Below are 144,179 nucleotides of genomic sequence, written 5' to 3'. Positions count from 1 at the left end.
AATGCTGGGAGTTGTAAGACTCCCCCCCCCCATCTAAACAGACATAGGATTGTGCCCTAAAAGACTATGTCATCACTCCTGTTGGAGTGGTAGAGTAGGGAAGTTTCAGCCTTTGAACCAGTTTCTAAAAATAATTTTAAATGGCTGTTTTTAAAAGTTCTTAAAGTACTATGGTCATGGTGAGAGAGCCAGTGATGTTGTGGGTGATAGGAGACAGAGGTCAACAATACTAACACCAGCGCTGGCCCAAGACGTTTTGCTGCCTGAAGCAAAGGACAAGACGGTGCCCCTCCCCATTCCATGTACTGAAGCTGACTGAGTGGCAGATGAATCTTACTTCAACACTGGCAAAGGGACACAGTATCCTCCACCACACCTGAGGCAGCAGGCAAGCTTAGGAGGCCTAGGACAGGTGATATGGCATACACAGCTCTATTCTCCAACAGAGGGGAATGGCTGGGGGACTCTGGAGGAACAGTCAGGATGGTGGTAGCTCCCCTGCCCCCCACATCTGCTGCCTGAGGTGATTGCCTCACTCTGCCTAACAGTAGGGCCGGCCCTGATATTGGGCTTTTCTACACAGGGCTGTTAACCCACACCTTTACCGATTCCTCTTCTTCCAGATTCTTTGAAGGATTAAGGTTGGCTCCTTTACACGTGCTTTTTCCCATTTTTTCTCTTCCTTTCTATATGTTCGATTGCACAACCACTAGGTGGTGCTGTGGTATAGCAGAATTGCACAATTACAGGTTTCTATAACACCATTCAGAAAAAATACAAGACTTTCCTTGTTAGGAGAAAAATTGTTATAATGGTCACAAAGCACAGGAGAGGCCCTGGAGGCTGATGTCATCATGTAAAGGACCCGCAAACTACCGGGAGCGAGGAATCATGAGCGCACAATAAATGCCTCGTGTAGAAAGGCTCACAATGTTCTACAACCTGCGCAGCAAAGTATGCATTGTGTGTACCTGGGGGGTGGGGGCAGGATTTTGCCAGTGGCAAAACTAACAACAATGCATGTACTGCATAATTATACAGAGTGAGAAGAATGCATTCCTGCTCATTTTGATGAATAGCAGGGTTGCACCCCTGGGGAAGCCCTGTCTCAAATGAAGCTCTGTTTATCTTGGTTGATGAGCTCCACACTCACCTCCAAAAGTCAAATAAAACAAAAATCCTGTTGGGTCAGGTTAAGGCCACTCCCAAAGTTTTTGCACAATTTTCTAGCTCAAGCTGCTCACTTCATAGCCTAGAATAGGGCTGGTGGTTACCAGGTACGGTACTGGATACATTCTAACAGCTTGGTTGGGAATTGCAGGAAACCTGCAGAGAGCTTCGGCTATTGGGCGGTATAGAAATGAAATAAATAAATAAATAAATCCGTTTGGCGAGTTGAATGTAGCCAACAAGAGATATGGCAATGTGAATTTTGCTGCCGGTTGGCAAGAAGTGGAGAGAAGATGCTAAGGGGGAATTGCTGCTGCTGCTTTACAATCTGGGGGCTTGCCAAGCTAAGCTTGTATGTTTGCTGAGCTTTTATGTCGGCTGCTGAGCATGTATAATTGTATATAAATAGACACCACCAAATATTATAAGCCTCCAGTAGTACTCTCATCACAAAAACCGATCCTGTAAAAAAAAAAAAAAAAAAAAAGTCTTCCCCTGGAATAGTTCTATGAAAGGCATTCTGCACATGGTCAGAGGCACCCTCGTTGTCCTTTCCCCATGTTCCAGGCTGGCCTGAGCCCTGGTGAAGCAGAGACTCCATCAAAGCAGCCCTGCTTAGCATGGCAGCTGGGTGGACCGCTCGCCGGCCCCCACAGGCAACATTTACTGTAAACATTTCTTTCCCTGTCATTGCAGAGAATGTCCCCTGCTGTCAGGCAAACAGCAAGTGCGAGATTTTCTCATTTTGACTTCAAAGGAGGCGTTTCAAGTGTTGAGGGGTTCCAGACATGCTGAACAGAAGATTCACAGTCCTGTTGGGAAAGTGTGTCTGCATGTGTGTGAGCGAGAGAGAGAAAGAGAGAGAATTCATCTCAGGGTGCGTTCACAGCTATCTTTCAAAACGGCCAACACTAGTTCCAGTGGTCAAACACTCCACCTCTGAACCATTTGCACTTTGGTGGATATTAAGCGGTCCTTTGATTTCTCTCTACACTGTACCAAGCTGAGGATAAAACAGCAGCAGCAGCTAGGTTACCTTTGCATCCTGCAAAGGGGTTGATGGAGGATTAGGGATACCCCCTCCTTATTGCTTCAGGCAAGACTCCTATGCCTTTAATAGCTGCATAATAGGCCAAAATTCAGCAGGTGAGATGTCTCATTCCCTGCATCTCCTTGCTTGGAATAGCTTCACCTGTGGAATACCTGCCTCTTGCACAGTTGTTAAAGCTACAGGAGGAGAAATATGCCTTAAAAAGGGTGCTCTACTCAACAAATGCTGCCTAGCAGAGCAGACATGCAGGAGTGGGTACCTTGGGGCCTGCTAGATGTTTTGGCCTACGACTACCATCAGCCCTAGCCAGCATAGCCAATGCTGAGGGATCATGAAAACTGCAGGCCCAAAAAACTGGAGGGCCACAAGTTGCCCACCCTTGAGTTACAGCTTTCTTCATCTGCCATGTCTTTTTTTAAAGGAAGCAATGGGGCTACACTTCTGCTTTTAACAGCAGCATGGAGATTCAGGACGCAATCCTATGCATGTTTAGACAGAAGAAAAGTCCTACAACTCCCAGCATTCCCTGGCCAGCCAGCTGAGTGGTCTGACTCAGTCAGCAGCAGTTCCTCACTAAAACAACCAAACAAATTTGTACTTAAAACGAAAGTTGCTTTGCAGATACTTGATATTTTAGGACAGATTTTTCCAACCATTGAATCATAGAATCATAGAATAGTAGGGTTGGAAGGGGCCTACAAGGCCATCGAGTCCAACCCCCTGCTCAATGCAGGAATCCAAGTCAGAGCATCCCTGACAGATGGCTGTCCAGCCTCATCTTGAATGCTTCCAGTTGAATGCCCACCACCACCCTAGGTAACCTGGCACCCTCCAGCTGTTTTGGACTTCAACTCCCATCAGCCCCAGCCACCATGGCTACTGTTCAGGAAAGCTGAGAGCTGTAGGCCAAAACATGGTGAGCAGGTTGGAGAAGGCTCCTCTAAGGGAAGATGCCCCACCCTAGTCAATCCAGGAACCACAGAAGTCCAACCGGGGGAATACCATCATATCCCTTACCTGAGCCCAACATGATGCTGAATTTGGCAGAGTGGAGAGTGAAGATGCAGCAGCCCCAGGAAAGGTCAGAGGTCACAACAGGAGGATGGTGACCGAAACGTCACAGGGAGGAATGCAGACAAAACTACAGCGGAGGTTGGAAGTCATGCAGTCGGAGATACACTACTGTTGGGGCTGGCCAGATGCCATGGGAAGACCCAGCCACAGGAATCGGACGTCACATGGAAGCCCACCGTGGAAGGCACTGGATGTCGCAAGGAGACAGAGTCACGTGGGAGAGCACTGATCCCACCAGGGAGCGTCCCAGTTTGCTTGCCAGAGCTGCCGCAACATGACACAATGGGGTCGCTCTGTCTCGTTCTGTCTCTCGTCAAAGGCAGAGCAAGGAGGTGCCCAACATGAAGATGACAGCAGGGACTTGAAAGGCGGCGTCAGTGTTTCATCAGCCCCTTTGCACAGGGAGGGAGAAGGAAGGGGATGCCGGCCTCAGGCAGGCAACCGCAGGCTCAGCCCCGGAGCCTGATGGAGAACGGTGGGAGACAGGGAGCCTGGGGTCTCCCAGCTCAGCTTAGCCGCCACATGCTGTCCCTCTGGTTAGGAGCAGCTGACCCTGCCAACAAAATATCACTGGGAATTCCTCTCCTTGCTGAGCCAAGAAGTTCCGGGAGCTGGTCCGTTGAGGGGGCAGAGCAGTTTGCACAGCTGGGAAGTGGTGTTGGCTTTCATCCTCCGGGAGAGGTGAAAAGGTGGAAGCCATAGAGGAGCAGCGGGTCTTATGCAGCATGGAAAGAACACAGGGAAACCATGGACTCTAAACATAAAACAAAACTGTCGTGCTCCAAAAAAGGATCATGGTCTCCTAGGGTTGACACCATCTTTTATTGGCCTTGTGCCTGTGCCTTTAGGACCTGGTTTTGCATAAGACACTATGGCTCATTGTGGATTATTTAAGCCACGATGAGCCGTGGCACCCATGGCACCATCCTGAATATTCAGCCCCTGATCCAGGGTTGCCATGTCGTGCAAACCTGGTTGGTGGGGGTTATGCGAGGGTTAAACAACCTTCGCATAACCCTTCAGCAGGTCATATTTAAACAACCCTTACATAACCCTAGAACAGGCAATGTTGAATTCTCGCATAACCCCTGCTGGCATGAAAGAGAGAGGCCCGTTTCATAGATCATAGAATCACAGGGTGGGAAGTGGCCTACAAGACCATCACATGTAATGATAACCCAGAGTATGGGTTAAGTATGGGTTGTTGTTGAATCGCAGATTGTTGTTGAATCATGGGTTGTTGTTACATGCAAATCCTGCACTATGGTGTAACTGTGGGTTGTTAACTACAAACAACCCAGAGTTCATAACCCAACAACAAACCATGGGTTAACCACGAACAGCCCACAAAACATAGTGCAGTGTCCGCATGTGACAGCCCATAATTCAACAACAACCTATACTCAAACTGTACTCTGGGTTGTCGTTACATGCAAACCAGGTCAGAGAGAACTCCCTTTGTCTGTTTCACTGCATGCATTTAGGCTGCAGTCCTATAGACGCTTCTTATGTGCTTCTTCTACATAGTCAGATATTAGACTGCACTGTCATTTTATTTAGGGCGGGGGTGTTGAACATCTTTCAATACAAGGACTGAGGTGCATTTCAGAGAAGCTCCCAGGGGCCGCATTCTAGCAGTGGGCGGGGCTGAAGTTCAAAAGGGGTGGGGCCAAATACCACCATATTTTAGTGTAAGGCTCTTCCTGCCAGTCACTAAGCCTTAGGAGAGGCATTTCAACCTTTTAGCGATGGGGTGGTGGGATGACAAAAGCCAGGAAATTACCCAAGGATTGCTGGTCGTGGGCAGTGGAGGCTGGTGGCTCTAATGTTAGTGGGTAGGTGGATCCGCTCTGGGTTTCAGTCAGACCTCTAAAGGAGCTATCCAAGGTGCTGAACCCTATCCCCAACATAGGTTTGGCACCTTGGATACCTCCTCTGGACATTTCTGACTGGAACCCAGGGGGGATTCAGGGCCCTACTAACATCAGAGCCACCAGCCTCCACTGGCTATGGGGAGGGGGCATGGCCAGGCCAGACTGAGACCCCAGGAAGACAGGATTTGGCCCCCAAGCCTGAGATGCTGCATCCCTGATTTAAGGTTTTTTTACTCTGTCTTTCTCTTGCACAGAACTAATATCTGTACAGAAAATAGTCACAACAGAAGTGGTCCTTTGGTCACTTTAAAGGCAAACCGTCTTGCCCCCTGTTCCCTCCTTCCAGGAGCCATCCTTAATTGCAGGGGAACTGTGCCCCTAATTCACTTCCAGGCGCTTCCTGAGACCACAGTGAAGACTAAGCAGCCAGAGGTGTCTTGGTTAACAGGGCAACGCTTTAAAATATCTTTCCTGGATTTCATTTTTTTACTAGTCGTATTTTTAATAAGGCACTGCCCTCTCGTGGCTTTCCTTTGCTATCGCATGACGGCTAGGCATGTGTCTGTGCTCTGGAAGCTGATCAAATCTGGCTGGAGCAAATCTTACTTTGAACCAGAGTTTGCCATGGCTAATCTTCTGCATCCCTGTTTATGCTTAAGGCCAAGAGAGTGGCCGAGAGCGGTGTTTCGAATTAAATTTCAGACGCCTATCTAATTGTTGTGGCCTATATAGTAAAGTCCGGTACATGTAGGCAGTGGCATAGTGGTAGGTAAATGTTGAAGTGCAGGCACTCCGCATGACAGTACCCATAGCCACGCCCCCCAAGGATTGTCCAGCATAGCCGCTGTTTTGATCCATAGCAACAAACCAGTTCTCCGAGTTTTCATCTGCTCTGAGCAGGTCTTTTGTAAAGGGAATGGGTCTTAATTCCCCATTTAAGAACAAGCCACCCCAAAATACTTCACATTACAACAGGGAACAAAACTGTTGCTGGGAAAATTCATCTCTCCCAGCCCCTACTATGAGAATGCAGCTAAGTTCAGCAGAAACAGGGAATCTGAGGCAGGTGGCAGATTATGTCGGATCCCTGCTAGTAAAAAAAAAGTGCTGGTACAGCTTTCCTGTGAGGCCTGGCTCCACTGCATGTAAGGTGGCCAACTGCCCATGACCAATCAGCTTGGCCTGCTGCTCCTCTGCCTTTAACAACAGCCAGATCTGCAGAAATCAGCAAATGAAGCATAATCAGTTGCTGCAGACTGAGCAGCTATTAAAGGCACAGGAGGAGGTTAACAGGCTGACAATTCTCTGTGCATGTTTTGGAGGTACCCATCAAATGTGCATAGAATCAGAGGGTTGGAAGGGGCCTACAAGACCCTGCTCAATGCAGGAAGCCTGATTCCCAGGCGGTCTCCCATCCAAGTACTAACCAGGGCTGACCCTGCTTAGCTTCCGAGACCAGACACGTTGACAAGTATTAGAGAACTTTAAGCTGCAAATATCTCAATAACCTTCAGTGCAGGGGAGGTGTAGGCAATTTTAAGGGAATGGTCATTTCAGCCACATCAAGAGGCAAAGCTAAAATGGCTGTCTGGACCAAAGGTTGCTTTTGACCAATTTGACCTGGGGAAAATGGTGCTATTTCTCATGTATTTGAGCTATTCCCCTATAGCAGAGCTCCACCCCAAGGTTATGTCGGAAAAGCTCTTTGTGTAGAGCACGGATCTCAATGCCATGATGAAACCGAAAGGAGATACAGCGATTAACAGCCTTGTGTAGAAAAGCCCATAGACAGGGAGTAGGAGCCTGTCGAGTTGAACATTAAAAACAATGCATCGTTCCACACTGCAAGGTAGGCCTGTCTATCCATACTTATTTTTTAGAAGTCCACAGAGATCCTTGTAACAAATATCTCCTGCTGTAATTCACTGGCAACTGGGAAAGAGTATACCGAAGGCTGTAATTTATGCTGCTAGAGAAGTGGGGGGTTTTTTCTTGAAAGTTCTCACAGGTGTTGCCATGGCTTAGAGAGTAACTTAACCTCTCCCATATCTGGTCTGTACTGTGCTACGAAATCTAGGGACTGTCTGAAAACTGCACATCAATTACAGAAGTGGCCAAAATCCTAGCTCTTTATTTAAACCCCACAAGTCCCTGTCAGCATGCCCAGTAGTCAGGAACACTGGGAGTTTGTGTTGCCAAACTGTATTGCCGTGTTGTTTGTATTGCTGAGAGGCAGCAGTTCTTTTTTAGGATTCAGAAACAACGAACACTCATGGGTGAAGGCTAAAGCTTTTATTAAGCAGGAACAAACTAACACATCAAGAAAGCAGAACACTACGGGGCAATAACTGCAGCAAGAAACTACAGAGCAAGATTACAAGGCTTGCGTCCCCACAGACACTGGGAACCCCCTTAGAATCAGTGACAAACAAACTCCAATAACGGCCTGGTATGCAGCACCTTCTGCCTGTGTTGAGGTGCTGAACTGGGAAAGTCCCAGGGACACATAAATTTCCTATGTTCACATTAATCTTGCCTATATTCTGGCTATATTCCAATAACCTCAATGATGTTTATGCATTCTCACAAAGGGCATCTCTACACCAGCCTAAAGCCCTGCATTTAAAATGGGGCTTTCTGCTTCCTTCTAAATGCAGGATCACAACAACTCCCTTTTTCACATGCTTCCTTCTCCCCCACGCCTTCCCCCTCCTTCTCCCCGTACCTGAGTTTTCCATTATCTTTCATTGATCTCCCTCCTCTTTTTGCTGCTTTTACTCTTTTCATGGAGGAAACTGAAGCAAAACACAACAGGGTAATTTGATAGCTCGTTATCTGCGATCTATTTAAAAACAGAACAAGGGCATTTAGTGCAGGAGACTCCTGGGATGATCACTGCATCATGTAAGGAGCCTGCAAACTTCCGTGAAGGAGCAATCTCAATCCCAGGATAAAAGCTCCGTGTGAAGGAGCCCGAAGTGAAAAGATTAGCCCTAGCAAATGGCAAGCAGCCAGTACAGATATGACCATCTCAGAGACACCCACCTGTACTAGGAGACAGACCTTAAGATCTCAAGCAAAGTTTATCTATCGGTAAATAATAGCCTCTGAGCAATAATAAGATAGAAGCATTGCTTAAGGCACAAGCCTATGGATGTTTAGACGGAGAAAAGGCCTACAACTCCCAGCATGCCCCAGCCAGCCCATGCTGGCTGGGGCATGCTGGGAGTTGTAGACTTTTCTCCGTCTAAACATCCATAGGATTGCACCCTTAACACTTAAAGCAAACAGGCCCAACGGAAAGTCTAGGCACAGAAGGAGGAATTGTCATACACCCCTAAGGGCACAATTCTATGCATGTTTAGACAGAAAAAAGCCCCACAAGAACTGGGGAATGCTGGGAGTTGTAGGAGTTCTTTTCTGTCTAAACATGCATAGGATTGCAGCTTAAACTCCTCAAGATAACAATGGTCGCCTGTATTTCCACTACAGAGTTGAAGTCTGACATATGTGGAGATCTACTTTCCGCCTAGACGAACTTTGTTCCTTCCTAGCATTCCCAGTGGCTTAGAGTATTACAGCCACCCTGCTGTGGAATGAAGCCTATATCCAGTAGAACAGCCTTCCCGAAACTGGTTCCTTCCAGATGCTTTGGATTTCAACTCCCATCAACCCCAGTCAGCATGGCCAATGGTCAGGCATCCACTGGTCAGGCATCCAAAACATCTGGAGAGCACCAGGTTGGGGAAGGAAGTTAGAGCAAGACTCGATATTTGGGAGTTAAAGGTGGATGGATTCCTTTTTTCCCTGTTTCTTTCCTTTAAAAAACAAACAAGGCACCAATGGTCTGAGCAGAAAAGCTCGGGCAGGCTGCCTAGGGAGAAAGATGGATTTCCCTTCACTTACAATCCCCCAATTAAGATTTGATAACCCTTCTAAGAGAGACACTTTAGCCAAGCACAAGAAAATGAGCTTAATGCAAAAATGATAAGTGGAGGGAATTAATTCCCTTGCCAGCTTTGGAGAGGAGCAAGTGCCTTGAAATCTGTTGCAGTCCAGAGCCCAAATCATTTTGTCACTGAACGTGTGCGTGCGTGCATGCACTGCCCCTCCCACGCTTCAGCTTGGACCCCGATTCAGCACGTCTTAAAATGGCCCCAGACAGATTCAGCGTGGTCTACTTTGCCTCAGTACTGAACCCGAGCCAAGGTTCGGGAGAAGAAGGCTTTATGCTTCCTATTACCTAGCATAGGAAATCCCAAAACAGCTATAACTTTTTTTCCCTCTTGGCCAGAATTGGATGATAGATGTAGGCATAGCACCCCCTTAGATGGAAGTGCCAATAACTTTATTTCTTGGCAGAACTGGATTAAAATGGCAGGGATCGTTGCCCGTTCTGAGGGAATCAAGCCTGCCAAATTACAGAATGATAGCCTCAGAGGTTTTGGTGCAAGAGCAGCCTTGACATTTGAGACTCTGCCAAAGAGGATGTACAGTACCTTATTCCCCTTGTGTTCCTTTTAGACCATTGCTCTGAAAGTTATAGGCAGCCTAGAGGTATCCTGAAGGAATAACCTTGCCAGGTTTCAGAAGGGTAGGTGCAGGGGTTCATGTGGAAGGGGAGCTCTCAAATTTAGGGAGGGGAAACGTGATTTGCCTTTCCATTCCTCCCACCCCCAAGTATTTGTGTACATGTCAATTTGTAGAAAAATGACACATCCTAGAGGTGGCCCCAGGCAAGGAACCTGCCAGCTTTCAGAAGGACACGTGCAGAGGATAGGGACTTATGATGCTTGAGATCTGGCTGAAGGCTTTTTCCTAGTTAAGTGTGGTGACATTGGAAGAAGGGCCATCTCACGGTCCCATCCAACCATCTGGGCTCTTGGTTTTTATTTGAAACCTTTGTTTCAATTGGCAATCTCTGCTTTTTTGGATTTTGTTGAATATCTTTGTGGATTAAAAACAAACAAACCTGTGTGGTGTTTATATTGCATGCCACCTTGAAAGGGTTCCACCCTTAAAGGTGGCCTAAAAACAATTTTATTATTCTTATTCTTTATTACATTTCTATACCGCCCCATGCCTGAAGCTCTCTGGGCAGTTTAAAGAGATTACAAAATTAAAAAACAATATACAAAGTTTAAAAGCTATTTACCTAAAACACAAAGACACTATGCACAAAGACAACATGTAACTAAAAACAACTTTGGACAGTCAGTCATAAAGACAGATCCAGGACTGATTAAAAACTCATCGTGTGCTGCCAAATGCCTGAGAGAAGAGGAAGGTCTTAACCTGGTGCAGAAAAGACAATGTTGGTGCCAAGCGGGCCTCGTCAGGGAGAGCTTTCCACAGTTTTAGAAACATTGATCGATAGGTCCTTGTCCCCATCTCATCTGTACTGACAAACTGTATTGTTCCATCTCTTGCACACAGCAACAGCAATCTTGCAAGGGGAGAATTCACAGGTTTCACTCCCTGGTTGGTTATGTACATGAGCCGGGATCCACAAAGGCAATGTACTTCAACGGCTTGCTGCCCTTGAGCCAGGAGCCACGCAAAAGGCAACGGACTTTGAAGGTTGACTACTGTTCTTGAGCCAGGCAGAGGCAATGTGGGAAAAGCAGGGGGAGCAGAAAGCAGCAGTGAGAACAATGGAATGCCCAGTAGTACTGTACATACTCCTAGAAGGTGGCCAGACCCACAGGCAGAGGCAGGCAGGCAGGCAGGCAGGTGCTGGAGTGGAGGAAGCAGGCAGTCACCAAAGTAGAGGCGGGTGAGTAGGGTCAGCTATGCAGAGCTAAGTGCCACCCTTGCCAGGTGGGCATGGCGTCAAGAATGGGATAGTAGAAGCAGGAGTCATGGGGGCTGCCTGGGTAGTCACGTACGAAGTAGCCACCTGGAGGGTGATTGGTTTTTGGCCAGTTCGCAGCCCAGCAGCTCAAGACCACACTCCGCTCCAGCTAATTGGGAAAATGATAACAGCTCTGCCTGGTAGGAAGGTTCAGCCTCCTTGGGGGGTGGAGTGGGGTGTCCTGGGACTGGGCTTTGATTGGCTGTTTCAAATCTGCCCTGAGTTACTAGGGCTGGGCAATAAAGAGCGGGCTAAAGAACGGGCGGGTGTCTGTACTTGGCCCTGACGGTGCTGGGGTGTTGATGGCTATCCTGAGAGGCCCATACTTTGGTATGTATGGGATAGACTAGCTAGCTTTATTGTTTTGCTCTTGGGAGTGTGTGCCTTGGTGGCTGGCGCTTCTGGTTTTGCTTTGAGTAATGTAATTTGCTTGTAATTTCCTGTACAACCTACCACCTCTCCCCATTCCTTCCTCTTTGTTCCTTTCCCCTAATAAACTTATATCCAACTTTCAGTTGGTGTGGCGTGTCCTGTATAACTTCAGTGTGAAATATGGTGCCTGTTGGCCTGGGAAGGGAGCTACTGGGCCAACTTTGGGGGAACCTGTGGCCAAGTTGGGCCTGGCCTACCTTGCAGGGTTGTTGGGGTGAGACCAACAATCCTTCACACATGGTCTCCCGCATGGTGAGCAGGAGGCCAATCTTGGGTGGCAAAAGTGAGCCATCCGCTCTGGCTACTGGGGTGTCTCCATCAAAAGAGCAGCTAGACGGGCAGAGGCAGGCAGGGTCAGTGGTGGCTGGCAGGCTAGATGGCTGGCTGGCAGAGTGAGGAAGTGGCAGGTGGTGGAGGAGGGAGGCAGGGAAGGAGGAAGCACCAGGGCATCAGCTCTAAGCAAACGGCTAGAGCAGCACCCTTGCCCGGTGGGCACAGTCCTCGTGAAGGTGAGTGCGGATATTTGTGCAAAGTGGCACGAGGTGAGCTAGGGTAGTGCCTGCACCAACGGAGCAGCTAGCTGGGCAGCAGCAAGGCAGAGGCAGCTGGAGGTGGGGGCTGGCCGAGGCCATGCCAGATGCAAGTACCCCCTTCTGGTCGGAGAGCCAGTCACGTGCAGGGCTCAGGCAGCAGATGGCACAGTTTGCATTGGGGCGGAGCAGGGCAAGGCAGCCTATGCTTATAAGCCTTGGTGGTGCAGTACGGAAAGATAAATGAGCCGGAAGAGCTCCCTGGCCTGTGTGGCGGAACTGGGCAGAGGAATGCTGCAGCCTATGCTCACAGTCCGAGAACTCACCTGCACACCATTTATGACCAGGAAGGTTTGGGATTCGTCCTCATAATCCGACACACATTGACTTGAATACGACATTACAGGAGCCACAAAGGCATGCATTGAATGTTTGAGCCACAAGGCCTGTGGGGACTGAGCTTGAGCCACAAGGCATACTGGGAAATTGTTTGAGCCACAACTTGTACTTGGATTGTTGTAGGGACAGGCTGATGCACCTGCAACCAGCCTAAACCAGTAGGAAAGCTGAGGATGTCACCAAAGTAGAAACGCAGTGAGCTCTGCCAGCAGAAGAAAAGACGGGGTGAAGTCACTCTGTGTGCACCCTTCATGGTGGAACTGAGCAGAGCAATGAAGCCAAAGTACTCCACCAAGGTGGTTAATGCATTGAGTGCGTCTAACAGACGTAAAGCTGGGGTGAGACTTTTCACTCTAGTACAGACTAGAGCATCCGTCTCTAGGGGTATCTTTTGTGATTCTTTGTGCAGACATGAACTACAAAGTGTCCCCCCCCCCCCCGCTACCAGTAAAGCTAAAGCAGCAGCCGGAAATATTGTCTTCCTATTTTTCTGTATATATTTTTAATTAATCTCCTTTGGGGTATGTTTTAAGAGGGGGTTATTTAATCTCTGTTGCTTCAGCAATTACTCCTGAGTAGTCCAATCCTTCTTAGTTGTGAGTAGAGATGTATATGCTGAATTGTTGTGCTGTGCTGCTACTTACTGTTACTTCTGAAGAGTTTCAGAAGGGGTGGCTATGGGGATGCTCAAGGAAAGATGAATTTTAGATGCTCAAAATTTGATGGCCATGCTTACTCCTGAGTAATCCAGTCCACCTTACCTGTGAGAAGAGATACATAACTGGATGTTTGTACTATGCCATTTCTCACTGTTACTTCTGAGGAGTTATGGAGATGGATAGCTGTGAAGATGCTTCAGTGAAAGAGATGGATTTTTGATGGCTTTCTGTGTGGCTCTGAGAATATTACCATTATAATTATCATCTCGCAGTGTCTCCTTTTGTGGCAGCTTGCTTGTTATTGTTCAGTCGTTCAGTCGTGTCCGACTCTTCGTGACCCCATGGACCATAGCACGCCAGGCCTTCCTGTCCTGCGCTCTCTCCCGGAGCGTGCTCAAGTTCATATTCATTGCATCGGTGATGCTATCTAGCCATCTCATCCTCTGCTGTCCCCTTCTCCTTTTGCCTTCAGTCTTTCCCAGCATCAGGGTCTTTTCCAGGGAGTTTTTTCTTTGCATTAGGTGGCCAAAATATTTGGGCTTCAGCTTCAGGATCTGTCCTTCCAATGAGCACTCAGGGTTGATTTCCTTTAGGATGGACTGATTTGACCTCCTTGCAGTCCAGGGGACTCGTAGGAGTCTTCTCCAGCACCACAGTTTGAAAGCATCAATTCTTCGGCGCTCAGCCTTCCTTATAGTCACAGCCATACATTACTACTGGGAAAACCATAGCTTTGATTAGACGGACCTTTGTCGGCAAGGTGATGTCTCTGCTTCTGACTATGCTGTCTACGTTTGCCATAGCTTTCCTCCCAAGGAGCAAGCGTCTTTTAATTTCATGGCTACAGTCACCGTCTGCGGTGATCTTGGAGCCCAAGAAAGTAAAATCTGTCACTGCTTCCATTTCTTCCCCTTCTATATGCCAGGAAGTGATAGGGCCAGATGCCATGATCTTCGTTTTTTTAATGTTGTGTTTCAAACCAGCTTTTGCACTCTCCTCCTTCACCCTCAACAAGAGGCTCTTTAGATCCTCTTCGCTTTCTGCCATTAGAGTGGTATCTGCATATTGGAGGTTGTTGATAATTCTCCCGGCAATCTTAATTCCGACCTGTGATTCATCCAAGCCGGCGTTTCACATGATGTACTCTGCATATAAGTTAAATAAGCAGGGTGACAATATGCAGCCTTGTCGTACTCCTTTCCCAATTTTGAACCACTCGGTTGTTCCATGTCTGGTTCTTACTGTTGCTTCTTGACCCTCGTACAGGTTTCTCAGGAGACAGGTAAGGTGGTCTGGTACTCCCATCTCTTTCAGAATTTGCCAGAGTTTATTGTGATCCACACAATCAAAGGCTTTAGCATAGTCAATGAAGCAGAAATAGACGTTTTTGTGGAATTCTCTTGCTTTCTCCATGATGCAGTGAATGTTGGCGATTTGATCTCTAGTTCCTCTGCCTCTTTGAAACCCAGCTTGTACTTCCGGTAGTTCTCAGTTCTCATACTGCTGAAGCCTAGCTTGTAGGATTTTGAGCATAACCTTGCTGGCATGTGAAATGAGCGCAATTGTGCGGTAGTTTGAACACTCTTTGGCATTGCCCTTCTTTGGAATTGGAATGTAAACTGACCTTTTCCAGTCTTGCGGCCATTGTTGAGTGTTCCAAATTTGTTGGCATATTGAATGCAGCACTTTAACAGCATCATCTTTTAGGATTTTAAATAGCCCAGCTGGAATACTGTCATCTCCACTAGCTTTGTTGTTACTAATGCTTCCTAAGGCCCACTTGACTTCACTCTCGAGGATGTCCAGCTCAAGTTCAGTGACCGCACTATCATGGCTATCAGGGACATTAAGATCTTTCCTGTATAGTTCTTCTGTGCATTCTTTCCACCTCTTCTTAATCTCAGCTGCTTCTGTTAGGTCCCTGCCTTCTTTGTCCTTTATCATGCCTGTCTTTGCACAAAACGTTCCCTTGAGATCTCCAATTTTCTTGAAGAGATCTCTAGTCTTTCCCATTCTGTTGTTTTCCTCGATTTCTTTGCATTGTTCATTTAAGAAGGCCTTCTTGTCTCTCCTTGCTATTCTCTGGAACTCTGCATTCAGTTGGATATATCTTCCCCTTTCTCCCTTGCTTTTCGCTTCCCTTCTTTCCTCAGCTACTTGTAAAGCCTCATCAGACAGCCACTTGGCTTTCTTGCATTTCTTTTTCTTTGGGATGGATTTCGTTGCTGCCTCCTGAACAAAGTTATGGACCTCCGTCCATAGTTCCTCAGGCACTCTGTCTATCAGGTCTAATCCCTGAAATCTATTCCTCACCTCCACTGTATATTCATCAGGGATATGATTTAGGTCATACCTGAATGGTTTAGTGTTTTTCCCTACGTTCTTCAATTTAAGCTGAAATTTTGCAACAAGAAGCTCATGATCTGAGCCACTGTCAGCTCCAGGTCTTGTTTTGACTGACTGTATAGAGCTTCTCCATCTTTGGCTGCAAAGGACATAATCAATCTGATTTCGATACTGACCATCTGGTGATGTCCATGTGTAGAGTCGCCTCTTTTGCTGTTGGAAAAGAGTGTATGCTATGATCAGCGTGTTCTCTTGGCAAAACTCTATTAGCTTTTGTCCTGCTTCATTTTGTACACCAAGGCCATGCCTGTCTGTTATCCCAGTGATTTCTTGACTTCCTACTTTAGCATTCCAATCCCCTATGATGAAGAGGACATCTTTTTTTGGTGTTAGTTCTAGAAGGTGTTCTAGGTCTTCATAGAACCGATAGACCTCAGCTTCTTCGGCATCAGTGGTTGGGGCATAGACTTGTATTACTGTGATGTTGAATGGTTTGCCTTGGATTCGTACTGAGATCATTCTATCATTTTTAAGATTGTACCCCAGTACTGCTTTTCCCGCCCTTTTGTTGATTACGAGTGCTACTCCATTTCTTCTAAGGGATTCTTGCCCACAGTAGTAGACATGATGGTCACCTGAATTAAATTCGCCCATGCCTGTCCATTTGAGTTCACTGATTCCCAAGATGTCGATGTTCAATCTTGCCATCTCATGTCTGACCACCTCCAGCTTACCTTGATTCATTGATCTGACATTCCAGGTTCCTAAACAATATTGTTCTTTACAGCATCGGATTTTCTTTTCACCACCAGACACATCCACAGCTGAGTGTCCTTTTGGCTTTGGCCCAGCCGCTTCACTCTTTCTGGCGCTACTTGGAAATACCCTCTGCTCTTCCCCAGTAGTATATTGGACACCTTCCGACCTGAGGGGCTCATCTTCCGGCGTCATATCTTTTAGCCTTGTGATACGTTCCATGGGGTTTTCTTGGCAAGAATACAGGAGTGGGTTGCCATTTCTTTCTCCAGTGGATCACATTTTGTCAGAACTCTCTGCCATTACCTGTCCGTCTTGGGTGGCCCTGCACGGCATAGCTTATGGCTTCATTGAGTTACGCAAGCCCCTTCGCCACAACAAGGCAGTGATCCATGAAGGGGGGCAGCTTGCTGCTGGATTTCAAAAACTGCTTTTCTGTGTTGTTCCTCTAAGGATGGTGAGGACTCCCACCCCCACTGCTTTGCACTCTTGATCTTAAAAGTCACTTGATTCTCTGTGCAATGGGTGTTGTGAGTGGAACAGGAGTGTGTGTGCAAAGAATGCTTTTTGTGTGGCTGTGTATGTTCTCTCCCCCACCCCCACTACGATATACATGAAAAAGGTGAAAGTGAGTCCCATGTTGCAGGCTGGGAATCAGAGCTGGGTCTCAGGTCTGGACTGGGATGGGAGAATGAGCGATGTTTGAGCTCATCAATGCTTCCACCTTGATGCTTATCTCACCTCGTTCTCCCTCCCAAATGCAAGCATCTTTTTCTTTTTTAAACAGGAAAAGTGTGCATTTTTTCACAGGATAAGCATGCACTTTTCCAAAGATGCACATTAAATTTGCACTTCTCCCCCACCCACCCCATAGGCAAAGGCATGAAAATGTTGTTTCTTGGGGGGATGCACCTTTTGGAAGTGTGCACTTGCACATGCCAACACAAGCTCGGAAAACTGAAAAAATCCCAAGCATTTTGCTCCTATTCATGTTCACCTTCAGGGTTGCAAACAGGGACAAAATTCTCATAATCACTAGTCTGGATAGGTTGAAGACCACTGGTTTAAAGGATGCATATACTGTGTTCCACAGATGTTTAAAGCACCTTACAGTACAGTGGCACAGATAAATGTTGCAGTGTTAAAGAAATTAAAAATAGAAGATATCAATATCCCAGGAAAGTTCTGTTCATGGCTGGGGGGCGGGCAAAGTTGTACCTCACCTAGGCACCAAAATACTTTGAGATGGCCCTGACTCCAAGCATGTCCCTCAGGAGTTCTCTACCTGTGAGTGTGTATCTGTTGCTTTTCCTACTCTTTGGCTGCCTCTTCTGTGATTAGAATAAGTGTTTCTAGAAGTGAGGCTGACTGAGGCAAGGCATCCATGACTTTCCTGTCTCCTTCCCTCCCTCCCTTTCTCTACTCCTGGCTTCCCAACGTCTTCTCTATCCCCAACTTGTGTATCTTTGCCAATGGCAGCAAAAAAATCAGAAAAATAAGCTATTTTAGCTACTATGGAGCACCAAAAGGATCAAATTTAGCTTTTTCTCCAGCAAGCTAAATTTGACCCATTCAGTGGTCTGTTGTAGACTGCCACCAATATAGCACCACAGGGATTTTCCCACCACCACAGGCAGCCTTCCACAGAAGCTGTGTTCTGTACCTCTGATTTGTATCTGGAATAGGGATGGCGGAGAATTCTGCCACAGATTTCAGTGAGGCCAAATGCACTGGCATTCAGCCCCCCGAAATCCATGGTGGAACGGCCTGCCCCCCCGCCCCCCTGCGGATCCCCTCCCAGGACGAGGCTTACCTGGGGTGGATGTTCCAGACGGCAGCGGGTCCGGTGGCGGGTCTGGCGGCGGCAGGTCTTTCGACTGGCTGCCACAGCCGCCATTTGCATCCTGGTCTTTGCCGTGATAGGCTACGTAAGTATTTACGTAGCCTATCACGGCAAGCCAAGCCAAAAAAAAAAGGCATACGCAAATGGCGGCGGCCAGGGCGGCAGCCATTTGCGTTCCCTATTTTTCGCTGTTTTAGTCTACGTAAATATTTACGTAGGCTATTATGGCAAAAAAAAAAGGGGGGGAACGCAAATAGTGTCCACTACGCTATTTGTGTTCCTTTTTTTCCCGCCGTTTTAGCCTACGTAAATATTTACGTAGACTAAAACGGCGAAAAATAGGGAACGCAAATGGCTGCCGCCCTGGCCGCCACCATTTGCATATGCCTTTTTTGTTGTTGCTTGGCTTGCCGTGATAGGCTACATAAATACTTACGTAGCCTATCACAGCAGCCTGGCTGGACGCAAATGGCGGCCACTACGGCGGCCGCCATTTGTATTCGCACCAGCCAGTCCGCGGCCGGAACTCTGGCTGCAGATGGCCCTGGCGGCTGCTCTGCGGAGCCGCCGCGGAGTGGGGCAGGCCGGGCAGGATTCCCGGGGGGAGGACCAGATCGCCTCCCCCCCGTCGAGGATTCTGGGGGGAGGGATGGAGCGCCTCCCCCCCCCACGAACATAATCCGTGAAAAGGTAAGTGACTTTCGTACATCCGTAGAATTGCACCCCAACCTGAAACGCCAAGAGTGGCATGGCAAATGGATTATATGGAGTTGCCCCCAGCAGAAGGGAAGAGGTACTGTTTGGTACTAGTGTGCATGTTCTCAAGGTGGGCAGAAGACTTTCCCAGTCGAAGGGCAGATGCCACCACAGTAGGGAAAATCCCATTGCCCGCAATTATCCTGAGATTTAGCCTGCCTGAACATTTGGAATCTGATCAGGGCTGTCACTTCACTGCTAACGTGGTAAAGATATTGTGTAAAGTACTGTCCATAAAGTTAAAATTTCACACTCCATATCATCCACAGTCCTTGGGTATGGTAGAACACATGAATAACACTCTGAAAAACACCTTAGCAAAAATTGGACAGTCCATAGGCCTAAAATGGCCCCAAGCATTGCCTCTGGCCTTAATGAAGGTTAGAAACACTCCAAATCAACGAACAGGTCTCACCCCTTTCGAAATTTTCTTTGGCAGGCCCATGCCAACAAGGCTACATGTGCTAAGCAGCCTCAGCACTGAGAAAACTAATGGACCTGCAGGTAAGATATATAAAAGCTCTCACTAAAACTTTGTCAAGCTTCCACCAGAAGTCATGGGGTGGGCCACCTGAACAGCCGTGCCACGAGATTCATGCTGGTGACTGGGTGTGGATAAAGAGCCACAGATGGAAGATGTGTCTCCAGCCCTGGTTGGAAGGTCCATGCCAAGTCTTGGCCACTTCACATACAACTGTTAGAGGTGCCGAGAGGCCTACATGGATACATGCTTCCCATGTAAAAAGAGATTCCTCCAGCCAGTGGAAAGCAAAGCCAATTCCAGGAGAAGACCTGAAACTGAAAATTTCTCGAAGTACACCTATTTTTCTCGAAGAATATCTAGCTGAATAATACAAGGTGTTTCAAAATGATGGACCCAATTTCAAAGCAGTATATTTCACGATGGCAACATGTTACAATTACACCAAAACTTAGAAACGGTTTAATGAGTTACCAAGTTTTACTAACCATTTTATAAATGCTCTATGTGCCCTCCACCTGCGGTACAGACAATATCAAGATGATAGTTGAATTCGTCCCAAACGCCTCTCAAAATGTCTTCTTCCACTGAAGTCACTGCTGCCGTGATTCTGTCTTTGAGGTCATCCAGATCAGTTGCTAATGGTGGCACAAGAACACGTTCTTTGATGTATCCCCACAAGAAAAAGTTGTAGGGTGTAATGTCTGGAGATCTTGGGGGCCAAGAGTGTAGCGCCAAGTCTTCGGGTCCCATGTGGCCTATCCAATGTTGAGGCAGTGTGTCATTTAGAAAATGTCAAACCTGCAGGTGCCAATGTGGCGGTGCTCTGTCTTGCTGAAAAATGAAGTCATCGGAATCTTCATCAAGTTGTGGTAAGAGCCAGTTCTGCAGCATTTCGAGATACGTTTGCCCCGTAACTGAGTTTCCCTTGAAAAACAAAGGGCCATAAACCGTTTTTTTGAGAAACGGCACAAAACACTTTCACCTTAGTTTTCCTCTGAAGTGCGTGGTTGCCCTGTGCTCTTCCCTTTAAATAAACAGGCTATTTCCTCAAATTGTCGGTACCAATGACGAATGCTCTTTGGCACTGGCGGATCAATGCCAAAACGCCATTGAAACTCACGCTGCAACGCAGTTGGACAGAGCTGTACCAACTCCATCTGATACGGCGGCTGCACCCCTACCTTCCCGACCATCTGCTCTCATTGATAGTACATGCCCTGGTCTCCTCTCGTTTAGACTACTGTAATGCGCTCTATGTGGGGTTACCCTTGAAGACATTTCGGAAGCTGCAGCTGGTACAGAACACGGCGGCTTGCCTGGTTACGGGCAGCTGCCGGCAAGATCATATCACTCCAGTGCTGAAGGAGTTGCACTGGTTACCAGTTGTTTTCCGGACCAAATTCAAGGTGTTGGTTTTGACCTTTAAAACCCTATGCGGTTCCGGCCCAGCCTATCTTCAGGAGCGCCTCCAGCAGCACCAGACAGGCCGCTTAACAAGATCAGCCTCGGATGGCCTTCTCTCTGTCCCATCAGCCAGGACAGCTAGGCTGGTGGAGATGAGGGAGAGGGCCTTTTCTGTGGTGGCCCCCACTCTGTGGAACTCCCTCCCTAGGGAACTCCGTCATGCCCCCTCTTTAATGAGCTTCCGCCGCGCATTAAAAACGTGGTTGTTCAGGCAGGCATTTGGGGTGGGTTAGGGTATTTTTTATGATGTTTTTAATGTAGAATGTTATTGTTTTAACTGTTTTGTTGTTGTACATCGCCCAGAGTGGCTAAGTGACCAGCCAGATGGGCGATTAATAAATTTAATTAATAAATAAATAAATTGCAGATTCAGTCTTGCTGAACTGCAGAACGCAAAACACCTTGTGTTGGGGGGTCGCCATCTTGTGAATGACTGAGGCTAGGGGCTGTTTGTGCGCTGAGAGAGGCATCTAGCAGTAATCATTTGAAACTCTATGCCCCACCCTTTCAAGTGGTAAGAGTTTCATTCATGGGCGGTTCATGGTTGCAGAGATATAGCGATTTCAAATCGGGTCCATCTTTTTGAAACACCCTGTAAATATTTTTGAACTTGAATGCTCAGAAACACTACCTTTTAGAAATTAAAGTGATCCCCAATAGCTAAAAGAAAAAAACGAAAAGCCAACCCCTAGATGTTGGAAAATTCAACTTCCAGATATTTTTGAGTTGTTTTATATTATTCTTCTTGTATCTGTATTTCACTTTCTGTTATATATCTTGTGTGTGTCTGAACTAACAAATACTGCAATGGTGTCTACTGTCTTTTTGATAATATTACCACCAAGCACAGCTCTTTTAATAGTGTTACAGAAATTGTGTTCTATCCCTGGTAGACTCATCCAGTTTGTTTACCAAGAACGAGAGGAGGCAGAGATCTGGTCCAACATGATTTTATTCTGCAGAATAAGGCAATCTTTGGGGCTAGTGCACCAACAAAGACGGCAGTCAAGTAGTGTAATCCAGAAGCTTATGTACACAAAGTCTTTGGGGGCTGCCTTACGCTTGCGCTCTATTAATCTCTTTGTCTAGCTGAGAAGGAGACAGGAAACAAGCAACACCTTTCACATACTCAGGCATGCGCAGAGAGGGGTAGCAGAGAGATAGTCATGTACTCTTGCATACTACGTTCTTGAGTCTCTGATAAGGCACTATATCTTTGCTAGCATGGCAGTTTCATACAAAGGAAGAACACTCAGAAAAATCTAACTATACAGAACAGCTTAAGCTAAGCTAAACATATTAAAGCTGAAATTTCTATAACAATAGCAGTAGCAAATTTTAAAGTATTATACCTTTTGCTTGGCAATTCTTTTCTTTTGCATATTAATTTTATTCTGTGTTGGAGTATTCTGACCACAGAAAATGTGGGTCTATATTCTGGTGGGGTTGAGTTGGATAAGTCCAGTTGTCAAGACCTGGCCTATACGCCCTCATCAGAAGCCCTTGGAAGTATTAGCAGAAGGAGCAGGGTTGAAAAACTGTTGGATATGTGAAAAGTTGGTGGCACAAGAAGAACCCCCCATTGATAAGTATTCCAGCTCCCCTAACAAGATGGGTGGAGGGGGGACATAAATTCACAGGGTGGGGACCTAGCCAAGTCAGTCCAGGAGAGGAGTACTTGGAAAGGGTATAGTATGATCATGCTTGTCAGGGTGGACACTGAGCCCATAGAATCCCAGAGTCATTCTGATTCTGAGGAAGAGCAGTCACTCCTGGGAGAGGAGCGCGCTCCTCTTTCCCGGGGCCAACAGCTGACGGAGATTCCTCCCACCAGCATTCCTAGCTTAGATAGCAGTCCCAGGAGTGACAAGAGCGCGGGAAGCAGACTTGATGGACGCGCAACGCCGACGCAGAGAGCGGTGCTAAATGGAGGGCGCAGAAAGGAGGCGTAGTGCCCGGTTGGCGCGCAAACAACGGCTGCGCCCAGAGGATCCAAGGGAAAAGGGGAGAGACTCTCCCTAGCCCATAAGTTCAGGGTCTGCCAGTGATTCCCTTTCAAACAGGGACCAACTGTTCCAACTTAGGGCATAGGTACTCTGCTGCTCAGATCTAGTTGCTAACGGTAGAGTTCTTAAGTTGTAAAAGAAGAATAAAGCTTTGAAAGGAATCCCTTTGTCTGTGTCTGGACTTGGCTACGGGATTAGACTGAGAGAGGCCTCCAAGGAGCCCTTGACAATGCTCTAGCCAAAGGTATTCCTTTTGCTGAAGTGGAACCTTCTACAGTTATATTTCCACTGTGCTTAGAACACCGCAATGGATCAGGAAAGGAATTAGAGTGGGTTCCAGAAAACCAGGGGCCGCGGTGGCTTAGTGGTTAAGACGCTGAACTGCAGACTGGAAGGTTGGCAGGTCAGCAGTTCGAGACCCGAGTGCTGCGTGACAGAGTGAGCTCCTGTCTTCAGTCCCAGCTTCTGCCAACCTAGCAGTTCGAAAGCAAGAAATTGCAAGTAGATAAATAGGTACCGCCTTGGCGGGAAAGGTAACAGCGTTCCATGCACCTCGGTGTTCAGTCATGCCGGCCACATGACCACGGAAGCATCTTCGGACAGCGCTGGCTCTTCGGCTTAGAAACGGGGATGAGTACCGCACCCTAGAGTTGGACACGACTGGTTGGGGACACCTTTACCTTTTACCAGAAAACCAGTGTGCCCACATTCTCTGGTTTGACTCTGAAGATGGGGAATGGATAAATTTTAATTGGATGTGGGGTGAAGAAAGCCACTGTGCTCAAGGCATGGTTCTGGGTTTCCCCAGACTTCCTCCTTATGAGCTGTCTGATGTGGTCCGAGATCTTCTAAATTTTTCGGACCCTAGTTGGAAAGAGGATGCTTCTTTCCTCTATAACTGCTCCTTATACTTCCTATATGCAAATAGTGCTGTACAAAAACCAAACTTTAATGCCTCATGGTGTCCAGACATTGAGAATTTAGTAGACCAGTCTGTTACCCAGCAAGTACACATATCTATTTTGTGCGGGTTTTTTAAAACAAACAAACAGAAAAACTGGGTTACATCTACTAAGAATTGGAAGAGTCCCCCATTTGGAGGAAGGTGTGATGGTCACTATTACATTTGAGATACTCAAGAAACCAGTAAACATCCGAATGGTGGTAAGTTTTGGGCAAAAAGAAATGCTTTGACACTTATACTGAATAAGAAAGGCCTTTATTTTCAGTGTGGGGAAAGAAGTGTACAAAGCTCTTCCTCCTTATTGGTGAACAAGGTGTACCTTTGCTTATGTAATGCCTCATTTTGCAGTACATAAACAATTGACTTCCGAAGGCATTACTAGTTTAGGAAGCTTTGCCCATAAGGTCTGAGGTAAGCAAGATACTGCCACAATAGAAAATCCTCTATTAAAATGAAAATCAAGGTTTTACACCTTTGTAAACTCTTTGTAAACTCTTTCTGGTTTAGGGAATATATGATTTAGAACAAGCCTTTCTGAATGCATCCACGGAAATGGATGCTATTAGAGAGCTGAAAGTTGAAATAAAATCATTAAGTGATGTGGTCCTACAAAATAGAATGGCTCTAGACATTATGTTGGCTCAGCAAGGAGCTATATGTGCTGTAATTAACCAATCTTGCTGTTTCTATTGGGGGAGCTGGGGGTGGCGACGGCTGACAGGAAGCTCTGGCATGGGCTGGTCCATAAAGTCACGAGGAGTCGGAAGCGACTGAATGAATAAACAACATGTCAATCATGACAGTAAAATAGAAACAGATTTAGCAAAAATAAAAGAAGCTGTACATGTTTTACACCAAGTAAATACTGATCAAGTGAAAGGATGGTTTAATTGGCTAGATGACCTTCTCCCAAATATTGGAATAGCACTGAAACATCTACTGGCCAAAATCCTAATGAGTATACTAGAAATTACTCTGTTGATTGTCTTGGCGATCCTAGTGTGGAAAGTATCCTTCTCTCTCTGCCGGAAAGCAAGAAAGATGGAGATAACCCCTCAAGGCTAATACCTCAGTATGGTAGCTATAGAAAAGGAACTTGACTATGCAGAATTACAGGTTGAATATGAAGAAATGCATGTTATTGAAGGGACGGAGGGAGATGGAAGTAATATCTTAATTAAGGAAGAAGCAAATAGGCTAGGCCAGACAAAGTGTGATGCTTCCTTTAGTATGGAAGCATCAAAAGGGCAATTGATAAGAATCATTTTTATTTTGCTAAAGATCATTTTTAGCTTGTCTGCTATAACTAAGAACAAGGGTCAGACGCACCCTAGCAAGGGGCTTAAGAAAAGGGGAACCTAAGAAAAGAAACTTGGAATGCTTCCATAATGTGCCAGACATTTCCTGGAACATATTCACTCACTTTGCCAACTGTTGCTTTGCTAACTTCACTAATTGTTGAGTCTATAAAAGCTTTGCAATAAAGCAGTCCTAATTTAGAATAATCATATGATTAACAAACTGCTGTGAATAACAGATATTAGATGACATATATGGTGATATACTGTGATTGGTCCTCCCACTGGTTTTTCCCTCAGGTATATGAATGTTGTTTTGGAAGGAGGGTTGTTGTTTCCTCTTTGTTGGCAGCCAACCCTCATGCATGAATAAAAGATTTGTGTTAACTCAACCTTGCCCTCCAGCCTCATTCTTTACTGAGCGGACAACCCAACAGCTACAACCAAGAACTATGAAACTTAGAAAAGAAATAACATGAAAAGCATATCCTGCGAGACAAGGACATGTCTATAAGGGAGCAATCCTATTTATATTTAGACAAACAAAGTCTTACAATTCCCAACATGCACCAACCAGCATGGCTGGCTGGAGTAATGCTGGGAGTTGTTTAGTTAGAAAAAAGTCCTACATGCATAGCATTGCGCCCTAGGATGGTGCAATTAGACCCAGAACTAAAAGCCTACATATTGATAAACAATCACAGATCAAGAATAGACTAATTTGTGATAGAGATCTCTATGAAAATTGATTTCATAAGAAGTAGAATCTCCAGTCAAAATAGAACCAACTGATCCTATGCATACTGAAACATTGCTAAAGAACAATTATCATGTGACTTACATATCCACAGTATAAACTGTACTTATTTTTGCACTACTATAATTGGTATGAAATCCTTGTAACAAGATGCTTTATAAATGTTTCATTAGAAATACATGTTAAACACAACAAAAACATGTAATATAAGATTCTTGAAAAAATGTACTAAATATAAATATTAATTCAAGACAAGAAAATAAAGTTTATAATAGCCATTCCCAGCAGGAGACGGTGTCCTGGATTTTAGAAAATAGCTAACTTTGCTTTATTGGATATGCTGGGAAGACCATTAAAAATGATAACCAACCTACCTCTCTTAAAACAATGTAAGATGCCTTATTATAAAGTGCAAATGCTAAACATTATGAATAATTTAGAACTTGAAAATATAAATAACTAAGAAGCATTGTACTAAATTGTATTAGAGAAGATACAAATAATGGTCAAGATGACCTAGATAGTATCCAAAAAGAAAATGATGATTTTGTGAACATAAATAGACAACTTTCATATACATGAATATATAAAATAAAGTGTACCTTTTGCAATAAAATGCTGTGTGGTTCCTGTTGTAAAAGACCTGCATACTGAAGTCTTTTATACCAACCACAAACTAATTGCCTGTACACTCAGATGATCACAGTCAGTACTTAAGGCTAATCTAATAAAACTGAAGGGGTATTAACCCTTTATAGACCTAAAGGATCCTGAATCTCAAGTAATCCTGAAGTACAAATCTGGTGAGAGTAGATTGCTGGGGTGCTTAACAAGCCATTCACAATACATAGGATTGCACCTTTAAGAAGCCCTTCCCCATGCACCTTTCACCAGTGGTTCTCTAGCTATGGAACTGCTCTCTCCGAAGAACTTCAGCTGGTGCCAGCATTACGATTTAGCAGCTAAAGCATAGCATTATGGCTTGAACAAGACTTCCCTGTCTGGCCAGCCACGATTTTTGTTAGCATCATCTGATTTTAAACATTTTGATCCTGTACTTTGATTCTTTTTTCTTTCTTTTATTGTTCACTACCCAGGAATCTTGTCAAATAGAGAGTGGTATATAAAGCCTGTAAGTAAATAAACAAACGAGGCCAGAGAGAACTCTGATATCTCTCCAGGTCACCTCAAATACATGGAAATAAGATCAGTGCAGTTCCTTTAGCTGGTGGTTGATGAGTACCCAAGTGATGAGTCAGCAATTTACAGCTTGGGACCAAGTTCCCCGGCAGATCATCTTTCCCAGTACAGACCTGTACACTCACTAAGGTTATCCTAGGAGGCCTTGGTGGTTGTACCATGACCTGCAGATTGCCATCTCGCAGCAACCAGGAAGTGGCCTTCTCCATGGTGGCACCCAATTTAGGGAATGATCTCCCCACTGGTACTGAGGAGGTGCCAACTAAAGACCCATACCTTTTCCCAGGCCTTCCCTGAGTGAATGTGCTATCCAGTTTGTTTGTAATTGTGGCGTTGTATTGGTTTTTAATATTTTTATTGATGTTTTATATAAATTTTAGCAAATATGTATTTTAGTTGTATTTAAATGTGTATCATAATATAGTTTAATGTATTTAAATTTTCATGTAAGCTGCTCAGAGATATTTTTAGATATGGTAAGCAGTATATAAATGTATTAATAACAATAATGTCTACCCAGAAGTTAACATGTAAACAGTGGATCTCAATTGGGCTCTTACTCCCAAGTAAGTATACATATGACTGCAGCCATCATGGGATTTACTGCCCAGGGAGTATGCACAAATGCAGCCAATAGCCCCCCTTAAATAAGACACTAATAACTCTTTCTTTCTATGAGTGCCTTGCGGCAAAAACAACAAAGGATGTTGTGGCAACAAACTGGCACAAGGTTTTGTGGACTACAGTCCATTTCATCACATGAATGAAGTGTTATCTTTAGTTGGCCAGCATATATACAGATGGAGGTAAAGGGGGAAACAATGAATTGTAAAATGTACAGTCGGTGACAATTAATGCTGTCAAGGTGATGCATGCCATATGCCAGCAAATTTGGAAAACACAAGAATGGCCAACAGATTGGAAAAAACCAACCTATATCCCCATACCAAAAAAAGGAAGCACCAAAGAATGTTCAAACTATCGAACAGTGGCACTTATTTCACATGCCAGTAAGGTAACGCTCAAGATCTTGCAAGGTAGACTCCAGCAATTCATGGAATGAGAATTGCCAGATGTACAAGCTGGGTTTAGAAAAGGTAGAGGAACTAGGGACCAAATTGCCAATATCTGCTGGATAATGGAGAAAGCCAGGGAGTTTCAGAAAAACATCGATTTCTGTTTTATTGTCTATTCTAAAGCCTTTGACTGTGTGGATCATCACAAATTGTGGCAAGTTCTTGGTGGGATGGGGATACCAAGTCATCTTGTCTGCCTCCTGAGGAATCTGTATAACGACCAAGTAGCAATGGTAAGAACAGGCCACGGAACAACAGACTGGTTTAAGATTGGGAAAGGAGTACGGCAGGGTTGTATTCTCTCACCCTACCTATTCAACCTGTATGCAGAACACATCATGCGACATGCTGGGCTTGATGAAGCCAAGGCTAGAGTTAAAATTGCTGGAAGAAACATTAACAATCTCGCAGATGATACCATTTTGATGGTTGAAAGTGAGGAGGAGCTGAGGAACCTCATGACGAAGGTGAAAGAAGAAAGTGCAAAAGCTGGGTGGCAGTTAAACCACAAAAAACCCCAAGATTATGGCAACTAGCTTGATTGATAACTGGCAAATAGAGGGAGAAATGTGGAGGCAGTGACAGACTTTGTCTTTCTAGGCACAAAGATTACTGCAGACACTGACTGCAGCCAGGAAATCAGAAGACGTTTACTTCTTGGGAGGACAGCAATGACAAATCTTGATAAAATAGTTAAGAGCAGAGACGTCACACTGACAACAAAGGTCTGCATAGTTAAAGCAATGGTATTCTCTGTAGTAACCTATGGCTGCGAGAGCTGGACCATAAGGAAGGCTGAGCGAAGGAAGATAGTTGTTTTTGAACTGTAGTGCTGGAGGAAAATTCTGAGAGTGCCTTGGACTGCAAGAAGATCAAACCAGTCCATACTCCAGGAAATAAAGCCAGACTGCTCACTTGAGGGAATGATATTAAAGGCAAAACTGAAGTACTTTGTCCACATAATGAGAAGACAGGATACCCTGGAGAAGATGCTGATGCTAGGGAAAGTGGAAGGCAAAAGGAAGAGGGGCCGACCAAGGGCAAGATGGATGGATGATATTCTGGAGGTGATGGGCTTCACCTTGGGGGAGCTGGGGGTGGCGACGGCCAACAGGAAGCTCTGGTGTGGGCTGGTCCATGAAGTCATGAAGAGTCGGAAGCGACTGAACGAGTAAACAATAAATGTACGCAAAATAGCCACATGCAAAACAGCTAACATACAAGTACGCCTGGGTAAATTAATACCCCCAGTGGAATTGCAACCAATGACATTTGAACGACACAATAAGCCACGATGGCTTGTCTCCATTTAGAGCCAAAAGAATATAATGAAACGTTGCCAGTATTAATTCCAACTCGGCTGTTTCACACTGGAGTCTCCATTCTCCGTCTTTAAGGTGCTATAGAGAGGGCTATTGTTTTTGCTCAGCTACAGAAAATACAGCTGACTCAACTTCCCCCAAAGCAAGTTCTCCTTCTTTACTTTTTCTATCAGCGCACATCTGGAAAAGAAAGCGCAGAAAGAGGCACTTAAAATAATCGAGGGGCTGGAGCAGCTCCGGCTTGAGGAAAGGTTTCGAGAAAAATATAAGTTTTTTTTTTAATAGTTTTTTGCAATATACGGGGGAATTGTTTCCCCCCCGGGAGAAGGGAGGGGCTCGATCCCGATAAAAATGCTTGGTGTTTCGTTGTGATTAAACCAATATTGCAGCTCAAAGTTGTCCATGGAAGAAATCCGCCCTGATCTCACGCGAATCGCAGCGCAGAAAAGAACGTTCACTGATTTCCACTGGTCGTTACAACGCTTTCCTTTTTTTACAGCATCCCAAGATGGCAACTTTATTTTCCTTCGCTCGTCCGCTGTTGTATTGTCCAGCTTGTGAATGGGCGGGCCTTGTGTGTGCGCGCAGAAATCCCGCCTTGTTTCACAATACCTGAACGAGTCCAACCGGGCAGGCTCAGAGGGCGAGGTCGGCGACTCGCTGCGCTGTTGCGACAAGCAAAGGCTTGGAGGTACCCATTGCGTTTTCACGGGGGCATTTGCCGAAGGAGGGGGTGGGGCGCCACTGGTTGTGTGAAAGGGGAAGGGGCTGCCGACATGACTCCTCGATCTAGCGAAGGAGGAGGACACGAAGTGCCGAGGGCGCGGTGGGCGTCTCCCGTGTGCTTCCAAGGTGGCCTTTAAGAGCAAGTCTAGCCGGCGAACCCGTGCAACGCGGTCGCGGGAGAGGCCCTGGGCATATTGGGTGGGTTCTTTCAGTCCCTTCGAACGGCGCACAGCGCAATTCTAGGCATGTCTGTTCAGAAGTAAGCTTCGTTGAGTTCCATGGGGCATGCTCCCAGGTAAATATGTATAGGATTGCAGCGTAAGGGCGTAATCCTATGCAAGTTTAGACAGAAAAAAGCCCTACAACTCCCAGCATGCCCCAGCCAGCTATGCTGGGCGTTGTAGGACTTTTTCTGTCTAAACGTGGATAGGATTGCACTCTTAATCGACTAAAAGGGCGATCTTATTCGTGTCTACTCAGAAGTAAGTCCGCTTGAGTTCCATGGGGCTTTCTCCCTGTTAAGTGGGTACAGGATTGCAGCCTTAGTGCTGTGGCGCTGCTCTAACTTGGACTGGCTCTTCTTAATAGGTGCTTGAAATTCTTTTGGAAGGCTGAAGGGGGATGAAGGCCTTTCTGTACTTACATTTATGAACTGTGATTTGTTGTTAGTTTTCTATCCTGTGTTTTTCGCCAAAGAGCTCAAGTAGGCATATGTGCATTTCCCTATCTTCTTGCAACAACAATTCTGTGAGGTACAGGATAGGTAGAGAGAGAGATTGGATCGCTATCATCCAGTGAACTTTGTGGCTGAGTGGAGATTTGAACGTGGGTCTCCCACATCCTAGTCAGATTCTGTAGCCGCTACACCACACTGTCTCTGTTTTAAAAGTAAACACAAATTACAAGAGAATTTCGTTACAGTATGTGGGGGAAAGCACATGAATGTGAACTTTCTGTAACTGGGCTGCCCAACACCATTCGCTGCCTGAAAGCAGCAAATGCCTCTCCAGGCTCTTCAAGGTGCATTGCATCCAAGGAAGAGCAACAGTGTTTTCTCTGCAACAGACTAACAGGGCTACCTCTTTGGAAATGATCTCAGGAACCTTATTTTGGTATCTGAGACAGTGTGTTCCACAAACTCCTCTTCCCTCTCCGTGGCAGTAAAAACAATTCAGGGTGTGCTCCTATACATGTTTAGACAGAAAAAAGTCCTACAACTCCCAGCATTCTGGGAGTTGTATGGCTCTTTTCTGTTTAAACATGCATAGGATTATGCCCTTAATTAACTACCACCTTGCTGCTCTCGCAACATACCCAAAATCAGCCGCCTGAGGTGGCTACCTCACTCTGCCTAATTTATATAGCAGGTTGCTGTTCTTTCATGATGTCCTAAATCAGCTGCCCTGCCTAATGGGTAGGGCAGACCATGTGAATCCCACCAAAGAGACTATAATGTGCTTCCCATGAGGCACCAAGTGTGTTGAGCTTAGATGCACCTGCCCCCTTTCCTGTTGGAACAGGGGTACATATGAGTGCCTTATTCTGCTGCAAGATGAGTTGGGGTTAAATCCGTAATGACTTGAACCGCGCCAAGAACAGCGATAGAAAGGCAGATTTCAAAATCAAGGTTTCCATGATGTTTCATCTGCTTCCTGCACAATTGTATCAACTGAGTGATCTGCAACTCTGCCCAAGGACGGTGCTTCCAGAGGAACAGACCTTAGTGTTCCTGATCAAAAGATACTGTGCACCTAATGCCACCTTTCCCCCCTTAGGGTTTTTTTTTTAAAGATAAGAAAAAGACAGAAGTAGCAGAGGGAGGCCTAAACAGGGAAGACAAGGATGTCTGGGGCCCTTGTAACATTCTGTGAATGAGGCAGGGCAACTGTACAATAAAAGCCCTGTCTGGAGGCACCCTACTGTCAGGAGATACCATTTAACCTATCTAGGAGCATAACTTATGATCACACAGCACAAGTGCCTTTTTGTGTTACAGAATTATCTGCTTAAAGACAGAGTGAGGCAATTCTCTGGAGAATAACCACTTTCTGTTTAGTCCTTGTGGGCCACAGCAATACTATTCAGCAATGCTTAATTTAATGGTTAAATGCTCAGAACTTTCCAAAATAAGGAGTGGTAGGTCAGCTCTCCCCAACTCCCCAGGTGTGGTGGACTACAACTCCCATCACCACTACCAGCATGACCGGGGGAGATGGGAGTTGTCCCTCAACACATCTGGAGGATGCTTAATTGGGGAAAGCCAAGACTCTGCTTCTCGGTATGACTGAGAAGGTAAATGAGCATGTTCTTTGGTTGGCAATCATACATTTTTTATAGCTTGCTACAGTGACACAAAATCAATCTAATATGTCATATTTATAACTCTTGGCTCTCAACTCAGATATTCTCCCCACTGCCCCCCCCCAGTTTTTCTTTTACATAGAAAAAAATAACCTCTACCCCAGTGTGTTTGATATAGAGGGCCATGGATTGGTTTTAAGCCATTATGTAGACTTTCAAATGTTACCCTTAAATTCTTTTTATCTTTTTGTTTCTTTTTGTTTCATAAAACAAAATCAGGTTGTTTTATGTGCCCAAAAAGACACTTCACATAACTGATTTTTTTTTTTAATCCTGTTTAAACTTAAGAAAAAAGTATCTCTTTTGTTGTTCCAACATTGTTTGGCACACAGGGGACAGGGGGAGGGCATGTGTATGTAATCCTACTCTCCCACCACACACTGGAATTCTATATGAATGGACCCTTGTGTGAAACGTACCAAGGCTCCTTTTGGGCTGGGTTCATATGCTCACATTTCTGTTTATTTGTTGTTTGACTCCTATCGTGGGAATTAAGCTATACCTAGCACACCCTCAAAAAACAACAATCCTGCAGTATGCACATTCATTGCATATCACTACATTTCAAAGTTGTGTGCTAGTTGGATCCTTTGGCAGAAGGTGGGGTAGGGGAGGAGGGGGAAAAGTCCACATTTCTTGTGGCGGTTTGGACAGTGTTCAGTGTTATTAATTTGTATTGTTATTTATATGATGTCATTGGCCTGCATGGTACTTAGGAGGACAGGCTCCTTCCATGAGGGGCTTGCAAGCTAAAATTTGACACCAGGGGAAACAACAGAGGTGCGATTGAAAGTGAGGGCTGCAAGGGCCAACAGGGAAAAAATGCCTGGCTTCAGTTAAACCAGCTTTCCCCTTCCCAATGCCTCCAGATGTTTGGACTACAACTCCCAGAATGCTGGTTTACCTTGTTTCCCATACTGTGTATCTATCCCAGCAAGGTAGACTTGCATCAGGGTCGGTTGTTGCCATTCAGTGGAGCATCTCAGGTTGGTCAAGATGCATGATGAGATGACAACTTCAGATGGGCGTTGTGCCCTGTTTACTGCTGTTTGATCAGGGTGATCTTGATTGAGATTAGCAAGCCCGCACACAATGGACACGGGGTCATGTACACAGGATGTGCCCAAGGAAAAGGGCGATCAGCACCAGAGTTTACCCTAGGAAGGTCAGACCAGTTGCAAGGAAGAGATTTAATCATTTCCTGCCAGATTGCTTTGCGTATATGAAGGGGCAGCCGGATGGGTTGTGACTGGACTGTTTGCAACAAATGGAGGCTGTTATTCCAGCTGCTCTATGGAAAGTTAAAATGTCAGCTTTGCCGGGTTCGGTCTCCTTGAAACCTCCTTTTTCTCTTCCAGACGTAGCGGCCTTTGATCATGTGGTTCTACCTAGCAGCCCTGCTGGGCCTCTTTTTTCTACTCCGATGGTACCGTGAGAAACAGGTCGTGAGCAACCTGACAGAGAAATATGTCTTCATTACTGGCTGTGACTCTGGGTTTGGAAATCTGCTGGCTAAGCAGCTGGATGCTCAGGGCCTTCGGGTACTGGCAGCCTGTCTTACAGAGCAGGGGGCGGAGAAGCTGATCGCTGCTACGTCCGAACGGCTGCACACCACCCTCTTGGATGTCACCAGTACTGAAAGTGTGGCCAAAGCTGTGGAATGGGTGAAAGGCCATGTGGGAGACAAAGGTAAGGGCAGAATTTAGAGCAGGGGTGTGAAACCTCAGGCCTGTGGGCCAAATTGAGCCCCCTCAGTTTCGCCCAAATGGCCATGCCCCTTTCTCCTGACTGATTCCCCTTTGATGGTTTCCTGGCTTTTGCATATTCCCCCCCCCCCATTCTAAAAGGCGGAGATGCCTCTGCTAAGGTGTAGTTACTTGCATTAAGAGCTTTAAGCTAAAATATGCTGGTGTTTTTGACCCCACGCACCATGGGCCCCCGAGAGCTTCTCTGAAAATGATTTCATTCCTTGTGCTGAATGAGGCTTGACTTCCCTGACTGAGAAGATATTAGCTTCTGTCTGTGTTGCGCCTCCATAAAAAAGCATAAACACCCTTTTTATCCCACCCTTCTTCCCAAGAAGCTTCGGGTGACATGCATGAGGCATATAGCCCCATCTTTATTGTCGTGACTGCTCTGTGAGGCTAGGCTAGGCTGCGAGATGGGGACACTCAGGGAGATTCATGACTAAGCAGCTCTCCCAGGTGCAAGTCCAGCATCCTTATCTGCTACACACCATCTTGGTTCTTTCTGCCCATTCAGCAGTTTTGTGCCACCCCTCCCTTTTGAGCTGAAAATACTTCTAACAAGAGCCGCTGTACTGGAGAGAGCCACTGTGTGAACAGAATGCTGGACTAGATGGACCCTTGATCTGATCCAGCATGGCTCTTCCTAGGTTCTTATGTATTCTGCCTTATGCATAGACCAAAAGCTGTTTCCAGCTCTATGAGGAGAACCTTTGTATTGTTGCGAACATGTTACTTTTATCCCTTGTCAGAAAAAGGAACTGGTCTGCGAAGGGACGTGTATGTATGCGCTGAAAGGCCCAGTAGGAGCCTAGGGGGACAGGGGAGACATTTTTTTCTCTCTACTTTTTTCCCCTCCCGCAAGGCCTTCACCTGCTAAAGTATATAGTGTTAGAGGGCTGCCAACCCCAAACCTGAGCATTTGTAGGTCTGTAGCAGAGGGATAGTTTGGAAAATGGCTAAGAGAAGGCATTTCTTTCTCTGCTTTTGTTCCTCCTGAAACATCCCAGCAAGGGAAGGGAGAGGGTTTTTTTTCCTTGTTCAGACAGCATGTGTTCCACCCCCTCCCATGTAACCTTCTCTCTTTAATAGGTCCTTTTCCTCTTTCTCCCCCTCAACTGACATCTCAACATTCTGTATATCCTAAAAGTTCACAGGCCCTTATCAGGCCATTTGGGGATGGGGAGTGTTATATTTAGGGCACAATCCTATGCATGTTTAGACAGAAACAAGTCCTAGAACTACCAGCCAGCATGCATAGGATTGTGCCCTTCGGGTATCCAACGCAGAGCAGCTGGAGTACAGAGGCGATCTTTGTCTCCATTCTCCAGCTACCCTGCATTTCTGCTAGACAGGGGATTTCCTCCATCTAGCAGTGGCACTTTGGAGTGGGCGGGAAGGAGGCTGGGGCAACCATAGGAAATGTCATATGGCCGATGTCCCAGTATCTCCCCTCCCCGCCACTGGGAATGCCCCCTTTTCTAGTCTCCACACTCCATTTCCGAGCACGGAGATGTAGCCAGAACCACAATGGCTGGGAGGGGACACTGTTTCTGACCTCAGAGCCCAGAAACTGAACAATCCTGTGTCCCCAGATACTGTCTGGCAGGACATAAGATTGCTGCCTTATTTTCTTTTAATTAGCAACTTTATAAAGAGAGTGTTGGCTGTTGGGCACTATAGAAATGTAAATGAAATAAATGAATATGCTTAAGGCAGACTTACCCAACCTGGTGCTCTCCACATGTTTGTTTATTAAATGCCTCATAAAATATATTTCTCTAAGCGTTTTTACAGTGTTTTAGACTACATCTCCCAGCATTCATGACCATTGGCCATGCTGGCTGGAGCTGATGGGAATTGAAGTTCAAAACATGTGGAGAGCAACAGGTTGGGGAAAGCTGAGTTTAGGAGTCCTCCCCTAGTGTGTAGAAACCTGTTGTTGTTTTTTAGTGGCCATGTTTCACATAGAAATTGATAGGAACTCAGCCTGAATTCACTATTAGAGGGGATGATTATATTTATATCTTGCCTCTTCTCCCAGGAGCCCAAGGCAGTGTATATGTCTCTTCTCCCCCACCCCCCTTTATCCTCACAGCAACTCCGTGAGGGAGGCTGAGAGATGGTGACAGGCCCAAGGGTCATCCAGTCAGCTTCATGACTGAGGGGAGAACTGAATCTGAGTCTCCGCAATCTAGCCTGACACTCTAACCTGGGGTTAGGCAACAGGTGCCCACAGCCACTAATGGGCCCTGGACACCTTCTTTGGTGCCCATCCAGGTACCTTAACCCATTTTTTCTTTTTTAAAGCTTACTGGCACATGGGGTTGCTTTGAAGCAAAGTGAGGGCCTCCAGCTGCTACCATCTTCATTTCCCAGGAATGCCTCTTGGACACATGATGGAGCTTCCAGACATTCTGAAGAAATTAAGATGGTGGGAAGCTGCTGGCTGGTGCTTTCCTCTGCAGCGTGCCCAGCCACCAAGAAAAAGGAGGGGGGAGAAAAAGGGATCCCCTATCGCTGCTGTCTGGACATGGGGGCTGGGAAGGGCAGCAGGAAGTCTGCAGGGGTGTCATGGAAGCCACTGGGGAGTGAGAGCAACAGGAAGTCATCGGGGACTGGGGAAGCGAGCTGGGAGCAACCTGGGGGAGGTTGGGGAGGGTTGTGTGCTTGTATGTCTGAATGGATGGGGCTGCATGTGTGTGAGAGGTGAGAGAGAAAACATTTAAGAGTGATCTAGAAAGTGGGCCTTAAGAACATAGGAAGCCGCTTTAGACTGAGTCAAACCATGAGCTGATCTAGCCCAGTATTGTCAATGCTGACTGGGAGCAATAGCTCTCCAGGATTTGAGGCAGGATTTTTTTTCCAGCCTTACCTGGACATCCCAGGGATTGAACCTGGGACCTTCTGTGTGCAAAGCAGGTGCTCTGCCACTGAGCTATGGCCCCTCCTGGAACCTACAGGTTCTTGAAAGAGAATGGAGGGTTCCTGATAGAGAATGCATGTGGTTTTTCATGTGCTTGGGGAGAGAGAGAGAGAGAGAACACACATGTATGTGGGTGGAGACTCAGGGTGAGAGAGAGAGAGATGCAGGGAATGAGTTGGCTAGTAGAGGGGTGGGAGATGAAAATGAGTTGGCTTTCTGTGAAATAGGTTTCTGCTGGTGCAGAAAACTGTGGGTTCAAGGGAGTTGCTTTGTGTGTTAGGGCTCAGACCCCACCTCTGCCTTGTATGCAGTTTTGGGCAGGTTACTTGTCCTTCATGACTAGCCAATGGTAGCCATTTTGTGGTGGTGCCCAGGGGAGTTTTTCAAATGGCTAAATGTGACCATGGACCCAAAAAGATTGGAGACCCCTGCTCTAACCCTCTACCATTGCCTCTTATTCTGAGAGAATATGCTACATTTTGTTCTTGTGTTGGTCAAAGCTGACCTCCCCTCATTAAAGTTCCAGGGAGCTGCAGGATTGAGGCAGCAAAAAAAGAGGGTACTATTACAAGACAGCAGAACAATAGCAGCTGCTTAGTCTAGTCATGTTTTTACCTCCATGTAGGATGCCATTTGGATTTTTTTTACCTCAGGCACCAAAATGTTTTGGACAGTTTCTGGTTTGTATTTCTCTGTGTTTATAGACCAAGCTGCGCTTTGTCTAATGAGGGGGTGCTCAAGAAGGTTGTGTGTAAAAGGATGGGGCATCCTTTTACACAGAAGGATGAGTTTTACACCTCTTATCATATCCCTGATTTCCCCTGTCCTTTTTCTGACAGGTCTGTGGGGATTGGTGAACAATGCTGGAATTTCGGTCCCAGCAGCCCCCAATGAGTGGCTGACCAAGGAGGATTTCAAGAAGATCATAGACATCAACCTTCTTGGGGTGATTGATGTGACCATACACATGTTGCCTTTGGTGAGAAGAGCAAAGGGAAGGATTGTTAACGTTGCCAGCATTGTGGGACGGATAACCATGTTCGGCGGTGGCTACTGTCTTTCAAAATATGGAGTGGAGTCCTTCTCTGACAGTCTCAGGTAACTGCTGTGAGTGCATGCCTTCCTCATAGTATCAACGGTAGCCCCTTTTCACCCAAGGAGAAGCTTTCTTAAAGAGAGACTTTGTGCAAATACCACAAAATACTAGAAAAGCCAGCTCCAGGGTGACCGCTGTGCTTTTAACAGTGTTTGCAGAATACAACTTGTAGCACTCATGAGGGCACCAGATTGCCTGCCCTGTTTTACTACTTCAGCCCTAGCGTTGGAAACAGTTTTAGGGGCTAGTGCATTTCTGGAAAACAAATTAATTGGATGTCCAGCATCACATGTATAGCTTAAATGCTGCAATAACATGGCCCTTTAACCTGCAGGGCACCATTGGTGTGGTGTTTTCCCAATAAATTCCTCCATGCAGGAGAAGCAGCTGTTACTGGATTGGATTCAGATTTAGTCATACTTAGAGTAGACCCATTGAATCTAGATCCAACCCAGGTTGTTGTTGTTTTGTTTTCGTGCTGAGCTGCTTTCTGCTTGGACTGATATCTTTCATCTTGGACTGCCATTAGCAGCAGTTCTGTCTCCGCCTTAGAACAGGGATGGGGGCAACTCACGGCGCTCCAGATGTTGTTGGCCTACAACTACCACCAGTACCAGAGTCAGTGAGCCTATGTACACCAGTTGCTGGGGAACATGGGTGGGAGGGTGCTGTTGCGCTTGTGCCCTGCTTGTGGGTTCCTGGTCGACAGCTGGCTGTCCACTGTGTGAACAGAATGCTGGACTGGATGGACCTTTGGTCTGATCCAGCAGGGCTCTTCTTATGTTCTTAAATCTCATCATCCCTCACCATTGGCCATGCTGGCCAGAGCTGATGGGAGTTGAGAGTCCAATCACATCAGAAGGGCCCCATGTTCCCCACTCCTGCCTTAGAATGTGCAATCCTAATTTAAGAGACGGATTGCTGGCAAGAGTACTGTTACTCTTCTGAACCAAACAGGTATACAACCTAAGCTAAAGGCACTTACAGGTCCTCCTTATGTGAGTGGGTTTCACCTTAAAGCACCCATTCATACACTTAACCAGGTTGGTTAAAGACTGGCTTGATCAGAAATGGGCCACCGCAATTATTCTCTTGGCTTCTTATCAGCCTGTTTGTACTTGTTGCCAACTCTCTGTCCTCCCCCAAGTCCTCTGGCCTGTGTGCAAAGGTGGACTTTGATGAAACCCTTCCTACTCTGGCATGTGACTAAAGGTGCAATCCTATGCATGTTTAGACAGAAAAAAAGTCCTACAACTCCCAGCATTCCCCAGCCAGCAGTTGGGAGTTATAGGACTTTTTTCTGTCAAAACATGCATAGGATTGTGCCTTAAGGCTATAATGACGTGCAGAGGCTGTAAAGCTGGGGTGGGCAACTTGTGGCCCTCTGTGTCATTTCAGGCAGCTCTGGGCAGGGCAGGAAAGGGGAGCGGGAAAGGGCATCTCAGGAAGAGAGGAGAATGCAGCCGTCGACACATTCCCTCCTCTTCTCACCCGAGGGAATATGGCACTTGACAACAACAACAAAAGGTTCCCCATCCAATTTTAAGTAGCGTTGCTCTTGTTTGTAACAGATTTGCTCAAATTCAAAGGGTGTGGAGAAGATCAAGTAAGCTGAGCTCTGTCAGAGAATGTTTGGTTATCTTAGCTAAGGCAAATAACTGGAGTGAACAAAGGTCCAACATTACAAATAAGGCTTTATTTATTATCTTTTTCATCCACCCAGTGACAGACTTTCTCTAGGTGGATTAGAAAAACTAAAAGGCTTGGGCAATGGAGGGCAGAATGTGATCCTCTTTCTTGCTCTGACACCTTTGCAGTTACTGAGTGGGGACGGGGAAATACCTGCAGTCCTAATATCTTAAAACTACTCACCTGAACTGTGAGGAAATAAACACCAAGAAATAAAGAAAGAGAAATAAAGGGGGAAATAAATGAGGAAAATTAGTAGAAATAAAAGTGGGAAAGAGTAAAAGAATCAAACAGGATGGATCATAGAATCATAGAATAGTAGGGCTGGAAGAGGCCTACAAGGCCATTGAGTCCAACCCCCTGCTCAGCGCAGGAATCCAAGTCAGAGCATCCCCGACAGATGGCTGCCCAGCCTCGTCTTGAACGCCTCCAGTGTGGGAGAGCCCACCACCTCCCTAGGTAATTGGTTCCATTGGTTCCATATTTTTGTGTTCTGAGGTTCCTGCGTCAGACTAGCATTTTAAATGATAAATCTTCTTTGTCTGCATTTTTAATTAAAACCTAAAGATTGAATGTAAGTGTAGCACTTAAGCCTTAGGGCCTGGTTGAAATGAACTTCTGAAGATATGTCACACTGACCGTGTAAGTTTTCTTGTCCAGCCAGTATCACATGTTACTTTGCCTTGAGAACTAGCAGGGGGGAATCCTGCTCTTTCTTGCCTTCTCCAAACTAGTGTGGACGAGCGCACTGAAGAGGGGATAGGTATGCTGCTCGCCAGAGGGCCAAGAGCACTCACCCTTGGGGAGCTGGAGAGTATGTTTATGGACAGCTGGATATGGAGCGTAATGGCATTGTTTGGGAATTCTAAATAGTTACTGTGGTCACAGTTACCTTGGTGTAAGTAATGTGGAGTAACAGAACAAATTTATTATTTTCCTGAGTCCCATGGAGGGCATTCTCCACCTTGGGAAGGCGCTGCCTCCTGAAGCTTGTAGGCAGGGTCCACTTCTAAACTTTATCTCTCCGGTGGAAGAAGCCATCCTATCTCCCAGACTGGCCCTGCCTAACAAACAGAGCGGTTGGGTCCTGCTGGAGCTGTACAGAGCTTCAGCCTGCATCTTGGTTTCAGTTTTGTTTCCCACGTAGGAAAATTCCTTTCTCTCCCTTTATTCTTTTCTGTTCTCATCTCTCTCTCCCCCTCCCCCTCCCGCTCGCTGTTCTCCCTCCTTACCCCTTCTGCCATCCAGCAGTAGTTAGAGCTGGGGGAAACAAGGTAGCAGGGGTGGGATCTAATTTCCTCAGCTTTTCTGCTGAGTCCTAGAGACAGCCTGCAACAGACACTCCGCTAAGGCATGGGCACTTTGTTGGCAGGAAAAAAGAGCGAGTGGCAGCAGCGTTTGGAAGGCTCCAGGGCTGGGCATGGCCTCCGTTCAGCTTTAGGTGTGACTTGGCCGGAAGACTGAGAAGACACAAGGGTGCTTGTGTCTTCCTGCTTCACAGGGCCACAGAAGGCCCAGGCTGCTGCTGCCACCACCACTGCACCCAGGTCCAACTCCCTTCCCTTACAGACAGGGTTGAGAGGGGAACAGAAGGGGAAGAAACCGTGGTCTTGGCCTGACCCATTCAAAAGAACATGAAGAGAGCCGAGGCCCAGCCACAAGAGGGAGACAGCTTCTCTGCGCCAAGCAACATGGAGTGCCTGAGTGAGGTGGGGGGGTGTATTCCAACATCGCAAGTCCCCACCACGGAGCTGCCCCAAGAGGAGGTGGAGTTTTGCCAGTGGGTGAGACACATTATATCCCAAGAATTACTGGGTCAAGGAAAGGGCCCACCAGGAATAAATCCCTGTCCCCTTGTAAGAAGTGTAAAGGGAAAAAGAAAGAGGAGCAGACATGAGTCTATAAGCACCACTAAACACAAGAAAAAAGGGGGTTAGGGAGTCTTCCTCATATTCCAGATCTTCCAGCCCATCTTCATCACCTTCCACCTCCTCCCCACTTTCTTCCCCCAGATGCCATAATGGTAGCCCCCCGCCCCAAAGCCCTAAAGGCCTCAGATGGGGACAAAAGGAAGGGTTGCCAGGCACGGGAACCGTCCAAACAGAGTAAAAAAATGACACAGAGCCCCATCTCCCTCCTCAGACGAGGGTCAGGAGTCCTCTGGTTGAAATAGTAAGGCGGAAGTAGAATTGTCAGAGGAAGAACTGGATTCCCCTGCTGCTCAGAGACACTTGTTTTCAGTAGAATATTTTCCAGCCCTGTTAGCTAAAGCAAGTAGAATTCTCTACATTAAGGAGGATGCACCTAAACCAGAGGATTCTACGTGCCCCTCTACCTTTCCAGGGGCGAAGACGGTCTTTGCATCTGGACCACCCAAACACTTGACAGTCCCCTTCCCTGATGCCTTCATAGGAGTCTGGAAGGCAGAGTGGGCCTCACTGGGGAAAAGCAAGCAATCACACAAATTTGCTGATAAACTGTACTCTTTGCCAGCTAAGATTATGGATCAGCTGAAAGTCCCAGTGGTCGATGCCCCTACTGCTGCTCTGACTTCCTCAGCAGCCCTGCCTTTAGGCCTAAAGATCCCTGTGATAAGTGAGTAGAAGCAGCTCACGTGTACGGGGGGCGGTTTGAGGCAACCACTGCTGCCTTCAGGGCATTGGCAACTAATTCCTTTTTCGCTAGGGCAACTTACTCGTCAACAGAGGAATTGGCAGGCTCAGATTTTATTCCCAAACTGATTAAGGATGGGCTGAAGAAAATCTCTTATTCAGCAGCCCTGCTTGCTAACTCTTCCTTGGATGTGCTCCAGTTTGGAGCCAAAGCCGTGGTGGGTAATAGTAACGAAACACAACACATGACTTAGGAACTGGGGTGTGGGGCCCGGGCTCCCAGGTTAAGCCGGCCACTTCACCCTTTGCAGGTGCCCAACTTTTGGGGGAACCTCTCGACAAGGTTTTAGTTGAAAACAAGGGGTGGAAATGTGCTTCCTTCGAAGAAAGAATAATAGAAACCCAGACCACAGCAGCCCTTTTGTCCTAACAGACACAGACACAGACCAAACCACCAGGGTAGTTACAAGCTGAAATGGCAAAGAGCCTGCAGACCTTCTGACAAACTTAAGATGCAGTCAGCATCCTCCAACTATGCCTCAAAGTACAGCAAAGGACAAACGAAGACCTCATCCAGCTGACGCCAGTCCAACAGTGGGCACCTTGGGCGGGCCCCCGCTGAAGTTTGCTCCCACTTGGCTCCAGACTTCTTCAGACAAGTGGGTGAGAGACACAGTAACCAAGGGTTATGCCCTGGAATTTGCCCTTCTTCCCAGAGAGAAGCGTATAGCTTCTCATTCACACAAGCGTTCCAAGCGTCGGAACTTTCTCAAGGCTGTCAATCACCTATTGGAGATAAAGGCTATAGAACCAGTCCCAGCAAGAAAGATCAGAACTGATATGTACTTTTTCCTTGTTCCCAAAAGGAATGGGCATATAAGAGCCATTTTGGTCCTCAAATGGTTAAACAACCACGTCATCAACAGACATTTCAAAATGGAGACTCTGAAATTGATTGCAGCAACTCTGAACAGTGTTTCCCAGCATCCATAGACCTGTCAGAGGCTTACCTGCATGTTCTGATCAGGAGAAGGCACTGGAAGTATCTGCAGTTTTGCTACAACAACCAACATTTTCAATACAGGGATCCGCCAGTCGGACTCACCTTGACCCCTCGAATGTTTACCAAACTCTTGGTAGCTGTTATAGCACATCTGAGGATCAGCAAGCTATACCTCTACCCGTACTTAGACAACATTTTAATCAAAGTGTTGTCAGAGCAGCAGTGTACAGATAGCACCAAACTCACGCTAAAAGGCCTCAAGGACCATGGATTTCTGGTGAATATGAAGAAGCGTGCCTTATGCCCCTTCCAACAACTAGAACACCTGTGGGTAATACTGGACACTGCTTAGTTCAAGATGTTTCTCACACGAGAACGGATTGAGAAACTATCTCAACTGGCAGTGTCCATTCGCTCTCAGAAAACAGCAGACCTGATGGCCCTGGCTCAACTATTGGGGATGATGCTGTCACGTCACGGCTTGGTCTGTTGGTCAAGATTTCACTCATGCCAACTTCAGAGCTTGTTGCTTCTGTTCCAGAACTATAATGCTTCCCTCATGCACGGACAAATCAACGTTCTGGAGCGAGTACATCAGGAACTGGATTGGTGGATGGACTAGATGAGGTTCCAAGAAGGAATGAACCTAGAAGATCCAGACAGAGCCACCATAACAACAGATGCCAGGCTCCTGAGTTTGGGGGCAGGGGGATCTGAGACCCCTGAGTGGCTCAGGGGGTCTGGAGCCAAAAGGAACAACAGTGCAGCATCAGCTGGTTTGAACTAAGAGCCATCCAACTAGCCCTAAAGAACTTCAGTCAGGAGTTAAGAGGGACACACGTCCCCATTAGAATGGACAATGTGTTGGCCAAAACCTATGTGAACCAGCAAGGAGGAACTAGTTCAAAATTTCTCAACAAGGAGGCCCACAAGCTACTGACTTGGGTAGAGAAACATCTTCAATCCATCAAAGCAGAGCACTTAGTGGGGAGTTCCAACAAAGTGGCAGATTGGTTCAGCAGGACGTCCATCAGGGAATCAGAATGGACACTCAGTCCACATATTTTCAGGTCAATCACATTCTGATTTGGAGTTTTGATCATGGATCTGTTTGCTAGCAGACAGAATGCCCAAGTACCCAAGTACATGACAAGGCTTCCTGACCCTGGTTCTGAGGAGATGGACACCTTCACATCTCAGTGGCCGGAGGGTCTACTCTATGTACACACACACACACACACACACACACACACACACTGATCCTTCCGCAGGTGCTCAAGACAATTAAACAGACAATGGCAACAGTCATTCCAGTTGCCCTTCACTGGCCTCACTGGCCGTGGTTCTCGGACCTCCTGGAATTGGCGGGTTCAAATTATTGGAGATTTCCTGTCAGGAGGGACTTAGCTCAGGGACCAATATGTCATCCACAACCAGGACTCTTCTGTCTGACAGCCTAGGAGTTGAACACTTGTGGCTGAGGCAGATGGGATATATGGATGAGGTACTGAAGACTCTGCTGTCATCACGAAAACCCTCTACCAATAAGCTTTACAGCATATCCTGGAAGACTTTCTTAGCATGGTGCACAAATATGGGGAAGACCCCATTGCTGGGAAAGATAAAGTGATCCTGGAATTTTTCCAAGAAGGATTAAACAAGGGACTGAGCACTAATATCATCAGGAAGCTGTCCTCAACAGCATCCTGGGTTTCAGGGGAAGGGAGTCACTATCTTCACCCTTACTATAAGCGCTTCCTAAGAGGAGTGGTGGTGTTAAATCCACCTACAGTACACAGATTCCCCAGTTGGAACTTGAACTGGGTATTAACAGTGTTGATGGGGGCTCCATTTGAGTCAGTGGCCATGTGTTCCTTGAAACATCTGACATTAAAAGGGATTTTTCTGGTGGCTGTTACTTCTGCCAGACAGGTTGGGGGCTCTTTCACCAGATCCACAACCATATGTCTTTCATTCAGAGAAGGTGGTTCTTAGGTCAGACCCCTCCTTTACTCTTAAAGTCAATTCCCTGTTCCATAGAGCCCAAGACATTTCCTTACCTTCCTTCTGTCCAAATCCTGTTCATCCTCAGAAGAAAAGTTGGCACAGATTAGATGTGTGCCAGGCACTTTGATTTTACTTGGACTGGACTTCAGAAAATCGGAAGCCCTATTCGTGTCCTTTCAGGGAAACTCCATGGGGAATAAGGTCTCCAAATCCACCATTTCCCTATGGTTGAAGGAATGTATCGTGGAGGTGTATAAGGCTTTGGGGAGGCCCTTCCAGGGGGAATCATGGCCCATTCTCTTAGGGGAGCGGCTAATTCAGCATTCCTTTTAGGAAGTTCTTCTTTTGAAAAGATTTGTTGGGCAGCCACTTGGGCTTCTGTACCTCCCTTTGCAAAATGTTATAAAGTTGATGGACATACTTCTACATCAGTAGCTTTTGGGAGGTGTGCGCTCCAGAAGGTGAATAGCATGCCATTCTCGGAAGTCCACCTATAGTTTACACTGCTCTGAAATATCCCAAGGTGGAGAATGCTCTCTGTGTTACTCAGGAAAAAGAGGAAATTCTTACCGTGAATTTCAGTTTTCTGAGTCCTACTGAGAGCGTTTCAGCCCTCCTCTACTTCCTGTCAGGCATGCAAGGAACAGAATGTGGGTAGTTAAATGTAAAATATTTAAATTATTGATAGTTTAGAGGGTTTTGCCATGCCGTACATAAGGGGTGGTAGGCAGCTTCTGGGAGTTCTGTCTTAACCTCTGTTTCTTTGACTACCTTGAGTATCTGCTTGTAGTCTGACATGTGTCATTGGCATAGTTCGTTTGTCATTTTTCTGCTGGGTTAATGAGGGGTGAGGAGTGTTTGCTTTTTCCAGTCCAGTCTGGGAGATAGGACAGCTCCTCCCCCTGGAGAGATAAAGTTTAGATGTAGACCCTGCCTATGGTTCCAGGAGGAGGCACCTTCCCAAGGTGGAGAATGCCATCCGTGGGACTCAGAAAACTGAAATTGTCAGCAAGAATTTCCTCTTTATTACAATTATTATTACTATTATTACTATTATTACTATTACTATTATTATTATTACAGTTATTAAAGTACTTTTTATTTCTTAAAAAATCTGCTGTAGGCATCATTTCAGTGCAACCCTATGCATGTCTCTACAGGAGTAAGTCACATTGACTTCATTTAGACCTGCTAACAGGTAGAGATGTACAGATTTTGTTAAATCTGTTCTGTCTGGGTTACATGGATTGTCAGGTGTCTTTCATTCCGTCATCTGCTCACTGACGGAACTGGATTTTTTTTTTTACAGAATTTTCAGTCTACTTGCGCTAATTTGCATTAGCAAAACTAGTGCTTAAGGGAATGTGCTGCTTCTGCCCACTTCAGTGTAACTGGATGAAAGATCACATGCTTTTAAGGTGTTACTTTTGGGAGCATGGAGGATATGGCCTGTCAAGGGCTATTGGCTCAATATCGCCTCCAAATTGAGAGAGGGAACCTCTGGGTACTAATTGGATGCTAGACAAAACAGACCCTAGATTGCCTCTTGGTCTGATCTAAAAGGGCTGTTCTGACCTTGTGTTTCAAGGCATTGATAGCATCTCTGTATCCCAAGGGCTGTGATACATGATCCTGCTCTTCCTTGCCCTTTCAGGATTGAAACCTGCCACTTTGGAGTGAAGGTCTGTCTAATAGAACCAGGCTACTTCCAAACTAATGTCACAAATGACAGAATCTTGCACAACAATTTCCGTTGCCTCTGGGAACGGCTCCCAGAGGAAATCAAGCAAGTCTACGGGGACTCTTACTTGCAGAAATGTGAGTACCATCCACCTGTTGTTTTAGATATAGATGCCACTTGATGGTGGGTTAAAACGTGTCTAGGTGCTCTGCTGAATTGTAGAGCATCTGCAAACAGGGCATTGCAACATGATCACCTGGCTTCTATGGTTAAAAGTGGCCTGATCCTGTGTGTTTACTTGAAAGTACATTCTACCGTGTCAAATAGGACTTGAATCCAAGCAAGCCTGCTTAACCCTTAAATAGTGTCTATACTTTGATCTAGAGAAAACAAACATAATTCTGCATCAACAAAACAAAATAGAGATTGCGCATTGCCCCCTGCTGGCCCTCACTGCCCCCCATATTTGGGGGAGGTATGAAAAAATGGTATCCGTAGCTCTATGGCTCACCACAAGGGTCCTATCTCGCTCGTTTCTAAGCTAATTTTGACTCTTTTAACACCCTACAGCCGCGATGGAGCACCAAACGTAGTGCTACGGATGTCTTTTTTTTATGCCCACAGAATGGGTGTGACCCACAAGAGGGCCCGGGGACTGAAAATGGCCCCCGGACCTCCAGTAGTTGCCTGCCCCTGATATGAAGTGTTAAAGAGCCATGTAGGAGAGTTGAAACTTTCCCCTCACCTCCCCACAGCCATTACCAGCTCTGCACATGCACACACACCTGCTGTGAAACATGGACAGGCATTGCCCACAGACTTCCAGGTCTGTCTTTGCAACCATAAGAGCTAGCAACTTAAAATGAATGCTGTGCCGCTCAGAATGCTAAATGCAGATTTCATGCATGCACTGCAGCGGTTGCCTCCGGATTTAAGCTGGATCACGCCGCTAGTGGAAGTGGGCTTCCCAAACCCCTCCAACCCTCTGAAAATACTACACAGAGAGTTGGGGGACCCTGCTTAATGGGGTAAGCTGTGGTGTGCGGGCAGGAAGGGGGAACCCCAAAGCTCAGGCAAAGGGACCTTCCACAAGCAGAGCTCTTCCTCTAGCAGAAGGCAGATCTTGGATCCAGCCTCAGGATCCCAGAATAAGCACATAGCCCTGAATGTGTATAATATAATAAAAAACACATACTTTATAGAAGAGGAGGAGGAGGAGGAGGAAGAAGAAGAGGAGGAGGAGGAAGAAGAATCACCACATTAACTAAATATGGGGTTTGCAAAGTTTTCTCAAGATTTGGGAAATGGGGCTCCATTTATCAAATGCTGCAAAATAATAAGCAGAGGGCAACCCGTGAATCCTTTCTCTTCAGTGTGAAAAGTTCTCTTCCCATCCCCACATAGTTAAGAAATCCTCTCTTTTTTCCTCCTCCCTTTTGGTGTCTCTCATGAGGTTCGCAGAATCTGAATTTCCCTGTTGTAAATGTCTGGATCTGTCTGCCTTCTGTACTTCCCTCCTGTCACTTGTGCAGAATTTGAACCACCCTGGGTGCAGAATGTTTGATTTTGATTTTCTGATAATAATAGAGGTCTATATACAGGGCTGGGTCTGTGCTATGATGGTGTAGGAACAAGCAGAAAGAGCAAGGAATGTTGGTACAGCTTGAGGACATTGACCAAGGTGCTTGGACAGGTTGGTGCTTCCATATTGGATATTTGCCCCTCTTGGCTTATAAAAACTGGCAAGGAAGGAACAGCTGGCTGGGCCATGGAGGTGATTAATGCCTCCTTGCAAGAGGGAGTTGTCCCACTCCACCTCAAAGAGGTGGTGGTGAGACCACTCCTGAAGAAACCCTTCCTGGACCCAGAAAATCTTAATAATTTTAGGCCAGAGGCAAATGTTCCTTTCCTGGGCGAGGTTCTTGAGTAGGTGGTTGCCAGCCAGCTCCAGACACTCTTGGATGAGACTGATTATCTAGATCCATTTCAGTCGGGGTTCAGGCTGGATTTTGGCACAGAAACAGCCTTTGTCACCCTGCATGATGACCTGTGTCAGGAGAGAGACAAGGGGAGTGTGATCTTGTAGATTCTCCTTGATCTCTCAGCAGCTTTTGATACCACCAACCATGGTATCCTCATTGCAGTGATTTTGCTCCTACCTGGATGACCGGCTCCAGGAGGTGGTTCTTGGGGAATATTGCTCAGCCCCGTGGATTCTCCAGTATGGGGTTCCACAGGAGTCGGTTTTGTCCCCCATGCTATTCACCATCTACATGAAACCATTGAGTGTTTCGGAGTGCATTGTCATCAGCATGCTGATGACACACAGCTCTATTTCTCCTTTTTATCTTCTTCGGGTGAGGCTATGGCTGTGACAATGGACTGGATGAAAGCTAATAAACTGACACTCAGTCCAGACAAGACTAAGATGCTGTTAGTGGCTGGTTCTCCTGACTGGCTGAAGGGTGCTCAACCTGTTCTGGATGGGGTTGCACTCCCCCTGAAGGAGCAGGGTTGTAGCTTGGGGGTCTTCCTGGAGCCATCTTTGTGACTTGAGGCTCAAGTTGCCCCAGTGGCATGGAGTGTCTTCTACCAACTTCACTTGGTGGCCCACCTACGCCCCTATCTGGACAAGGATAGCCTAGCTTCAGTTGTCTATGCTCCAGCAACCTCCAAGTAAGATTACTGCAATGTGCTCTAGATGGGGCTGCCTTTGAAGACCGTTCAGAAGCTGCAGCTTGTGCAAAATGCGACAGCCAGACTGATAACAGAAACCAGAAGGTTCGAATGTATAAGACCGATTCTGGCCTGCTTGCACTGGCTGCTTAGATGCTTCTGAGCCCCTGGCCAACAGCAACCAATGCTGTGGAGAAGAGGCTGGGGAATGCCCAGCACAACGATACCAAGACGGGAAGTAAACTCTACCACACATGGTTACTGTTTTCATCAGCAGCCGAATGATTTTCTCATTTTGTTCTTTTTAATATCTAGATCCACACTGTGAATCTCTGCTTTTATTATTAAAATTTTAATTAAACAAGGTTCTATCCCTTACGGCAGCAAAGACAGGTACATGGGCAATGCCTTCTGAATTCCTTGTAGCTGGAGGGGTGGCTGAAATAAAAATTCTGGTAGAGGAGGGTTTGGTGTCCTGGTTGGCTCCTTGCCTCTCTCTTGCTGAACACAAACAGAATACATTTACACAAAGTAGTAATAAAAATGCCATAGAATCATAGAATAGTGGGGTTGGAAGAGGCCTATAAGACCATCAAGTCCAAACCCCTGCTCAATGCAGGAATCCAAGTCAAAGCATCCCTGACAAGTGGCTGTCTAACTTCATCTTGAATGCCTCCAGTGTGGGAGAGCCCACCACCTCCCTAGGTAATAGGTTCCATTGTCGTATTGCTCTAATGGGAAGTTTTTCCTGATGTTCACCCAGAATCTGGCTTCCTGTAACTTGAGCCCATTATTCCGTGTCCTGCATTCTGGGATGATCAAGAAGAGATCCTGGCCTTCCTGTTTGTGACAGCCTTTTGAGTACTTGAAGAGCGCTATCCTATCTCCCCTCAGTCTTCTCTTCTCAAGGCTAAACATGCCCAGTTCTTTCAGTCTCCCCTCATAGGGCTTTGTTTCCGGACCCCTGATCATCTCTGTTACCCTCCATTGAACCCTCTCCAGTTTGTCTGCATCCTTCTTACTTTGAAGTTGTGCATAATAAGGGAGTTTGTGCAAGCATGCTGAACTTTTCCCAGTTCATACAGGTTGCAGCATTTCTCTTTCTGGGTGCAGAATTTGGAGTGCCTGTGTACAAAAGCGTAACTTCTTTGGGAACACGTGTACACAGTCCAGCTGTATATTCCTGGTATATATGTGGCCTTCATGGGCGAGCAGGGTGAGGGAGTGTGCAGCTGCCAGCTAGGTGGAGATGGAGAAGTACCACCAAATCTTCTCTGCTTAGGGCAAAATTCTAGGCATGAATGTCTCGTGCTCCTGGTGCACAAGCACTGGACAAATAAGGGAGTAGGGGTACCATTCATTGTCCTGTTGCAACATGCAACTCCTGCTGTGTGGGTTGCACAGCTCTTGCCAGGCCTGTACCTGCTGTTGTGTGCACAGACGCCGGTGACTAGACAGACCATTGGTGTGATCCAGCAGGGCGATTTCTATTCTAGACATTTTTATTCCTACAAAATGTACCCAAGGCAGCAAATCACATTAACAACAGCATAACAAAAATACTGCAATCCATGATAAGAATATAAAATCAATGTGACCTTAATGACTAATGGGGAATCAGTGCAGGATGGAGTTGCCAGTGTGCATGGACTGCAGACAACAGATGTGCCCGGGATGCGCAGTCTTCCCTCGTGAAATCCACTCTTGGGATAAGCCTTCAGAAAGTTGTCTGGAAGGAACAAGGCAAGGTGCTCCAGGAGGTTGGAGTTGTTGTGGCTGCCTTTACTAGGCCAGCCTTCCCCAACCTGGTGCTGTCTAGATGTGTTGGGACTGCAACTCCCATCATCCCCATGCCAGCTGAGGAAGATGGGTGTTGTCGTGCAAAGTTATCTGGAGGGCATCTGTTTGGGGGCAGCTGCACCAGGCCCAGCAAATGGGATTTATTTATTTATTTATTATTTCATTTCATTTCTATACTGCCCAATAGCCAAAGCTCTCTGGCTGAGAATAACCCTGTAGCAGGGTTGAAGCTCAGCACGTGTGCACCTAATCCTAGCCTGGTGTTGGGGTTCCCTTGGCGCCCCCCTCCTCCAGCACTCAAAGCACACAAAAAGAGAGGCTTTCGTCTCACGCCTTTAGTTCATTATTCTCAAGTTCATTACAGACGCAAATACTCGAAGACTCTCTGGCTGCAAAGGGATGTCTCCAGGGATTCAAATGGGAAGAAAGGAGAGTTGCCCGCAATTTGAAAGGGCAGCTGTCTGACTAGGCTAATTTAGAGAGGGAGGTTCTGCCCCTCGCCTGCTGCTTCCCTGCATAGCCTGTCAGCATTGCTACCCGGTTCGAAGGTCTAAGCTCCGCCCCTGACGTTTCCCTCCTAGCTTTGCGTCTCCGCCTGGCGTCCCTTGGGTCACAGACCTCAAGCTCCTCCTCCTCCTGCTCGCTGTTTCTCACAGAGGGGGTTGAGGATGAGGTTTCGTGCCTGGCCATCTGGGAGCTGGTGACCTGAGAAGCACGCCTACCTCTATCTGATCTGGCCTGTGAAAAAGCCTCTCCCTGTTCTGGCTGCTCGTCTTCTGAATCTGAGCTGCTAACTCTCTCCCTGTGCTCGGAATCAATCCTGGCACCTGGATGGGAGACGGCTGGAAGCTGCCATGTCAGCTGTGCTGGGCAAGAGATGCTCTCTAAGCCGGAGCAACTTCTGCAGCAAGTGACACACTCATCAGTGAGCTACTGCCTGCACAAATTGCCCTGTTGCTTTGTTCATTGCATAATATTTTTAGATGGAGGCCAAGGTCTCCACTTGCCTCTTATAGCTGCCTGCAGACGGCCTGGGCAGTACATGCACCTGAAGAACAGGCTTAGGCCAAATGAGTTCACACTCTGTGCGACGGCGCTTGCATTCAAGGCTCATCTGTCGTATCTTCCCCTGTCCTTGTCTTCCCATGTAGTACTTGAAGAAACCACCCAGATGCAAGATCGCTGCAGTCGGGATCTCTCTCTGGTTACCAGCTGCATGCAGCATGCTTTGACTGCTGTGCATCCTCGCTTCCGCTACTCAGCTGGCTGGGATGCCAAGCTCTTTTTCATTCCTCTGAGCTATGCACCGACATGGCTGACGGATCGAATATTTACCAGGTCTGGCCTCAAGCCAGCACAGTGCTGTTAGGATTGTGGGATCATAAGGTGTGAAGAGCAGGGGGTTGTTTTTTGTTTTGCTTTTTACACTGAAGGCCTGGGTTGCAGATCTTGCCTGCAAATGGAACCCCTTTTTAAATAAATTCTTTTCAGACCTTTAAAATTCTTATATGGGTTTTGGCGAGATGACTCCTTCTCTTCCTACATGATGGCTTGTTTCCAAACTATATCCCAAGCTGCCTCATACCCAACTTGCTGCCTGTGTTGGCAGGAGGGGGTGCTGGACCGACATTTTGCTCTCCCTCCCAGAGTTTCCTTGTCATTTGGCCGTAACTGTTTTCCCTTTCCATCAGGTGCAGAGGAAGGGAACGCCTTCCCCAGCCCTGTTGCTCTAGCATCCTCAGGGCAAGGACATCCGAAGCTGCCTTATGCCAAGTCAGAGCACTGATCTCTCTAGCTCAGTACTGTTGACTTGGCTGTCCAAGGTCCCAGGCAGAGGTCTCTTCCCAAGCCCTTGCAGCTGGAGATGGGGGGTGGGGGACAGATCCTGCCATCTTCTGCACTGAGCTATGGCCTCCTTCCATTTGGAAGGAGCTCCTGTACTGTGCAATTACTGAGCAATAGGCCGCTTGCTCAAGGCTGGCTTAAGACACGGTTGGTGCTCCAGCAGAACCATCTAGACGGCAGATGCCTCCAGCCTACTACCTCAGGCCCTGATCCACCAGCAAATCCTCCTGTACAAGCATCATTGAAACGAACAGGATCTGTGCATTACTATGGTTTGGCACTGTTCTTGTTGGCTTCCGTGGGGCTTGTGTAGCACGGGAGCTTGACAAGGGCACATCTGTCTCCCATTCTGTCTCTAATCCTTGTGGTGGCAGCCTCTACATGTGGTGTCGGTTGGTTTCTTGGCTGGTTCTCTTGGGGCAAAGAACAACGCCCCATTTAAATTGTGGTCACCGGGGGCCCATCTAAAGTAACATATGTCAGGGATGGGGAAACTTGGGTCTTCTTTTTTTGGTCCAAGAGCAAAATTGGCTCCAGGGGACTACAGCCTAAAGTGGGAGGGGCCACAGTGTAATTGGCGGCATTCAGCCCTGGCTTCTTCCCCAGATACACGCAAACACCTACTCTATTCATTCCCATTTCTGCACACGCTCATTGTCAGGAGCGCCCTAGCGGCCTCTTTCAGTAGACTCCAATTGCCAACTCAAGACACAGACGAAAGGATTCTTTTCAAGGCTTTAATCCTTTTACAACTTAATGACTCTTTCAGATGCTAATCACCAGCGACTAAGCAATGAACAGCAGAGTGGCCTATGCTCCGAGTAGGCAGTTGATCCCCATTTGAAGGAGAGTCACTTGCAGACCCTAAACCTATGGGCTAGGGAGAGATCCTCCCTCTTTCCCTTGGGTCCACGGGAGGCGGCTGTTGCTTGCACGCCAAACGGGCGCTATGCCTCCTTCCGCGCCCTCCATCGCTCGTCGCCCCCTGCGTCTGCGTCGAGCAAGCCCCATTCCCGCACTTTCTCACTGCTAGGATCACTATCTCAAGAATGCCGGCAGGAGGAATCTCTGCCAGCTGCTGTGCCTGTGAGGGATGAGCTGGCTCCTCTCCCACGGATTGCTGATCCTCCTCAGAATCAGAACTGCTCTGGGGTTCTATCAGCTCAGTTTCCACCCTGACACTCATCTCCTTTCATCTTATACACACACACAATTAAGATGGAAAGGGAGCCATAACAGGAGATAATAACAGCCTGTTCGTGCTGCAGGGTGACAAAGAAGCTCCCTTTGCTCTGCCCTGCCTTTCTGTGCTGTGTGGTGAAAGCCAGTGGTGGTGTAGTGGCTAGAATGTCGGACTAGGACTCAGGAGACCTGGGTTCGAGTCCCCACTCAGCCATGAAGCTCACTGGGTGACTTTGAGCTAGTCACAGACTCTCAGCATACCCTGCCTTGCAGGTTTGTTGTGGCCATAAAAATGGAGAGGAGGAGGACCATGTAAGTTGCCTTGGGTTCCTTGCAAAGAAGGAAAAAAGAGAGGTGTTAACATAACAATATAAATAAATACATTTTCACGGTGCTCAACACTGAAAAGCTGTTATTTCCGATCAGCAGAAAGGCAGAGGGAAAATGGTCCTGGGGAAGAGGCTCCCCATACCTGGCATATATGTTCCTCTTTCACCTTTGTTCTGTTTTTTAAATGACAAAAACCATTGCAAGCCTGCACCATGGATTGGAAGACAGGAGGCACATTGACATCACTAGTGCTAGGTAATGGGTGTTCTTCATAGTTGGCTTTTCTCTAATTCAGACTGAATCACTCTGAACACTTGCAGAGCGGTTTGTTCTTTTACAGCTCATCCTAAGATCCCCCAGAGTTACGTTTTGTATTGACCACACTGAGGGCACTTTCAGAATTAGAGGTAACCACAGCTTTTAAAACGTTACATCTGACTTCACCCTTCTCTACATATAGTCCATCAGCCTGTTCCGAAATGCTTGTGTCATAAGGTACGAATGGTTTGTCTGTCTAGACCTCTTACAAAAACTGTGGGATCTCGAAAACTGTCTGTCTGATGAGCAACTTCTGGGGTATTTAGGGGGTGGCTGACTCCCCCAAGCCCCTTTCTAGGGCCAGTAATTACATCAAAGGTACATGAAGCAGTATATGTTGGGGAATAATGCACATAATTCCACATTGTTCAACCTGATTGCCTTTGATTGCGTACCCCCTTTCTGACCCCTCTGAAAAAGGGTAATGGGGACCATGTTTACATAATAAGGTACAGGGCTGAAACTACTGCCACATGATAGAAATCACCTTCTTGCATCTTAAAACATCTAAGCTGACTGCTTTACGTGGGGCCAGTCCCAATTCAGACTATTTAACATGGTCAGAGTCATAATAATTTCCACTGCTCTGAATTGGAATGATGTACTTTGTTGTGAAATTATGAGCGATCTTAGCAATAAAGTCAAAATAAAGGATTATTGTTTGCTACAAGAATACTTTTGTATTTATTTCAGTTATGAAAACAATTAACATGCAACCTCCAGAAAACCTGAATGTGAACTCCCATGTTCCACCCTGATACTTCAGTCCCAGCCCCTCAAGGAATTAAAAGCAGCTTGTGCATTGCCGTTTCTTTCCAAAATCTTGAAAGGCTGAATCTTTGGGATGGCGGAGAATTTCTCCACGAATCTTTGGGAGGCCGAGTGCCGACGCATTCGGCCCCCCGAAAGTGTTGGGGAAATTCTCTGCCGGCCCCCCGCCCCCCCCCCCAGGATGGGACTTACCTTCAGCGAATGTCCCTCTCGGCGGCGGGTCCCGGCGGCGGTTCAGCGGCGTTTCGGCGGGGGGGCGGCCGGTCTCCAGACCGGCTGCCGCCGCCGCCATTACAAAATAAAAAAGTAAAACAAAACCAAAAAACACACACCTGTGATAGGCTACGTGACGATTTACGTAGCCTATCACAGCTAGATTTCCAAAGTCAGCCGTGATAGGCTACGTAAATCGTCATGTAGCCTATCACGGGTGACTTTGGGGGGGGAAAAAAGCGCGTACACAAATGGCGGACCATGGGCGCCGCCATTTGCGTTCCTTATTTTGGCACGTCTAGTCTACGTAAAGATTTACGTAGACTATAGCGAAAATAAGGGAACACCATTTGTGTATGCGCTTTTTTTCCCCCCAAAGTCACCCGTGATAGGCTACGTGACAACTTACGTAGCCTATCACGGCTGACTTTGGAAATCTAGTCATGATAGGCTACGCAAATCGTTACGTAGCTTATCACGGGTGTGTGTGTGGGGTTTTTTTTTACTTTTTTTTTCGCGGCCAGGGAGACGGGGCGCTCCTGCCCGGCCTGAATTTCGCGGGCGAGGGATGGGGCGCCTCCCCCCTCGCCTGAACTTTGGGGGGAGAACCGAAGCGCCTCCCCCCCACCGCGAAGCAAGCTGCGGGACAAGGTAAGTCCCTTTCGTCCATCCCTACGAATCTTCCCCTTTCTTGAGAAAGCTGCTGTGTTGTTACTTCCAGGGAAGCAATGAAATTCAGGTAGGGATTTGCACACTGGAGATCCCAATGAGCCTGCTAGCACTCTCGCATCTATGTACCTCAAATGGTTCCCCCCCCCATTGTTTCCATTCAAATATGCGAGCAAAGGGCTGTATGTGCCTGATCTCGGAAGCTAAGCAGGGTCAGCCCTGGTTCGTACTTGGATGGGAGACCGCCTGGGAATCAGGCTTCCTGCATTGAGCAGGGGGTTGGACTCGATGGTCTTGTAGGCCCCTTCCAACCCTATGTTTCTATGATTTACTTCATTATTTTAAGTGTGGGGTGTTTCCAAGAAGAATGGCCGTCCCATCTGTGTCACTGGTGTACAAAATGTTACTTGGTGAGGTACATGACATTGCAAGGGAATCTGCCTCTTCATGGGTGCATTCATTCCAAACCTCTCTTCACTGCATTGCACACTTCCATTCACTGTACAGAAAACATACCACTTTTCCTTTTGGGATTCTGTGCAATACCTGGGGACTAAGAATGATGTAAACATACCTCTGTGCTTTCGCTAGAAATGGAGTCAGAACCTCTCTGAGGTTAACTCATTTCTACTCCAGAAATTTTATACTTGCATACTTCAGAAATTGCCACAGCAGCTAATGTTGGTCTCTTCTGTCTCATTCAGGGTCTTTGATTGATGGAGTAGCTGTCCTATCAAAGACAATGGGGCCATTCACATTGTCAACACACGAACTCAAACTCAGTGGTTGAGCGTGGGTTGTTGAACTGTGGGATATCATGTTGTCTGAAGGCAGCCAGGGTGGCTTGTTAACCGTGCAGTGTGGCTTGTTAACCACCTTGAACAACCCAGCAACAAACCATGGGTTCTCAAGGCAGTTTGTTTGAGATAATGAGCCACACTGCACGGTTAACAAGCCACCCTGCAGATGTTCAGACAATACGCTAACCCATGGTTCAACAAACAAGCCACGGTTCAACAACAACCCACACTCAACACTGAGTGTACATCACTGCCTCTGAGACAGTTTTACGTGTCTCGAGATGCTCCCAAAAGTTGGAGGAAGCTCACCTAGGGCATGAGGATAGGACATTCCATCAACCAAAGTGCCATCTATAGAAGATGGTTGCTGACCGTCAATTCTACTTTCAAGTGTCCTCACGAGAAACTTACATATTGATTGAAAGCATGGTTGTATCTATGTGGCACAAAACCAGAGGCAGATGGCCAGGTCAAATGACAGCACGCCACGCATATCTGCCATTGTGCTATGAACAGGAGTAATCTCATAAAATCTCTTTCCATGTTGTCTTCGACTAGCTTTCTACTACCTTTTTTCTTCTGAATGTTGCTCCTTCACAAGCATTTATTTGACACCTTGTAATTGGTTGGTTGTCTCAAGCTTCATTCCCTTGTGGATATGCTCGGTAGGAAATCAGCTGTAGTGCCTGATGCAACTCTCCCAGAGCTACCGCTGAGCAACTATGAAGGTTTGAGGTTTGGATCAAATGGATTTAGATTTTCTTCCATTTTTACAATGATGTTTTACAACTCTGTGTGATCTTATGTCAGTAAGTCACAGTTCAGCAGTAATAACTTCCTGTTTGTAGAGCACTAGTTCTTCGTACACATTGCTCAAAACGTTTGTTCTCATGAAACAGCTTTGTGCCCATTTTTGTCCAGCAGATACTGAATTGGTGACTACTGAAGATAGTAGAAAGCTTGTTGAAGCCAAAATGGAAAGGGATGCAATGGGGTGGCTGTTAGGTGACTTGTAGCATTAGCATTGACTGTTCCAATATCATGTCAGCTGCAGATCTTGAGATATTGTTCCTTGTTCAATGTACAGACAGAGCCCCTTGTTTGAAATAAATTGTTATATCAAGGTGAGTCTCCTCGAGGTTCAGCATGTAGTTTTGCAGTCGGACAAGCCATTTCACATAATTGAGTTGATTGAATACAAAGTACAATCTGAACATCTATCTGTCCAAGGCAATCTACAAACAAGTGGTAATATTTGCTCTGGGAAACTTGCGAAACAGATGAATGACTCCCATGCAAGTAAACTAGTATGATGCAATTTTCCCGTGCTCGCCTGACTCCATTTTCCTTAATGGGAATTAAATATGCATTGATGACATTCATAAAGGGCTGGATGTGCCCGATCTTATCTGATCTTAGAAGCTAAGCAGGGTCCACCTTGGTTAATCCTTGGATGGGAGAGTGCCTGGGAATCAGGCTTCCTGCATTGAGCAGGGGGTTGGACTAGATGGTTTCATAGGCCCCTTCCAACCCTACTATTCTATGATTCTATGAACTTCCTCAGTCAAATCTTCCTTTCTGAATGTTGAAGCCATCCCACATAAACCAGGGATGCAGAAACAGGCCCGGAGTCCCAGTCTGCCTGTCTGGAGTTTTCCAGATGGACCTGCCCCCTTTCCCCTGGCCCCACCCCCTGTTCTATAACCACCAATAATTTGTTAATTTTTTGGCATTTGTGCAGGTTTCCCCCTCCATTCTAAACACTGGAAATGCCCCTCCTAAGCCTTAGTTAGTGGCAGTAAGAGCTTTAACGTTATGCTGGTATTCTTGTCCCTGCCCCTTTTGTCTTTAGCTCCACCCCTTTTGCTTTTGGCCCAACCCACTGCTGGAATGCAGCCCCTGAGCACTTCTCTGAAATGGAACTTGGCCCTTGGGCTGAAAGAGATTCAGCACCCCTGACAGAAACAATAAAGTTCCTCACCTATTTTAGAAGGGATGTGCCATGTGGCCACTGAAATCATCCTCAGAGGAAGAGCCAGAACCTTCAGATCCAGATGGCACCGGGGAACAGGTCGCTTCAGAAGTCCCTGGCACTACCCAAGACGGCCTGGGCCCTTCATGGGTGATGCATTTGGATAGATCCCGAAAATGTCAGCTGCTTTGAGATTCATGATAGGACGGTGCCCAGGTGACAGTGACGGTGCCCAGCTTACCCAAGAGAACTACTTATAACAGCCAGTGTGGTGTAGTGGTTATAGTGTTAGACTGGGACTTGAGAGATCTGGGTTCTAGTCCCCACTTGGCCATGAAGTGTACTGGGTGACTTTGGGCCAGTCACTGACTCAGCCTAACCTACCCCACAGGGTTGTGAGGATAAAATGGAGGAGGATTATGCATGCCACCTTGGGTTCCTTGCAAGAGGAAAAAAGAGGGCTGTAAATGTAATAATGAAGTAAAATTAGGGCTGTCCTCATGAGGAGGCATCTGATACATGCCTCTAATGTGATGCAGCTGAGCCCTGGGTGGGGTTCTGGTAGCTCTAGCTATATCAGCTCTCAGTTGTAACTTGAGGGGTGCTGGAAACCGCACCTTATCTTCAGCTCCAGTCTCAGGTATCCTGTTATCCTGACCTTGGCTTTGTGCTACTGACCCCTGGACTCCTGCCGACTCTGCTTGTGGACCATGATTGATATTTCTACTTGATTGATATCCCGGCTTTTGACTTTGGTTGTGCTTCAGGCAGTGGCAAACCCTTAGTTGCTTGGTAAAACTGTGCTTGACCATTGGCCTGCTAAATTGTATTCATCCCTCTGTTTGCCTAGCAAAGATCCAGACCCAGTTGGAGCAGAACTGGATGTCGCAACTGGAACAGAATGGACCAAAGTGTAAGATTGTCATAACTGCAGCTGGGAGAGGGTGTACCTTTTTATTTATTTATTTATTTGGTTATTTATTTATTACATTTAGATCCCACTTTTTTCTTCCTTAAGGAATCCAAGGTGACGTACATAATCTTCCTCCTCTCCATTTTATCCTCACAACGACAACCCAGTGAGGTAGGTTGGGCTGAGAATCTGATGGGCCAAAAGTCACCCAATGAGCTTCCATGGCCGAGTGGGGAGTAGAAGCTGGCTCGCCTGACTCCCAGTCCAACACTCAAAACCACTACACCACACTGGCTCTCCAACCTGTTTTTAAATCTGTTAAAGTGGATACTGTTAGCAAGCCCATTCAGTGATCCTTCAGCAAGCACTCCAGTCTCTCCCAGGATGTGGGTGTCTCCAGATTCCTCAACGCACTTTCCTACTGCTTTGAAATATATCAGATGTGAAATCCACCAAGCATTATGAGCAACTTGTCAAACGTAGGACTTGTGTCTGCTTTTATTATAAGTGCACGTTTTACGATAGCTGAATCATATGTCACAATGATGGACTTCTGCTGGAACTCCTCGACTCTTCTGAGGGATCGTTTCATTGTTTCTGCCACAATCTGTAGTGATGCTGGGGAACTGGATGATTTGTGGGAGATATGTGCGTTTGTTTTTTGGGGAAGTTGATCCACCAAAACGTTGGAATTCTAACCTGTCTCCACTGGAGCTTCCTTGATCTTAGATGCCAGTGCCATCACCCGCATGGGGTCAAGCACAATAAAATCTTCTTAGTTATGTGGAATTGCAGATCTTTTGCCATTATCAAGTGGTACAAATGTATTCTGTCTCCTTGATAGTTTGAGGTGGTTCTAGATGAAGCTTTTATTGTGCAATTATCCTGCCTCATTCATGGAATTTCACTGGGGGCCCAGACAACATCATCTTCCATTTGTAACCTTCCCATGTTTTCCCATTGCTGCTTCTGTCTTTTTTTTTTTTACTTTCCACAAAACATCCACTGAGGTGGGGAAATATGTATGTATTTTGATGCCGCCTTTCTACAGAAGTCACCAAGGCAGTGTACAGGAACTCAAAATAAAACAGTAACACCATAAACATTAAAAAAATCAACAATTAAAAAATGCACACATTAAAAACAGCATTAAAACCACTAAAAGCAATTTAAAGGCCAGATTAAAATGATGTGTATTAGCACCTTTAAGAACAAAAACAGGGAGAGATGGAGACCATTATAACTGTGAAGGAAGAGCGTCCCACAGTTTGGAAGCGACATATGCAAGCCTGACAAACGGTCCTGTGCAAGTGATGGTGTCCTCAAAAGGGCTTCTCCTGCAGTTCTTGCTATCCCCATAGGATTGCACCCTAAATGGCCTGAGGTACCACAGCTTTAAAGAAAAACCTTTATAATGTTGATGTTTTTGTTTTAATATAAAATCATAAATCATAAAAGCAGAAAGGTGATCTATAAATGCAATAAATTTGTGTCCTTTTTACAGATCAATAACTGGTTGAAGGAAGCAGAGGTTAATAGTAAAAGGGCAGTTCTTGCAGAGGGACGCAAGAAAAAGATCTGTATGTGGTGAGACTGGTGTTTTGTAACGTTTCCATAAATGAGCTGAAATCTGGGTTGAGTAGTGGACAAATTTTCAGAGAATACCAAACTTATTCAGCCCAAGTGAACCAAGGAGAGCTCCAAGAGGATCTCCCCAAACTGGGTACATAGGCACCAAAATGGCAAATGAGGCAGAATATAAACAAGTGTAAAGTGACGCAGCCAGCCTTCTGTAACCTAGTACCTTACAGATTGGCCACACTGACTGGGAGTGATAGGAACTGTAATCTAACACATCTGGAGGGCATCCGGTTAAAGAAGACTGGGAATCCACTTTGCTAAATGGTTGCCTGTAAGCTGGCACATATAGTTATCTCTTAATTCTAGGGTAGCGACCAGGGCACTACCAACAAGCACTGCGTGAAGTAGTAGTACCTGAGGGGAAAACAAGTGCATAAAGTGAGAGGGCAGATACTTTTCTGTGTAAATGTCATTAATTAATTGCAAACAGAGTTAGGGGGTGGCTGTATTTGCAGGTGACACCCAATTATTCAGGTTGGTTAAAAAAAGGATTGTGAATGGCTCCAGAAGGATCTCTCCAAACTGGGTGAAAAGGCACCAAAATGCTAACTGGCTATTTATTTATTTATTTATTTATTTATTTTTATTACATTTGTATCCCGCCTTTATTCCTCTTTAAGGATTCCAAGGTGGTGTATATAATCTTCCTCTGCCTCTCCATTTCATCCTCACAACAACAGCCCTGTGAGGTAGGTTGGGCTGAGAGTCTGTGACTGGCCCAAAGTCACCCAGTGAGCATCCATGGTCGAGTGGGGACTAGAACCCAGATCTCTCAACTCCCAGTCCAACAGTCTAGCCACTATGCCACACTGGCTTTCTTGATTTTATTGTCAATGAGTGTAAAGTAATGCACGTGGGGACAAAAAAATCTGTAGGAACAGAATGCTGGAATAGACAGGCCTTTGGTCTGATCCAGCAGGGCTGTTCTTATGTTAATGTAACTGTAAACTTCTAGCATTTTCAATATAGTCCCTCTTGAGCTATTTTTGGTATCTATACCTTATTCCATCACTGCTGTAAGGCTACCTTTAAGTAGTATCCCTTCATACTATTGATTGAGCATGATAGCAATAAATGAGAAGCACAGAAAATGCATAGGAATTATGCCTCCATTTAACAGAATCATAGCCCACACACACTTTTAAATTAGGAAGTACTTATTTTGTGAGAGGATTGATTCTCCTGCTCTCAATTGGGCTGTGTTGGCAAGCTGTTTGGCACAGAGCATGTGGTATTTGGCAGAACATGGTGCATTCTCTTTAAGCAACCCAGCCTAAAATGAGCAAGTTCAAAGCTTGTAGTCATTACAGGGCCGTTTAGCAAGTTGCCCTGAGGGCAGTGATATTACGTCAGAGACCCAGGTTCAGTTTTTGCAATCAGGCAGCAATAGATTGTTGTTCAGTCGTTAAGTCGTGTCTGACTCTTCATGACCCCATGGTCCATAGCACGCCAGGCCTTCCTGTCCTGCGCTCTCTCCCGGAGCGTGCTCAAGTTCATATTCATTGCATCAGTGATGCTATCTAGCCATCTCATCCTCTGCCGTCCCCTTCTCCTTTTGCCTTCAATCTTTCCCAGCATCAGGGTCTTTTCCAGGGAGTTTTCTCTTCGCGTTAGGTTACATGCCCCATAATTACTCTGGGCACAGCAATCAAGGAGAGATGCATGCACACCCCAGGCACAGAGTGATTTTCCTCCAGGTGTGACATAATCACACCTGGAGGAACCTACCCATACACTATGCTCAACATCTAAGGTCCTCCTCCATCTGCCTACTCTGAGGGAAGCTCCAAAGACAGCAACAAGGGAAAGGACCTTCTTGGTGGTGGCCCCCCAATAGTGGAATGATCCCTCTCCATGCAGGACCTAGGTGCCTCCTGTCTACCCACCTGTCCACCTGTCCCCAGGCTTCAATATTGCTGGTTCACAGTCGGTGGTTGCGAGAAGGAGAGGTGTAGGGTAAACTATCTGACATTACCAATCTCTTCCATTAAACTTCCCTGAGCAGTGGAGCATGGAGCGGGGTGGGGAGCAAGCCTCTCTCATTGGCTAGGCAGCATCTATAGGGTTGATGACATTCACTTCTATTAACAGGACTCCACCAATGCAACCGCAAAGTAAGGCAGGTTAAAGTGCAGTTTGACCTGCAAAAAGTGGGTTTTAAGATAATGTTTAGTCCGCATTTTTTTGCTTTGTGTGCCCCTGACAAACCGAAGCCAATTTCCTGAAAATCCGGATAATACGCAGAAGCGTTTCTCTTTTCGTTTTCACGTGGATGACCTGCCAGCCTCTCTAGAGACTTCTTTCCTTTCGCTGAAACCTCAGGAGTTTCACAGCACCCCACCACCATCTGCAGGGAGGATCAAATGGGATTTCAGGGAAGATACCTTTCAAGCCCTGTCCTATCTTCTGGAGGACCTCCATCTACAAATTGTAGCCTCTACCCCTGTATTTGTACGAGTGTGTAGCAATTTGGCCAATTTTTGAACCAATTTTTAAATAGGATTCCTCTGTTTTCAAAGAACTCGTCATGTGTGTATCATCGAGTTACCTCTGCCCAGGCATGCTACAACCAAAGTTCAAAAGTCCCTCAGATGGGTGTTTCTCTGAGCATGTATATATACTTGTAGACGCATCCAGAGAGGACATCCAGAGTAAGAGCTGCCTAGCACAAAAAGGGAGATATGCAGTCCCTTACCAGAGCACCTCTGTGCACATGTCCTTCAGGGTTTGTAAATGTATCAGTCACACCACACTTCCACACCCCTTCAGAATGACTGTGTGGATGTGTCTTGGGTATCTTATTAGCCTTTTGAGGTTTTATTATTTCAACTCCTATTCCCCACCTAGATCCATCTAATTCCTCCTTCAAGGCAAAAGATATTTTTTCATACATCAAACAGCACGAGAGATAAAATTAATGGGATACTACACCCATGCATGTTGTTTCAGAGGGCGGGGAGCAAAATTCACAGAGCCGTTCTCTTTATATGCATTCAAACTTAGAGAGCAATCCTGTGGCCACTAGACACCGTCTAGAGGGCCATAGGATATGCTTATTTCCGGGAACTGACCTCGGAGCCTGCACTCCAAAGTCAGTTCCCTGAAAACTGCCCCCCCCCACTGCCTTGGAGGCAGCACGGAGAAGTCCTGTCCTCCACACTCTACAAGAGGAGCGTTGAGCGACTGCAAGGGGGCATTTTGGGGGGCATTCCAGGGCGGGGAGAGTGGAGCTCTGCATACGACACATCCTGTGTGTTGTATGGCAGCTTCCTCTCCCAGTCAGCCCCCCCACCGCTAGACAGCCAAAAATGGCTGTCTAGCCAAAAATAGCAAGGCAGGAGAGGCACGGAGGGAAAGATTCCCCCCCCCCCCCGTGGCTCTCCTGCCTTGCTTTGGATACGCAGCTGCCTCCGAGGTCAGAGGCGGCCGCCTATGTACTTAGGATTGCGCCCTTAATTTCTTTTCTTTTTTTTAAGATGTCTGTTGCTATAACTTCCTGTATCTCACAATAATCACAGATATAAGTGTTCCTAAGTTAGAATCACTAGTGGTTTGATGAAACACTGCATGTGAGAAACTGAGAAAGGGAGGGAGTGGGCCTGTTTGCATATCACAACACCCCGCCATGGGTTAATTTACCCACAGTGCTGAGTGCCCACGGGTCCCTGGCTTGCTGTGGCTTGTGTGGTGTGGACTCAGGCAGCAGGGGTTGTTTGAGGGTTGTCTGTAGAGGTGTACAAAATTATGCAGGGTGTGGAGAATGTGGATAGGGATACATTTTTCTCCTTCTCTCAAAATACTAGAACCCGGGGTCATCCCATGAAGCTGATTGGTGGGAGATTCAGGACAGATGAAAGGAAGTACTTCTTCACACAGTGCATAGTTAAGCTGTGGAATTTGCTACCACAAGATGTAGTGATGGCCACCAATTTGGATGGCTTTAAAAGGGGAGTAGACAAATTCCTGGAGGAAAAGGCTATCAATGACTACTAGTCTTGATGGCTATGTGCTCCCTCCAGTACCAGAGGCTGTGAGCCTACGTACATCAATTGCTGGGGATCTGGGGATCATGGGTGGGAGGGTTCTGTTGCACTTGTGTCCTGCTTGTGGGTTCCTGGTCGACAGCTGGTTGGCCACTGTGTGAACAGAATCCTGGACCAGATGGACCCTTGGTCTGATCCAGCAGGGTTCTTCTTAAGTTCTTATGTTCTAACCCTCAAACAAGCCCTACCACTTAGGTTTGCATGACACAACAAGCCATAGCGAGCCAGGTGCCATGCAAAAATGGCACCCCAAAATGGCCTGCCGTGATGTGACAGCCCCCCAGGGGTAAATTAAGCTACCGTGCGCTGTCGTGTCATGCAAACCAGGTCAGTGTCTCTGCTCTTCTTACCCACTCTAAGTGGAGCCACTGATGGGCACACCCTTTAACAGAGGGCAGGCTTGAGATTGTTTAGCATTCCAAAAGATTCTGTAGGCCAAGAGGCTTTAAATGAAGCAGACATGGCATTTCATTTCACTTAGCTGTTTTATTGAATCTTTCCCCATATCCTCCACTCAAGGCTTCTACAGCAGAGAGGCCATTTTTGAAGATGCCGGCAGTAATGCAGGGGTCTTTAGCAGAAGGAAAAACAGGCACATGTTGATTGGTTTCTGAACATATGCATTTCAGAGAGCTGTCCCTGGGGTAAAGATTCTGGTGGGATGAGAGACCGAGAGGGAGTGAAGCTAGAGGTGGGCCAAATCAAAGTCACAGCTTCCCATCTCCAGGGTCCCCAGGAGTCCAATGCAGCTGCCTCTGGACAAGCCATATCCTCCTGTCCAGCTTTGCCTCAGTGGACCAGCACTTCCATTCGATGGCTGCCTTTCTTCTTGCAGCTGGGCACTGCGCCCGGCTTCTCAGGTCTTGCCATCACCTTGACCGTGATGCTGCTTTGCTCAAACTTCACCAAAAACCTGTAGGAAACCAAACAAATCTCAGGTTGAAAGAAGATTCGTCCTGGTTCTAACAACTTACCCAGAGATGGTGTGGCAGCACTGAAGCCTGTGTTGGCCAGACTTTCGGACTCCACTCAATCAGAAATACATTACAGAGGATGGGGAAAATCTCAAAATGTTGCTACAACTTGTCTGCAAGGTGGCAGCCTATTGGCACATTTTAGCTTACAACAGTGCTTGGGGCTGAACTTTGGGGTAGTGTAGTGGTGAGAGTAACGGACTGGGAGCCGGGAGATCCAGGTTCTAGTCCCCACTTGGCCATGGAAGCTCACTGGGTGACTTTGGGCCAGTCACAGCCTCTCAGCCCAACCTACCTCACAGGGTTGTTGTTGTGAGGATAAAACAGAGAGGAGGAGGATAATGTAAGCCGCCTTGGGTTCCTTGCAAGAGGAAAAAAGGCGGGATATAAATGCAATAAATAAATAAATAAATTTGCCATTTTGTTTAGTCTCACTGTTGAGTCATTACTGGTCCATTACTGAAGCCAACTTGCAGTCCTCTTACCACCAAGGGATCTGGGGGGTTGAACTATGTTATTTTGGTATCAAACATGCTACACAGCGTTCAGTCACTGGTGGAGAACAGATTGCTGTGATTTCTGCCAGCTGCTTCTGCTGAAGTGTTCCATTTAGTTATTAGTTTATTTATTATATGTGGGTATAAAGTGTCAAAATAAGCACTTCATCTAAACACAGCCAGTGTCCAGTGCACAGCAGGCGATATAATGGATCACACAGGAAAAGTATCAATTGGGCAGATTTCAGGATTGTGGGATCTGCTTTGTTACTGGAATCCCAGAGTTTCCACTAACCAGAACCTAGTGTAATCAAAGACACACCCTTAGAATTAAAGAATTCTGAGCCCAGGAATTTGCTTTGAGTACCAGAACTGGATGGAGCCCACAGTCCTTCCACACAAAAATCCACTCCTAGTTACCCTGGGCTTTCTTCATTTCAGCTGTATTATTTGCGTGGGGAGTCATTTTGCTGCTGCTATTGTTAAATTATTGGGAGTCAGAATTCCTTGGGAACATTGCAACCTCATCTGCAAGTTGCAGGAAGGGGGCAGTGTTGCAGTTAGCTAGTTAATGCATGGGAATTTGGGGCATAGCTAGGATCTCTATAGCCTATAGTGTGGTTTCGTGCTCTTCGCCTTCCTTCCTCTCTCTCTCTGACCCAGGGGCAAAGGTAGGTTCTTGAAGGATCCGGGACACAGGCCCATAACACAAATTTACATCTATCTATCTATCTATCTATCTATCTATCTATCTATCTATCTATCTATCTATCTTTATAATATATCCAAGTATAAGTGCACCTCATATCTATATGTGTGTGTGTGTGTGGTGTGTGCATGTGGTGTGCTTGCATGTGTATATATATTACATACATACATACATACATACATACGTAAGAAATGTGCACTGACACCCCCCCCACTTCAACTCAGACCCCGATTCAGCATTTTGGAAAACATCCTGCTTCTGCTCGGGCCAATTTGTAGTCGGACCACTTCAGCTCAGCACCAAACCTGAGTCAAGGTTTGGGAAAATGAGTCTTCATGCTTCCTGTTGACTACCACTGGAATTTTTAAAAAAAAAACTAACTTTTTTCTCTTAGTCAGAACTGGATGATAATTTCAGGCATAGTACCCCCTAGAAGAGGATTACACCTGCCTAATGTCAGAAAAATGGGTGCAGGGTTTATATTTTGATTTTCTTTTAAAGGGAACTGCCAATAACATTTTTATTGCTTGGAAGAATTGGATACACATTTCAGGTTTCATTGCCTGATCAGTGGAGATCATATCTCCAAATTTCAGAATGATAGCCACAAGGATTTTTGTGCAAGGGTGGCCTTGACATTTTGAGGTCTCCAAAAGAGGACATACTAATCTTCTTATTTTCCTTGTGGACCATTGTTCTGAAAATTACAGACAGCCTAGAGGTGTCCCTAAGTAAGAAACCAGAAAAGTTTTAGAAGGATAAGTGCAGCAGTTCATGTGGAAGGGGAGTTCTCCAGTTTGGGGGAGGGAGTGATTTGCTTTCCCTTCTGTTCCTCCCTTCCCCAATAGTTTTTTGGGTAAATTTGTATGAAAATACATAGGTCATTAGAGGTGTCTCTCAGGCAAGAAAGCTGCAAATTTTCTGAAGGATATACATACATGCAAATTTAGAATGACTAGAATTTATTTACATTTCACCAATATTAGCAGCAGGGGAACATGGGTGGGAAGGTGCTACTGCAATCATGACTTGCTTGTGGTTTTCCCATGGGCATCTGATTGGCCACTGTGTGAACAGAACGCTGGACTAGATGGACCTTGGTTTGATGCAGCATGGCTCTTCTTATGTTCTTAAACAGAGATGCCTCTGAGCATATACAGAATGCTTTTCTTTCACCACTAAGCACTTACATTCTCCCCCTACCAATTCTATTCCCCTCCATGCAACCATCCCTCCTCATCCTACCATCCTCCAGCAACTCTTCATAAAAACAGATGTTTTGTACAACTCCTCTCTACCACCTCCTTGTTATGCATAAGTTCTCATTGTATCTTCCTCCCCGTAACTTCATTTGTGCCAAGACTTCACCAGGAGTCTGTTTTCAAAACTAGGGCTAAGTCATGGAGAAACTCTGAACATGTACTAAGTGCCTTTCCCTCACCACTGAAGCTAGAGCTCATGCAAAAAACAACAACCCCAAACCCACAAATGACAAAACATGCATAGGACTGAGCTGAAAGGGTAGTCAATTCATTAGGTGGAATTGGGTAGGCACTGTATTAAGCCTGCAGTACCATGCTCACAACTCAGGATTTATTTCTGAGTAAACATCCAGAACATCAAGGTGCAAACGTCCCTGCAAAAGTAACTCATGCTGGAATCCTATGCACACTTTCCTGAAGGTAAGCCTCATTAAACATAATGGGGCTTCTGAGTAGGCATACATAGGATTGTATAAATGAGCAGTATTTATCTCCCGTCCACTTAAAAAACAAACCAAAACCTCCTATTTTTATTAAAGCTTTCTGTTCATAGGATCATAGGAAGCTGCCTTATACTGAGTCAGACCCTGGGTCCATCTAGCGTAGTATTGTTGACACTGACTGGCAGCAGCGGCTCTCCAGGGTTTCAGGCAGGATTCTTTCCTAGCCATACCTGGAGATGCTGGGGATTGAACCCGGGACCTTCTGCATGCCAAGCATGTGCTCTGCCACTGAGCTACTGCCCTTCCTATTGTTAGATAATGGCAACTGACCAACAAAACAGCTCCAGATTTGTTTCTCTGCAGCCATGTGAACACACTCTTCTCAAAGACTTGAGTGAGAAGGAGAAAACCCAGCCCTCTTGTCTGTTTGTATAAAGTCAAATACAGTTCAGAACTTTTCTTGCCCGCTGAAGAGAGTACTCTTTAAGAATTCCTCAAGATATGCTCTGGGTGGAATAAAGAAGAGAAAGAAAGGATAGGGGAGGGAAGAAGAAAAGAAGAATGGTGACTGGAAATGCAGGGTGTGTGTGGGGGGACATAATTCCCTAAGCCAAGTGGCTCCTTTCAGAGAGGTAGTACTTCAGAGGAATTTAGGAGGCTGTGGAAGGTTTGTAAGGATTGCACATACTTAAATGAACTTTATGAGGTGAGGTGACTGAGGGTTTTTTCAAGCTTTTTTTAAACTGTAGAACCTATTTAAAAGCCTTAGCAGTTCCTCGATCATGATGCCACATAGTCCTAACCCTCCTTTTGAAATAATTTGAGTCCTACAGCTGTTTAGGAGAAATTAAAGTGGAGAGAGAGAAACAAGTTTGTGGAGGCTGATTGGACCCTTTGCTGTACTGAAGCTACTAAACATCTGCAGAAGCCAAAGGTTCCATTTTGGGGCAGTAAAATCAGGTGCTGTGTGAAATACCAGTATTTCACATGAAGCTCTTTCTTCCCTTCCTTCTCCCTCTTCAAAATTTCATTGCAAGCAAGCTCCCAACAGTGGGCAAGTAAGAGCAGAAAAGTAGGGGGAGAGAGGTTTTTTGCACCTCCAGAAAATTTACACCAGAGATTAAGGATAGTGACCTCCTAATGGTCACCTTAAAAACCTTCTGATTAGGATTTCTAATCCCCTGTGTAGCTTGGCAGTTTTTACTTTTTGTTTTAGTCTTTGAGAAAAGGGAACTTTACGCAAGGCTAGCACAAAAGCCACTGGACCTAACTGTCTGACATTTGGCAGGTTCAGTCAGCTCCAAAGGGGCTGCCAGGTTCCCAAATTCCATGCACTTATGTGGAAGAACAAAAAAATTATAGCTCTTTGCTTTGACACATTTTCTTGAAAAAATCAAATTTTACCTATGGCTAGAACAAAAGCCACCAGGCCTAACTGTCTGAAATTTGGCAGATTCAGTCATCTATATAGGGGCTGCCAGGTCCCCAAACTCTATGCACTTATGTGGAAGCACACAAAAAATACAGCTCTTTGTTTTGACAGATTTTCTTGAAAATATCAAATTTTACCTGTGACTAGCACAAAAGCCACTGGACCTAACTGCCTAAAAATGGGCAGGTTCAATCAGCTCCATGGGGGCTACCATGTCTCCAAATGTCATATATTTATCTTATAAAAGAAAAAAGTTAGGTCTGTTTCTGTTTTCCAATGCAAGTCAATGGGAGTGTAAAAAAATGGCAATTAAGACAGCTCAAAAGATCCGGGGCACAGCTCAAAAAAGATCCAGGGCCTGTGCCCAGGTGGGCCTAAGTATAATGACGCCCCTGCTCTGACCTTCTCCATTGCTGGAGCCCATGTGTTTGCTCTCTCTCCTGCCAGGGTTATAGAACAAAGAAATGGACTGAACAAACTCTTTTTGAAACTCTATTCTGTACCTGCATTCGTATCGGCAAAATATTGTAAGTAAACCTTTTTAGCTTTTCTTCACTAAAGAAGGGTGTGGTCTTCTTTTCTTTTTTTTAGCCTTGTATAAATGTGGGACTGGTAAATGCTCATTCTGTTCTGCCTTTTGTTTTTTTCCTCTGCTAACTGCCTTTTTAACCAGAGGCAACAATACCAAATAATTCCCATCAGCAGTATACTACTAATCGCCCAGACAGCAAATCCAGATCTACCTTCAGTCCACCCCTGCTATATATAACCAGCACTCAGTCAATGGCAGTTAAACCCACTGGTGGATTTGTGTTAGTGTGGACACAGCTTTAGCCTTCTTTGCATTCCTCTCCTTCCCTGCCTAAACCATTCTCCATTGCTTTTCAAGTAACAAAAGGAAAGGAAGATAATGGTAGAGAGAAAGAGAAACATCCAAGCAAAGGCTCCAGTATTTGATCCAGATCCTTCCCTTTCCCCTCCCTTCATCCATTGCCAACTTTGCCCTTACTCATCAGTCACTTGGAGCTTCAGTTTTTGCCTTGTAACCTCCAGCACAGTCTGGTGAAGCCGGGTGACCAGTTCAATCAGGTGGTCGCTCATAAGCAGCAAGTCCCCTTTGGTGCCCGCTGTGGAAGACTGCAAGAGGAAGAGAAGTGGCAACCTGTTTCAGGCACTTACATGACGCTTTTTCTGACTTGCAAGCTTCAGAGCTTCCTTCTGTCAGCTTTAGCTAACCACTGAACATCTTATTAGCTTGCCCAGCCTTTCTCAACCTGGCATCCTCCAGATGTCTTGGACTACAACTCCCAGGATTCCTGACCATTGGCCATGCTGGCTGGGGCTGATGGGAGATGAAGTCCAAAACAGACGGAGGGAACCAGGTTGGGGAAGGCTGAGCTAGCCAACGACCACATGTTTACATTGCCTTATAAGGTCTGTTACTCTCCCCACACAGCTGAAAACCAGCCTACCTATCCACAGTATGAGGGAAGGAAGGAGGTACTAGACGTGATGCCCGAACAGCTGTAATGTGTGTGTGTCATGGATCTGCTACACGCACGTACATAAAATCTGTCTTGTTTTGGAGCTGCAAGCCCCAGGCAATTAAGCATGTTGCATAAAAGGTAATTAGGCATCCAGAGAATTAAATAATAAGGTAGCTAGTACCAATAGGGAAGATACGAAGTGAGTTCACAATGAACTTCAGGCAATTGTAATCAAAATGTAATTGACAAAGCAGTTTGGATAATATCCAAAGAGAAAATGCTGAATTATAACTCATCATAAAGATGAAAAAGATTATGTGAGAAATGAAGAGACATGAAACAGGATAATGAGTGAAAAGTTTTCACTATCAGTTAATGAGCAAAAAATACTGGGTCCATCATAAACTTTAAGGGCACAATCCTATGCATGTTTAGACAGAAAAAAGTCCTGTAACTCCCAGCATGCCCCAGTACTGAAGCTCTGTGATACTGCCAGACGACTGTGGAAAAATCTTGTTAACCAAACTGGGCTCAGCAGTGCTGTCTTTTTAACAGCAAGAAAGGCTTAGGAAATACAACTTTAGTTGCTTTTAAATACTTTAATATTTGTACTTTAATTGAGAATTTATATTGGTATCAATAAAAGAAAGAAATGAATTCAAAGATTCCTGTACTATAATTACAGTTAGTACTAAACCTGGATTACAACTGATCAAATAATCTTAGGCGCATTCTTTGTTTAGAAGTGTTTTTATGTGCTATAGGGAGTAAACAGGGAGCCAAAAGCTCCCAGAGTATGTATGTATGTATGTATGTATGTATGTATTTATTTCATTTCTATATCACCCAATAGCCGAAGCTGTCTGGGCAGTTCACAGAAATTAAAACCAAAAAGCACACAGTAAAACAGTATAAAATATAAGAACATTAAAACCAGAACATAACAATACAACCAGAATAAAAAGTACTGAAATACAAGCAGATAGCTCAAAGTAAAACTGTAACGTGTGTGTGTGTGTGTGTGTGTGTGTGTATGTGGGGGATGGGGGTGGAAGTTGGGTGCTTATTCTTTCCTCTGCTGATTGCTCCCCCCCACTCCATTTCCCTCTTAAACCAAGCTCTGACACTGGAAACAAGTCCTGTTAAGAGGGGAGGTGGAGGGGGTGGGGCAGGCAGCGGAAAGATTATCTGCAATTCAGGGCTGGCCCAAGATGTTTTGCTGCCTGAGGCAAAGGACAAGATGATGGCCTCTCCCCATTCCATGTACAGAAGCTGGCTGGAGAGGGAGCTGAATCTTCTGTCAACAGTGGTGGTGGGAAACATCCCTCCGCTGCACCTGAGGACAGCAAACTAGCTTAGAGGCCCCTGGGGCAGGCTATGCGGCATACACAGATTCCCCTCTAACAGGGGAACAGCCAGCAGCTCAGGGGGAACAGCCCAGGGCTGGGGGTTGTGGGGCAGAATTGCTGGTGCTGCCACCCTCAAATTCATAGATCAATCAGTTAGAAGGCAGGTGACTCAGGGCACAATCCTATGCATGTTTAGTCCTGCAATTCCCAGCATTCACCAGCCATCCCTGCAACAACATAACCCTATGTATGTTTACTCGGAAGGAAGTTCCACCATGTTCAACCCAGCTAAGTGTACATAGGGCTGCAGCCTTAAAAGTACTTAATTGGTGAACAGCCTCACTGAAAATATATTAGCAGTATTCCCCCCCCCACACACACACACACCTTTTACAAAGTGTTCCCCAAAGCTAATTTTAAAAAACTAAACTTGAAAATTCCGTCAACAGAATCAGACTTCCCATTTCCAAATCTGTGTGAAATTTCATTTCAGTTCTGGCTTGATGAAGTAACATCCCTAAAAAAACCCCACGTGCTGCATTTTTCACACTCTCTAACCCTGCGTCTGGGTTACAGGGAGAATCACAGAATAGCGAACCATCTTCTTCTGGGATGCTTCCTGCACGTCACACTTCCCCACCCAGCCTTGTGGCTGGTGTGGCCTCTCCTCCTCTTTGCCCTGGCCTCCCCACTTTTCCAGTACCTCTCTGATATGCAGGACGAAAAACCCGTCTGAATAGCGGCTAACGGAGACACTGTTGATGTCGCTCAGGGTGATCACTCTTTTGGCCTCATCAGCCTTGGCATTGGCCAGGAAGATGTGGCTCTTGGTGAGAAGGAAAATTTGAGAATGCATCTGGAATAGAGAGAAAAGGGAACATCACCATCTTGACTACCTCATGGTAGGGTCATAATACGAACATTATAGTAAAGCCCTCTTGCTGGTAGGCTCACTTAGAGCTGTGTCCAGTTTCCGACACAACGGCTGTTGTTGTAGCTTCCAAGGAGGACATGAAGGTTAGCATAAAAGCAACATTTAGACAGTGCTCTAGAAGTGGTATTCAAAGTTCTTCACATCCATTAGCTGAGTAATCCTTGTAGCAGCCCTCTAAAGTAGGCAAATATTATTATTGCTATATTGCAGATGTAGTGGTGGTGGGGAGGGGAGGCTGATGCAGGTGGCCTCATTCAAGTCACTCTCTTATTGCTTTTGGTGCTCAGTGATGAACAAATGTGACAGAGCAGATTTAATGTGATGCAGAAGGAGGGCATGGATGGCGGTCTGGCTGGACCAAATATGACTCTACTAGCAAAATGCACATTGTGATGCCATGGTGAATAACCACAAGGAGGAAGGCCCTATAGATTACATGGTGCCTTGGGAGGTGCCCATGCATCTCTGCACACCCTTAATTCTCTTATATATTTATTTTTCGAAACGTTTTGCAAACATGCAAAACAAGTGGGACTGCAACAAAATGTTGCAGCTTGGAATGTCTCTGCTCAGGGTTCTAGTCATTCCATTCTCTTCCTGCCCTCCCACCCCCACCCGACAGCCAACATTCCATGTCCACTAAGCATGCTCATTGGGCTGTTTTCAGGTTCTTCCCCCTCGTGCCCCCCCCACCTCCTTAGGGATTTTTGCTAAAGATTTTGTTTCTACTTCTGCAAACTTTGGGGTTCCTCCAGACCTGCTGATCCTTCCAACTCTTGAGCGTGGATGCGGATGTTTTGGCTATGTTACGATCCACGCTCAGAAAATGAGTTCACTATTAGTATATACTAGAATACTTTTTTTCTATTAAAGAACTCCAGATTAATTATGCAAAAATTAAGTAAATGTGGATACATCTGCACTGTGCACACATAAATGCACTGCACCCCTCTCCAGGGTCATTATCGGTGAGGGCAAGGCCCAACATCTGGGTGATGGGCAGGTTTTGCCTCCATTACAATATCACCACAAGAGCAGCAATTTACTTTTTCCCAAAGGAGTGAAGAGTGAAAAGACACACACACACACACACACACACACACACAGAGCAAGAGAGAGAGCGAGAGAGCAAGCCCTGCTCTTGTTGCTAGCCCTGTTCTTTTTGGGAGCCAGATGGGGAGGGTGAGACATTTCTTACCTTTCCATTGCCTCGGTTCACTTTCCTCACTCTGTCAGCCATCACCAGTGTGCCATTGGCTGTGGTTTGTTGGAGCCACCGATATTTGCGGTTCTCCTTCAGACCCAGGTAGTCTGCTCGGAAAGGCTGCGGGACACTGGAAGGCACAAAATATGGATCGCAATCCGCACTAATCCTGACGGGTTGATCCCATCATGGCTGAGAGGATGTCTCACCTCTTTGCACTCACCTCTCGGGGTACAGACTTTTCTTGCCCTGGAAAAGTTCACTGGCACAGAGCTTGTCCTGTAAGACTTCTTTTCTCTGTGGTGACAGCTGATCCAAATATTTCTTACACTGCACCAGGAAAGCGGCCGGTTGGGGCGGGGGGGAGAGAGAAAACAAAATTGGACAGCTTGTTTACAGTCTGGAGGAAGAACACTTGAAGGGTGCTTGAAACCACAGGCAAATTTGATTCAGTCACAGCTTTGGGTATCTAGCCCCTAAGACTGCACTCTTAACAATCCCCTAAGATTTCACTCCTTAATGAAAGCTTTATTCCGGGGAAAGCACCTGCCAGAGTTACCCTCTTCTAAGCTGGAATCTTGCTCCCCACCCACACGAGCATGGCCTCTTTGAATCTTGTTTGGTCTTGCAACTCTGCTGCAGCCCACATGCCACCCACGATGTTGCTGACAGTAGGGACAGGGGCCACTGAGTCTGGCCGTGATGCACATCAGCAATGGGAGCACCTGGCAGAAGAACATGTGGTAGAGGCATGTTGAGAGTGAGGGAAGTGAACAGGCAAATGAAGGAGTGGAGAGTCTCCTCCCTTCGTTTGCTTCAGCTCCTCCATCCTATCTCAGTTTGTTGCAGCCCCCCTGCCCATGCGTATTCAAACATATTTAATTTGCACCATATTATATTCAAAGCCACAGTATTTGGTGGCCCACTATACAGAGGCAGCCCTGCCTCCAGGACTCCCAGATGGGACAGGCCTTTAGATTTGGTTTTACTCTGGAAGGAGAATGAACAGAATGAACAAGGATCTGTCTCGAACCCTCCAGTGGTGGAAAATCTTCTTCAGCTCTTTATTGGTGCCCGCAAGAAACTTGTATGGGGCAGGAGGCCAGGCTTGGTCGGTCACTCTCATGGAAGGGAGGTTGTTTTTCAGGCCCAAGAAAAATTTTTGGAACTGTAAGACAGGAAAAAGAAAGCAGAAATCCTCAGACATACAAGAGGGTCACCTGTGAATTATGTTGTGGTGGCGTATTACTTTTACAATAAACAAAGAACTGCTACTCCCTCTAGATTGAAAGATGCATGGTGGATTCTTTCTAACATCTTGCACGTGCGCATGATCCTAGAGATTATGCGCCCCCTAACCTGGAAGTCTTTACTGCTAAGCGGCATCAACTTTATTATGGAGTCTGATGACACATGGGAGAATTAGGTTGTGTGACAAAATATATTTCTGTCCTGGCACAAGAGGGGCCGTGTTTCCTACTTTACAGAGGACAGCTCTCTAGTTGAAGGCATCCTCTGTTGAAGAGCTGTCCAGCCCAAGTCCAGTTTAAAGACAAAGAACCCTAAGAAGGGAGAGCACGGAGGGGCCATGAAGCTGCCCATCCACAATTAGCCCCTGGACAACAGACTGAAAAAGGGACACGGGTCACCTGGTCACAGTCTTCCCCACCCTGGTGAGGTGCACTGTGTCTCTATGTAAAGTAGAGTAATTATTTCCACACGTGCATCCCTACATATAAATTAGCACATGTAAATGCTATGCAAATTGGTGTCCTCTCTTTTATTTATGATGATGAAGATGATGAAGATGAAGATGATGAAGATGCACTGGCCACCCGACATTCCACAGACTGAAAAATAGCGTGGCTCCCAAGAATACTAAAGTGGGCCATCCCTGTTCTAAAATCAAAGGCTCATGATATTTTAGCACCTGATAGGAAAGATGCAGAAAAAGCCATGAACAGTTGAGAAGAGCGGCAGCAGCTATGGCTAGCAAGGATGTTGCTCGCCTGGATGGGACTTTTTGAGTGCTCCCATCAAACACTAAAAAAACCTCAAGGGGGTTCTCGAGAAACCCAACTTAGCCATCATTCCCCCTTCCTTAAGCAAAAAGTGCAGAGTATCATGTATGACTGGGGATCATGAGGCTCCACTACAAGCCCCATGTTCCCCAGCTGCACATGATACTTTGTACATCCTTTGCCACCAAAGAGAGGCCCCATGGGATACCTCGGCCCAGACAGGCATGCCTGCTGCTTGTTAACCCTTCCCTGTTAAGTTATATTTGTTTGGTAAGTTATAGCTGTGTAGTTTCAGCGTTTAACTGGCGCAAGGCAAGTGCTGCAGGAAGAAACACACACACACACTGCTACTTCATATTTTAACCACTGCCCTTATCAAAAATTCACCCCAACTTTAATTGCAGGCCCTGTTTGGGGGAGGAGGATCCAGAAAGTCAGACTGAAATTTAGTTTCTACTTCCTGCAGTATCTTGAAAACGGAGAATACTTGAATAATTGCAATTTACACACATCCTGATCCCACTAGTTAGCCAGTCCTGCTTTGCAAAGCATGCTCTGTAGTGGCAAAGAAAGGTGCTGTGGCACCTCAAAGACTAACACATTTATTCTGGCATCAGCTTTCGTGGACTATAGCCGAATTCATCAGATGCCTGGAATGATATCAAGAGTTTCAAGTATGTATACCGTAAATATGTTGGGGTTGGGGATAATTGTAAACAGTTAGGTCGGAAGGAAATTAAATGCAGAAAGTAATGATAGTGACAACCATGGTATTACCAGTAGCCTCTCTAGTGGGAAAAAGCCCCATTCCCCATTCTGGGGGCGGGGTGTGGCGGTGGGAGGGGGGTAGATTTGCAGGATCTACTTTGTTTTTAACTAGAACCCTGAGATCCACCAGTCAGAACTTGGAGTGAAACGCTTTGGGGGTTTCTAGACAGAGGGATCCTAGCATTACCAATCAAAATCCATTGTGCAGCTATTCCATCTTTTCCTCCTTCACTATTTTTCATGGAAAGAAAAAAAGGTGGAAAACATGGGGGGGACGGGTTTACAAGTGTTAGATGACATCATCTCGACTCCCTGTAAAATTGTGTGAATGAGGCAGGGTGATTGCACAGTAAAAGCTTCATCTGGAAGCGCCCATATGCTGCTTGCTAGGGCTGATGGGGGTTGTAGGACAAACCATCTGGAGGGCCACAAGTTACCCAGCCCTGATCTACATGTTGACTGGAAATGGTTCTCTAGAGTTTCAGACAGGGCTGTTCCCCAGCCCTACCTGGAGATGCCAGAGACTGAACCTGGGACCTTTTGCATGCAAAGCAGGTGCTCTGTCACTGAGCCACAGCCTTTCCCATGAATAAACATAGGAGCAAACTCTTCCTTGCATCTAGAAAGCCAATAAACCTGTTGCCCGCCATAGTGATGCTAATAATAACACTTAGTTTATTTATTGAGCTCCACTATATCCCTGAGCCATGTGGGTTAGGACCAGGGTCAAGACTGGCCCAAGCCATTTTGCTGCCTGAGGCAAAGAACAAGATGGTGCCCACTCCTATTCTATGTACAAAAGCCAATGGGGCTGGCAGATGACTCTATCTTCATCGGTGATGATAGGACAGCATCCTCCACTGAACCTGAAGGCAGCAAGATAACTTAGGGGGTGCAGAGCAAGCCTCATAGCACACAGGTCTCTCCTCCAACCCCTTTCTGCCACCTCCCTGCATCTGTCACCTGAGCCAGCTGCTTCACTTTGCCTAGTGGTAGGGCTGGCCCTGACCAGGGTCCCCTTAGAAGGGAATAAGTTACCCCTTCTGACATTCAGCCCCCTCATTCAAAGGCTTAAAAGCCCTTTCTTCTTGCTGTATCTTTTCTACCTCAAAACTGTACCAGAAGGAACTTACTTACCAGGCTCCGGTAGATAAAACTGGTGATGCGCTTTGAAGCCCCAGAGCGGAAATACTTCTGGTATTCCTTCCGTGTCTGTGAGGGGACAAAAATCCTGCTTAGTGATATCCTATAGCCTGAGTGGCATATACGGACATAGGGAGCTGCCATATGCCGAGTCAGACCATTGGTACATTTTGCCTAGTATTGTCTGGTCTGATCTCCAAAGCTTCAGGCAGAGGCCTTCTTTCCCTACCTTGTACCTCAGCCCAAGCGGGTGCCCTCCAAATGTGTTGGACTGCAACTCCCATTATCTGCAGCCACCATGGGCCATGCTGTTTGGGGATTATGGTAGTCCAACACATCTGGAGGGTGCCAAGTTAGGGGAAGGCTAATGAAAAGGATGTGGGCTACCACTGAGCTATGGCCCCCCACAAAAGGCCTGCATGGCTCCCATTTCCACCAGGCTTACACAATGTAAAAACACTTCAGAAAACGGGATAGATTAAGGGAGACACTCTCATGGCTCACTGTAACCCCAGTTCTGGAGCTTGATAATATAGGTCAAAATGAAAGGCTGTTGAACTTTAATTCTGGGTGCTACTGGCAGTGAAGTCTTTGGTGTTATTACCCTTTTAACAAAAACTATATTACAGGAATCTTGACATAGGCCATGGAGCTTGGGGTTGAAGCAGCCAAACCTCTGAAGGAAATAAGATGCTTCTGGACTGCTCCTTGGATGAATCTATGCCACAGACTGAAATGAATGTTAGCAGTCATTCCCACTGGGGTGGTCACATGTCCAGTTTAAAGGCATCCTCTGAAGGGCTGACCAGTCTAAGGGGCCTAAGTGAACACCTGGACAGCAGACTGAGAACAGGTGCACAGGTCACCTGGTCACAGCCTTCTCCACTATGGTGAGTTGTATCATATTTCTATTCCACTTCTAGTCATCATTTGCAAATGTGCATATATGCAGATAAATTAGCATATTAAAATGCTATGCAAACACATCCTCTTTTGCCCTCTTATCGGGTGATGCCTTTCCTATTTTGGCAATGCATAAGCGGCCACCCTAATTCCTAATTCCTTGGGGCACTATGGAACAGAGATGTGTAACAGGAAATTGTCAGCACCCTCACCAAATTGCAACTCAGCGAATTATTTGGGGGATGCCACAGCAACTAAACTGGTGTATAAACCATATAAATTTGTTAGTGTTGATGCACCCTTTGTCTCTATTCCTCAGAAAGATGGTTGGAGAAAATTGGCCATTATCTCCCCCCCCCCCATTTAATGTCAAATGGGACTCTGGAGGAGGAGGAGGGAAAAAAGATCTAAGCTGTGGCAAGGTGAGAAGGCAGGAAGAGACAGGCAAGACACACCCAGCTGGTTTTGCACAGCGGCTAGGACTGTAATAGATACCAGAATAATTAGGTATTGCAGCCTTTCCCAACTAGATGTGTTGGACTACAACTCCCATTATCCCAGCCACCAGGGGCCATGCTGGTTGGGATTATGGGAGTTGTAGTCCAACACATCTGGAGGGCGCCAGGTTGGGAAAGGCTGAGGTACCACTTAAATTTAAGCAATAGAAAAGATGAAAGAGGGGTGTGTGTGTATGGAAGTTCAAGGGATAATACACCTTTGTACATTTATCATCTCTCAGTAGTACACCCAAAATTTATTCTATCAGCCTAAAAAGCTTTTTCACAATGTCACAAGGGGAGATTGTTATGTCCTGGGCAGATGGTTGGTTTGTGAAAACAGGATGTGTTAGGTTCCAATTCACACACTTCCCGCTCTACTCCGTAGTAAAAGGAGAGCAGCCTGGCGTTCAAGCGAGCTGGCATTCCAGATTCAGAAGCAGGTGCCATTGCAAGATCCCCCTTCTGCCTCAACTCAGGAAACGTTCTCCTGAAGTATTTATATTGATGATGGTGGTGGTGGCGGCGGCTTATTTATGCACATGCATGAATGTGGATATGATTGTTAAAAGGAAGCCAGGAAAGTTTTGCCGCTGACTAGCGGCCATACGATTGTGCCCTAAATTGTTTTAAATTTTGTATATTGAAATTGTATGCTGCATTTCATTATTTTGTGAATGGTTGTGAACCCAAAGAGCTTTGGCTCTTGGGTGGTATAGAAATGAAATGGAGTGAATGAATGAATGAATGAATGAATGATAATACAATGATGCCCAGGGAAATACCACATCTTGTGGGTGGATATTCAAGCTGTGGACAGGAGGCAAATGAGGGCACCCCGGTGGTAGTGATGGTCATTGTGTCTCCAAGTGTATTTGTTACCTGATAACCTTTCCAGTAAGCAGAAATGACAGTAGCAGCTTGAGTGTGGCGTCTCTGTTCCTTCAGGTCCCGTAGGAGCCTACGAGACTGTAGAGGAAGGCAGGGGATAGATAAGAACCCACAGGAGCCCAGAGAAAAAGAGAAGCAGAGTGAAACCACAGAACTGTGTTGTTTCACCTTAGATACAGGGGTGGGCAACTTGTGGCCCTCCAGATGCTTTGGCCTACAGTTCCCATCAGCCCTGGCCAGCATAGGCAATGCTGAGGGATCATGGGAGCTGTAGGCCAAAACATCTGGAGGGCCACAAGTGCCCACCCCTAACATAGAATGACAAGCTTTGAAGCAGCAGATCAATCAACTAAAGTTTTAAGTTGATTACGCATAGAGGGAATTTTAATCAGCAAGAGCAAATTGTCATCTGTGAGGCTGAGAAGGGTACAGCTGAGAAGGGCCGCATAGCACTAGCAGTTCACTAATGTCTGTGTAATGTAGCCAGAATCCTAGGCTCCGTCCTGTCCATCTCTGTCATGGGAGGAGGTAGGTTGACCGTGTTTGACTTTCCACTGACTTCAACTGGAGTGTTTTCACTTACACCACCCCTTTTGCTAGTGCAATGCAACTCTATCCTCAGGACTAGATCTGAGGTCTTAAACAGTTTAGGATGCCAGCTAAGCCCTGCTCCTCGCCTCGCCCCCACCCCGTGCTGCCCATTTTTGCAATTTTGCACCAGTGTTGGGGTTATGGCAGCACAATATCACTGGTGCAGAGGGACTTTGTCAGGATCCTAAGGACAACAGAATTTCACTGCAAGCCCAGGAATGACTGTAAGCTCCTGGCGGGATTTTCGGCACAGTCAGAAAAAATGGTCCTCACTGCATTTAATATTTAGCACAACAATCCCGTTAGCCTCAGTCCAGCAGTGTAGCATCCATTCCCCTTGTAATGGATAGGTGATGGAGCAGCCATGTTTAGGGACAATAATTGCATTGCTCACTCACTGCTAACATCATCACAGACAACGCTGAGCATCACATCTAGTTCTGCCCTAAAACAGTGCGGAGTCTGATGCGCAGATGCAGCAAATCGAGGGAACAGTCATCTGTTCACCCTCACCTGGCTACTTAGCATCTTAACCCTGGTTAGAAACTCCTAAGGCTGATTGCAATTGACACAAACATGCCAAACGTTTGTTGCCTAAATTGGCTACTGAATATACACGGGTCCCCAACCTTTGGGGGCTGGTGGGCACATTGGGGCATTAGAGGGGATGTCATGGGTGTTCTCACAAAATGGCTGCCATGGTGTGTGCAGTGGCGTGGCCAGCCACAAAACACCCATTTCCCAGAAGGCAAATTGGTGAGGCTAAAATAAAAGTAATTTGTCCAAAAACCAAAATTCAGGATGGAAGTGGGATCTGAACACCACAATGCAAAATGACCCTTTCGAAGCCAACAGTTTTCTGCTCCAACATCCATGCCACAGAAGGTAAACTACCGATGTGCAAAGAAATATACACCACCACCCCACAGAGCCACACCAAGCCCCCACCCCAAAACAGGCAAAACACACATACCATTCACAAAAAAGGACACACCACACCAGCCTCTCTGCCCTCCCCCTCCTCACACCCTGGCAAAAAACAACACTATAAACAAACCAATAAATAAGTTAACAAGCTCCCAACCCCCCAAAAGGCAAAACGTGTGTGCGCGTGCGCACACACACACACGGCACAGGCAAAACACCTTCCCATGCTTCCCACCCGTCCAACCCCCCCCCCCATTTTTCCCTACAACCAGCCCTCAGCTTCCCCACCCACTCTCTTTTTTGGCATCTGGGCACATATCAGAGTGAAATGCTAGACAACAGCCATTCTTCATTTTTATTTTCTAAGAATGCTTCCCGGAGGGGACTGCACTTTACTTTGCAGCACGCCTACCTTTCGGGGGGGGGGGGTCATTTAAAAAATCTTAACACATCAGGAGGGGCAGGGAACCTGGCAGTTGCCAAGGGAGGTTTCTATGGGCACCACATTGGCAGCCCCAGGAATATATCAAGTCAGCACAAGACACAGGTCTTAAATATTCTTTTATCTAACTCAGGGGTGAGGTATTGTTTTGGCCCTGGGGGCCCAGATTGGTTCCTGGGACAGTCCCCGTCAAGGCAGATGATGTCAGGTGGCGGGCCCCTTACAAAGCCCCGCCTGCTTCTCCAAAGCCACACCCCCTGACATCATCAGTTTCCCAGCTGATCTGGGAAACACCACGTTTCCCTATGGTCAGAGATAAGAGCTGCCTTTCTGTAGTGCTGAACTGGGAAACTCCGCTGTTTTGGAGATAAGAGCGTTCCCACAGCTCAGCCCTACAGAAAGGGTTGCCTTTCTGTACCTCTGAGCTGGGGAAACCCCAGTGGGACAGGGCATGGGGGCGGGGGCAGAGATGGCAGGCTGAGTGGGGAACCTCCACAGAACAGAGGTTCCCCATCCCTCTAGAATCTAGGGATGTACGAAAGTCACTAACCTTTTACGAAATTTCGCGGTGGGGGGGAGGCACTCCGTCCCTCCCCCCCTGAAATTCTGGCCGGGGGGGAGGCGCCCCGTCCCTCCCGCTGCGAATCCTAGCTGGCCAGGTCTGCAAATGGCGGCGGCCATAGCCGCCGCCGTTTGCATCCCTGCAGTCAGCCATGATAGGCTGCATAAATGTTTACGTAGCCTATCATGGCTGAGTTAAAAAAAAACAAAACCCGCGCGTACGCAAATGGCGGCGCCCATGGGCGCCGCCATTTGCGTTCCTTATTTTGGCACGTCTAGTGTACGTAAACATTTACGTAGACTATGGCGAAAATAAGGGGAACGCAAATAGCGTAGACCCTACGCTATTTGTGTTCCCCTTATTTTCACCGTAGTCTACGTAAATGTTTACATACACTAGACGTGCCAAAATAAGGAACGCAAATGGCGGCGCCCATGGGCGCCGCCATTTGTGTACACGCGGGTTTGTTTCTTTTTTTAACTCAGCCGTGATAGGCTACGTAAACATTTACGTAGCCTATCACGGAATTTTTTAAAAATCTAGCCGTGATAGGCTACGTAAATCTTTATGTAGCCTATCACGTTTTTTGTTTTTTTTTAAACTTGGAAATGGCGGCAGCGGCAGCCAGTCGGAAGACCGGCTGCCACAGCCGCCGAAAAGCCGCCGCCGCCTCCAGGGAGATTCGCCCAAGGTAAGTCCCGTCCCGGGGGCGGCGCGGGGGGGCAGACCATTTCACCACCGATTTCGGGGGGCCTAATGCGCTGGCATTCGGCCTCCCCGAGATTCGTGGCGAAATTCTCTGACATTCCTACTAGAATCTTGTGAGTGCTTATAGACCTAGCTTATATCCAGCTTCCTGGTTTCACCCCTCTCACCTTCCAACCTCGGGCATTGGCCTGGATAAGAACAGCTGACGATTTCATCTTTGTGTATTTCTTCTTTTGCTGCAAAATAAAATGTTCACCTCAGTAGAGAGACTGATGCACATAGGGCCACATCTGATCACCATAAAAGAGCAGACAAAAGAGCCTTGTGCACACGCTACCGTTTTGCAACATTTGCCTAGTTTTATCATGGTGTAAGTTCCTTCTATTCCCACATTATGCTAGGCGTAAGATGCAGTTTCCCTCATGCAATCTTCCTGTCGCTAGGCAACAAAGCCTTGCAAATTCATAGAAGCAGATAACACCTAGGGGCAATCTGCACTACAAACCTATCTTGGTTTTATACTGGTTTAACTGTTATGGCTTCACCTGAAGAATCCTGGGAATTGTAGTTTGATAGGGGTGCTGAGAATCTTCTATCAGAAATTACTGGGTTCCCTCCCAGCACTACATTTCCCAAAGAGCCCTGAGAACAGAGAATAACAGTCAAACCAGTTGATGTCTGTAGTGTAGATATGCCTTTAGTACAGCAACTGAGAGTTAAATTATTACAGACGCACAAGCCAACCAAGTACTGTACAACTGAGGGATAACGACATGCTGCATTAAATACGTAGCACACAGCTCATCTTCAACATTTTATTTACCTTAGTGCAGGAGTAGGTAACCTTTATGGGCCATGGGCACATTTGGCAATTTGAGAAAGTATCCTGGGCACCACCACAAAATGGCTGCTATGGGAGGTATGTGAAAGACAAATAACCTGCCCCAAAGACTGAGTACAAGGCAGTGGTGGGTCTGGTCCCCAACACACTAAAAAAATCCTTTGAACCCACAGTTTTCAGCACCAACAGAAAACTATTTCACAACAACCCCAGCTGCCGGCAAGAAAATGTGTTAATTAAAGAAAAGCAGGAGTGAGAGCGCACCTTGGTGGGCGCAAGAAAGGTGTCCAGTGGTGCTCATGAGCACCGGGGTGCCTACCCCTGCCTAAAAGTGAGTGCACAGGGGCCCTGATCTGGATTGGGACCACCTTGCGTGGGTAGGGGAGGTTTACATTTCTCCCAAAATTTGCCCCTCCGCCACTGCAGGGACCGCCCCCCGCCCTCAATTGGCACCAACGTCATGAGGATCAGCTGCACTCCCTACATTGAATGTAGCATGCTGTTTAGCCCTAAGAGGTGGGTCCAGCCCTACTCCTCACGGGACCATGCTAGGCAAAGATGTAAAACTGCTCCCCCACTGGCACCTGTGCAAAACACAAAGTGCAATGAGGCCTGCCAAGTCAAAACCCACCCAAGCTTGTAAAAGCAACTGCAGGTATATATCTGTATCTTACCACATGGCCCCGGAACCAGGCAGAGATAAGGATTTGGCTCTGGCGCATCTGTTGATAGCGCTTGCGGCATTTCCATGCCCGGAAGGCTGCTTGGATCACGGCAGCCAGCTCCTCTAGCCGCTTCTGGCGTCTGGCCTCCAAATCAAAAAGCTGTGAGGGGAGGGTTGAAAACCACCAGCCTGGGGTCAGATCCCAGCAGACAGGACATTGACCCCGATCCACCTTAAGGGTAGCTTCGATGTTTCGTCAAGCTTCTACTGTAAAGGGATCTACCCTCAGGACCTAAGAGGCTGAGCAGGACTGGTTTCTGCGCAGCACGGATTTCCTGTCCTCGGCTTCCCATGCCAGATCTCGTGGACCGAGGACGTTTTCAGACGTGGCAACTTGGTTTGTGCTTCAATCAGTTTATAAATGTCGGGATAAAAGTTACAGTGGCCACACGTTCAGTTTCTCTGCTGCAGTCTATCCTGCTTTCGTAGTAGGTACACTTGGCACAAATTGTGACCAGCATTGAGCTCTAATATGCTCTCGGGTGCCTCCTGTAAAAAACAGTCTGAACATGTGACATTGTTGTCAGCTGGTTCCAACAGTTGCTTTACAGAAGGGCCTTAATTACACTCATGGAGAGATGGAAGGGTTGAGGTTTGGGGGCAATAGATGCTTCCCACCACAGCATTCTGGACTAGTCCCCTGGGGATATATAGCCCTTGTGCTGAAGCGAAACGAACCACTTTCACCTTTGTTTAGGACAGGGGTGTGAAATGGGCAGCCCATCAAGCCATTTCTGGTGGCCTGTCAGACCCACCCCCTGCATCTGCTGCTACGATGGCATTGCCTATCCCTTCCTTATCTCCAATCTCAGATGAGATAAGCAAGGGATTCCCTTACTAACACTAGTGCTAGCAGTAGCAAGAAAAGCCCAAGGAGTGTGTGTGTGTGTGTGTGTGTGTGTGGCCCCCTGGCACAACCCAATGTGGCCCTCTGGACCAAAAAAGTTGTGCACCCTTGGTTTAGCACCATGTGCCTCCATCCCCATATGTTGCTTTGACTTTTTGTCCCATCTAAGGATGGTGCTTCAGAGGGGGAGGGAAGGAGGCTGGAAGAAGCTAAGGATGTCTGTTGCAGCTAAATCCGGCCCTTTTAGGGCCCAATGGACTCCCATGGTGCCCCTGGCTTGGCTTGCCTTTACAAGCCGAGCCAGGGGCTCATCCCCCCAAACTGGGCACTATCCCCCTTTTGCCGAAGTGCACGCTCCCGCAAATTATGGCCATGATTTGCACAAATTACAGGTGTAATTTGTGGAAAAAATGCACTTCTGCAAAAGGGGGATAGTTCCCCCCATGGACACGTACAAACCCCTCGCACTCTTCTTGCCGGTGTCAGCATCATAAAGGAGAGAGCAAGGGGTTTGCGCATGGCGGTGGCGGCAGTAGCGGGGAGGAAGAACCCCCTCCCCACTGCCACCACCCGCTGCAAAACCCTCACATTCTCCTTGCCAATGCCAGCACTGGCAAAGAGAGTGTGAGGGGTTTGCACACAGCAGTGGAGGAAGTCCGCAAGCCAGCCTGACTTGCACAGGTTGGGTCGGGCCAGCTCATGCACAAGTGAGCTGGAGTCTGGGGGGGCTGAGCCGCCAAAAGCTTGGCGGACCTGACCCTCCAGACAGATTCCTCCGACATCCCTAGAAGAGGCTCAGGATAGCTAGTTTCCTGGCCCCTCCAGTCTCCTCCCCTCCTCGCCCACTGGAATGCCCCCTCTTCCCCCTCTCCAAGATCAATTTTCTGACTTTGGAGGAAAGCCAGCACAGGTCTTTCCATGCCGGGTGTGAGGGGGCAGGGGATGGGGGTCAGATCTTCGACTCCCCCTTCTGAGGTCGAAGCGCTGTCTCCAACCTAGGCGGGGGGGGGGGGGAATCCCCACTATCCTATAGGGATGACAGGATTGCTTCCTTATTGCCCTACCACTTTTGAATCTCAGCAACAACTACCTATTAGTTTGGTCAGAAGAAAAACAAATTATTGATTTGTTCAATATGTTATACTTAAATAGGATGAGCAAGAGGAAACCTAAGCTTCACAAAAGCTAGATCAGGCCAGAAATCCTTACAATCACTCAGCTCCTCTACAGGTTAGTTAATGTAAACTTCGCAAACTCAGTATCAATTCACAAAGAACAGGAGTGGCTGGGAGAGGGGGAGGAACCTTGCATCATTCCATATCTTAAATGTGGCATTTAGAATGCAATGTACTAAGTAATTTTTTAAGCCCAGTCTTAGTAGTAAATAACAATAAAATTTAAATGTGTACATATTGTAGTGTATAAATATAAGCATTTGGGCTGAGCTGGAAGTTTTCACTGCTTATTGCAAGTATTTCTGGCAGTACCAAAAATGCCTTCCCTTTTTAAAAGGATTTTCCAGCACTCCTTAAAAAAAGTTTGTTTAAATTGCCTTCATTCTCAATTGCCCTCACTTGCCTTTGGTACCCTGGAATTTATCACCTAGTCAAATCTGGTTGACTATGGGGTCGTGACATCATATCTGTCACCGTATAATCATTGGGTGGAATCTCTGGAAGAGGGGGAAAAAACAGCAGTCAAGGATGGGATGGCATGACATAAGCAGGAACCCATGGAATAAACATCCCACCATAAAAAAAAAAGGCACGGGCGTGAAGTGGCAAATATCTGCACACTCTTAGTATTTTTCAGGAGAAGCTTCCAAATTGCTAGGAAATCCAAAGTGAAGAATGTTTAACACAGAGCTAAAAAGAAAAGCCTTTCCTCTCTTTCACTCTTGGAGTGCTGGGAACCATAGCTCTCTCCTTTTGGTGCATCCCCCCCCCCCACATAACACCAGCAGCTCACCGTGCATGGTGTTCGGATGAAGATCTTAGTGTGTCCGTACGCCAGCTCCTTGGGATCAATGGGCAGACTGCTCAAGAGGGTTTGAACACCATCCCTGCACCAGGAAAGGGATGATGGGAAAGAGATCAGAGCTCAAATGGGTGGTGACTTGTCTTTGTGCCCGATGTCAGGCAGCACTCTGGTTCTCCACCACAGTCCAGGTCTCTCAGCTGGCACCTCAACCTTACCAACAGGACACCTGCCACCAGAACGTTTGTGGGATGAGCCCCCCCCCCATACTCCCTGTCACATTCCCATCGGCACATGCATGCGCCCCAATGTTTGCAGTATGCCTTTCAAGCAATTTCAAATTCAAGCCCCCAGGAAAGCTCCTCCTCCCCCACCCACCCCATTAGCAGCCATTCCAGCAGGCTGTGCTGAGGGAGATGAGGGGGAAACGGGGCCATTCCGCCAGTTCTGCTGAAAGACTACTTCAGTTTTTCCTCTTCCCCCCCCATCGCCTTTTCCTTATGTGACATGTCTTTTCAGACTGCAAGCCTGCAATCAGGAGGAACTGTCTTTTTCATGTGATTGTTAGTAAGCTGCTCTGAGAGCCTTTTTGGGCTGAGGAGTGGGATAAAAATACTTTAAATAAATAAATAAATATCCCAGCCCTCCTGCCAAACATAGCATTACTAAACCACTGGATTCTTCCCCCAGCCCTCCAGGCGTTATGTGGACCCCGGCCTCTGACAGCAGCACCATCTCTAGCACATCACAGTTTCTCCATTTTACCTGGCACTTCCTTTCCACTGTGGCCAGGTCTTCCTGCAGAGCATCTTGTAGCGCTCCAGACATGGGTCATAAGCCTGCCGATAGGCATAGCCAGCCCGCCGGACCCGCACGTTCTCCAAGAGGCCGAGGTAGCGCACCTGCGTCCGAACCAGCTCATCTGTGAACACAGCACGCCTTTTGATGTCATTGGGCTTGATGCACCTGGCAGCAAAGGGAACATAAGAACACCCTTATTGAGTGAGTTGAATTGTGAGTCTCCTGTTTCTGTCAGTAGACTGGCCAGTTTCCAAATATAGCTCAGGTCTTTTCTCAGTCTCTCTCTCTCTCTCTCTCTCTCACACACACACACACACACACACACACACTACCTGATATAATTGGGGTTCTTGGAATAGAGGTTTTTCATGAGGGTGATCACAGAGGCTTTGAACTGGAAACCAGCAGTGGGTGGACGCTTGAGGGAGGCCTTTTGGGGGTCCCCTTCAGGGAAGAGGCTGCGCAGGAGCGCATGCTTGGCCTTCCACATGGCTTGCGACAGGTCTCTAAAGAGCAGGTCGTTGTTCTTCTCTATGAATCCAGCCACGTTGTAAGTCACCTGAAGTGGAAGAGCATTAGTAGCAAAGTAGGCCTCAGACACTTCTTGTAGCGAACACAGAGCATCATCCACATGATGTGTTGTGGACGAGAGGCACATAGAGGAGAAGGCTCAAGTAGAAGGTGACAGAGGGGGGCCTTCAGATAGAAACCAAGGGCTCTGGCCCCCAACTCAACTCCCTCATTGTTCCCAAGGGACAACTTTTTCTTTGCTAAAATCCCTTTTGGAGGATGAAGATTCCTTAAGACTGCCCAACCATCCTTTTACTCAAGGGATGGAAACCCACCACCACATCTTATGGTATGTTTTGCCCAGCCCAGCCTAGTTCTCACTGAGGTGACAAGCCTATGTCTGGAATGTACCACTTCAGACTGTGGGTGGGGGTTGACATACCTGAATGCTTCTCCATACAAAATAATTCCCTCCACACAGAGAACAGAGAACCTTGCCTTCTCCCTGATACTTAGTTTTCTACCTGGAGCTATGCTTTTGCATGGAGGAACATTCAGTTATGTCAGCCCCCACCTGCAGTCTGAAGTGGCACAGCCCAGACACAGGTTCGTCATGTCAGTTAGGACAGGGGTGGGAAACTTATGGGGCCAATTCCCCCACCCACCTATGCCAGAATCCCCCGGGGGCCACACCCCTGCTCCCCATCACCTAATTTGTTGCAGCAAACGTACTGTGATTTTTCTTTAAAACTAGGCACATGGGGAGTGTATGCCATGCTTTGAAGAAAAATTGTGCTCCCTGCACACCTTTTTGCCACTGCGGTGCCACCAAACTTCAGCTGCAAACTGCCACTTTTTTTACTGCTGCTGCCATGGCGAATTCATCAGCAGTGGGAGGGCTGTCGGGGGCACAAAAAAGGCCAGGGGGGATGGACACATGCAGCCCACAGGATGCATGTTACTGTCAGGGTGGACACTGAGCCCATAGAATCCCAGAGTAGTTCTGATTCAGAGGAAGAGCAGTCGCTCCTGGGAGAGGAGCGCACCCCTTTTTCCCAGGGCCCACAGCTGACAGAGATTCCTCCCACCAACATTCCTAGATTGGAAAGCAGTCCAGGGAGTGACCCAGCACCGATAGCAGACTGGTTGGATGCGCGGCGCACTCTCTCAAATGGAGAGTGCGGAAAGGAGGCGTAGCGCCCGGTTGGCGCTCAAAGAACGGTTGCGCCCAGAGGATCCAAGGGAAAAGGGGAGGGATTCTCCCTAGTCCTTATATTCAGGGGTCTGCCAGTAATTGCCTTTCAAACGGGGACCAACTGTTCCAACTTAGGGCATAGGGATGCTGCTGCTCAGATCTAGTTGCTACCTGTAGAGTTGTAAGTTGTAAAAGAAGAATAAAGCTTTGAAAAGAATCCCTTTGTCTGCGTCTGGACTTGGCTACTGGATTAGACTGAGAGAGCCCTCCAAGGAGCCCTTGACAGCTACTCACCTCTGAGTTAGGAGCTTTGCCATCCATCCCCTAGGTTATTCCTGCCTCTTCTGTACTATCTTAATGGAACTGGGAGGATATGCATATAATACGAGAAAGAAGGTACTACGAAATACACAGGTGAACACAGGGGTCTCCAACCTTTTTGGACCTGTGGGCACCTCTGGAGATCCGAGAAGTTGCTGTGGGCACCACCACAAAATGGCTCCCATGGAGGATGTGGCTAGTCACATAATGGCTGCCGTGGGGGCCTGGCTAGTCAAGAAGTGTGGGTCGGGGGGAGAGAAATAGCGAGTCCAGAGACTGGAAGGGAGGTGGAAATGGAAAGTGTTGCTTCCTGGGCTTCCCAATCACCTTCTGCCCACACAGACCTTTCTCCTTTGCGCACTCTCTCTGTCTCTCCACGCCCAGCCTCTAGCCTCGCTGTTTCTCTCCCCAACCCCTTTCCTTGCTATTTCTCTCCCTTCCCCATCTCTAGCCTTGCTCTGTCTCTTCCACTCACCCGTTATCTTGCTCTTTCCACTCCCAGCCTCTAGCCTTGCTCTTTCTCTCCCCACCATCTCTTAACCGTGCTGTGTCTCTCAGCTCCCAGCGTCTAGCCTTGCTCTTTCTCTCCTCTCTACCCCTTTGCTTTTCTTGTTCTTCCTGCCCACTGAACAGCAGATCAGCACCAGCTTCAGGAAGACGAAGGAGAACCTGGTGCCCTAATGTTTTTCAATTTTTTATTAAAAAAAAATTTGGAAGGGGGCGGGGAGTGAAGAGCTGTGCAGGTGCCATTGGAGGCATGCTGGGGACCCCTGGGTCAACAGGTGCTTTATAGGCTTGGCAGTTCACAGCAACTAGAAGCTCTTAGGGTATACTGTACAGCTTCTTACATGGATGGACTTGCAACATTCCACTGGATCACACTGACTGGGCTGGCTCAGAGCTGAGCTAGCTTAGGTGCCAACGGAAGTTTGCTCCTCCACCCGGTGCCTTGACTGGGGAATCCTCTGCATGCTGCTCCCCCTCCCAATTGCAGGGGGAGCGGCAGTGTAGGGGGAATCACCTACCTGTTATCACCGACCTGTGACTGGAGATAACAGCGGGGAGGGGAATTCCCACCTTTCCGATCACAGATTGGAAAGTCCTCTCCCCACCTTCGTCCCCAGCCCCTGGTAGGGACATGGCTTGCAGAGCCAAGGGAGCAGGATCTGTGAAGGGAGCACAAGCCTCCATGGGCCGGATTAGTCTTGCAGGCCAGAGGTTCCACACCCCTGCTCTAAGCCCACTGCACTTCCAGAATGGACCCCCCTACTCCCCACACCTCTGCTACCAAGAGCTAAAAAAGACCCCTAGCACCACTGACCTTGCCAGCATAGTGGTTAATACGAAAGCAGTTGGGAGACAAAGTGGTATCCATGATATGCTTGGCATTCTGGGTGACCCTGCTCTCGTAGCGCTGGTGTTCCGCAAACACATGGTTGAGTTTGTCCAGGAATGTGGCTTCATTCACTGCCCCTGGGCGAAGGCACTCCTCATCCAACATGGCCAGGATCCCACCTTTGCTCTAGGCAAAGAAAGACCAGTTACAATACACTACCTCCCACCCATCTCTGGCCCTGACCCAGGACAGACTGGACATCTGTCCAGGCTGACACAGAAGGAGAGGGAGAAGTAGGGATGTCAGAGAGTTCTGCCATGGATCTCAGTGAAGCCGAATGCGAGTGCATTCGGCCCCCCGAAATACGTGGCGGAACGAAGCCCCCCGCCCCACCACCCCGCAAAAGGCACGCAAAACAGAGCACTTACCTGGTGCTGTTCGCGCTGCTTTGCAAATCTGCGGCCGCCATTCGCTTCCCCATTTAGGCCGAGATAGGCTACGTAAATACTTACGTAGCCTATCACGGTGAAAAAAGGGAACGCAAATGGCGGCCGCCATAGCCACCGCCATTTGCATTCCTGGTTTTTTGCCATGATAGGCTACGTAAATATTTACGTAGCCTATCACGGTAAAAAAACGGGCGCAAATGGCGTAGCGGCCACCATTTGCGCCCCTGTCTTTTGTCGTGATAGGCTACATAAATATTTACATAGCCTATCACGGCCAAAAACATGAACGCAAATGGCGGCCGCCGTAGCCTCTGCCATTTGCGTCCGCAGGCTCCAGATGCCTGCGAATGCACCCGGCCGGTGGCTCCGCAGAGTTGCTGCAGAGCAGAGCCAGTCGGGTTAGGATTTTGGGGGGAGGTGCAGAGTGCCTCCCCCGCACCGCGAATCACCCCTGAGAAAAGGTAAGTGACTTTCGTACATCCCTAGGGAGAAGGCAGCATGTATGCTCTGACAAGCGGGGGGAGAAAGGAGGGTTAAATGTTCTCAGAAATGCTTATGAATTTTCATGCACACTTTTATAGAAAAATACTCTCAGAGTTTGGGATGAATCAATCTTAAGACTGGAGAAATTCTCAATGTTCAAGACAAATTGAAGTGATGATTGGAAAAATGAGAAGCAGAGAAACTGAAACAGATTCATCCATCCCTAGCAAACAGAGTTGCTTGCCTACAACCAGGGAGATCACTGGTGAGATCAGTTGGAACTGGTACCATCCCGACTCATAGTTTCTATCCAAAAATGTACACAAAAATACATAAATTAGGGAAAATAACGTTAAAAATGCATTATATTAGAAAAATTGTATAGCATATTTTTTTATTGGGGAAGAATGCACACAAAAATGCATTTGAAGATCGTCTGCTTCTTTAAAGACTCCACCCATTCTCTCTTGCTGCTCCTTATGCCTGGAACTCCTTTCCAGAACCCCTACACAATACTACCTCTCTTCCGTCAAATCCCTTCTCAAAACACACTTGGTCTATGGAGCCTTGAGCCAGGAGGAGGCCACAAAAGCACAGTCTGTACATGGTGACCAGGACATTCCTTTTGGCTGTCAGAATCGGGGCGCAGCCTCTATCAAGGAGGAGCTGCTGTCAGTCTTTTGTACTTTCCGTTTCCATGTGTGACTTCCAGCCAGCATGGTCCGGCTTCTTTAGCTCTTTCCCTCAACCCTTGTTCCTCTCCCCAGCCTCATCCTTGCAGCTGCAGTTAAAAAGCCGCCTCTGCCCATTGGCTTTTCTCTCTTCTCTTACCCATTTCCCGAGAAGAACAAAACAAACGCTCCTATCCCTCTTCTGCTGCTCTAGCCAGCCCAGTTCGCAGAAAGTTTCCTCCTACACCCTATCCCATATTTGCCATGAGGGTCCCCCGTGGCGATTCCACATGTACAATCTGTAAATAGTAAAGGTTGGTATAGGTGTATGGTAGCTGGTATGTATCTGGAATGATTGACAGGTGAGTGTGAGGTGGGGTTTGGCAGAGCATGGGCAAGAAGGACAGTCTGGCAAGTGGAAGAAAGGGGGAGTGGCTGAGTGAGAGCGGAATGCAGTGTGATTGGATGAGAGCTTGTGCATAAGAGGTAGAGTGATTGCCTCTGTGAGAGAGATAAGTCTGGGAGTAGGATAGTTTGGGAACAGCTAGATAAATCAGGGATTAGATTGAGAGATAAGAGTGGGAACATCTAGTGAGATGGTCCGTGGCTTAGAGAGTGCGTCGCCGTCTGATAATGTGAGAGAGGACGTGAAAAGTTTTGAATATAGAACTAAAAGCAAGAGTTATACTGTGCAGTTTCTAGTGTCACCTTATTTTAATCATCATTCCTGATATCCTTTCCTCATCCCAACCCAGTTGCTATTTCCAGTCCTGTTGTACCAAAGAAACCTTCTTTGTTTTCAGTTTTAAAAGACACTTTCCTTTTTATTTATTAAGAAGGGTTTCGTGGAATAACCCCCGCGTGCTGGTTGCTTGGTCTGTGCTACCAAAAAAGGAAGAAAGCAGCTCTAAAAGGGTTATTGATGGCAGCAATAGTGGTGAAGCATCACAATACCCCAACAGAGGGTTGTGTGTGAGAGCCTAAAGGTGGCAGGGTGAGGAGAGACCCTGACCAAAGCACCTGACCTGGTGACTAGGAAAGGCAGACCTGGTGGCAAGGAGTTCTGTAGTCACCCAGGGGTGTGTGGAAAAGAGGGATTTGTGGGAGAATCTCGGCAGTGCAGGAGCATAGGTACTGGGTGGAAGAAGGGAGAGAGCCCCCCTCCTCAGGTAAAGGGAACCCCACAAGTGGTGACTAGAAGGGGGATCGTGAGGTGGTCAAAAAGGCCTCAGGGTCCTACAGCCCCCAACCCTCAGAAGAGACTTTGGGGGCATCACACATGGCTGGAAACTTTCCTTCCATTAACTTGTTTAAATTAATTTATCTTAAGATTCAACCCAATATATTCATAATAATTTGTAGAGATTTGAACCCAGGCTTCCCAAGCTAAAGCCCAATACACTAACCACGCATACCATTGACTTCTGATACCTTGCAAGTTCTGGAAGAAAAGAATAGCTATGAAAATGGAGGGGTGCCCTCTGGACCAAAATCAACCCCTGCGTCCAGTTTAATCCACCGCCATTTTGAAAACAACTTACATCCTCTATCAAGTTGCAGATGATGCTGTTATCGAAAAAGTCCACAGGGGTCCAAGTAATGCCCTGAGGGGGAGAAAGAATGTTGGAAGAGCAGCAGAAGGGAAATTCACAATGTTGCTTACCCCCATCACACTCTGAAACATCTCGTGCTGCCTGTCCAACAACCAACACCCACCGCTCACCATGAGCTTCCGCAGGAATTTTTCCTGGGGTGGGGGCAAAGCTGCAGTGCACAGCAGTTTGTGGTTCTAATTTGTGCGCATAGCACACACCACTACAACACCCCTGTGCACTTTCCTTCTGTGTGCACTTTGTTGCTTAGGATCACGTTCCATGTCATTTAGAAGCCTACACAGAGTAGTACAAGAACCTGGTAACTGAACAGCACTAATGCAAGAAGAGTTATATTCAAGAAGCATCATGAACTCTCAACAAAACTTCATTTGGAGGGATAAAAAAACATAAACGTAGAGAAAAAAGCCAAATGCACAAACCGAGTACAGCTGTCTTAAGAATACCATCGGATATTTTATGGCATCACTGCCCTTATCATAACATTGACAACTTCACATGACTTGCCTGGAATGATTTCCTTCTTCTTAGAAACACTAGTGAAAACTCTCTAGAGCAGTCTTCCCCAACCTGGTTCCCTCCAGATATTCTGGACTACAACTCCCAGCATTCCTGACCATTGGCCATGCTGGCTGGGGCTGATGGGAGTTGTAGTCTAAAGTTGTCAACGTGTGATTAGCTTATGGAATCCACTGCAAAAAGAAGTGGTAGCAGCCACTAACTTAAAAATAAGTTAGACAAATTCCAGTGAAACTGATAATCACCAGCTCTCTGTTTTCTTCTTAGGGAGCCTCATGTAGCCTAATGTCGAACCCCCGAGGTTATTGGCAGCTGCACATTTGAAGTTATTGGTACCCGCACTATTTCATCTTTATTCACTCTTATGCACAGAAAATTAACATCCCCGTCTATGAACCAGGCCTGGCTCAGGGCAGGGTGGTGGTGGTGGAATTGTCTACCTCCCGAATGTACCCCTCTTGCTCCTCCTTCAGGGTCAGCAGGATGAAGATCTGCTGGAGCTTCTCGTTACAGAAATTTATAATGAACTGCTCGAAGCTGTTGTTCTATGAAGAGGAGAGAGATAAAGAGAAACTTTGAAAGCGGAAGAGAACTGGGTGAAGGATGCATATATCTGGACCCTGTCCCATATAAAAAGTTCTGACAATGTCCTCCAAGCTGTGCCACAACTGGCGCTCTTCCATTTAATGGATACACACAGACAGACACACTTACCTACTCACGCAGGCAGACACACCCACACACCCCTCACATTTTAAAGCTCCAATGTGCCTTCTATTCCAGACCCACTTCCCAAAACCTTTATCAAATCTCTGCTTAAGAAAGAGAATTCCAGGAATCTCCACAACTCACCTGAAAAATCTCAAAGCCATAAATATCCAGAACACCCATCACTTTCCTGCGTGCAGTTGTTTCCACCTAAGAAAACAGAGAGCTGGTGATTATCAGTTTCACTGGATCACAATGGCCTGAAGGCACTCCTGCTTCCTAGTTTTCCCATTCATTTAATTGGGAATAGCTACCACCCTGTTTCTGTTTTCCTAATCATGAATGCAGATTGAAAGCCCACTTCCCATATAAAACATGATAATTGTTGCATCCCACTGTTAGAGCTTTTCTACATGAGGCTGTTAATAGCTGTATCTATACTCGGTTTTGTCACAGAATTGAGATCCAGGCTTTACAGAAAAAGCTTTTTCTTTCTTGCTTTTCCACTACATAACCTCTAGGTGATGCTGTGCTATTGCAGAAGTGCGCAAATACACAACTAGGAAAATACCTTTTATTTCGCTTTCAGAAATAATATCGCATTTTCCCTGCTCTAAAAAAACCCAGGGAAGTGCTCTTTAAAAACAGAAGCGAAACTGGAGGATCACGACATCAGCTAAAATAACCTGTAAACAACTGTGAGTAAGGAATCATGAGTGCACAACAAATGCCTCTTGTAGAAAAGCTCTGACTCCAAGAGGCCTATATAGCACCCTTCCCCAACCTGTGTCCCTCTAGATGTTGTTGCCTACATCTTCCATCATCCCCAGCCACCATGGCCAATGGTCAGATATGATAGGAGTTGGAGGGAACAACATCTGAAGGGACCCAGGCTAGGGAAAGGTGATATGTGAGTTCTCATTAAGCCTTTGACATTCCAAAGGTGAAAATAAGGGCATGCTTGTAAGAACACTCCAGTCAGTGGTGCCATTAGGTAATTTTAGACTCTGGACTTAATGGCCTTTAAGACAGTAATGTGTATTACTTCATTGCCTTCAAAATGTGGTAGGCCAGCCCTGTTTCATTTGGGGGCCCTCATGCTTATTTTGCTTAGTGGGGCCCTGGATGTCTGTTCTGTTCTGCCCTGAGTGAGGCTCTGAGCTTTTCTACATGAGGCTGTTAAGGAGATGTTAATCTGCTGTATCTACTTTTGGTTTCGTTGCAGAATTGAGATCCAAACACTACACGAGGAGCATTTCCTTTCCTGCTTTTCCACTACATAACTTCTAGGTGGCACTATGGTATAGCAGAAGAGCACAAATATACAAGTCAAATAAAGCCTTTTCTTTCGGTTTTACAATTAAATGCCACATTTTCCCTGCCCTAAAAAAGAAAAGGCTCTTTAGAAACAAAAGTGAAACTGGAGGTTCATGACATTGTCTAAAGAACCCGTAAACAAGTATGAATAAGGAATGATGAGCGCACGATAAACGCCTCATATAGAAAGCCCTCTGACAGTAATTGTCAAATTCAGGATTACTGCCCAATCCCAAATTCCCAAGTCACTACAGACTTCCCCAACCTGATGCCCTCCAGATGTTCTGGACTACAACTCCCAGAATTCCTGACCATTGGCCATGCTGGCTGGGGCTGATGGGAATTGCAGTCTAAAATTGACAACGTATGATTAGCTTAAGGAATCACCTCCAAAAGGAGTGGTAACGGCCACTAACTTAAAAATAAGTTAGACAAATTTCATGAAAGATCAGTCCACCTAATAGTTATTAGTTATGAAAGTTAAATGCAACTTCCATGTGCCATGAATAGATCCAGTATACCTCTGAATACCAGCTGCTAGGTGCAAACCACAGGGGTAGGGTGCCCAAAGGCTACTGTGTGGAGCAGAATGCTGGACTAGATGGATCTTGGTCTGATCCAGCAACATGGCCATTCTTACGTTCTAACCCTCAGTGCTTTTTAACTTCTTTTAAAAGACTTTAACCGAGGAGGGAACAAGTGTATGCTTCCTCTTAAACGTAGTATCTGCACACTTATCCCCTTATAACATCACAGGTGGAAATATACTTATGGATATTAAGGGCACAATCCTATGGCTGCTGGACAGCGGCAAGTTGGTTCCCGGAGAACCACCTCCCTGCCCCTGCCGCCTCATAGGCGGCATGGATCGTCCCTGGGCTCAAGGCTCATAAGAGCAGCATGGAGCAGGGCAAAAGGGGGCATTCCCTGGGGTGGGGAGTGCAGAAGTGCCAGTATGACGTTTCCTATGCGTTGTCCGGCCTCCCCACCCTGCACTCCGACAACCTGCAGCTAGACAGCCGAAATCGGCCATCTAGCTACAAATGCGGGGCAGCTGGATCGCGGAGGAGAGGATCCCCTCCACATTCCTCCTGCCATGCATTGGATAGGTGGTCACCTCTGAGTTCAGAGGCGGCCACCTATCCTGATAGGATTGCTCCCTTAGCATGATAGAAACAAAGCATACATCTTCCTGAAACACGCCTTCAGGAGTACCTAGCCCTGTTTGCCTGTATTCATGCAAATGCAGCCTAAGAAGGGGGTCTGTAGAACACATTTCATCAGATTGATGCATCCACCATGCACACTCACTTTGATGCTCTTGTTGATTCTGTTAATAAGCCAGTTAAACAGCCGGTTATATATGTTCTTTGCTAGGGCATCCCGCACACAGTAACCCTAAGGAACCAAGACAGAGGTGGTTAGACCATGAGATACAGCCAATTTGGAAAGCTAAGACTGAATGCCCTGGGAGACAGTAACAGTCACTGCTTTGGGAAGGACTCAGCCTTAGAACTCTGGTAAGAACATTCTGAATAATAGATCTCCAATAGGGCATGTCTGCTTTGCATATTTAAACTGGTTTGAAACTAGTTTTGTATCATCACTTATTCCCCATGTACTCATGGGACTTGTAGACTCCTTATAATAATTTGTCACTACACAGAACTACAATTCCCAGAATTCTTTGAATGGAGAAGGTATGACAGAAATATATTATGGGCATTTCTACACCAGCCTAAAGTCCTGCATTTAAAACAGGGCTTTCTGCTTCCATTTTAAATGCAGGATCACCACTGACTCCCTTTACACATGCTTCCTTCCCCCCACCCTTCTCCCCATATCTGAGTCTTCCACTATCTTTCATTGATTTCGCTCCTCTTCTTGCTGCTTTTACTCTTTTCACAGAGGAAACTCAAGCGGAACACAGCAGGGTAATTTGATAGCTCATTATCTGCAATCTGTTTAAAAACGGAACAAAGGGCATCTAGTGCAGGAGGGTCACGGCGGGGTCACGGCATCATGTAAAGAGCCTGTATAATTCCATGAAGGAGCAATCTCAGTCGCAGGATAAAAGCGCCATGCAGCTAGTACAGAGGGTGCCCCACAAAAGCCTGGATTTTTGTATCTGCTGAGCAGGAGAGGCAGCTAGCCCAGTAGTTCCCAACTTTCTGTTGTGGGGACCTACCAATGAAAGTATATCTATGTTAAAGTCCTATTTATTGGTCTCTTCTCTGGCCCAGGTCCTTCATTCATAGTCTGTATGTTTTCTTTGCTCAGCACTTAATCAATTAATAAATCCATACACACACATTTGGTCAAGCAGGGTCCTCAAGGCAGCTTATAACTCTTCTCATAAAACAACCAAAGTCAATGAAAACAATGAGACACCCACAATAAAACAACAAACATTAAAACTAAAATAGCAGGAGCGTATTTTAGAAAACTGCACAGAAAACAGCAGCACACAATTAAAACCAGTTCAGCTTTCTAACCCGAAGTTCTCTCTGGAACAATTAGGTCTTAACCAACTTCTGCGAGCCTTGTGGACCTCCCTAAGGGGGGAATTCCGTAACAAGAGCTTCACCAACAGAGAGATCCTGCTCCTTCTAACCATTAGGCTCACTTCAAATGCCTGCACTTTGATAGCCCATCTTCTATACTGGCAAAAATGAGTTTGGACTATTGATTAAACATTTGCAGTTGAATGGCAAGGGCAGATACCAGCATGAAACAGAATATGCACATGAATGGTCCTGACAGGTTGAAATGGCTGGGAGCCAACACCAGCAAGCCTTTTCTTGAGGCCCCTTCATGCGTTCACCTATTTGAGAGGAAGGGCTTGTGCCTCTGTGATGTTTTTAAAAATTGGAATGCAAACGTACCACCACAACAAACATTTGTACATGAGTACTGGCAACATATCAGAAAGTGTGCACGCGTGCACACCCCCTCTGCCCCACACTCACTTGTGAGACACTCAAGGTTGTCACCACCTTCTCCTGATGGGCCTCCACCGTGCGAGTGCACAAGGCCTGCTCTAGCACAGTTTCGTTCAGCTGGATCAACTGACAGATCTCCCGTATGACTGCAAAAGTAAAACATGGAGCGGGGTGGCAAAGAGAGCAGAATTCCTGTTAGTTCCTCTCCTTGACATTGGCAGCGCATTGCAATTCAAAGAACCAGGGCTCAGGACCAAAGGCAAGGTTTTATCATGGGGGCAGGCAACCTTTGTGCCCGAAAGGCTCCATGTGGCGGTGGGTTGGGGGCTGCATGGCAGTATGCATGGCCAGAGCTGGTGCTGAGTGGAGCAGGGCTGGCATCCCCCTTGCCCCCTCACACACAGTCACACATGCAGCCTCCTCACTCCCATGTGCACACTGGACAGAGAGGGTTAACCCTTCGTATGCACCATCCCCCTCATGTAAATTGTGCTTCCTCTACCCTGTGAAACAGCTGTTTGGTGGGTTTCAATTTGGTGGCAGTGGGAGGAGAACATGGCAGCAGCATGCACACCTGCACAGGCCACAGGGGGCTGTGGGTTGCTCGCAGGTGTTTTACCACCTCAGGTGACATATGCGATATGTGCCTGCCCGGACCTTAAGATCATCATCAGCGGCCCTTCTCCGTGAGCCCCTGCCAAAGGAAGTGAGGCGGGTGGCTACTAGGAGGAGGGCTTTTTCTGTTGTGGCACCCCGGCTCTGGAATGAGCTCCCTAGTGAGGTTCGCCTGGCGCCTACATTGTACTCCTTTTGGCGCCAGGTGAAGACCTTTTTATTTTCCCAGGCATTTTAGCTTTCTAAATTTTTATCTTTGCTGTTTTAAATCTGTATTTTAAACTCCTGTACTGCTGCTAGGTTTTATTGTGGTTGTATTGTTATATTGTGGTTTTAATGTTCTATATATTTTAAATTGTTTTATTGTGTGTTGTTTGGTTTTAGTTTTTGTGAACCGCCCAGAGAGCTTCGGCTATTGGGCGGTATAGAAATGAAATAAATAAATAAATAAATAAAATGCGAAGCACTGCTCCTGAGCAAACCTCATTCCTTTTAATAACAGTGCCTGGTGGATTGCAGTCCAGGAAACTATGACGTTAAGTACATGCCAAAAATTGGGGACAGATTTTGTTTTTTCCCCCAGTTGAAGAACTGCTTCCCTAATAGACAGAGGTATTGCTCTTCTGACATTTCATTTTCATTGTTGTGAAAGTAATGTGGAAAACAGCTCCAAGAGCTGAAGGATGCTTCCCGACTGAGGGCCCATGCCATGGAAATGAGAATATTAAGCAGCCAATGGGATCCAGGCTGTGGGCGTCCACAGAAGGAACGGAAAAATCAGGTTCTCAAAAGCCTAAGCTGGAGTGCAACCAAACTTGGCCTGAGCTCCCCACCATCACCCTGGAGATGACCCCCCTCTGCTGACCTTTGTCATCCTGGATTCCACAAGATTGTGCCCCATTGGCCTGAAATTGCTCCCTCAGCTGCACGTTGCCCAGTTTGAGGACCACAGCAGTCACCTCCAGCACTGCTGTCACCTCTGACGGGGAAAAACCAATGGCTTGCATGGCGTCCTTCAGGAAAACAGCGGAGAACAGCATTACACACAGGAAAGCCCTCAGCACACCTCCCTCCAGACCCAAGCTATGTGTATATAGTGATGTGGGTTTTCTGGAAAATTTTGAATTGGAAACATTTCCCATGCAAATTAGGACAATTTACATAGGGTAACTTGCACTGGAAAATTTTCAATTTGCACCATAAAATTGTCCAATGCCCTAGAACTGGGGTGGGCAACTTCTGGTCCTCCAGCATAGCCAATGGTGAGGGATGAATGGAGTTGTAGGCCAAAACATCTGGAGGGCCACAAGTTGACCACCCCTCCCCTAAAGAATGATCTAGTTTAGCATGTTTACTTGTATGTAGTAAACAACCAAGCTCAAAAAGGTTCCTGTCTGAATGCACCAAGTATTCGACCTGAAATATTTGAGGGAAAAAGTTTAATGTTAATTACATTTTATATTATGTAGAAAATTTTATTGGAATACTGAATCATCTGAAAAACATTAATTACAACTTTGAAACTGCCAGTTGGCATATTTGCAGTTGACATCCATTCATTGTTACTAATGAACTTAACCAATGGAAAGATTTCTGTGGAAAATTTAAGCCCTGGAAAAATGGCCATGTCAGCCCTGTATCACTGCATGCATATTGGGATTTAAGGCAAAATCCAGTGATGCTTCTATGATGAAAACTGGCTGTGGTGAAAAGGATCTGGGTAACACAAGATACAGATCTGGGTTGTACAGGCTCTAACATGTCATGGGGCTGGTCCTCTGGGACTCATAGAAATCTACCTTTAAAAGGGGGACCTGCAAGTAAATGTTGCACTGTATCTCCCACAATCCATAGCAGGAGCGCTCCTGTTCAGGGTGCCAGCCAGGGTGCCTTCCAGGATATTCCATTACATTCCCCCTCCCCATGGTGTTTCTGTGCCCCCTAACAGCAGTCCATAATCAGCAATAATTCCATAATCAGCAAGCATACTCATTCCACATTGGACTGTTTGGCAGGGCTTCCCACCAAACAAGATTTAGGATTTGTTTCTCTGAAGGGCTTTTGGCGGGGGGGACGTTTGTAATCCTTGGAGTTCCCCTGATTCTGCTGGCACCTCCTCCTTGTATGTGGATGGAGCTGTTTTGGTCACATGCAGATCCACAGTTGGAGAATGAGTTCTCCATTAGTATATATAGATTGTCTTTTGCCTCTCCCAGGCCAGTATGATTCACATCCCAGACCCACCACCCATAGCACAGCCCATACCTGAATGACTCTGAAGTTGGCTGCATCATCCACACCCTGCAGGCTTGAGGCCTCCCTGTTGAGGTAGCCATAATGGCTGCAGTCTCGCTCCAGCCTCAGTTGTTCTGTTGAAGAAAAGGAACTGTTGTCATTGCCTCTTTAGTTCTCAACCCTCCGCCCTCCAGCTTTTATCACAGGGGCTTCTTTGCATCGAGGGTGCTCATTTTCTGATGCCATGATGACAAGCTTTTCTACACGAGGCTGTTAATCCGCTGTATGTATTTTCAGTTTCGTAACAGAATTGAGCTCCGAGCATTACACAAAAAGCATTTCCTTTCTTGCTTTTCCACTACATAACCTCTAGGTGGTACTGTAGTATAGCACAATAGCGCAAATACACAAGTGGAAATTGTGCTTGTTTCGCTTTCAAAATCAAAGGCCGCATTTTTCCTGCTCTAAGAAAGCTTGGCAAAAGTGCTGATTAGACACAAGTGAAACAGGAGGGTCACATCATGGTCTAAAGAACCCATAAATGATCGTGAGAGGGAATGACGAGTGCACAATAAATGCCTTGTATAGAAAAGCCTGTCTTCCCCATTCTCAGGTCCCAACCACCACCATCCAAAAGTAAAATGCTTCCCCTAATGTGGCCAGACCACTTTGGCCTAGAACACACCCCTCTGCATCAGCGGGATACATGCTTTTTGGCCTTGAGAGCTGCATGTGATGCTGGATTGGGGGCCACAGACACACACACTCAGACACCTTGTGGGCTTCGTTTGCAGCGTTCATTCTAGACTGTGAGGGTAGGGGGGAGGTCTTGTGTATTGTGCATGAAAACTTTTCACATTGTATTGGTTGTAGGTTATGTTTTTATGGCGTTTATTTTTATTTGTGCTATGCTGATAAAGGCTTATATTGGTTTGGGGGTTTTCTGTTACATTACGGATTTCTTGTGTGTAGGTCATTTCTAGCCTGCTTTATGCAGTTGGAAGCAATACTTAAATTTAATAAAAATATGCAGCATTATATGCATGTACATGTGTGTACCAGCAATCCCGATACAGATTGCTCATTCCTCATTGCTAGTGGCTGCAAGAAAAGACTGATCCATATGAGTATCTCTGGTGGAGAGAGTAGAGAGCCTTTTCTCCTCCCCCCCCCCAGCAATCCTGTTACAGATCACTCTTTTTTCATTGATAGCAATGGCAGGAAAAAAGGGATCTGTATCAGGATCTCTGGGGAAGGCAATGGAGAGAACACTAGCCCTGTGAGGGAGCACAATTAAAGCCTGGGGGTTGGGGGAAACTGTGGTTTGTGCACCCTGGTCTATGCCAGTGATGGCTGGTGGCTCTTATGTTGGTGGAGCAATGAATTCGATCTGGGTTTCAGTCAGAACTCTAAATGAGCTGTCCAAGGTGTTGAACCTGCTTTGGGGATCAGGTTCAGCACTTTGGATGGCACTGTGAGAGTTCTAACTGGTTCTGACTGAAACCCAAAGTGGATTCATTGGCCCCACTGACATAGGAGCCACCAGCCTCCACTGGCCTATGCCCTGCCATTACATGTTTTAGGCACTAGGTGAACATTTTCGCTCTCTTTTGTCCTATTCTTCTTACTATGTTTTGAAATGTCATCTTTCTTCTTTGCTGAAATTACAGTGCAACCTTATTCATGTCTACTCAGAAATAAGTCCCACTGAGTTCAATGGGACTTACTCCCCAGACAGTGGACAGGGGATTAAAGCCTTAAGGAGAATCAGTTGTTGTTTTTAAAGACACTGTTTGATTTTATAGGGTGGCCAGATGTAAAACAGGATAGTGTTCCTGCACCTTTTAACAGTTGTGTAAATTAGGGAATTTCAGCAGGTGTCACTTGCCATTCAAGCAACACCTGCTGAAATCCCCTTTTCTACAACTATTAAGGTGCAGGAGCCCTCTCCCCTTTTGCACCTGGCTGGCTCTTAATTTAATACGATTTTCTTGTGTTATTGCCAGTCTCCTTGAACAAAGATTTTTCAAAAGGTGCCTGGTAAAAGACCTTCGGCTAGGGGCTTTTCTACATGAGGCTTGTAACCCACACCTTTACCGAGGCTTCTGTTTCTGGATTCTTTGCAGGATTAAGATCAGCTCCTTTACATATGCTTTTTTCCTGGGGTTATCTTTCTCTGCCTTTCTCTATGTTTCATTATACAAGCACTAGGTGGCACTGTGGTATAGCGGAATTGCACAAATACAGGAGAGCTCTATAATGTGATTCAGACAAAATATTAGACTTTCCTCATTAAGGAAAATAACTCTATAATGGTTGCAAAGCAGGGAAGTATGAGGACATTGTGTAAAGGACCTTCAAACTACCATGTGTGAGGAATCAGGAATGCACAATAAAAACCTCATGTAGAAAGCTTCTAGGGCCTGGATCCAGCTCCCTGCAAACTTCCAATCCATTTTAACCCTCCAACTCTGCCCACCATCCTTGGCTAGTCACATCTCTGTGGGCTGACACCAAGGACTGACATCCCCTGAACTGAGTCTTCCAAATTCTACCAAGGGATTCCTCTGCATTTTCCCCAGTTTAAACAGTCTCCTCTGGCTCGCTCTCTCTCTCTCTCTCTCCCCTTCCTTGGGACAATCCTATGCAAGTATCAGATCCCATGTATGAAAGACGTACTGAGCAGCTGGTCGGAGCCTCCAGACAGGAGCTGATAGAAAATGTGGAAGTTTCTCTCGCCCTTCACATGATGCACCACCCGGGATTTCTCTAGCAGGTCTGAGAATAAATGGTGGGAGGGAAAAAGAAAATGACAAGATAAAGATTGGAAGGGCATAAGGCAACATTAAGCTGCTATATCTAACTGCAGGAAAACACCAGTTGGTGGCTAGCACTTCTCCTTCACCAAGCCATGGAAGAACACTGGAACCTCAAGTTCATTCTCCTGTTCAGGCAGCCCCAGCCCTACTATTATGCAGAGTAAGGCAGTCACCTCAGGATAGATGCTGGGGGATGACAGCAAAGTGTTGGAGGGGAGAGTTGTCTGCCTTGCACCCCCTAAGCTAGCCTGCAGTGTTCAGGTGTTGTGGAGGATGCTGTCTCCTTGCCAGTGTTGAAGAAAGATTCACCTGCTGATCCAGTTGATTTTTGTACATGAAATGGGAGGGGGGCGCCATCTTGTCATTCACCTCAGACAGGAAAATGTCTTGAGCCAGCCCTGACTCTATCACTAGTGTGGGGCCACTTAACGTTTCGATGTCCACTCCATGTTTTCCTAACGGTTCTAGCATACTAGAATCTGGAGAGGTTCTCACCCAGGTTCAAACTCTTTCTCTTTACCCAGGCTAGGCCTGGTCAAGCTGGCACAAAAGATCCTGGTAGGCCTCAGTTCAAGGCCAGTTCCAGCTTTGAGGAGGCCCTGGACAAAGTGTACTCTGGTGGTCTTCCTCCAACGTTCATGGGTCCCCCCTTAGGCATATCCAACAGCAGCAGCAGCCATGCTCCAAGGGTGGCTGGGAGCTGGCCTTGTAATTTCTCACTATGCCTGAGAGCACCCAATGTAGTATCACTCTAGGGCATTCTCAGAACTGCTATCTATTTTCTTTGAGAAATCATGGAGGACGGGGGAAGTGCCAGATGACTGGAGGAGGGCTAATGTTGTTATCTTCAAAAAGGGTAAAAAGGAGGAACCTGGGAACTACAGACCAGTCAGTTTGACATCAATCCCTGGGAAAATTCTGAAGCAGATGATAAAGCAATTCATCTGTAAGCACCTTGAAAACAATGCAGTGATTACTCGAAGCCAACATGGATTTGTCAAGAACAAATCCTGCCAGACGAATCTGACCTCATTTTTTGAGCAAGTAACCTCCCTTGTGGACCGTGGGAATGCTGTGGACATAATATACCTCGACTTCAGCAAAGCGTTCAACAAAGTGCCCCATGATATCCTGATGAGCAAACTAGCTCAAAGTGGGCTAGATGAAACAACCATCTGGTGAATCCACGGTTGGCTACAGAATCGGACTCAAAGAGTGCTTATCAATGGGACTGTCTCAAACTGGGGAGAGGTAACGAGTGAGGTACCGCAGGGCTCAGTCCTGGGCCCGGTGCGCTTCAACATTTTTATTAATGACTTGGAGGAGGAGGTGCAGGGAATGCTGATCAAATTTGCAGATGACACAAAATTGGGAGGGATAGCTAATACTTTGGAAGACAGAAACAAAATTCAAAGTGATCTGGATAGACTGGAGCGCTGGGCAGAAAACAACAGAATGACATTTAATAGGGATAAATGCCAAGTTCTGCACCTAGGAAAAAGAAACCAAATGCACAGTTACAAGATGGGGGATACATGGCTCAACAACGCTACAAGCGAGAAGGATCTTGGAATTGTTGTCGATCACAAGCTGAATATGAGCCAACAATGGGATGTGGCTACAAAAAAGGCAAATGCTATTTTGGGCGCATTAATAGAAGCATAGCTTCCAAATCCTGGGAAGTACTAGTTCCCCTCTACTCTGCACTGGTTAGGCCTCATCTGAAGTACTGTGTCCAGTTCTGGGCACCACACTTTAAGAAGGCTGCAGACAAAATGGAGAGGGTTCAGAGGAGGGCAACAAAGATGATCAGGGGACTGGAAACAAAGCCCTATGAAGAGAGACTGAAAGAACTGGGCATGTTTAGCCTTGAGAAGAGAAAACTGAGGGGAGATATGATAGCGCTCTTCAAGTACTTGAAAGGTTGTCACAGAGAAGAAGGCCAGGATCTCTTCTCAATCATCCCAGAGTGCAGGACACGGAATAATGGGCTTAAGTTACAGGAAGCCAGATTCCAGCTGAACAGCAGGAAAAACCTCCTGACGGTTAGAGCCATACGACAATGGAACCAATTCCCTAGGGAGGTGGTGGGCTCTCCCACACTGGAGGCGTTCAAGACGAGGCTGGACAGCCATCTGTCAGGGATGCTCTGACTTGGATTCCTGCATTGAGCAGGGGGTTGGACTCGATGGCCTTGTAGGCCCCTTCCAACCCTACTGTTCTATGATTCTATGATTCCGTGAAATTTAAATGGCAGCTCACAGACCCATTCATGTGATGTGAGGAGCCAGGGCACGCACCAGTGCTGGTGGGGCTGTGGGTCCCTGGCATCTTTCCTTGAGTTCCAGAAACTAGGCCTGCCTCAACTTAAATACTCATTGGAGTCTTAAGTTGTTGTAATAAAACCGTACTTTGCTTAGACCTCTTCTCTGCATCGTCCCAGGTCTCTGAAGAACCTTGCAGCCAGCAATATTTGTTTTCCAAAATTCTGGCAGTGTGCCTCTGAGCATGTACAGGATGCCATTTCCTTGTGAAGAGAACCAGCTTTTGTTTTCAGTGCTGAACTCAAGAACACAGTGCCTCTGTCAACATCTGCAGAACCTCTTTCCTTTGTGAATAGAACCAGATTTTAATTTTTATATATGTAAAAGAGCTAAGAGCTGAACTACAGTCAGGGCCAGAAATATTGGAACAAGGATAACTGTTTTGGCAATTGGCCTCTGTACACCACCACATTGAAGTTGAAAGGAAACACACCCAGATGGGAGCGAAGTCAGGACTTTCAGCTGTAATTCAAGGGGTTTGACAAAAGTGGGGCACTACCCATTCAGGAAGTCCAGCCAGTGGCATACACACGCTCCCATCGTTGGTGGCTCATAAGTCATGGAACAAACCAACATCATTTCAAACTTAAGGATCGCCTTTAATACCAGGATGAAAATCCTTTGCAGTCAATTATTGCCTGAAGTCTGGAACCCATGGACATGACCCAGTGCTGAGTTTCCTTCCTTGAGATGCTTTGCCAGGCCTTTACTGCAGCTGCCTTCAGCTGCTGCTTGTTTGTGGGTCTTTCTGCCTTCAGTCTTGTCTTCAGGAAGTGAAAAGCATGCTCTATTGGGTTGAGATCAGGTGTCTGACTTGGCCATTGAAGAACACCCCACATCTTTGCCTGGAGAAATTCTGGGGTAGCTTTTGCTGTATGTTTTGGGTCATTATCCATCTGCAATATGAAGTGGTGTCCTATCAGTTTGGCAGCATTCGGCTGAAGCTGAGCAGAAACTATAACCCTATACATGTCAGAATTCATCCTGCTGCTTTTATCAGCACTCAGGTCATCAATAAACACCAGTGACCCAGTTCCATTGGCAGCCATACATGCCCATGCCATAACACTGCCTCCACCATGTTTGACAGATGATGTGGTATGCTTGGGATCATGAGCTGTTCCTTTCCTTCTCCATACTTTTCTCTTCCCATCATTCTGGTACAAGTTAATCTTGATTTCATCAGTCCAAACAATCTTATTCCAGAACTGGGCAGGCTTTATAGGTGTTTGCTGGCAAAGGCTAATCTGGCCTTTCTGTTCTTGAGCATTCCCAGTGGTTTGCACCTTGTTGTGAAGCCTCTGTATTTACATTCATAAAGCCATCATAAAGATTCATAAAGATTCTTTGGACTGATGAAACCAAGATTAACTTGTTGTGAAAGGGTTCCTCTTCACCATGAGCAGAATTCTGCGGTCATCCACTGTAGTTGTCTTCCGTGGTCTTCCAGGCCTTTTGCTGTGGCTGAGCTTGCCAGTTAATTCCTTCTTTTTCAGGATGTTCCAGACTGTTGTGTTGGCCACTCCCACTGTTTTTGCTCTCTCTCTGATGGGTTTATTTTGTTTCCTCAGCCTAACGATGGCCTCCTTCACTCCCACGGACACCTCTTTGGACCTCATGTTGGGAGTTCCAGTGAACAGCTACCAAATGCAAATGTAACACTCAGAACCACCCCCAGGCCTTTTATCTGCTTAATTGGTCATGGGGCGCCCAGGAAACAGGCCACACCTGGCCATGCAGCTGCTTGTCAGCCATTCATTCCATGACTTATGAGCCACCAACGATGGGGGGGGGGGTATGCCACTGGCTGTCCTTCCTGAATGGTTAGTGCCCCGCTTTTGTCAAACCCCTTGAATTACAGCTGAAATTCCTGACTTCGCTCCCATCTGGGTGTTTTTCCTTTCAACTTCAATGTGGTGGTGTACAGAGGCCAACTGCCCAAACAGTTATCCTTGTTCCAATATTTCTGGCCCTGACTGTAAATATTCAGTGGCTGAAAAGTAGCAGGGGGTGGCACAGTTTGGGGGCTTTGTTATGGAGCCAACCAAAAAGGGATTGGGAAAGAAATTAGGTTGGGCAGGGAGAGCAGCAGCAAATATGTGAAAAGTTGCCTAAACTTTTTCCCTCAGCCAATTCTGCCCTGCATGCTTCCTTTCTCAAGTTACTTTCCCCTCCGCAATAGCAAACCGCACACATCTGGGAGCCCTGGATGGCAGGGGGTGTAGGAGGAGGGGAAGCAGCAGCTAACGGTAGGGCTAAGCACCGCCTCCCCACCTGGCACATCTCCCCTCCAATTGCCTCTGCCGCTTCACTTTTCCATTATTTGGTGACAACCCAGATGGGGTGGTGGCCCATATCTGCCAGCAAGTGCCTTTTTCAGCCCATTTTTTTTCTTTTTCACAACCCCATGTTAAGGCCAAACTGCATGCTATATGACCACCTTTCTTTTTGTTTTAAGCCCAACAGCCCACCTGCTTTTTGTTTTTGTTTTAAAAGCCACTTTGAGAGAGTGCAAATGATAGCAGAAAGGGATCTGGGGAGGTGGGGGTTGGACCTTTCTCCACCTGAGCCTTCCACCTGTCCATTTTCTGTCCGTTCCAGAAAAGGGACCCTCAAGATGGCTAACAACGATCATAAATGCATAATCAATAAAAGAACAAATATGTCTTCTCTGCCCAGAGAACAATAGTTATTGGGCAGCTAACAAACACAGGAAATATATAAATAAATAAGCAATACCCTCCTGAAAATAAACAGCAGAAGCTAAGAGTGCATCAATAACATGACAAATTTCCCAAGAACGCCCCACTGAAAAACTTAACATTACTCGTCAGTTAAAAACAATAAAGGCAGGCAGTGAATCATGGAAGCCTACTGAGACAGGAAGTTCCATAGTTCCGTACCTTTGAACGTAATGTGTGGGTTTGCTTTCATAAAAGACGATTTAGATAGTACAGAACTACATCATGTACAATGCAATGCCCCATTCCATGCAATTCTTGAAAGCAGCTGTCCTCGACCTGGAGCCCTGCAGACGTGTTGGACTACAGCATTCATCATCCTCCAAACTGTGGAGGATGGGAGTTGTTATCCAGCACATCTGAAGGGCACCAGATTAGGGAAGGCCACCTTAAAGTGAAGGGCTCCTGTTCCATGCTAAATATAGCAGCACATACTTCTTTTTTCTGGCTTTGCTTTACAATCTCCAGTTCTAGCAACTGACCAGGAGGAATTTCTGTCTGTGCCCCCTTCTATGGGTGGAATGGCGGGGCAGTCTGTTATGTCTTACTCACAGTTGCTGATGACACCACCCAAAGGATCGCCCTTGAAGTCAAACTCAATATCCATGTATTTGCCCTAGGGATAAACAGAGAATCAGAGCGACAGCAGAAAGCAGAAAGCAGATGGAGCAAAATGAGGTGCTTGTAATCCCTGAAAGATTTGACTGGGCCCACTTCCTTACACCGAAATGCATTTGTCATTTTGATGCCCATTCCCCCAGTTTGGAGAGGTCCTTTTGGAGTTCTTCACTGCCTCTTTTTCTTCTTTTTAAGCATCCTAAATTATTTGGCGTGGTCAGCAAACTTGCCCCCCTCACTGCTCACCCTTAACTCCAGATCATTTATGAACAAGATAAAAAGCACCCTCCCCAAATACAGGTCCTTGGAGGCCCAGTGTTTTCATCACTCCATTGAGAGAACTGACCATGTATTCCTCCTTGCTGTCTATTCTTTAACCAATTACCAATCCACAATCCGAAGGACCTATAATGCCTTGTTGCTTTCAGGCAGGCTTTTCTTCATTCACCTTTTTCATGGCACACAATTTGAGTTGCAGAATTTTGATGTCAGGGGCAGAGCTGAGCATAGAAGCCTTGCTCACCTTCCCAACCCCAGCCAGGGTTTTACAGTTACATGTCCATGTCTTCCAAAAGTTTCTACAAGCTGTCAAACAAAGCATTAATTCCCCAGCAATTACTTACAAATCGCGAGGAGTTGTCATTGCGGATGGTTTTGGCATTCCCAAAGGCTGCAAGAGGGCAAGAGGAAGATGGTTAAAAAGTTGTGCATTCTCCCAGGAATGCCCTGGACAAGCTAGCCTAGCCCAGCACATCATGACAGGTCCGCTGGGCTAGATTGTGCAGGCAGCATATAGTGGTAAACAGGGGACAAAAAGGTTTATAGAATTAATAAAGAAGGAGTAGGCAACCTGGCACACTCCAAAGGTTTTAGGCTACAGCTCCCATCATGCCTGAACATTGCCCATGCTGGCTGGGTCTTAAGGGAGTTAAAGTCTAAAACGCCTGGAGGGCAATAGGAGGTCTATCCATGAATTAAAGTATAACATTTGAGCACAGGATGGATTTGGGATTATGACTATTCAGAGGCTCTCAATAACCCAAGCCAGGGTTAAGGCAAGCGCTCCAATGGTTTGTGCTCAGCATTTTACCTCCTTCCCAATGCTCCTGATGCATATGACTCTATGCTTTAAAAAAAAAAAAAATGGGTAAAGGCAGAGGAGATGCTTCAGCCATGTACGTGAAGATTTGAAGAAGGATGGGAATTAAAACAGCAAGGAAAGGGGTTAGTGGAATCAGGGAGTAAAATCTGAGGGCACTCACTTGCCATGCAGCTGTGGAAGGCTGGGCTCAGAATTGCATTCCAATATTTGATCACTACAGCCAGAACACAAGATTGTCTTCAAATTACTAAACTGCCAGGTAAAGTACCATAGCTTGGTGGAAGAGCCAATGCTTTGCACAGAGAAGGACCCAGGTTCAGTCCAGGTAGGGCTTAGAGAGACTCAAGAACCAGTACCAGTCAGTGTAGACAGAGATAGATGGACCAATGGTTTGCTTTGGTATATGACAGCTTCTTATGTTCCCTCGGCCTGTGCTAGAATCAGTCCAGCAGCATTAGTGCAATATTTTGTCCACATTATAGAGGGCTGAGGAGCGTAAAATTGCTGCAGGCTGGTTTGTTTGTTTTATTTACTCGCAGGACTTGTAGACTCCACCACTGGAGGGATGGAGCACACATTCCCTAAAGAACAAGTTAATAATATGGCAGATCATTGTTGTTGGGGGGGTGGGGGAGGCAATTGTCACCATTTATTTTCATTTTAAAGGAGTGCCCAGCCTCTAAAGAAGCAAAAATAAAATAAAACCCTTTTTAAAAGGTTGCAGATATGTGGGGGCAATGGGGAGGGAGATTGTGTCATTTGTCACAGGTCCAATATGTGCCTGACATTCACACAACTGTATTCAACACAGCAGTTGCAAGAACAACGAATGTACTAGCTAGAGAAAGAATTGCATTTTCCCAGCCTAACTTTTGCAACAGAAGGTTTGGCTTGAATAAAAACATCTGGATCCCCTACAAGTAATGAGTAACAACTGCTCAGGTCATATCCTTAAGTACAGAAAAGCCTTGATCCTGCCCTGGGCCCCTGTTCCTTCCCTATCCCATTTCTGAAGAAGAAGGCAGCAGGTACATACCTTCCAGCACTGGGTTTGACTGCAGCAGCTGTTCCTTGACATGATTCACCTGCTCCCCCTTTCCACATACAGCGGCTATGTATGACATGATCAGCTTGCTAGCCTCTGGTGGAGAAAAAGGGCTTCATCACACAGAACTTTTATCCTGCGATTGAGATTGCTCCTTCACGGAAGTTTGCAGGCTCTTTACATGACGCCGTGACCCTGCCATGACCCTCCTGCACTAAATGCCCTTTGTTCCGCTTTTAAACAGATCGCAGATAATGAGCTATCAAATTACCCTGCTGTGTTCTGCTTGAGTTTCCTCCGTGAAAAGAGGAAAAGCAGCAAGAAGAGGAGCGAAATCAATGAAAGATAGTGGAAGACTCAGATATGGGGAGAAGGAGTGGGGAAGGAAGCGCATGTAAAGGGAGTCAGTGGTGATCCTGCATTTCAGATGGAAGCAGAAAGCCCTGTTTCAAATGCAGGATTTTAGGCTGATGTAGAAATGCCCAAAGTGTCAGGACCAATGACTGGGTTACGCATTTAGAACCCAGGTGAGGCTGAACATATCTCACATTTCCAGTGCTCTTGCTACACACCGTGGGCTTCCACTTTTGTTGGGAGATGTGTGCACAATGGTTTGTGAGCATCTTGTGGTATTTCAGGTGGGGTGGGACAAATTCATCTGGAAGCAATCCATCTATACTACTCTATGTGGTTGAGAGGAACCGATAGCGGGGGCGGGGGCAGGAAGATAAGAGAAGAGTGTAATAAGCCTCTGGTGATCTGCAGACAGCATGTTGTAGAAGCAGTATTAATATCTAGATCAGCCTTCTCCAACCTAGCCCCCGTTCTTTGAACAAGCCTATTTTTCAGTGTGGTAACATCACATCTACAGAGATTTCTAACGTTTCCTCAGTGCAGATAGATATGCTTTGGATCAGTACCAATGCAAAGTAAATGGCTTCTCTGAAAAGGGTTAATATTTTGACCTACAACTCCCATCATCCCTGGCCATTAGCCATCCTGGCTGGGGCTGATGGATGTTGTAGGCCAAAACTACTGGAAGGCACCAGGTTGCTGCTGTAGATGAAATAGCGATATTGAAATCAGCCAGCATTACTAAACAAATGAAACCCACCACCCTTTCCATTTCAGCCCCTTTGCACCAACTTCAGCTGCTTCTACAAGCCTGCTTCATGCATTTTAGAACTCCACATCTTTTTATTTTAGCTGGGGTGGGTTCAAGATTGAGCAGGATCTAGTGCTGATATGTAGTAGATCAGCAAGGGTTCCTAAGGTGCTGTTGTCTAACAATTGCAAAATCTAAAAAGGTTCGTACCCTAAATTAGGTTGCCAAAAAAGAACACTGGGGGGGGGGACACCAGGAATTGAATTTTGAGCTTTTCTATATGAGGCTGTTAATTGGCTGTATCTACTTTCGGTTTCATTGCAGAATTGAGCTCTGAGCACTACTCAAGAAGCATTTCCTTTCCTGCTTTTCCTCTATGTAACCTCTAGGTGGCACTGTGGTATAGCCAAATAGTGCAAATACACAAAAGAAACTCACACTAAAGAAACTCACAAACTCACACAAGAACCTGTTAACAACCATGAGTAGGGAATGATGAGCACACAATAAACACCTTGTGTATAAAAGCCCTTGTGTGAAAGGACTTCATACTTGGTTCCAGTACTCAGCACAAATGTGCTCAGGGGTGCCATGTTCCTCAATTCTTAGCTTATGTCTGCCTCCCGAAGCTGGAATTTTGAACCTGGCTCCAGCTGGTGGACTTCACACTTCTATTCAAAAGCACAGTAGTTCTCGCAAGTCTGCCCACCTCTGATGTAAGCAGCCACCAACAAAAATTTAATGCCACCGAATCCATGCTCCAAGGTGCTATGGAAGAATCTGACGCAGTCTCTTTTCCCAGTTCTTTTTACCTACTTTAGCTGCAGCCTCAGTCTTTCCCTAAGATGACTAACACTTCCGAGGCATATCATCTCATTTTCTCCTTTCCCCACAGAGTGTTTCCCTTTATAACACTGCCCCCTCCCTTGGAAGAAGGGGCATCCTTGCTCACCTGTTTTCCCAGCCCCGCTCTCGCCAGTGATAAGAACACACTGGTCTTTGTCCTGATCTCGCAGTGAGCGATAGGCGTCGTCAGCTATGGCATAGCTATGCAAACAAGAGTAGAGAAGCATTAGGAGGACTAGCTTGCTCTCCACCAGTGCCCCATCCCTCAGGGTTATTAGGGTTATTTTTCCCATTTCCTCAGCATCTTGCTTACATGTGGGGTTTTACAGCGAAGAAGTTACAGTTCTTATATTCTTCTATGGTCCCTTCCGAATAAATGGGCAGCGGCTCGTACGGATTCACTGAGATCACCACGTTCCCGATGTACGTCTGTGAGGCAGGAATGGTATTTTCGTTGTGAACAAGATGCTGACAAAATGCTGGCAGTCCTCATGCCATGGGAGCAAAGGTAAGGGGTAGGGGGCCCTTAATGAAATCCACTGGCCCTGCCACCTGACTCCCCTCCCAATTTCAGTCATATAGGGTTGTATCCAATTTTAATCTAACTTAAGTTCCTTTCATTTCAATAGGTCATAGAATCATAGAATGGTAGGGCTGGAAGGGGCCTATAAGACCATTGAGTCCAACCCCCTGCTCAGTGCAGGAATTTAAGTAGGGTCTACTCTAAGTAGGACCAACATTGGATGCAATCTGTAATGCCCCCCTCCTGCACCTGTCGTACCATACCACACCTGCTTATAAGCCTCCAGTTTCCCACCCAAAAGCACCCACCCTCTGGAACACTCTCCCATGTGTGACAATTTCCAGAGGGGGAGCCGTGTTAACTCTATTGCAGCAAAAACAACCAAAGAGTCTTGTGGCACTTTAAAGACTAACACGTTTCTGCTGGCATAAGCGTTCCTGGTCTAGAGTCCACTTCATCAGATGCTAATTGGGTTAGTCTTTAAGGTGCCACAAGACTCTTTGTTGTTTCTCCCATGCACAGTTTGAGAGTTTCAAATGCCTCTTGAAAACATACTTGTTCACACAGGCTTTCCCTGACTGTAATGGTTTTACACTTGTCTGTCAAGGGGAAATCTGGCCCTTTGGGGGCCTCACAGATCCCCCAAAAGCCCCCAGCTCAGCAAGTCTTTGCAAGCTGAGCCATGGGTTAGTTCCTGAAACTGAGGAACTTTATTGGATTTTTTTTATTTGCGCAAATTTTTGTGAACTGCACAAAATCATAGCCATAAATAGTGCAGTTTGAGCAAAATTGCAGGTGTGAATGGTCTAATTTGCACAAATTAGACCATTTACACCCACAATTTTGCACAAACCGTGCCATTTACAGCCACAATTTGCGCAAATACCCCCCGCCCCAATCTGCAACCCACGCACGTCTAGTCAGGCCAGCTCATGGATGAAATGAGCCAGTGAAAACTCATCGAGCTCCACTCCCCAAGTGGATTCCTCCGACATCCCTAAATGGATTGTGTCACTGCCCTGTTTTATTGTCATTCTTGCTGTAAAATTCTGAATTCTTATTTTGTATTGTTTTTATATTGGTTCTTCTGTAAATTTTAATGCGAACTGCTTGGGGCTGGGGTCTCCAATATGGTACCTGTGAGTGCCAACGTGTCCATAGACACCTCTCTTGTTGCCAGCCAGGCCTCCTGCCCTCCTGATTTTTATTTTATTGTATAGGTTTTTAATTCATTTTTTTAAACTGGGAGGCTGGCATGCAGCAAAGCTAAGTGTCTGCCTCCAGCACCTACTTTATTTCCAGCTGCATGGACCCCAGAGGCATTCTTAGAAAAGAAAAATGGGGGTAGGTGAAGGAGACTCATCAGTTTGCCTTCAAAGAAAAGGCAGAAAAGGCAGAAGTGCTCAATTCCTACTTTGTCTCGGTCTTCTCCCAAAAAAGGGTCTATGACCCCCCTGGCAAAGGCAAAGTACAGGCTGAAGGGGCAGGATTGCAGCTTGAGATCGATAGGCATATGGTCAAAGCTAATTATTAACACCTAATTATTTTGAACGAGTTCAAATCTCCAGGGCCAGATGAACTGCATCCTAGAGTAATAAAGGAACTGGCAGAAGAACTCTCAGAACCACTGTCTATTCTCTTTGAGAAATCATGGAGGACGAGGGAAGTGCCAGATGACTGGAGGAGGGCTAATGTTGTCCCTATCTTCAAAAAGGGCAAAAAGGAGGAACCTGGGAACTACAGACCAGTCAGTCTGACATCAATCCCTGGGAAAATTCTGGAGCAGATTATAAAGCAATCCATCTGTAAGCACCTTGAAAACAATGCAGTGATTACTTGAAGCCAACATGCATTTGTCAAGAACAAATCCCACCAGATGAATCTGATCTCATTTTTTGATCGAGTAACCTCCCTTGTGGACTGTGGGAATGCTGTAGACATAATATACCTCGACTTCAGCAAAGCTTTCAACAGAGTGCCCCATGATATCCTGATGAGCAAACTAGCTCAAAGTGGGCTAGATGAAACAACCATCTGGTGGATCCACAGTTGGCTACAGAATCGGACTCAAAAAGTGCTTATCAATGGACCTTCTCAAACTGGGGAGAGGTAACGAGTGGGGTACCGCAGGGCTCAGTCCTGGGCCCAGTGCGCTTCAACATTTTTATTAATGACTTGGAGGAGGAGGTGCAGGGAATGCTGATCAAATTTGCAGATGACACAAAATTGGGCAGGATAGCTAATACTTTGGAAGACAGAAACAAAATTCTAAGTGATCTTGATAGACTGGAGTGCTGGGCAGTAAACAACAGAATGACATTTAATAGGGTTAAATGCCAAGTTCTGCACCTAGGAAAAAGAAACCAAATGCACAGTTACAAGATGGGGGATACGTGGCTCAACAACACTACAAGCGAGAAGGATCTTGGAATTGTTGTAGATCACAAGCTGAATATGAGCCAACAATGTGATGTGGCTGCAAAAAAGGCAAATGCTATTTTGGGCTGCATTAATAAAAGCATAGCTTCCAAATCCCAGGAAGTACTAGTTCCCCTCTACTCAGCACTGATTTGGCCTCATCTGGAGTACTGTGTCTAGTTCTGGGCACCACATTTTAAGAAGGCTGCAGACAAAATGGAGAGGGTTCAGAGGATGGCAATAAAGATGATCAGGGGACTGGAAACAAAGCCCTATGAAAAGAGACTGAAAGAACTGGGCATGTTTAGCCTTGAGAAGAGAAGACTGAGGGGAGATATGATAGCGCTCTTCAAGTACTTGAAAGGTTGTCACAGAGAGGAAGGCCTGGATCTCTTCTCGATCATCCCAGAATGCAGGACACGGAATAATGAGCCCAAGTTACAGGAAGCCAGATTCCGGCTGAACATCAGGAAAAACTTCCTGACTGTTAGAGCAGTATGACAATGGAACCCATTACCTAGGGAGGTGGTGGGCTCTCCCACACTGGAGGCATTCAAGATGAGGCTGGACAGCCATCTGTCAGGGATGCTCTGACTTGGATTCCTGCATTGAGCAGGGGGTTGGACTCGATGGCCTTGTAGGCCCCTTCCAACCCTACTATTCTATGATTCCATAATTCTATGGTGCTGGAGAAGAAAACTGTGAGTTCAAAAGAGTGGTTTTGTGTTTTAGAACTCAGGCCCCACCTCTGCTTTATTTTTAGGTTCTGGGGAAAGTTACTTTTCCTTTAGTCTCACCAGTTTGCCTTCTGAAAAATGGGTGTTTTGTGACTGGCCACACCAACCATGGCAGCCATTTTGTGAATGGACAAAACCCACCAACAGCTATTTTGTGCAAGCACCCATGATACTCCCTCAAAATTCCAAATGTGCCCACCGACCCCAAAAAGGTCGGGCTCCCCTCGGCTTAGGGAGTTTTTAAAAAATGAAGTGGTAGAAAAGTATTATTAATTAATTAATTAATTAATAACTCCCCAGCAGTTATTCCCTCTCTCTCCATCCCTCTTACATAGATTTCCTTATGTTGGAAGCGTTCCTCCAGGTTCTGCATCAACGTATCTTCTGTCAGTGGGTCCAGTAGCACCATGTCTCCCACCCCAACTGTGTCGAGTACCACCATGGGCTCCATGGCTATGGGTATGATAGGAATTCCAAACACAAAGGCCAACCTGGAAGTGAATGAAACAATGAAGTTAAATCCAGCTGATCCTGCCACAGAAAAAGTGAAAAGCTGCTGCAGACTCTTGACATGTACAAAGCCAGAGACAATAGATGGATATTATGCGAGACACTAAGTCAAGTATGAGTTTTTAAAATAAGAGAGTAACTCTACAGGTAAGATTTTTTTTCTTTTTTTTAGTTTTTTAAAAAATATACATATATACATTTGTATATATACATAGCAATGAATACATATGAAATGCATATACATATGAAAATACAACTTACTAGCAGTTGTGCATAGACAGATAAGATGATCCATACTGCAGCTTGACAGATCACACTGTCCAGATCCTGACACATAAATGGATCCCTTTCCCACAATTCCTCTTAGCAATTGCTAAGTCACTTCAGGTTGTTGTTTTTGTTGTTATCATCATCATTAATAATAATTATTCTGATTATTGAGAGAATGTTCCTTTAAACAGGGTGGTGGTGGTGGTGGGGACCCATAGGACAAGCCATGGGTCATGGGGTGGTTTGTAAACCCACTGACCACACACCCTTGCTGGGTTCAGACGACATGACAAACCACCCCCAGCGAGGGTAATTATGGTAATGATGCAGCAAGCAACCAGCACATGCAGGGCGGGAAAATAAGGTACGGTGGCTTATTTTCTTTCTCCAATTGCGTGAATCTAGCCAATGTGAGCGATAGTTTAATCAGATACATATCTCAGGTACCTGCTGCTCCTATAATGTTCCACCATTATATTTATGATCAACCAAAAGCACCCTCTCTTTTACAACATTGTGAGTTTGCTGCCTGATTGTTGTGAATCGGCCTCTATGGTGCTTTTGCGCAGTGACTCCAGATGGCTGGTGTCTTTTAACAGCAGTAGATATTTCCAGAATGGGCAATTCTGCCACTTCAAAACCTTTGAATGTTTGAAAGATCAAAGTGGCAACACGCACACACACTGAATTCCGTGTATAGATCCAACTAAACAGGCAGTTGAATCTTCAGGTCAAACTACAAGTTACATAAATTACATACTGTACAATGTGCAGCCTCAGTCTGGATTGGGACCCCCACAGGCTGGGAGGGGAGACCGCCCAGCTGCCTGCTTCCCAATATCCCCCCTCCCCAAGCATGTTTTTTTAAACCCCCCATTGGCATCAATAGAGGCTTTTATTTCTTTTTTAAACCCCCATGCGTGGGGGCGGGTATATTGGGAAGCAAGAGGCTGGGAAGGTTTAAACCTCCCCTCCGAGTGCATGGTAGTCCAGATTGGGGTTGGGGCCCCACACTCTTCCTCTAGAGTAAGAAGCAAGGAGTGGGGTTAGGTGCATGCTATGTAATGAATGTAATGTGTAGTTTGACCCTTACTTCAGCACTGCTGATAAGACATCTTCCTGCACCGTATTTGGGGTCAGCAGGCTAGCTTAGGGACTGCCTCCGTGGCCTCCAGTATCTGCTGCCTGAGGTATCTGCCTCACTCTGCCTAACAACAGGGCTGGCCCTGGGAACGTCTCGCCACTCCGAGGAGGGTGTGCAATGATACCATTTCTGCACTATGTTCCAACAGCAAAGGCATGTAGAGAGAGACATTCCTGTTAGCTACCCCACAACTGTGGAACCACCTTCCTCTGGGGATTTGCCAAAATTCAAAGCTGTGCCTTTCCCCATTGTGAGACATGTTGTTCCCTTTAATGTTACGGGTAAAGCAGGTATGGCAAATCTCTGATTATTTTACTGTGCACATTAACACACTCAAATCCTAGGATGAGGATGGTTACATGCAAATAAATAACATTGTACATGAACAAGAGGGTAGTTAAAGTGTGCTGCGAGATCTTGAAAACACATCTAGGGGGAGTGTGAATTCAAGTCTTCCATCTAAACCAAGCCAATGGTATTTATTTCAAATTAATTAATCCAGAATAATACAAAAAGATCTCCCAACAGGTAGCTGTGTTAGTCTGTTGCAAGAAAAGTTACGAAGAGTCTTATGGCAGCTTAAGAGACTAACAGCACCATTCTGTGCACTCAGAAATAAATCCCACTCCGTGCAGTTGATGAAGTGGACTCTATATTAAAGCTCTTGCCATGCCGTGGTCTTTAAAGTGCCACAAGATTAATGATGGTTGAATTTACCCTGGGTTAATTTATTTCCTCAGAAAGTAATGAATTCACCCTCTATTTATTAATTCATTATATTTATATCCCACCTTTTTTCCTCTTGCAAGGAACTCAAGGTGGCTTACATGCTCCTCCTCCTCTCCATTTTACTCTCACAACACCCCTATGAGGTAGGGGAGGCTGACAGTCAGTGACTGGCCCAAAATCACCCAGTGAGCTACATGGCCAAATGGGGACTAGTCTCCTGAGCCTCAGTCCAATGCTCTAACCACTCTGCCACACTGGCGGACAACAGTTCTCCTTTAACATGAACTCTTGTGACGTGTATATGAGTTTCTGCACATCTTGGGAACTGTCGTTTGGCAATACGTATCGTGGTATGACATCATGTGTCCCCACATTACGCTCCCCCTTCCTGATTAGTTGTTTTGGGGGTTAGTCCAAGCAACATCACACATGTGCAGAAATTGTGTTGTCTAGATGCAGACTGCGCACATGCTGAAGCTCGCGATCAGTTCCAAACTTAATTGCAGATTCGTAAAACGCTGACCCAGGCGTGTTATACAAAGGTGAGCATTATGAACGGATGGGTTTCAACCAGCGAGCTGACTGATTGCAACATTCAGCTGCATCACTACATGAGACTACATGTTGTTTCAATTCAAAAAGACAACAAAGCCCTGACATCCGACCTGCATTCCGTAATGAAGGATGGATGAGAGCAAGTTAGCATCATCATGCCTCTCTGCCATGGGGACACAGCAGCTGAGGGAAACGTGCTCAGGGAAGGCCAAAAGGTTGCCAGCTCAGAAGTGCCTTGTTAGGAGTTGTGGAGCTGACAGCTCTCCCCACACCACACCCCCATTGATTCCTAGGCCAGCTGACAGCTGTTGGCCACCCAACTTCCTGCTCTGAATCACGGGTGTCCTTGCAAGCCCAGGGTGGCTCTTCCCAGTGGTATTAACCTCTTCGCTGCCGATTCTGAAGCCTAGTTCATAGCAGAGAACACCCTGGGACGCCCTCCCGAGCTGTGCAGCTATAGTGCCATGCTCAGGGTCAAACTAGAAGTGGCATTAGTGTGCAGGATTTTTAAAATTGTTATTACATGAACTGCAGACGCAGCACAGAGTCAGGCAAAGCTCACTCTGCAATTAAGGGCTCAGACTTGGAAGTGAGTCCTATTAAAATCAGTGGGACTTCTTCCGAGTAAAAATGGATACAGTAGAGCGCCACAAATCCTACTTATTTCTAGAGTCCAAACTTTGCACAACTCACAGTTTTGCCTATGAGAGGAAGTGACTTACAAGAGCTGGTGTCAGGCAGTGGCTAAGACCGCTACCCTATATACCTGGGGTAGGGAACCTTTTTCAGCTGGAGGACTACACTGCAAAATGGGAACAGTATCAGGGTCCACATTCCATCTGTGGGTTTATTACTGTTTTAGGCATGTCTACTCAGAAGTAAGTGGGACTCAATCACTCAGCAGCACTTTCAGATAGAATCCCAAATAGCATCCAAACAGCTGACTGGGTGTCTTAGGCCAGTCACACATTGTCAACCTAAACTACCTCACAGGATTGTTGTGAGGAGAAAATGGGATAATCCCCATGTACGCTGCCCTGAGCAACTTGGAGGAAGGCCAGCATAGGAATGTGACAAATAAATAAATTATCTGTGCCAGCCATGAACTTCCTCCTGTACACACAACTATTGTTGAGGTAACTTTTTTTGAAAAACAATGTTGTTGTAACAGCCTATGGTCATACAATAAACTATATTACTACTAGTAGTGCCTTGGCCGTGTTCTTATGGAAAGGTGGGCAGGATATAAATTTGATAAATAAATAATATAAATACTCTTAAAAGTCTGCAAGCTGCTTCTGTTTACTGTAAAGAACCTCTAGTCAGCCTGATCGGAGGTTGTCAGTGTGACGTGAGAACCAGTGGTTTGTGAGAACCCCTAAGCAACCCATGGGTTGACACATCATGCTAACAACCTCTAATTGGGCTGATCGGAGGTTGTTTACAGAAATGTGGCTCATGCACAACACGCGTTCCAGCACTACCCACTGTGTGGGGTAGAGTGGTTAGTGCTTGCCCAAGACATTTTGCTGCCTGTAGCAGAGCCCAAATCTCCTCCCCGACCCACTGTTAGGGCCAACACTTTAAAAAGCCTCTCTGCACCGTTCAGACACCAGTTCTTCACTTCATCTAACACCCCATCCCATCCCCAGTGCTGTTGCTTGCAGAGCTAAAGGGTATGCTAGAAGTTTGTGACTGATCCAAGGTCACCTAGTAAACTTCATAAGTGAGTGGAGCTTTGAACCCCAAGTCTCCTAATCCCAAATCTCCTTGGTCCTAATCCCAAGTCTCCTTGGTCCTAATGCTCTAACCACTACACCAAACTGACTCTTCATTTAGGTAGCCCTAAATGAAAATACTAAAAGAAGATGCTGGAGCACTGGAGGCTTTATTCCTCATTTCTACCACTTGCTGAAGAGGCAACCTTCCCCCCTCCCCCGTTCTCAGGAACTTGCCTTTTCAGCACTTTGAGGCACTGCAGTGGGAACTTCAAAGAACATCAGAACATAAGAAGAGCCATGGTGGATCAGACCAAAGTCCATCTAGTCCAGCATTCTGTCCACACAGTGGCCAACCAGCTGCCCATGGGAAACCCACAAGCAGGACAAGAGTGCAACAGCACCCTCCTGCCCATCTTTCCCAACAACTGGTGTACATAGGCCTACTGTCTCTGATACTGGAGGTAGCATATAGCCACCAGGACGAGTAGCCAGTGATAGCCTTATCCTAGATGAATTTGTACAATCCCCTTTTAAAGCCATCCAAACTGGTGGCCATCATTACATCTTGCGGCATCAAATTCCATAGTTTAACTATGTGCCGTGTGAAGAAGTCCTTCCTTTTACTTGTCCTGAATCTCCCACCAGTCAGCTCCATGGGATGACCTCGAGTTCTAGTATTGTGAGAGAGGAAGAAAAATGTCTTCCTAACCACTTTCTCCACATGAAGCATAATTCTGAACACCTCTATCATGCCTCCCCTTACTTGCCGTGCCTCTAAGCCAAATGTTCCCAGATCTTGTAATCTTTTCTCATAGGGGAGTTGCTCCAGACCCATGATCATTTTGGTTGCTCTTTTCTGCAGTTTTCCCAGCTCTATAATATCCTTTTTTAGGTGCAGTGACCAGAACTGTACACAGGATTCCAAGTGTGGTCATACCACAGATTTTTATAAGGGGAGTATGATCTTGGCAGTTTTATTTTCAATTCCTTTCCTAATTATACCTAACATGGAATTTGCTTTTTTCACAGCAGCAGCACATTGAGTTGACATTTTCATTGAGCTGTCCACCACAACCCCAAGTCACTACTACTGGCTCCAGATCACATCAGCATATATGTGAAGTTGGGATTTTTTGCCCCAAAGTGCATCACTTTACACTTGCTTATATAGAACTTCCTTTGCCATTTTGATGCCCATTCTCCCAGTCTGAAGAGATCTTTTTGGAGCTCTTCATGATCCTTTTTTATTTCAACCACTCTAAATAATTTGATGCATCAGCAATCTTGGCCACCTCACTGCTCACTCCTAGTTCCAGGTCATTTATTAACAAGTTGAAAAGCATTGGTCACAATACAGATCCTTGTGGGACCCCACTGTTTGCATCCTTCCTTTGGGAGAATTTACCATTTATTCCTGTTCTTTAACCAGTTCCTGATCCATAAGAGGACCTGTCCTCTTATTCCTTGACTGCTCAGTTTGCTCATGAGTCTTTGGTGAGGGACTTTGACAAAAGCCTTTTGGAAGACCAAGTAAACAATGTCTCCTGGATCACCCCTGTCCACATGTTTATTGACACTCTCAAAGAACTCTAAAAGGTTAGTGAGACAGTACTTACCTTTGTGGAAGCCACGTTGATTCTTTTTCAGCAGGGCTTCTCCTTCTACATGATTACTAATTTTATCTTTAATAATGCTTTCAGCCAATTTACCCAGAACAGACATTAAGCTAACTGGCCTGTAATTTCCTGGATCGCCCCTAGCTCCCTTTTTAAAAATTGGTGTTACATTGGCCATTTTCCAGTCCTCTGGTACAGAGGCTGATCTTAGGGACATGTTACATATTTTTGTTAGAAGATCAGCAATTTAATATTTGAGTTATTTAAGAACTCTGAGATGGACAGTATCTGGGCCTGGTGATTTATTAATTTTCAATTTGTCAATAAGGTTGAGAATGTCATCTTTTGTCACCACTATTTGCCTCCGTTCCTAAGACTCCCTTCCTGAAAACATCAGTTCAGGCACAGATATCTGTCCTATATCTTCTACAGTGAAGACAGATGAAAAGAATTCATTCAGCTTCTACAAAATCTCCTTATCCTCCTTTAGTACTACTTTAACTCCATTATCACCCAGTGATCCAACTGCCTCCTTAGCTGGTTTCCTGCTTCTGATATACTTAAAGAATTCTTTATTGTTGGCCTTGTTGTTAGTGATATGCGCCTCAAAATGCTTTTTTGCATCTCTTATTGTCTGCTTGCATCTTCTTTGTGCAAGCTTGTGCTCCCTTTTGTTTTTCTCATTTGAGCAAGACTCCCATTTTTTGAAGGAAGCCTTCTTTTCTCTAATTGCTTCCTTGACACGTTAACCATGCTGGTGACTGTTTGGACTTAGTGCTACCTTTCCTAACCTGTGGTATACATTTTATTTGAGCTTCTATTATTGTGGTTTGAGTAACCTCCAAGCATTCTGAAGGGATTTAACCCTCTTGACACCCCCCCATTTCAATTTCCTTTTTACCAGTTCCGTTATTTTAGAGAAGTTTCTTCTTTTGAAGTCAAATGTGACTGTGCTTCTTGGCAATTTTTCAGTTAAATATATATTAAATCTGATAGCGCTGTGGTCACTGTTTCCAACTGGTTTGACAACACTCGCATCTCATACTTGGTCCTGGATGCCACCAGGGTCCCCTCCCCTCTGGTCAGTTCCATAACCAACTATTCTAGGACACAGTCATTAAGGGCACTGAGAAATTTAACCTCTTTGTCGTGACTGGAACATACATTTATCCAGTCAATGTGGGGGTAACTGAAGTCACCCATTATTATAACACTTCCTCATTTGGAGGAAGAAACATCCAGTTGTGTGTCATGCTTCTCCGCAAATTGCGTTGATAACATGTCCACTGGATAGTGGCCATAGAGGGCAAAGGTAGAAGCTAAGTTTTAATTTGGAAGCTTTCCATTTGTCATCCCAATGTGGGTGGCCATACGGTAAGAAAATGTGGCTGTCCCCAACAAATCAGAAAAGTAGAATAGAAGTCCTCAGGACCACAAAGTGCTCTAGCCACTACACCACACTATCTGTAAGGAGGGGATTCAAGCACACGCAGATAATCTAAGAGCTCTGGCTTCCAGTTCTTCTAACCCAGCTTTTGTTCTGAGTTGGGCTCCTTATAATGCACACAGAAATTAACCCCTGGCTATATGCTTTCTTCTTATTTACTGTGCTAGGATGGGATTTTGCCACAGGTTGGCCTACTCCTCTCACCTGGGACTTACACAATCTACAAATGAGAACTCACACCATCCAACTGGTTCAACTCCTTTCCGGCCATAAAGCTCTTTTATAGTCAGGTGAATGATCATGCTAACAGGAACCTCTCTCGATCAGTGCTGCTGATGTAGCTTTATGAGTATTCTCTAGGGTAAATAGCAATCTACTAACCCAGGCAGCAGCTAAATGCTTTTGTAAGCAAGACTTGCATGGGGGATTGTCAGGCAGTGCCAGGAAAAAGAGTCTTCATTGGGTCCCAACTCTCCATTTCAACCTTAGCCAGCAGCCAGAATAGCAGATGTATAACACTCTGCTACAACATTATGTGTGGTTCTTGTGCACACACGCGCGTGCTGCTGAAACTGCGATTTGAATTGGAAGACTGGTGCACAGAGAGAAGGATTCCTTATCTCCATTTTATTGTTTTAGTATTGCTTTTATTATCTGAAATTTTTTGATAGTGTATTTTAAGCTGTGACCTTTAATAGAATATTTTAAGCTGCACTTTTAATATTGTTATATGTAAACTGCTATAGAATGTTATTATATTAAGTGAGTAAACTGCTTAGGGATGTTATTATATTAATTATTATAACTATTAATGATAAATAATAAAATTATAAACAAATATTAACCCTTTCTCCTCGCTCCTTTCTCCACACATATACATGCATGCACACAGACCCTAGCTTCAAGGGAAAATATATAGGTTACATATCATTATGTTAGGGGAGGGGATTTGGCAAGGGGTGGGGGGAGAAATATTGCAAACTTACATGTAATGTGTAGTTCCCCCTTAGTCCTAAATGTGAAATGTGGAGGGATTCTTGAAACACAGAGAAACCCAGAATGTACATTTTCACAAACTTAAAAAAAAAACCCTCATGTTCTAAAAATAAAATTCAACATTCCCATTTATGAAATACCATTGAATTTATTGAATGTATTGAATTTAGGCAGTTGATACTTATAATATTATATTGCCTCAAAACTCATCAACGCTCAAGAGCTGAATTTCAAAAGCAAATATTTGAAAATTGTTTTTTTAATTGAATTTTGGAAATTGGGTCAAATTTGGGCTACATTTCTCTTTAGCTCTACACCAATGATCAATTTAGGGTGAATACAAAATTATAAGCTCCGTCCATGGAACAGTTTAACCCGGTTGCAAACCTTCCTTACCTGGAAGTAAGCCCTATTGAACTCACTGGGACTGACTCCTGAGTAGACATGTATAGGCGTGTACTGTCCGCTGCCTTCCCCAACCTGGCGCCCTTCAGATGTGCTTGGACTATAACTCCCATCATCCCCAGACAGCATGTGCCCGCTAGCTGGGGATAATCAGAGTTGTAGTCCAGAGTATCTGAAGATCCCCAGGTTGTGTAAGGCTGGCTGAGTGGCAGTAGGTCTGCAGGATCTTAGACACACGCTCTTTCCTGTCTAACAAAGGGTGCAATCCTATGCATGTTTAGACACAAAGAAGCCCTACAGCTCCCAGCATGCCCCAGCCAGCATGACTCTCTGGGGCATGCTGGGAATTGTAGGACTATTTTTCTGTCTAAACATGCATAGGATTGCACCATAAAGAGTGCTCTATGATGCAATCCTATACATGTCTCCTCAAAAGTAAGTTCCATTGAGTTCAATGGAGGTTACTTCCAGGTAAATGGGTATGCGATTGTAACCCTAAAGAGTGGTGCTGGGACCCTTTTCATTCAAAGCATGTGCTCCACCACTGACCTGTGGTCCCAACCCCCCAAAAGTTCTATGCAGCACTCAAGCACAACTTAAAAAGTGAAATACTTGTGGTAGCATTAAATAGTAGTGTTTTGTTTTTTCTCCCCTAACTAGCCTGCTCTTTAACAGGACAAGCCCAGAGCAAAGGACAAGTTGCCTGCAAATTTGTGTACTCAAGCGCCAGCTTTTAAAAAAATACGCTTTCTTTTAATACAGCTTCATTTATATAACAATGCTTCAAAACAATACTGAGTCCCATCATGAACAAAAGGGATCTTTACATGGAATAAATAACAAAAGGACTAAAAACAAACAAAAGGGGGGGGGGATGCAAAAGAACTAGACCAGCCTTCCCCAAACTCAGGCCCTCCAGGTGTGTTGGACTGCAACTTCCATCACACCTGTCCAGCATGGCCATTGTAGTGTGCTTTTTTTTTATTATTACGGGAAACAAGTCTAAATAACATTGCCTTAGTCTTGGAGGAGAATCAACAAAAATCTATCCCCATGTTTGTAGGTCTATTTTGCATAAGAAAGGGAACCATATTAGTAGTAGTCGCCATCATCTTTGGGTTGGTTCTGAATGTAGTCACGTGTAGAGCAGATCCACTTAAATCAACGTAAGTCCCATTGATCTGCTCTAGATATGACTAAATCTGTATCCAACCCATTCTATTAAAACAGAGGCATCAGGAAGGGGCAATCCTGAGGAATGCAGGAGAAGGAAGGTGATGCTTTACATGTGATCTGCCCCTAAGCATCCCTGTTAGCTGTTTGACTCAGCCTATTACAACATATCTTCAGAGGATGAACACCAGGACTTCCTCTGCTAACTTGTCCCACTTCCCAGGTATCGTTATAGGTGGGAAACCTTGCCACTGTGCCACCTAGATCTTTCCTCTTCCTTTAGTTCAGGCGGATCTTGCCCTCCCTCAGTGTTGAAAGAAAACAATGAGTGATCGTGGTTCCTTCCCCAGCTGGAACATCCTTGGTTCCTTCTTAATTTTCCAAGGCCTCTTGCATGCCAAACTATTGCCAGATTTGGTTGTCCTTCTCTGAACCTGTCAAATGACACAGTGGATGAGGTATATTTGGACTTGCACAGCTTAATTTGTAAAATGAGAAGTGGCATGGTGGGGGTGGGGGGGGGACATGACTCTGCCTAGATGGAGGATGGTTTCTTTAATTTGTGAGTCACCTTCCCTATGAAACGCTCACCGTGCAATTTTGGGCCAGCCTACTCAGAAGTAAGCTGAGTAAAGCTGTACTTCTGTGAACTTTGGGGTTCTGCCGAGCATGCTGATACCACTCTCTTGTTTCTCGGCGGCTCCATTTGTTTGACTCCATCACCACTGGCCCTCACTACCTGAGTTTGCAATTAGATGGAATAATGGAAGAAAATAACCCGAATAACCCAAGGCATTTATCATGCACTTGTCACTCCCTACTCACGGTTGTTAACAGGTTCTTTATACGATTTTGTGACCCTCCAGTTTCATTTCTGTGTCTAACCAGCACTTTTGGCAAGTTTTTTAGAGCAGGGAAAATGCGGCATTTAATTTTTGAAAGTGCTACCTAGAGGTTATGTAGTGGGAAAACAGGAAAGGAAACACTCTTCGTGTAGTGCTCAGATCTCAATTCTGGGATGAAACCAGAAGCAGATACAGTGGATTAACAGCCAATTAACAGTGTCACGTAGAAAAGCTCCCAATCTATATGAAGTTGCCTTATAAACCAAGTCATACCACTGGCCCCTGTAGCCCAGGGCTGTTTACTCTGGCTGGTATGTGATCTCAAAGGGGTCTTTCCCCACTGTGCATCCTGCGGTGGAGGCTGGTGGCTCCAATTTTGGTGGGGTTGTGATCCATTCTGAGTTTCAATCAGAACCAGCCAGAACTATAAAGGAGCTATCTAAGATGCTAAACCTATTTTGGGGATAGAGTCCAGCACCTTGGATAGCTCCTTTAGAGTTCTGGCTGGTTTTGACTGAAACCTGGAATGGATTCATAGCCAGAACCACCAGCCTCCACTGGCAGCCTGAGAACCTTTTAGCAGGAGATGCCAGTGAATGAACCTTGGATCTTCAACATGAAAAATACCCAGTCTGCCACTGATCTTCTATTCTCCCTCCCGCAACAGGAACAGGAAGAAGCAGGCCGACACTGTTAGAGCAATACAACAATGGAAGCAATTGCCTAGGGAGGTGGTGGGCTCTCCCACACTGGAGGCATTCAAGATGAGGCTGGACAGCCATCTGTCAGGGATGCTCTGACTTGGATTCCTGCACTGAGCAGGGATTGGACCCGAGGGTCTTACAGACCCCTTCCAACCCTACTATTCTGATTCTATATAGTGGAAAATGCATAAGAGCAGCACAAGGGCATGAGAGACAAACCAAACCAAACAATGCATGACTAAAACAGAGAGGGGCTGGTGCAGAGCGGACACTTCACAGAATTCCTATGTGGTGGAAAGCAATTCTGTGCAAGACCTAGCATGCAGCCCACATATATCTTGATCATCACACCTGAAAACTGCACAGGCATGAACAGGCTGCGTACAATCATATCAGCAAAATACACTCACATGTGATAGTCGCATGTGGTCATCTACACAGTGGTTACATGCTACTTTCTACATAGCAGTAGTGCTTTCCATGTGAAAATTTTGTAGAACATTCAACAGCCCTAAGAAACAAGTCATTGTTCAGAAGCAACATGATCCTGCTTACACAAATCCACTTATTTGGATTTGTGCCAAATCCTGCATCTGTATATAATAACAGGATCTGTAATCAAATACCCTCTGTTGCTAAGGTCATGAGATCAATGCAACATCAGTCTCTTTTTTAAAAAAAAGTAAAGAAAAATGCACCACCCATTTTTATAGCACTTCATAAAAGAGCTAACCTTCACCTTTGATTTGTAAGGCCGCTCATGGACTCTGCACCACCACCATAAAATTCCAATCGGCTTATCAGCCCTGCCTGAATAAAGTGGCTATAAGAACTTTGAAACTAAGAACCCAAGTGTTGCTTTTTTCCTCCTCCCTCCCAATCCTTTTTCCTTTTGTGTCATGTCTTTTAGATGATAAACCTGAGGGCAGGGACTATCTTATTATTAATCTATGTGAGATGCTTTTTTTGACTGACGAGTGGACCAAAAATGCTGTAAATAAATAATAAATCAATGTGAGCAACTTTTCACTCCCTTGGTATATTAGGGTGGGTTCAAAAGAGGATATGACAACAGCCAGAGGTGGGGGATGAGGAAGTCAAGATCCACTTTGCCACAGAAACACTTGTAGCTGCACAAATTGAATTACAGCCTAGCCTAAAAGACTACCGGTGCCACTTCCAGATGAGGCTTTTATCATGCCATTGCTATGCTGCATTCACAGGATTTCACAGGGGGTCCAGATGACAACATCTTCCACTCATAGGCCTCCCATATTTTCCTACTGCTTCTTCCATCTTTTTTTCTAAGCACACACACAGAAGCTAAGGGGAAAGGGGGGCAGAAGAGCTGCAGAGTGCCTTCTGATCGGGAGGGCTGGGGGCTCCTCACCTGGAAGCATCCTAGCAGTGTAACACAACCCCGGTCCCAAGATATGCAATGATGCCACTCTGTGGGGATATCACAGCACACATGCTGCCCTCTCCTCTGCAGCCTGCCCAGGCCTCCAGGTGGCTTTGCCTCTGGTCTGCTGAGTCAGGGCACAGGAAGCCTGCCTTGAGGGAGAAGGAAGCAGCTTCACTTATGGAGCTGCCTAGGACTGGGTCCATCTAGCTCTCTCGGGACTCAGGTGGCAGTCTTTCCCAATCCTGCCAACCTTGGGCCAGACGTCCCCAACCTGGTGCCCTACAGATGCTTTGGACTTCATCTCCCATCAGCCCCAGTCAGCATGGTCAGTGTCAGGGATGCTGGAAGTGGTAGTCCAAAGTATCAGGAGGGCACCAGGTTGGGGAAGGCTGCCTTGGACCATGTGCAGAACACATGCTCTGCCACTGATGGTTGGCCTTCCCCACCCCAATCCCAGCCCTACCACCTGCGTTCCCTTGACTCAGGGATGGGGAAGGTGTGGCTATCCAGACATTGTTGGACTGCAGCTCCCATCATTCCTCACCATTGGCTATGCTGGCTAGGGATTATGGGAGTTGCAGTGCAACAAGCTCTGGAGGGCCATATGTTCCATACCCCTGCCCTGACTGGGATTCACCTTGGGGGACCATGAGCATGCAAAGTACATGCCCTTTCACTGAATGATGGCTCCTGCCAGGGCCCATGTGCCCTCCAGCTCCTACCTCTGTGTGCTTCTTCAGACTCCTACTACCTGAGCTACAGGCTGGCATCCACAGCTGGTCTGGGACAGGAGTACTTGTGATTGCTTCCACCAGGGTTCTTCCATTTGGATCACAGGAATCTCTGTAAGCCAGCTTTCCACACCGTGGTGCCTCCCTAAAGGTGTTGGTCTACAACTCCCATCATCCCCAGGTGTGTGGGTATGATGAGACTTGTAGGCCAACACTTCTGGAGGGCACCAGGTTGGAGGAGGCCGCCCTAAGTCAAGGCAAATTTCCCCTAAGTAGAACAAGTCCCTGTTCTGGTGCAGGATGCAGACTGCGACTGCCTAATATGGGGAAAGCGCTCCATCCATTTTCCTACCCCCAGGAGTGATCATAGATGCGTGGTCTGGAATGAGTGGCAAGAGGTTTTTCTCTAGCTGAACAGCCATAAGTTGGAGCCGAGGGAAACATATGGATCTGGGGTAAGGAGGTAGAGGAAGGGTAGGGAAGTGTCTCGGAGCTCGCCTTATAACATGCCCTTCCAGCAACTGGGTGAGGGTGTGTCTTCATGTGTGTGTGTAAGAAGAGGGCTTGTATATTGCAAGGATCTTATGCTGGGCACAGGGTGTTCTCTGCACGCAAAGACTCCCTTGCAAGTGCTCAGGAGTCCTCAACGGAAATGTTTCTGCTTTGAGAAGCACAGATTTAGACTAAACAATACAGCCAGTCTCTTCCAACACACAGTCACAGCAATTCCCAAGTTGAGTCCCGGAAGCCTTGTGGGTGACTAGTCAGATTGCAGACAATGGGCAGTGAAGGAATTAAAATATTTAACAAGAGGCAGCAGGGAGGAATTCCTGCTCAGAGAAATGGCAGGACTGGTGGGAAGTGAACAAAGATAAAAGTCCACTGGTAGACCACTGGGTACACCCCAGCTAGTATTGAACAAATTCTTTACCTTGGGATAGATGGGTGGGTGGGCTGGTATCACCATTCTATCATGACTATTTCCATTTATTAATATTACCACCATGTTAAATCCATCCAGTCTGTGTTTCACAGATGGCCGAGGACTTCCGCTTATTGATGGAATCAGAATTATTTTTACCAGAATTTTGTTCTACTTGCAAGTGTGCATTAGCTCTTAACTAATGCACATTAGCGCAAGTGCGAATTAGCACAAATCCCCCCCAAAAGTGAAAAAGCAATCCTCGAATCCATGGAATCAGTGTGACTCAGAAAAAGCTGGTCTGCTGTGGAAGCAGCAGCTTGGATTCATAGAAACCTAAACTCATTTGAATCTGCCGTGGATTTCTCTGGCATCTCCACTTGTACCTACTTTAAATTTGCCCCTTCCTTCCCTTGGACCTTGCATGATCTTGCAGCAACTGAGATGAAAAGATATACCTTTCTTTCTACATTCTCCACATTCTCTCTATATTCAGTTGGCAGCATCTGGTACAAGAGCTTATGATTTTCCAGCACTCATTAGGGCTGAGCCCCAGACCCTGTTTTTAGTAACAAACATATTACTAACATGTCCTGGAATATGTGAATGCTGTTGCATGTTCCCCACTTCTCCGATAGGCGAGAAGGTCTGGGCGTCTTGTGAATTCAGTTTTGTGATGTGAGAGCGCAGATGATTTGGGACATTTTTCTAATATTTGCATTATTTACAATTATACAAGTAGAGCTTACAAAGAGGTAAACCTGCAGACCCTTACAGTGAGATACCCTGTAACCCAAAGTGCTTTCAGCCAAATATTTCAATATTTCTCCCTCTCTCTCTCTCTCTCTCTCTCTCTCTTTCTCTTTCTCTCTGCCTCTGCCTCTATCTCTATCTGTTCCAAACTACAAACTGCTGTTTCTTTACACATACACACACACACACACACTTCAGCTGGAGGAGTGTCACCTTCTCCAAGATCTCATGGCTGTCTCCTGCGAATGCTCAAGTGACTTTGGCAGCTATCAGGAGACCAGCTCCTAACTCAGTGATGACCGATCAACTGACCATCCTGGGCTCTTAACTAGTCATCTGTCCAACTGAGAAATCCTTGTCCAGCAGTGACCATAACAATAATAAACAAAAGTGTCTCTGGGAGTGTGCAGACTCAGAGTGCTTTTCCGCACACCATCATGCCACCACAGTCTGAACTGGCGCACTTAAAATTTGGAGGAGGTTGCATGGCATCCATGCAAGTATGAGCCTCAACAACTTACCTTTAAGAAATTAAGCGCAGTCTAGATCCAAGAGCTGACCTGTTCTTTCCCCCCTAAAAGATACCTCCCCACTCTTCCTCCTTTCTTTCCCCACCAATGCCTGTTTCTTTTTTAAACTTCCATGTCCTCAAACACAGGAGAATTTGTCCTTCTCTTAGCAATATCCCTCCATACAAGGCTCTTGACTTCACCCCAGGAAGTATCAGGGATGTGGGGGTGAGGTGGGGGGAGAAATAAAGGTTTAACGCTTCCTCTTAAAACAGAAAAAAGTCAGACTTTACATGAGGATTTCCTACGGACAAAAGCTCTCTCCCGGAAGGGGAGAGAGGGCTGGTTTTTTGTAATAACACAGAGAGGATGCCTGCCCAGAAAACAAACAACATTTCAAGGATGTAGATTTCCTTCTTAATAGAGGAGGGGAAAGGAGGCCCAGCTGTGCTGAGCTCTGAGATGGCCATCAAGCAGCCTGATTTGCAATTAGGAATGAAGTCGGCAAGGAGGGAGCCACGCAATGGGAAGAAAAATACCAAGCAGGTTCATACTCACCACTGCCAAGGAGCAAGGAGTACTCCTAGAGCCCTGCAGCCACGTCCCAAAGCTTTTCCACCTGGGTAGGATGCAGGAGAGCGGGGAGGCAACTCCTGCTCAGTGGGAGCTGTCCATGGTTTGTGACTACTGAAGAGTCCTTCCTTCTGCCACACCTTCTTCCTCTTTGCACTGCCTGCCACCACTGCCCTCCTCTCCTCCTCCTCTCGGAACACAGGGCTGCAAAGTCAACACAGTTAATCATTACATCAGAGCAAAGTGCCCATCAATATGATGGATGGGGGGGTGCGTGTGCGTGTGTGTGTGTGTGTGTGTGTGTGTGTGTAAAAAGAGGGCCTGTATATTGCAATGGGGTGCAGTGTCTGCTCTGCACACAAAGACACATTGTACACTCACCCTGCCAAGGCCCCTACCTGGTGCTGAGTGGCTGAGAGCAGGTTTTGGTCTCACCATACTAGCATTGCCAAGTGTAATGCTTTACTTTCCTCCACAGCAGAGAAAGACAGCCAGTCATTTATATGGAAGAAAGTGGAAGGGTGCACTTGGAGATCCAGTTTGCTCCTTGCTCCGGTCAATCCCAGTAATTAAGAACTGAGCTTGCTCTTACCTGTTTAGTCCTTCATTTACATCGTGCCATCTTAGGTGTTATTTATTTACTGTTACATTTATATCTCTTTTCCCCCTCTTGCAAGGAAGCCAAGGCAGCTTGCATGTTTCTCCCCCTCTCCATTTTATCCTCACAACAACAACCCTGTGAGGTGGGTTGGGCTGAGAGTCGGTGACTGGCCCAAAGTCACCCAGTGAGCTTCATGGCCAGGTGGGGACTAGAACCCGGATCTCCCAAGTCCCAGTTCAACATTCTAACCACTACATCACACTGGCTCTTGGTTCTGTTTGTTGGCCAGTCTAGAGAAGGGGTGGGCAACGTGTGGCCCTTAGCCTAATTTCAAAAGCCCTCTGCAAATTAGCAGTATTCAGACCTCTGGCAAAAGCCATCTGTTCCTCCACTGGCAGTCTCCTCAGTGGGGAGGAAAAAGAGAGAGAGAGAGAGAGAGAGAGAGAGAAAGAGAAAAGACGGTGCTCCTGCCCACTTCTGGGTCTGGCCATACCAACCCCTGGCTTCATCCCCTCCAAACACCAGCATCTGCCCCAAATTATCCCTGAGGGAATGTGTCCCTTGACAAAAAAGAAAGGTCCTCCATCCCTGATCTAGAGGACAGGGCTGGTAGCCCTTGGTCCAAATCAGAGCCCTGAAATAACCTTATCCATCCTCTGGTGGCCCTGCCAAATTTGAATCAAGCAGTTTTGTTTTTATTTGAAAGCTCACAGTTTCATTCAAAAGGAAAATAAGCAATGTATTTCTGTGCACATTCAGTGTACATTTTGGAGCATTCCAGTCTCTTGTATGTTCTGGATAGGCAAAAGCCCACAGCTGATCTGCATCTTCCCGAGGTGATCTGTCAGGAAGTTCATTTGTTTCCCAGTCCTCTCAGCTTCTGCTAGGTGATGCCAACATTACTATATACAGCAATGCCCATCAGCCCCAGCCAGCATGGCCAATGGTCAGGAATGCTGGGAACTGTAGTTCAAATCAAAACATCTGGAGGCCACCAGGCTAGGGAAGGTTGTGATGGATGTTATGCATGTGCAAAACACATGCTCTGCCACTGAGCCATGGCCCCTCTCATGCCTTTCCCAGGCCTGCTACCGGTGATCCTTTAACTCTGGAAGAGGGAACATGTGGCCTTCCAAAGGTTGTTGGACTACAGCTGCCATTGTCCCTGACCATTGGCCATGCTGTCTGGGGATGCTGGGACTTGTAGTCCAATAACATCTGGGGACCCAAGGTTGGGAACCATCGGAGCAGAATGCCACAGCCCAAGATTCCCTCCCAATTATGTATGGTAGCCTGGCTCACTCTCTGCTGGAATGAGGTCAATTTCATTAGATATGAAGATCTTTCTCTAGATTAGAGGTGGACAGAATGTAAATCTCCAGGTGCTTGGGACTCCAGAAGCCCCTGCCAACATGGCCAATGGTCAAGGGAGAGTTGAAGTCCAAAACATCTGAAGATGATCATGGTGAGAGACTACTACTGTTTCATTTATTCTTTCTTAAAAGGAAAAATATTAAGGCATTCTGTTTTACTGAAACTCCCCCAAACCAATGGTTTAAGATCCCCGGCAACATTTGAATCACAGCTTTTGGGAAAAGATCAAATGCAAGACATTATATGTAGAGAATATTCAAGATCTTAATGGAAATTAAGGCAAAAGTGGTGAAGTGCATTTCTCAGACAGAGAAGGAATGAAGTGTAAAATTAGATGATAATTTTGTTTTCAAGAGCCGCTGTTTTCCTGCTTGTGGAACTATGAGAGAGTCATGTTTTAAACTGCTTGCCAGATGGAATATCAGCTCTGGGCGACAGGAAAAGAATTACTCATCAAGGCTGGAGCTGATGTTGGGGGGGAAAATGGTTTAAAAGGTACATATGTACAGATTGATGAGCTGATTTATTATTTTTATCCTGCTTTTCTGTCCATGTACATGCAAAGTGACTTACAGGATTAAAAACAATAAAATGTTAAAATATAAATAACAAATGAGTGTAGAAACAAATAGTTTGAGACAGCAGCAGATTTTTTAAAAAAAATCTGAACCAATATATTAAAAAAACAAGCACAGTAAGTGATAAAAACACAGGAACACCAAAGTCTTGCTGAAGAAAAACAGTTTTCAATAAATTGGAATGCTAAAACAAACAATGAAATGTTAAATGTCAAAGGGAGGAAATTCCACAGTCATGGTGCCACTGCTGAAAAGGCCCTGTCAGGGGTACCTACCCATCTGATTTCACATAAGGGCAGTATGACAAAAATTGACTTATATGTGGATATCTGGTCTGCATTTACTGAAGTTTATATGTAACCTATTTTTTCCTCTTTTCTCTTTCTAGAATATTGTAATAATTGAAACTGAGGATTTTAGAATATGTTGTTATTATTTTGTTTTATTTTATTTTGTTTTTGTTTTGTTATGTTTTTTGTTTGTTTGTATTGTTTTGTTGAAATTCACAATAAAAATTGATTTAAAAATACAATAAAAATGCCACTCTTATATGGGAGCAGAGATGTGGTTGGGGTGTCCTAAAGTTAAATCTTTCTCATATGAGATATTAAATATATCTCATTATATCCCATATGAGATATTATATAAAATATATAAAATATAATTACTAGAATAACTGGTTACATGATATCTTTGAAGACAGAGGTCATTTTGATTGGAAATATTAAACGTTTCTTTCACAAAAAACCACCATAAATTTCATATGCATTGGCAGCTGCTATGACATTTATTGGATGGGAACAGTCTGGAAACAATCAATAATTCCCTGTGTTCAATGCTTGAAAAATATATGGGACCTAGTTCTTTTGGAGCTCTTCTGAAGCTCACTAGATCAGGGTATGGTAATTCTTTATTGCCTTTTGGAAGAATCGCAGTCGTGAGTATGAATCTGTACATGCAGATATGGGTGTGGAAAGGATATTCGATATATGATACACTTTATACAGGACTTTGTATGAATTCCATACTATTTTAGTGATGGCATGTACTTCATCTTCGCTTTCAGAAAATATTTGTGTAAAACCCTGATAAAATATGTTAATAATTTTTAAAAGAAGGAACAAAAATAAGTCAAAATCCAGTTTCTGCATAAGAATTATGATTATACACAATAGGGGCTGTATTCATCATCATTGTTGTTGCTGTCATCGTTATCATCATGTATATCACTCCTTCCCCCCAGAAAGCTGAAGGCAACATTTTATCCTTACAAGATTTTATCCCATTTATCCTCACAACAACCCTGTGAGGTAGGTTAGGCTGAGACACAGTGACTGGTCAAAGGTCACCCAGTGATCTCCCCAGTCCTAGTCTGTAACTTAACCATCCTCCCCCCTTCACACAGACAGTGGCATGTGTATAATCACAAGACTTTTCAGAACTATATTTAAAAAGAATGACACACACACATGCATACCAAAGACAGGAAAATGTTTTACCCAACATACACACACACACATATTTGGAAACCAATGTCAACAACAGCATTATATGTATGAGCTCACTTTAACACAGTGAGCGCAGAATAAGCCATTGACATCCGAAAACAAAGAACCAGGAAATACTGACAAAATGCTGCAGTAATGCACAGAGGGATCAGTCAAACCTAACATCTTTGTAGGAACTGAACAAATCAGTAAACAGGAGTGGAAGAACAATAGCCATGGAATATTAAAAAGCAAACAAACAACCAGTCTTGGTTGTCTTTGGTACTTTAGTTTAGCACATAAGTAAGAAATGAGCAAACTTCCCCACAATTTCCATGTAATGAGATGGTCACCTGTATTTACCATACAAATAACAATTGGCCATTGTGCACATTCACCATACCTCATGGACAATTTGCATATAATGTGTTCATGAAGAGGGAATTTTGCACATTCTCCAGCCACTGTTCATGATCCCCAACAGCCTTTGGGGAATGTGAATATCTTGTCTGCATTTCATAAATTCTTCAGGCAATATGCACATTCTCTGGTCAATATACCAAGCCCCCAGCAGTCTTCGAGGCCTGTGTATCTCTCAACAGTGTTTGTATATTAGCTATTTAACTCACATTACCCCTAACATACAGTCAGGGCCAGAAATATTGGAACAA

At 46.1% G+C, this 144,179-nt stretch overlaps 2 protein-coding genes across 3 annotated transcripts; one reads left to right on the top strand and one right to left on the bottom strand.

Moving 5' to 3' along the window:
• The first annotated feature begins 29,953 nt into the window (after window positions 1-29,953).
• On the top strand, window positions 29,954-55,980 carry LOC146353536 (retinol dehydrogenase 16-like). Its single transcript, XM_084836693.1, has 5 exons — window positions 29,954-30,006; window positions 33,761-34,091; window positions 37,913-38,171; window positions 47,135-47,298; window positions 52,789-55,980. The coding sequence occupies exons 2-5, from the start codon at window positions 33,779-33,781 to the stop codon at window positions 53,004-53,006; spliced, it is 954 nt and encodes a 317-aa protein (XP_084692819.1). The 5' UTR covers window positions 29,954-30,006; window positions 33,761-33,778; the 3' UTR covers window positions 53,007-55,980.
• A 10,823-nt stretch (window positions 55,981-66,803) lies between these two features.
• Window positions 66,804-139,666, bottom strand: LOC146353535 (unconventional myosin-Ia-like). 2 transcript variants are annotated; one of them, XM_084836691.1, is made up of 29 exons: window positions 139,454-139,666; window positions 122,792-122,951; window positions 119,096-119,211; window positions 118,889-118,983; window positions 116,823-116,927; window positions 115,308-115,354; window positions 114,619-114,682; window positions 108,862-108,960; window positions 106,213-106,316; window positions 104,813-104,960; window positions 103,360-103,478; window positions 101,702-101,788; window positions 99,218-99,283; window positions 98,806-98,910; window positions 97,775-97,837; window positions 94,616-94,816; window positions 91,601-91,827; window positions 91,233-91,433; window positions 90,459-90,552; window positions 87,594-87,743; window positions 86,246-86,314; window positions 82,840-82,926; window positions 80,552-80,626; window positions 77,659-77,793; window positions 76,849-76,955; window positions 76,620-76,755; window positions 75,191-75,343; window positions 72,661-72,788; window positions 66,804-67,247 (listed from the first exon to the last, which is right to left on the bottom strand). In XM_084836691.1, the coding sequence occupies exons 2-29, from the start codon at window positions 122,909-122,911 to the stop codon at window positions 67,124-67,126; spliced, it is 3,225 nt and encodes a 1,074-aa protein (XP_084692817.1). In that variant the 5' UTR covers window positions 122,912-122,951; window positions 139,454-139,666; the 3' UTR covers window positions 66,804-67,123. The 2 variants fall into 2 exon arrangements, with proteins under 2 accessions (XP_084692817.1, XP_084692818.1); XM_084836692.1 differs by lacking the exon at window positions 82,840-82,926 and having other exon boundaries at window positions 139,454-139,644.
• Window positions 139,667-144,179: the final 4,513 nt, after the last annotated feature.

This window comes from Heloderma suspectum, chromosome 2 (assembly GCF_057233095.1).
Source record: "Heloderma suspectum isolate Gila_16-S chromosome 2, 16-S_ref, whole genome shotgun sequence".
Taxonomy (NCBI): domain Eukaryota; kingdom Metazoa; phylum Chordata; class Lepidosauria; order Squamata; family Helodermatidae; genus Heloderma; species Heloderma suspectum.
Note: the sequence above shows the minus strand (reverse complement) of the source record. Positions and strands in the feature narration are given on the sequence as shown.

Bases quoted from the DNA above. Each gene is read 5' to 3' on its own strand.
- LOC146353536 (XM_084836693.1), top strand. From the start codon at position 33,779: ATGTGGTTCTACCTAGCAGCCCTGCTGGGCCTCTTTTTTCTACTCCGA. The intron at 34,092-37,912 runs GTAAGGGCAGAA...TTTTTCTGACAG, and splicing joins AGGCCATGTGGGAGACAAAG to GTCTGTGGGGATTGGTGAAC. The intron at 38,172-47,134 runs GTAACTGCTGTG...TTGCCCTTTCAG, and splicing joins TCCTTCTCTGACAGTCTCAG to GATTGAAACCTGCCACTTTG.
- LOC146353535 (XM_084836691.1), bottom strand. From the start codon at position 122,911: ATGGAGCCCATGGTGGTACTCGACACAGTTGGGGTGGGAGACATGGTG. The intron at 90,553-91,232 runs GTAAAATGGAGA...TTCCTGGTGCAG, and splicing joins CAGTGGAAAGGAAGTGCCAG to GGATGGTGTTCAAACCCTCT. The intron at 75,344-76,619 runs GTAAGAAATGTC...TCTCTATTCCAG, and splicing joins TGAACCGAGGCAATGGAAAG to ATGCATTCTCAAATTTTCCT.